Here is a 144,179-nt window from a genome sequence, read left to right on the forward strand (position 1 = left end):
TTCTCCCTCTCTACTCATGGCTTATTTGAGCAAAGGCTTTGTTGAACTAGCAATAATAATAGCGGCATTTATTAAGATGGTGCTTTGTGTTATACATACTCTATCTACCCTCTGGAGTGAGTGTTTTATCTATATTTTTACAGAGGAGAAAACCAAGGCTTCAAGAAAAGAGGATATTTTTCCAAGTCATAAATCTCATAAATAGCTGTCCAAGTTGGAACTTGAACCCAGAGCCATCTGATTTCAGCCTGTGCACTTAACTCCCTGCCAAAGGGCGCTGAATTCTTTACATCTGGAGTATGTCTTTTCAAAGGATCTCAAGCTTTTTAGTCCTATGAACTAAGAACTGAGAAGTAAAAGAAAAAGGATGTGAAGTCCCTGAAAGCTTTAGAATAGCCAAGTAATGACCTATTAACGGAACAAACCACAACCACATTGAGAACAAATGGCTAAGATTTACTGAGCATCTGTATGTGTCACTCATTCTTTCAGCGAATACATATTGAGACCTACTTTATGCCAAGCATTGTTCTAAGTCCCATGGATGCAATGGTGAAGAAAACTAACGAATCAGACAAAAATCCCTGCCTGTGGGGACTTCTTAGACTCCCCAGTTTGTGTCTGCATCAGACACTTGGCCATGGGAACTCAGAAGTGGTAAAACATGGTCCTTACCCTGGAGTTTATGATTAAGCAGCCAAGACAGACGCACAGATAACCTAACTGTAATGCACTGAGATAAGTGCTAGACTCCAGAGGGGTATGAAGTTCTGGGAATGCTGGCTACTGGGTGGGCATGGGGTCTTCCAAGGTTCTTCTTGCTAGCTTTAGATGGCTAGAGCCCTCAAGAGATCTCAGATCCACTGACCTGCCTGGAGGTCCTCTGGGACCTTCATGGCCAACTCTTGAGAAACAGGAACCCCTCAGGTGGCACATTCTCAGGCAGGCCTTTGTCCTGTAGTGACTATCCTACCAGGTCTCCCTCACTTGTGTATCAGGCAATTGATAAGTATAGGATTTTACATCTGTTCCTAACTCACTGCATTTCTTTACATTTCAGTTTGCTCATTCTAGCTCTTCCTTCCACCTGAGCCCTTTTTAAACATTGTTTCAATAACCTTAAATATAATCTGTTCTTCCCAGCTTTGGGTCATCTAGAAATTTGATATCTTCACCTTCTATTAAAACACTTGGAGAACAGGGTCAAGGACAGGCCTAGAGCAAGGTATTAAAGCCTTCTTTCCAGGCCAGCAGAAATCCACTAAATAATACCCTTTGGTGTAGTCGTTTGACCAGCCAAGTACCCACGTAACTATCACTGAGGTTACATCTCTCTGCAGTGTCCATAAGGACATCATTGGAGATGGTACCAAATGCCTTGGCAAAGTTCCTCCTTCCATCCCCACAGACACACACAAGCGCGCAGACACACACACGCGCGCGCGCGCACACACACACACACACACACACTTCTATCTTGGTAGACGGTTGAGGAGATTGCAGTTGCTTTAAAATTCAAAATGTAAGATGAGAATACCGAATTATCTGGCTCTAGCCATGACAGTAAACTCAGGCCTGTTGTTTACACTTGGGTTTTGCTGAAATGGTGCCAGACTGTCAAACACATATGAAAAGTTACCAAACAATTGTCCCACTTTGTTTTATTAATTTTTGAGTAGACAAGCAGTATCGGAGCCACACATAAATGGAGTTCGTTGTTAGCATTAAATAAAACAACAAAGTAAATCTAATATATTTTAATGAAATGCACAGCCATGATTGTGCTGTATGGTAGGTAATTAAATAGAATTATAAGACATTAACAGCAATTGAAATAACTTTCTTACACAGTAGAAAATCCTGGGGGTGAGAACTGGGTAAAGAAAGATCCTTAAAAAAAAGGAAAAGATACGGGTAGGGGGAGGAAATTAGGGCCATCTAATAAGATCAGGGTTAGGGGTGGGTTTTGCCCTTATTTAAGCCAAGCAATTCCAAAGACTGTGGAGTTTCCAATCCCTGCCCCTGACTAAATTTACAAGCTGGGAATTTGGGCAGGGAGAATAGAGTCTAAGAATATTTGCTCAGCTCTTCTAAGAGAAAAGAAACTGAAGAGTTCTAAAAATCAAAAATCAACTAGAGCTGATTCTAGGAGTATTGTTAACGTGCTAAAAGGTGAAAGGCAGTGCTTCCCTCTGTTACAGCAACAAGAGGAAAGCGGGCCTTCCTGTTCAAGAACTTGGTGAGTCAGTTCAAATTATCTAGGAACCCATTAAAAGTTCAGGCACCTAGATCACTCCGAAGCCTACTGATCAAGACCTCAAGGAAGGGGGTTTAGGCATGTGTATTTTTAAAAGTTCCCTAAGCGGTCCTGACAATTACCCAAGTTGATTATCTAGAACCTTTATGCAGATAAATTCTGCACCTAAGGGTAATTAGAAATCACAGCCAAAGAGAGAAGAAAGATTGGGGAAAGCAAGCTGAAGTAGTAGAAAACCCCAAGGGCTACAATGCCAATGTGTGTAAGAAAATTTAACCAGGTTGCTTTCCTAACGCCTGCCACCACTCAGGGGAAAGGTACTCTGAAGGAGACGGTCGAGGGGGAGCTCGTTTTGATGCAGCATCGAGCAGGCCATGTGGGATATTAAAACATGAGGCTTGAGAAAACCTAAGTGAGGGAACTGAGCACTTGATTTGCGGAGAGAAGATGTTCTAGGAGGCGAGAGGAAGTGATGAAACAGAAAGAGGCCTTTTCAAAATTTAGTCAGACTGATCTTGCCTCTAGTCTGCAGAAGCCAAAGCAATTTTCAGTTAACTCCTTCCTCCTCTTTTCCCTTTCACTGCCACAGGCTAAGGGTGGAAACTGTGTCCAGGGAGGGGCGCTCTCTCTAGCCTAGAGCACAGCCCATATGAGCCACTTAACCTCAACGACGCTGGCAGCTCTACAAGAAATTCCGTACTTCTGTGACCTATTTCGTCTAACACACTCACAAATGCAAACAAATATTTAAATTATGCTGGTCACAGATCTAAGAGATTTTAGAATGTGAAGTGTGACTGTCAACCAAGCTTTGTGCATCGGTCGGTGCTTGCCTGGGAGCTGCCCCTCAGAGAGAGGGACCGCACTGTACACTGAAGGCTTACTGGGGCACACGGGCTGTCACCCCATTCGCGTTCCTTCTGAATCTTATCTGTGAGCCTCTCATGCAATAGGCACTGGTCTCCCCGGTAACCAGCCCCTCCCCAAAGCAGAGGCAGCTCCTATTCTGCCTCTTTCTGTTGTGTCCCAAACACAGTCCTCTACACGAGGCTCTTCCAGTAACTTCCATCTACTGTATCACTTTTCCGTTGGTCCCTGACCTCAGAACTTGAAATCTCTGAAGAGCAGAAGTGGGGTGCTAGGAAAGCCAGTGGCTAAATAAAGGTTATCCACATTTCCCACAGGCAGTGCTGGGTCTTGCTATTTTTTATCAGCTGAACCCCTCGAGAACATTAGAAGCCCATGGAATCCCCGGCGAACAGCTCTCACACAGTTTAACATCTCCAGTATTGACAGCCCTCCACCTACTGTTCCCCCCCAAAGGCTAAACGTACTCCATACAGGTTTTATTTTAAATCAAATCAGCACAGGGTGCAGACTATTTATAAAATAGAGATGCAATCTGCCTTGGCAGGAACTGTGACTTACTATTGTACTAAACAACTCCGGGTGCTCTGTTGATGCTACGTGGTAAATTTAAATAAGTTGCCTCTAATGTGAATGTGGCTGGAAAAAAAACTGATAGAAAATTGCGCCAGTTTTCATCCCAAGACCGACCACTCAGGTTCTGTGTTATTCCTGCCTCCAGAAGGGGTATGATTTCAGCAATGGTAAAAGCATTTTCTTATCCGATTAGCAAAGCACTTCTTCCCTGAGATTTTCACGAGTTGATGTTACGAAGAGAGTACTGTTGTGAGGTCTTGCTGTGTGACCTTGGGCAAATCACCTCCCTAGGCCTCAGTTCCTCCACTAGAAAAATAAGAGCATGAGATCTCTAAATGTCCATCCAGCCCTACAGCTTTCTGGCCTTCTAATTCTAAAACCTCCAAAAATGACAATTAAAAACAGAAAGCCAATTGAACAGCCTGCTCAGCCAGGATGGCAAGTGGCTGTGAAGGGCAGTTACATGGGTGGGCACCACCTGTGCGGAGTGCATTCCTGTGCCCAATTACTCACCGCCCCCCACCCCCGGAGGAGGGTTATACATCTCCAGCCTCCACCATGTGACGCCTCTTGGAGAGAATATTTCCCGGTTCCACTGACAAAAGGTTTGGCCATATGACTTGTTTTGACCAGTGGAACGTAACAGATACGACGTATGCGACATCTCAAGAGGAGTTCGAAGAGCCTCTGAGGGCTTCCGAGACCTCCTGCTCTCCTCCCTGTGCCACGAGGACAGGGGCCACTGAAGGTTTTAGGGGTCTCAAGAAGACACCGCGCAGGGAGCAGAATCAGAGCCAAAGCAGAGCTGCAGATGGCATGAGAACAGGAAGCACGCCTTTGCTAGTGCGGCCACTGAAAAGTGCGGGTCACTTCACTCCCTCAGTCTCACCTAGAGAAAGCTGACTGGTCCACCACCCCACGGGGCACATAGGATAAACACCCAAAGAAGGACAAGCATGATCTGGCTAACGTGTGCTCTTTGGATGAGCGCTCCTGGGGGCGGCCGCCTTATAACACGGCACCATGGACACCGGAAATACGCAACTCTCCAAATTCGCAGCACCGGCTGCCTCAGACAGGAATTTGGGGCTGGCAAGACGCCACCGTTACGGTGAGGCCCTCGGTTCACTATGCATCTAACTGGGGCTCAATGGGGTAAAGAGGGACCCGGGACGTATCAGCCAGAGGCGCCGGGCCACTCCCTGATAACTGAATTCCTGCATGTCTGCAGAAAACCTTGATCCTATCCCTGAAGCCAAGTCACGCCACCTTTGAAACCTCACAGCGGTTCTCAGTTCAGAGAGGTCATCTCCAGGGGCCAGTCTGGGCTTCTATTGTTTTGCGGTTGTTCATCTGAATGAAAACGCAGTATTTAAAGATTTCGCATAGAACAAATGTCTTCTCTCACTCAGTATGAGGAACGCCCGATTCAACGATCTGCAAGGTCCCTTTCAGCTCTGAAACAGACCAGGCTTAAACCATTACCTAATCTGGACGTCACCGTCCTCACCATTTGACAGGCGGATATCGTATCTATTAGTGGCACACATCAACTTTATGCAGCAAATTAGGGCAGAAAAACAGATGAATTTTCCAAGTGAACTGACATCATAGTCTAGGTGAGATGAACATGGTTATAAGGCAAACCTGCGCCTACTTATCAGTCTTTGTTCAGAGAGTAATGTGTATGTTACTTTAAGAGAAAAAAAGAGAAAGAGAACTAATTAGATTTACATGTGAACACAGTCAAAATAAAGAACTCAAATCTATTTTTTTTTCGTTCTTATACAGCCTGAGGGCAATAGCCAAAAGAAATTACTATTAAGTGTGAGTAATGCAAAACAGATTGTGTGAATTTCAATTTGAAATGTGCGAAGTTAATATACAACTGCAAATTAAGAAGTGCCTTTTGATTTATAAAGTAGGCTTGATCCACACGTGGAAAAAATTCTATCCCATAGACAACTCCAAGATGGGCTCCCAGGCCGCATGCGGACCTGGAGGAATGGAGGGGAATTTCGTAGCACTGAGAAGACCCTGTGACCGCGGAGCAGTGCCGTCACGCATGGCAGTCACGACCAAAGCACCCGAGGCGTGCTGCTGCGGGTGTACACGCAGGGACTATGCTGCTGCGGGTGTACACGCAGGGACTATGCTGCTGCGGGTGTACACGCAGGGACTATGCTGCTGCGGGTGTACACGCAGGGACTATGCTGCTGCGGGTGTACACGCAGGGACTATGCTGCTGCGGGTGTACACGCAGGGACTATGCTGCTGCGGGTGTACACGCAGGGACTATGCTGCTGCGGGTGTACACGCAGGGACTATGCTGCTGCGGGTGTACACGCAGGGACTATGGCCGGGCTACAGCCCCTCCTGAGAAGACCGGCAAGGCAGTCTCGCGACAACTCCACAACCAGTGCTCAAGATAAGGGACCTTTAAGCTACATAAAAATGAACGGAAATGAAGTTTTGTGTTTACTAAGGCCAGGTCCACAGACTAACGTCCAGCTTTGCCATCATCACACAGTGAATGTTTCCTCGTGTCAGTGTTCTTCGCAAGGGCTTTGCTTACGGGGTCACAGTGAAGAAAGAGGCTTCTTGTAGGATTCTCACTGCCCACTGGGGACGGAGCCCCTCCTGTGTGCGGAGTCCTGCGGGGGAGACGGCGATGACCCCCGCTCCCTGCCCTCCCAGAGCTCACCGTCTAGTGTGTAATAGAACCTGCTCTGGTAAAAGGCAACTAATAACTGTAACACAAGTCATCAGGAAGGCGGTGACCGTCGCCGCTACTGGGCTAGGATTCCCACTCTCGCCATGTGGTGAACTCCTCTTCATGATTCAGGACATCACCTCCTCTGCGGTTCTCCTCCTCCACACTGCTGCTCAGTCACATGCTCACTGTGGCTCATGCATCTAGGATTCGGTGATGGTTTGTTTCAGGGCTTTCTCGACCGGGACGAGTTCCTTAAGGCAATGGCTGGGCCTCAAATCTACCGGGCATTCAATAAGTTAAACTGACTTGATATAGGTCTAAATAATAGACCTACATAAATCAATTAATATCTGTATGAGATTCAAATTAGAAAACCTGGAGAAATAAGTCCTGGCTAGACCTTTCCAGGCGCCCTTTGTGCACAATCCCCCATGGATTACACAGAAAACTTCCTTACCCAGAAAACCTTGGAAAACTCCCCTTTATGGAAGCTGAAACCCTCTGACATCATGTAATGCTTTTTCTTTCTGTGAAGAGCAAATGGGACTAACAAACTGCAACTCTGGTCTGTGATTCTTAAGCGAAGTGCACGAAGCTCTACCTGTGAGACCTTCTCTAGGACATGTGCATGTATCTGCAGTAAGGAAAGACAGTAAGACAGTGTGTAGTTTGTAAATTCCATATTTAAAGTGCCTCTTTTTGAGAAATTATGCTTGCTTTTTTTGTTCCTATTGTAAAGAGGGAGAAATTTGAGCCTTAGTCTGCTAAATGAGGCAAGAGAGTTCGAGCTGAGCGCTACTACAACCCGTGTTTTGGTTCACAAAAGGTACTAAAAGCAGTGAGAGCAGGATCCTCTCTTCATCCTGCCTCTCTTACCTTTGCTGGAAAAATAGCCTAAGAGCTCTCACAAGCATTTGGCAAAACACTTCTGTGTACATGGGTCTACCATGACCGCTAGGGAAGCCACGCCAATGCGGGGGTGACTGCAGAATCTCACCTTTGCTGAGAGGCTGAAAGCAGTGTGGGTACCGCCTAGATACAGCTCAGGCAGTGTGTGTCAGGGAATGAAAGGGTACTGGGACACTTTGGTCTATTTCTGGTGTCCTAAGATTTCTGTTACATCACAATAAAAGTGTCGGAGCAAACTCTAGCTCAGGGAAGAGAGGGGTCCCTAATTACGGCAGATCCAAAGCAGCCATTCCCCCCTTGAGTCCAAATGGCGCACTGCCAAGCAAACAGACCCCATGCGCTCTGAGCACAGGGTCAGGAGTCTTCCTCACCACTGCATCTACGTATCTGAGAGGGACTGACAAAGAGCCAGGCTAGGCATCCAGAGCTGCTTCATTTGCAGGAACAAACAAAACCCATATTAAATAAAAAGAGCTAACCAGTGATGTGCTGTCAACTGGCTCCGCAAGGGGGCGTGTGGAGGAGGAATCCTCACTTGCGCTGTTCGCCGATTTCCACGGTGTAAATACTCTCACCATAGCCAATTTCAGGCTATCAACAGGTTGAAAGACTTGCAACATTTTAAAATATTCAACAATTGGCTCCGAGGGACATTCATGGTGGCTCAGTGGTTAAGAATCCACCTGCCAATGCAGGGAACACGGGTTCGAGCCCTGGTTCGGGAAGATCCCACAGGCTGTGGAGCAACTAAGCCCGCGCACCGCAACTACTGAGCCTGCGCTCTAGAGCCCACCAGCCACAACTACTGAGCCCGCACGCCTAGAGCCCGTGCTCTGCAGCAAGAGAAGCCACGGCAATGAGAAGCCCGCGCCCCGCAGCAAAGAGTAGCCGCCGCTCTCCGCAACTAGAGAAAACCCGTGTGCAGCAACGAAGACCCAACGCAGCCAAAGGAAAAAAAAACAAAACAAAACAACTTAAAAAAAAAATTGGCTCTGAGAAAGCCTGTGGGGAGCCAGCTCGAGCAGACGGGTGCGGCTCACATTTATTGAGGGTTTATTATGGGGCCAGAAACTGACAAGCACTTTATATTTCAAGTATCTCATTTCATCTTCCCAGCAGTCCTGTAGGGAAGGTCCATCATCATCATCTCCATCTGAAGGTGAGAAAACAGAGGCACAGAGAGGATGAGCAACTTGCCCTGTGTCACCCAGCTGGGAAGCGGCAGAGCTGGGGCTGGAATCCCGGTTCTGGCTCCCGAGCTGAAGTTCTCCCAACCCCACAGTGCTCGCCTGGGACAGATCCTTGTTCCCAAAACAACAGATCTCTAGCCAAAGGGCCGGGATGGTGCGATGACCAGAGTATGCACGGCCCAAATAAGACCAGACATTTGCAGTTCATGCCAACCTCCCTCACCCAGTCACAGAACACACGGAGATTGCTTCCCTCTGAAAACTCAGCCTCCTCCTTTCTCGATTCTTCCTTCCGGTCTGACTCTCACCCCTTTGCACTTCCCTGTCAGGAACGAGAGCCTCTGTCCTGCTCTCCGTCCCCCGACAAGCCCACTCACATTTAGCTGAGCAGCTCTATCCCTCCATGAACAAGGACAGGTGGGCAAGCGCCGTCCTCCTCGGGAGCGACAGCTACCTGCACGTCCCCCCAACCAGGACAGGAGCCAACGTTCCCAGTACAGGAAGCAGCGAGCGCAGCGCCCGGGGCATGCTTTCCACACGCGGTGGAGGAACCGTGGTGGACGCGGCCCAGGGATCACTGATAAATGAAGAGGAAGAAATGGACAGTGATAGATTCATATCATATCCAGAAGTCAGGAATTATTCCAAGTCTGACGAGAAATGAAAACTCAGGACGGGAATTAAACTTGTCCTAAGTCATTTAAGGACCATCACCTCCAGACTGAGAAGAATCAGGAAAACAATCAGTGGGACTGACTGAGAACTGGAATTTATGGGCATATGAGGGTCAGGGTGGCCGGCGGAGGGAAGACTCCCAGGCCCTGATCACGAGGATTTGTTTCCATTGTTCTGTCACTTTGTTGCCGAAAACAGTGAGTTTCTTATTAGAAACTCTAATATGTGCAATTTAAACTTGAAACAATTTTCCCTATTTAAATATCTTCCACATTGCAATTATTCAAAAAATATTGATCATTCACAATGCAAATTATGAAACACATATATGCCTGTGTAATACATTATGAAGCTAATTCACAAAGACAGATTTTAGAGATCTTGAGCAAATTCATCTTAAGAGGAACCCATTTTGTGTTCCAGCTATTACCACGTTTAGGTTAGATTCTCCTCAGCAGTGGAACTGTAGTCATTCACATTATAATGTGCACACAAGTGTTCTTTAGAATAAAATAAAATGTAAACTCATGGTGATAAAAAAATAATAATAAAAATCTTCCAAATGAAGAGGTTCAGTGGGTTTTGAAACTATTCATACAAAATGTAACCTTCCAATTAATTTGCAAGAACTGACTGACACCAGGGAAGATGCAAATTTAACAGCCAAAGTTAAATGAAAAGTTCTGCATAATTAGTGGCTGTGATTAAAAAATGAAGCTCATGATTTATAACTGCAGCCAATGATTTATTTCTTCCACCTGGATCTACACACTTTTGTCAGGTAACTTTTTCATCTACAAAAGTCATTAAAACTAAGCACTAAAATTAACTAAATCGCTGTACCTAGTTAGTCTAGCCCAAGGTTTTTTTTAAAAAAGTGAACCATATTTAATCTCATGGTTCTCGATACAAATATTATTCATGATTTTTGGAGGGCATTTTATGCCAATAAAATTATTTTTCATGTTTTCATATTTACAGTACTTAAATTTTCTAATTTTGTGCATATTTTTATAAATTACAAATATTCTGTAGATTATCAATATAGTAAATATATTGTAATATGGTGTAAACTATCGTGTAAAACTCACAAACATCTTCCTGATGGAGAGGCATCGTCACAGGAGTTTGTAGAGCGCTGTCCCAGGCCACACGAAATGACCAGCACAACCCTGCCCTACAAGGCACATGCAATGAGGTCAAGAGCCACGACTGACTTTCAGGCCGAGGGCTTTTAGGAGGCAGAAGTAAGGGCAACCACTGACTGGATTTCTATAAATACTGCTCCTTAAAAACCACCTTAATAAATTTGTAAGCATATTTCTTTTGTAAAGTAAAATAATTATCATATAAAAGCAAAAGATAAAAGTCTCCCTTCCTGCAAGAGGTTTTTCATTTTAGTTTGAATAAAGAAAAATTCAGGTGCTAAATTTCAAAAGGAATTCATCTATTATAAAAGATTTTTCTAAAATATTAAAAGTTCATTTATAGTACAAACTAATAAAATATATAAGAAACTGGTATACTTTGAAAAGCACAGAAAAGATGTTTTCATTGTTCAATAATCCCACACTAAAAAAAAATCAGGGGGAAAATGAGAGCTGTCATTAAGAATAGGAACTAAAGAGGTTGTTTCTTATGATAAGCAAATATGTATTTCATACCATTCCCTAATGAGAACCTAGGAAAATGGTGCTTTTCTTTTACCATGAATATTTCTGGATGCAGTTTCTAGCTGCCTTGAGCAAAGTCCATTCTTATGTTGCTATGTTTCTGCAAATCTCTTCCAGAGCCGCTGTGCTGGATGACATTTTGTCCAATTAGTTGTCAGCATATTTCCTTTTACCTTCACTGCAATAACCTTACTTTTTCTAAGAAGATTTCACACCATCAACCCGTTCATTTAAAACTATACAAAAAACTGTTCTCAAAGACCCACTGCTAGGCAACAGAAACCTGTGAACTAAATCTCAGGTGAAAAACAGTTCTCTTCGAAGAGAGATGAGAACAATTACGGTCATTTCACAGTAAATTATTAATTTAATCCAGAATACAATATCATCTTGTTAAATTTCTAAATAGAGGTCAAAACAAAAAAGACAACCTACAAGGACTTAAGCATTTTTATGAGTGTGTACATGTATATCTGAATACGTACAAACATGTATACACGATCAGCACACGACAGATCCCTGATGAACAGCTAATTCGGTTTGCTGTGTTTGATCAACGCATGTCTGTCCCCTGTGCTACAACTCCGGGAGACGGCACAGAATGTCGGTGCGCTGGGTTTTCAAGAGAGCACTGTTATTACCAGGTCTTCACAGAGACGTGCTTTGAAGAGACACAAACGAAGCCAGTTCTTACAGTAAAGGCAGAATAACTTGTACTAAATTCAGAACTAGCTTAGATTTTGAAACATGGGCTCTGCATTGTAAACCAAACTAAAACATTTCACACACATTTATCTTTGAGGAAAAAAAGTTTGATTCGGGAAAAGGCTTTTAAAAGCTTACAGATTTCATGAGAAGGGTTTCCTAAGGCCTTAGAAACCAAGTTGTTCTTAAAAAATAACTTCTATGACTTAAGTACAAATGAATCATAAACTTATGGATTGAATTCACCTTGAAATACACAAGGGTTTAAAACTTAAAGGAAATATGCTTGGTAAAGTATGTTTGAGAAATGTTATAAAATATATTTCAGAAAGTTTGAAAAATAGCTGGAGGTATTTTACAAATCCCAAATGAATCTTGATTCACCCATCTCTAATTACAACACTAATTACTAACACTATAGTTTAGGATTTATGTTATGGAATACAGTAGTCATACCATGATTAGTTATTTGTTGAAAGAAGTTATTTAAGATGTGCTGATTGAAAGCATTTTGAATGTTCAGAGCTAAACTCGGCTCTGGGGTAGTTCTTCAAATACGGACACTGAAGCCAGGGCAAGTACACGGGGCTGCTCTCCTGGTAACTGATGGCGACCATACGTACAGCTGAGGACTTTGGAGCTGCCGCCCTCTGTGCAGAACACGGTCAGGAATCTTATTAGTAAAAATAAACGACTGAGCTCTATATCACTTAAGTTGGTGATTTAAATATGATTCATGGAAACTCTTAGAATGATCAGTTCATTTCATAAAACCGGCCCTGAAGAAGAAACAGCTGTATATTGACACTCCGATATAACGTAGGGCAACAATATTCCCAAAGTCATGTCAATCCCACAACAGAAGCCATTATTTTTTCCTATTATTATAAACATAAATACTGTAACAGAATATATCACTGTAGTCTGCCCAGAAGTCTCCTGGTAAAAAAAGCGTTACAGGAAAGGAACGGTAAAACGGTGATTAATAACCTCAGAAAAATGGGTGAATGTTAACATATTTATTTCAAGAATTGAGTACTTTTGCATTTAACGTTGTTGAAAGTAACCTTGGAATATGGCAAAGGACTAGGCTCTGGAACTAGACTGACTTAGGTTCCATTCCTTCTTCTACTTCTTAGGAGCCAAATGACTAGAGCAAATCACTCTATAAGCCTCAGTTTCTTCTTCTGCAACAAGAGCATAATAGTAAATACATCTTAGAACTAATGTGTGGATTTAATAAAGCAATAAAAGTACAGTATCTTGCATAGAGTAAACATTATAAATGTTAGCGCCAGTCCTATGATGTTAATTTATCTGATACTTCTTAACTATCATCAACTTAGGTGAACAGTCTGTATTGGCACCATGCTGCAGAGGCTTTAAGGTCCTTAATAAATGTTCCCCTGTCTGGCTTGCTTTCTTTATACCTTACCTGCATATTTGTTAAGATCAGAAATAGATGCAAGTCCCATTTCCCAGTTCAGAATGTGATCTTGAACACAGATCTTAAAATCTCCCTGGGCACAGTTCCTTTACCTGTGACACGAGGGGACTGGACCAAGTCATTTGCTCCCAGGTTCGGGTCTGCTGGGCCAGGAGCAGCTGAACGCGGTGATACCCAGGCAGACAGGGAGGAAAGCACGGTGCACCAGTCTCCTGAATCTGAGCCTGGGTTGATGCAATCAGCCAGGTGAGACTTGAGCCCACCCTGCCTTTCCACCCATCCATTTGCAAGGCAGCTGCTGCCGCTGGCCAGGCAACGCTTCCATCTTGCCTCGCCGTTTCCACCTGAACTCCTGGCCCAGAGCAGGCCCCCTAGCACTCCAGTGTGTTCTGCCGTCAGCCACCTCAAGGCGGCACTGGCCATACACCTGGAGAAAGTAGGAAGGACGGAAGGGAAGGCCCGAGCCACACATGTGTCCTACTTTTGTCCTTAATTAATTTTGTACCTCATTCTTTTTCTTCATATCCTTTAAGAGATCAAAACCTCAATGGTGACAGCAAGAAAAAAAGTGGAGGCATGGAATTAAATTGTTGCTAGGTGCCTTCCAGCTATAAATATTATACAACTACATGACAAAATAATGATGCATAAATATCTACTTCACACTTGGTCTACCTGGAACACTCTGGGAACTAAAGATAAAGCTAGAAAGGGCACAGATGGCCTAGATAAATGACACAAACACGAACGCTCAAGGAACAGACCTCCCTATCACTCCTCATCCCCAAATGGCTGTACTCCTAATTTACCTGCAATTCTAACACGCCTAACAACTGTTTCTTTTCATTAGGTTCACTGAAGACCACAGGTTGGAAACTGGAAGAGAAATAAAGGTTGACAGCCTGATAACAGAAGAGTAAAAATGCTATAGAAGCAAACACCAAAACTCAAAGACCACTGAGTGACAGGCAGAAAAGCCCTGCTGTCCCTCCACTAGCTGCTGAGGGTAGCACATCACAAGGAGAACTCTGAATCACAAAGAAAAGGTTACGTTCAAATTCTCTACTTTACAAAGTCAGAGAACAAGGGTGGTATCTTTTAGAAAGGTTTCAATAAAAACCAATTAAAAATAGATAAGCATATGAAAAGATGTTCAACATCATGTCATTAGAGAACTGAAAATTAAAACAGCAATGAGAACCCACGACACACCTATCAGCACGGCACCGTCGGAACCCTGACAACACCAAGTGCCGGTGAGGATGTGGAACGACGGGGCTCTCACTCATCACCGGTGGGAATGCAAACGGTGCGGCCACTCTGAAAGGCAGTCTGGCAGCTTCTCACAAAGCTAAACATACTCTTACCATACATTCCACCAACAGTACTCTTAAGTGTTTACTCAAATGAGTTGAAAACTTATGTCCAAACAAAACCCTGCGCAGGAATGTTTACAGCAGTTTTATTCATAAATGCTAAAACCTGGAAGCAACCAGAATGCCCTTCAGTAGGTGATGGATAAACAAACTGGCACATCCATGTAATGGAGTATTATTCCATGATGAAAAGAAATGAACTATCAAGCCACAAAAAGACAAGGAGGAACCGTAAATGCATATGGCTAAGTGCAAGAAGCCTGTCTAAAGAGGGTACATACTGCATGATCGCAGCTATATGACGTTCTGGAAAAGGCAAACTGTGGAGACAGTAGAGAGATCAGTGGGTGCCAGGGGTTAAGAGGAGGGGCAAAGATGAACAGGCACAGCAGGGAAGATTTTAGGCCAGTGAAACGATTCTGTACGACACTGCGATGGTGGATATGTGACACTATGCTTTTGTCAAAACCCAGTGAACTGTAATATAAACTATGAACTTTAGTAATAATCAATACTGACCCAACTAAAACAAGCAGATCACACTAAAGCGAGATACTGATAAAAGGGGAAATAGCGGGCGGGGGAGAAGTATATGAGAACTTTCCTCATATACAGGTTAATTTTTCTGTAAACATAAAATTGCTCAAAAAATAAAGCCTGTGAACTAAAAAAAAAATAGTTTTGGAGAATTCATAACATAAAGACACAGTCATGTGGCGCAGATGTAGAGAACGGACTTGAGGACACAGGGAGGGGAAAGGGTAAGCTGGGACGAAGTGAGAGAGTGGCATGGACATATATACACTACCAAATGTAAAATAGATAGCTAATGGGAAGCAGCCGCATAGCACAGGGAGATCAGCTCGGTGCTTTGTGACCACCTAGAGGGGTGGGAGGGAGACGCAAGAGGGAGGAGATATGGGGATATATGTATATATATAGCTGATTCACTTTGTTATATAGCAGAAACTAACACAACATTGTAAAGCAATTATACTCCAATAAAGATGTTAAAAAAAAATGGAAACAGGAAAGAAAAAAAAAAAACACAGTCACGTGGAAAATTCACCTTATGGAACATCCACTTTGCAATGGTGCTACACAAATACGTGTATTTGTTAAACCAGTTAGAATTAATTGAAAAGCCATTCTTATCTTACCCGCATCATCAATTATGAAATTATTAGCATAATGCACGGCAAACACAGAATGTCAGGTTCACAATATGTGATTTTATAAGAACGAAAACTCCGGAAAAAGTCATCCCTTACTAGTGAGGGATTTGTTACTCCCACTGGCGGCAATAAGTGGACCAGCGACTGTAGATCAAATATGAACCACAAAGAAAACACCGACAAGCCACACTCTAGAAATTTATTACCAAACTACAACCTATGCACAGACACAGCTAAGCTCATGAAGCTAGTGATGTAGCCGCACAAAAGGTAAGGAAAAGCACATTTAATAAATACAATTTGGAAACGTCTTTTTCTTTAAACTAGGTTCAAAATACTGGGAGACAGACACTGAAACAAAAATCTTAACGAAACACTTACAGCACATAGTGATCTCGCTGGACACCGAGTCCGCACAGTGTTAACCGAAGGCGACGCCTGCTGCCCTGCTGCCGTGTGAACACACATGTCACGTGTCCACCTCTGTGTGTCTCCATGAAGTACTTAGGTCCTTGTACAGGAACAGTGAGGTCCCGAGTCTTTTAATGCTGTCACATGAGTCTGTATTTATGGAGCTATGAGAAAACGGGAGGACGTGTGTTGTGTTTGAAACCACTCCTTGACACGAGGCACACGGAGGGATGAAGCCGTCCCAACAACGAGGGCAAGCCTCTCCCAGACATGCTGTAGAGGCTTCACTTGGAATATATGGCTTTCCCAGAGGAGGAACAACAAATATTTCCAAGGGAAATTTCAGTGTTAAAAAAAGTGAGTGAGAGAGGAGAGAGAAGGAAGTGCTTAGACGAACACATAGGTACGATAGATGACGAACTGAATTTCAATATGGTTTCAATTCATTCGCACCTAAAACTAAGCCTGTTTGACTGAGGTAGACTCTGGAAATAACACGTGCAAAGATTCAGGTTTTCCAAAGGGCAATATTTAGTCATTTCAGAGGTTGTAAAACAAAAGTGCATTTTATAATTTTGAACATAAAATCAAATGGGAGTCCTAGGAGGAAAACCTCCACGTTAATTCCCTACCAAATTTCCATATGTACAGAAACCTACACACTGCTGGTGACAAAGCAGAATCTAGGTTATTTCTATACATATAAAATAAAATCAATCAACAAAGGAGAAAGGTAAAATAAAAAGAATAAATTTGATGACGTTACCTTAATATTTTTCCTGTTTTTATTAACAAGTCATGTGGAAATTGAGAAATATTCCTAAAGTTAAAGAGTTGTCCGGAGCCAAAAAACCTAATAAAAATTCAAAGAATTATTGTTAATTTGTGAATGTTTAAAAACATATGTGTTATCTTAGGGACTTTATTTTTTAAATATTCATATAGTTTTCACAAGAGAAAACAATATTAAAAGCAAATGTCCTAAAAAATAAATAAGTACAAAAAGCCTAATTTAAAAGTATAAATAAGTAAACATAGTAATTATTACAGTTTTTAGCTTTTTCTGAAAAAAAAAATAATTAGCGGAGATAAGGATAAAACATTTGGGGTTTAAATATTTGTATTCCCCTAACACGCCTTCCAACTGTAATTCCTACCCTTTTCTATCGTGACAGATTCTTAGATTCACATAAATATTATGTACATCACAAATTAAGTGGTATGTAAAAACTACTACACAATCAAAACCATTATGGAACAGAAGATACAAAACAAATGTTAAAAGAAGGATTACTATTGTTTCTTCATATGGTTAAAGTGGCCCTTTCTTGGAAAAGGGCAGCAACTATCCTTAACATTTTATGCCTATCACACAGGAAATACCCTGAGGTGACTTATCATTCACAAGAGAAAAGGAGTGGGAATCTACTATTATGCCAAAAGATTCAATAATCAAGACAACACAGAAGGAGCCAAAGCCCACATGACAAGCAATACCTGCCTCATCCTTCACTTTACCTCAAGGTTGTTAGGGTCAGGAAAGTGAAACAGAACTGCATCAGCTGGTCTGTGATTCTCATCATGGATACGGCAGTGTATACAGAAACTTCCAAGGAGGGAATTCAAACAAACTCAAGCTGTTCAAAACCTACAGTATCAATACTTTCTGTTCAAAAGAGTCAGGCTACATGTAGCAAAGTGAAAGAGTGACACTTATATTGAAAATCTGGGCTGTATACACACATTTTTCCTGATGTAGATGTATGTTGTTTTACGGTAGATTCACCAGACACTTGCTTGCTCACTTTTTGAGTAATTAGTGATTTCAGCCTATTTTTGGACAGTCAAATATCACATCATAAAAACTGCAGTCTCTGGAGCCCAAACGAAACCCCCAGTTAGGCAGCTAGACCACAACATGTTACCTCTTCCAAGCTGTCTTGGCATTTTGGGAGGTAGAGGTCCAAGCCCAGAGTGTGTTTGGTCATTCTGGAATGCCCACACTGCTGCTGACTGAAGATAAAGTCTGTGATGCCATCGTCTATTTTCTACGTGGATTACTAGAAGGTTTCAGCCTACATTAGAGAGCCATTTGTCTGGCACATTCCATTGATATTAATTTCTTTTTAAAAATAAAGGAATTGTGCAAGCAAAATGTTTGAAATAAACATGTAACATGTTTACATGTTTGCCATAATTGCATGTGTATGTGTTTACAATAAACATGTAGCTTGGGAAATGACAAAAATTGTTCATGAAAATAGCCAAGATCTATAATAGTTCTGTTGTTCAAGCAAATGGATACCACTTCTAATTTTAAAGCAAATTTAAAGAGAGAAAAACTTTTAAATGTTATCTTTCCAAAGCAACACGCAGGTTACTGTGCCTTCCATTTATAAACTGAAATCGCTTCATTAGTTGGAGCCAGAAGCTACACGGTGTAATTACAGGAAGTGCCCAGTCGGTACTGCACTGCCTGGTCCAACTCTGTGGCCACAGAGCGCCCACCCAAGGGACAGGTACACGGTAAGCAACCAACATGATCCTACTAAAATGAAGGACTATCTGATCAGATATCTGCGAGACAGAAGTGTAGAAAACTTAGTCCCGACATCACTGTGTTGAAGAACCCCAAGCACTCAGGTTTTCAGATGAATTAAAGGAACCAAATCTTTCTAATTTGATAATACAACAGAAAAAATAAAATAAAACATAAAAATTCTCTCATTCTGGGTAAGGCAACACAGTCTTACAATAAAGACAATGTACATACCACGTGCAGGAAAGGTTGGACAGAACGCCCTAGGGATCTCCTCAGGATTCTTTAAGGGGTTAATACATACAAAGCATTCACCATCCACTGACAGAGCAAAATGAGAAACAAGGGAAATAAAAAAGCACACCGGACTGACTTAACACAGTAAAGATAAGCTCCTAGGAGGCTTGAGTCTCCAAGTACTGCTCAACTGATAGTTTTTAAAAAATCAAAATTACCGTGTCATTATGCATGAAGAATTCAGAAAAAAATTGAAATGTAAGCCAAGACAAATAACATGAAATCTAGAAAAATGGTCTGACTAATCAACTAAACTATGCAAACAAGTTTTGGCAATCAAAACACTAAGGTTTTAATGACTGCCCCTAGGACTTCAGGAAAAAAATAACTTACTGGATGGCAATAGTCTGCAAGATTATCTTAGTGGGATTATTTATTTCTTTATTTTAAAAGTTCATGAATAAAAGGAAAGTTCTCTCATTTCAACTTTTAAGATGAACTAAATCAATTAAAATAAAATCATGATATCTCATGATTTTAACTCTTATAAATCTATGCCTCAGAGGAAAGGGGGGTAATTTAAAGCATTAGATGAATACTGTGGTATATAGTTCTAAGTAGGGGGAAGAAATCTCTTAAGGAAGCTGTTAAGAGTTTATCTTTAACTGTCAAAAAAAGCTATATGTTATTTTTGGTTTTAAACTGTCCAAAATTGAAAATTCAGGATATCATCAAATACAAATTTTTTAAAGCTTGACTATTAAAGCAGAGGTTGCCCAATCAAAATAGGATAAATGCAATTTTTAAAAACTAACACTAGGCTACTCTACTTGTGACTAGATACATGGCCTCTCCTTTTCTGGCCTCCTTCTACAGTCTAATTCCTGCTGAAAAGAATGGGCATGTCATATTTCTAACCTAATCTTAGCGTGCGTACAAGCACTCAACCTAGACAAGGAATGATTCCTAAATGTTCGTTGTTCATTATGCACGATGTTATTTTGTTAATAAACAAGGCTCGAAAACCATAAAGATTTTGCTTTGTTTGTTTTGCATTAGCCACAAGAGAGTGGACTTGTTTAGAATACCAAAGCATTTATTTAGAATATGAAAGGCAAATTCAGCAAAAAACAATGTTTGAGCTGAGAAAAATCAAGGGTTTATCTGTTGAACATATTGAAAGAAAAGTGAAAACAAACTCAGAAGTCTAGAATGAAAAAGAGCATCTTACGCAAACATGATGTTCTTTCCACCCTTCCAATATGAAATATTGCCAGCAAAAAAAATACTGAAGACCGGAGAAGCCACTTGGCAAAAGGATTCAAAAACCACAAAGCATGAGGCTATTCCCCCATAAAGCTCAATAAGTGATTAAATAGCTAGTAGAGGGAATGGTGAGGGAAAGGAAGGGAAAACTCAAACTATATAACAGACTCTAACAGTAGTAGGTGAATTCTAAAGGTTTAACTAGCAGATTCATTATTTAATCCAAAACCATAATTCTTAACAACAAATAATAGATCTGACACAAACCCAGTTTTGATGTTAAAAGCCAACAGATATAGGTCCCTCATGTTCAGAGCAAAGAATAGAAAAAACTAAAAAACAATGAACACTAGTGAGAAACAGAGCTCCTTCTACATTTTCTGTAAACAAGTTTCTACAATAGCACACTGGTCGCTTTCTTCAGCCCCCGATACTCTGGTTAGGGTGTGCAACTGTAATGCATGGATACGTGGATATCAGGCTCTCTATGTAAGCTTTTCTTACTTCTCAAGTATATGTATGTTCTTTGTGTTTTAAATTTTTTCTTTAAGAGAAAATCTCTCCAATGTAAAGTTCCAAACCTGTTTTTTTAAAAAATTGCTGGAATTTCTTCACATTTTATAAACAAAAATACCAGAAATGAAAGAGCTGACAGAAATTCAAGCAGATCCAAATTCAACCATCCACTTTTCATATTTCTCCAAGTCTGCAGCAGAGACAGACTTAGCAATTTTCTTAAGAGCCAATTCAAAGTCTCCTTTGGTAACAGGCATCTGAAGTTCCTCTTTAGAAAGTGCACGGATCTCTTCTGGACTTAGGCCATTGATTCGTCGTCTCATTGCCATTAAAGAGGCATCCCTAAAAATATACCAAAATCAGTGAATACTTATTGTTGCAAATTTTTTAAACATACTCAATTATGATAATGTTAAGGGAAAACATTCAAAAGATCATTTTATATGTTTTTACCATGCTGCTCACAATTTTCCACTTCAGAGACATCCTGAGGGCTCAGGAAAAGGTTAAAACAGGATGCAAAGGACTTAAACATAAAAAGTACTGTAATGAATCCTAAAAGTCTAGGTTGGGCTCAGATGGTACTGAATTTTCTTTTCCCCACTTGCTCCTCAAAGACAGCCCAGAAGTCTAGGAAACTGAAGGAGAATTATGAAATACTGAATTGCATACTTGGAAATAAACATACGGCTAACATTAAGATAACTCAAATATTATACCAGTTTGTCTACAACCTAATTAGAGGAGGTAAAGCCAGGAATCTCTCTCTCTCTGGAGCATGAATATATCTAAATATAGTGGATGTGGAATTCCCTACATGGAATATTTGTGGGCAAGTGAAGAGAGAAAATCTGGCTTCTCTGGGTCCTATTTTCAGCTCATTCTGATCACTTGTAAATAATTACGCAGGTTAGGAAGAAGTGTACAACTAGTGCTCACGAAAAAGCTATTAGGCAGCCAAGCCAACCAAAACTTCAGATTTTTATACATTTTACTATGGTAATAGTAGAAGCTATTGTGAGCTTATTGAGTGCCACTAAACTTACACGAGTATAGGACAAATACTCGTAGAAAAAATGAGTAACACAGATGTTATGGTTTTAAAGAAAGGTTACTGATGTCAATTTAAGTATTGTTAGGGAAGGTAAGTACTAAAAACAAATCCTCTTCACTGAGTGATGTGAATTGTCTAAAAGTTATGATGTCACTAAATTGAAACGGAAATTTACATACATATATCTATATCTATCTATCTATCTATCTATCTATATATATAATTGATCACCTTTGTTCATCTGCGTATAGTAAAATAATGCCAACCAAAACAAAATGATATTATTTTATGTTGATGCAGCTAGTCTCCAATTTAGGGCTAAATTAACCTTAGGTTGTCAAAGTCATTTATTACCAAGTTGGGCAAAACAATTTCTTAAAAATCAAAGGCTATAAAAGGTGAACTACAGTTGACCCTTGAACAACACGGGGGTTAGGGGTGCAGACCCTTGGCACAGTTGAAAATCCAGGAATAACTTATCGGCAGCCCTCTGAACGAGCAATTCCTCCTTACCCACAATTCCAGATTCAACCAACCGCAGATCCTGTAGTACTACAGTATATATTTAGTGAAAAAAATCCACACAGTTCAAACCTTCATCGTTCAAGGGTCAACTGCACACTGACTTTAAGACAAGTCCTCCTGATAAATCCATAACTAATGTCTAACGTCACGGATCATTAAAAAAAAAAAAAATACCTGCAAACATTAGTTATATCAGCACCAGAATAGCCCTCAATCTTCTCTGCTATATCTTCCAGTTGAATATCAGGATCCAATTCAACCTCACGAAGATTGATTTTCAGAAGCTCAGTTCTTCCTTTTGCTGTTAGAAGATTTTTTTTGTTGTTATTATTAGACGTTTTACTTTACAAATCATTTTGATAAGAAATCACCTATTTAACATTCAGGAAAAGAAAGAGTCTAATGCAAAGAAAAGTCAACAACTGTGAGTCCACTAATATTACTAATTCACTGCATGACTAGTGGAATCATTTAACTTCCTGTGTGCCTTGGCTGTAATAACTAATAATTGAAACAAAACTCAGAGTTTTCCTAATAGATTGTGAAGATACTTGCTATGAGAACAAAGGGTCTGAGATCCTTTATGAAAAATAAAAACATTAGTATTCAAGCACCAGAAATGCTTTTGTAAAAAAAATATTTAGCCTAGCTTTATGAAACTAGATTGCATGGTGTGTAACTCCTGTGAGTTACTTTGCTCACCTTTTAGTGTGACATAGGAAAAGATTTCCAGAACTCTAATCAGTATTTTTTAAAAATCCAGTTTTCTTTTCCTAGCAATCAGCAATTGGCACAAAACGCTTATTAACATATTTTTTACTTGGAGAGCTGGCCCACAGACATTTGCTGTTCCAATATGATTGAAATGTGTATCGAGTAAGCTGAAACAAACAGAATTTTTTAATAACCAATCTTGCTTGCTGTTTCACCATCAGTTTTTGTGACAAATCTGCTTAATATAGCACACTAAGATAATGCAAAATTAGCTCGGATCCGGCTCTCTACGATTTCCTGATATACAAAATGAAATTTAATTTTCCCAATTTTTATTCTGAAAAATTTTAAATCTTCAGGTAAAAAAAAAAAATAGTGAACACTCATTAACCTTTTCTCTAGATTCACCAATTGTCAACATTTTGCCATTATCACTCCCTTGCCCTCTCCTCTCCTCCCCACTCTCATTTATGAACTGAGAGCTAGCTATAGGCCACACAACACTTTACCTTGAATTCTTCAGCATGTATCTCCTAAGAACAAAGGTATCCATACAATCATCACACTTAACAGGAAATTTAACACTGGTACATTAGTATCATCTAATACACAATCCAGATTAAAATGTACGCATTTGTCCCAGGCCTTTATTACTTTCTTAAAAACCATTACACATTACATTAAAGTTATTGTCTCTCTTTAGTCTTCTTCAAACAGTTCCCCAGTGTTACTTTGTTTTGTCTTTCATGACATTGACAATTCCCCCCCAAATGATCTTACAGAGTTAAGGCATTCCATCGAAGACCCCAACGGGTCTGTTTGTGGAACCTGACAGGCAGATATGAAAATGTTAATGGAAAGAACCAAGAATAACCAAGACACTCTGGACAATAACAAGGCAGGAGGAACTGCTCTACTACAAAGCAATAGGATTCAAATCTGTCTAACACTCTTGCAGAGAGAGACAAGCAGATCCGTGACACAGAATGGAGAGCCAAGGAGCAGAGCAGAGCCTATACTATGGACACCTGATTTGTGACGCAGGTGGTTCGGGGCAGTGGGAGAAAGGAGGGTCTTATCAATAAACGATGCCAGAACTGACTACTCACAGAGAAAAAATGGGACTGGGTCATCCTCACCATACATAAAAATCAGTGCCAGATATATTACTGATCTAAACATAAGGTGCAAAATTACAAGCATTTTAGAAGATAAAACAGGAATCTATCTTAATGACCTCAGAGTAAATATTCTTAAGATACATTAAAAAATCGACTACAAGGAAAAAGACGGATAAACTGACCACATTAAAATTAGGAATGCCTATTCATCAAAAGACACTGTAAAACAGTGAAAACACACAATCTACAGAGTTTGAGAAAATATTTACACCAGGTTTAACAAAAAACTTATATCTAGAATATTTAAGGACTTCCTACAAATCATTAAGAAAAAGTCAGACCACCTAATAGAAAAATGGACAAAAAACTTGAACAAATATATCACAAAATCAAAATGGCCAAACAATAAAGCAAAAGATGTTCAAATTCTTTAATAATATAGGAAATACAAATTAAACCGCAATAAGCACTGCACACGAAAAGACTGGTACGCATTTAAAAGTCTGACAATACCAAGTGATGGAGAAATGTGAAACAATGGGAACTCTCATACATTGCTGGGAGGAGTGTAAACTGAAGCAACCACTCTGGAAGACAGACTGGATTTATCCACTGACAAATGTTTCACTGATGAAACATGGTATGAAACAATGTATCCACTGATGTTTCAGCTATGCAACATGACCTAGCAATTCACTCCTAGCATGGAATGCTCCATCCTGGCCTAAAGAAACTTAGGCACTTGCACCATTATACATGTAGAAGAATGCTCATAGCAGTATAATAGCCTAAAACTGGAAATAATCATAACGTCCATCAAAAAATATGATGGATAATTGTGGCAGAATCACATAATGGATGTTATGGGCTGAACTGTGTCCCCTGCTAAATTCTTATGCTGAAGCTCTAACCTCTGATACCTCAGAATGTGACTGTATTTGGAGACAGGACCTTTAAAGAGGTAATTAAGGTAAAATGAGTCAGATGGGTGGGCCCTAATCCAATATGACTGGTATCTTTACAAGAAGACTAGGACACAGAGACACACAACATGAGGAAAGACCACATGAGGACATTAAAAGAAAATGGCCACCTACAAGCTAAGGAAAGAGGCCCTAGAAGGAAACCAATCCTGCCAACACCTTCATCTTGGACCTGTAGCCTACAGAACTGTGAGAAAATAAGCTTCCCTTGTTGAAGTCACCCAGTCTGTGGGTGTACTGTGTTATGGCAGCCCCAGCAAACTAATACAATGGAACAGCACACCGCCACAAACACGAGCTGCCTCTACAGGTCACAACATGGATGGATCTTAAAAACACACTGAGCAAAATATGCAAGATACAAATGAGCACAATTAACGTGATTCATTTATGTGAAGTTTAAAAGGAGGTAAAACTGCGTGTGGGGGGATACATGACTAGGTGATAAAGTTATAAGGAAAAACAATAAATTGTTTCCATAAAAGGAGTGACAGCGATCGCCAGCAGAGCAGGAAGGGCGCCGTGCTGGGAAGGAGCACACCCGGGGCGTCGGGGGTCTGGTGCTGGGAAGGAACACACCCGGGGCGTCGGGGGTCTGGTGCTGGGAAGGAGCACACCCGGGGCGTCGGGGGTCTGGTGCTGGGAAGGAACACACCCGGGGCATCGGGGGTCTGGTGCTGGGAAGGAGCACACCCGGGGCGTCGGGGGTCTGGTGCTGGGAAGGAGCACACCCGGGGCGTCGGGGGTCTGGTGCTGGGAAGGAACACACCCGGGGCGTCGGGGGTCTGGTGCTGGGAAGGAGCACACCCGGGGCGTCGGGGGTCTGGTGCTGGGAAGGAGCACACCCGGGGCGTCGGGGGTCTGGTGCTGGGAAGGAGCACACCCGGGGCGTCGGGGGTCTGGTGCTGGGAAGGAGCACACCCGGGGCGTCGGGGGTCTGGTGCTGGGAAGGAACACACCCGGGGCGTCGGGGGTCTGGTGCTGGGAAGGAACACACCCGGGGCGTCGGGGGTCTGGTGCTGGGAAGGAGCACACCCGGGGCGTCGGGGGTCTGGTGCTGGGAAGGAGCACACCCGGGGCGTCGGGGGTCTGGTGCTGGGAAGGAGCACACCCGGGGCGTCGGGGGTCTGGTGCTGGGAAGGAACATACCCGGGGCGTCGGGGGTCTGGTGCTGCCCCGCTTCCTGTCCTAGCAGATGGCTCGACGGTTGTTGGCTTTGCCAATTATTGGATAAATTGGACATTTTAACAGATTTTTCTGTATCTGAGTTATATTTCACTCACACACTCACACACACACACACACACTTGAAGTAAGACGGAGCAAAGCAACACAAAGAGCAGCCAGAGTGAAGAGAGAAGCAGCAAGCAGGCAGGACCTGCGTGTGACTAGGAAACTGTGACCTCCAGAATCCCTTCACCTCGGGCGCTCCCATCCTTGACCATCTTCAGCCACAGGTCCCCCCTGCAGTGAGCAGGGGTACCCACAGGCAGTGCGGGCCCAGGAAGTCCTCCGCCCAGGTGGTCGGCCAGAGGGCTGTGGGGAGAAAGACGGGGAAGGGAGGGAGCTCGCAGGGCCGCTGCTGCGCGAGGTGCTCGTGCCCCAGATGCCGCAGGGGAAGCTCCACGTTCAGCCCAAGAGCTCCACACACAGCAGGTGGACGGTAGTGAACGAACATCGCTTTGCTCTTTCAGTTCCCATGTTAGAACACCACTGTATCTGCAAATCAGAATGCTTTACTGTGGCCTGCCCTAAGAACTTAAAGCATCGAGTTTAATATAATGCATTCGCCCCCAGAAACAAAGTTCCTGACAGTCAACTTAAATGAACTTTGGAGCATAAACCTGCTCATAAGTGAGGGCCTGGTGGGACTGAAGCTTAGTAAGAAGCATTCTCCTCTTCCCTAGTAACTATGGTTTGGGAAAGATAACTTTTAACACTGGTTGTATCTATGATTTGTTAGAAGATTCTAAGCAGGATTTATCATCTCTATAAAACTGAATTAATGATATGTAATAAGCTTGTGAAAGGATTTAACGAGGGGTTAATGTGTTAACAACAGTATAAAGAACTGCCAATGCTACGTAACCAAGTTAATACACATTTGAAATTTAAATAAACACTGTTAGATGGATCACACAACTTCTTCTTGAGTACCGGAGGCAGTCCAGCACGGCAGATAAGGAGCGTGTGCTCTGGGGCCAGATGGCCGGGGCGCACATCCCTGCTCTGCTGCACCGGGCAGGATACCTAACTGCTCGGGGCCTCAGTTCCTCATAAGTAAAGATAAGAACAGAATCTGCCTCACAAGCCTGATGTGAGGGTTAAATGAGCTAATACACGTAAAGCCCGGTCCACAGGCAGCGCTCAGTAAATGGCGGTTGCCCCATCACACACACCACCTTCAGTCAATCAACAAACAGGATTAGAGGGAGACAGAGAATAGCCAGATCCCTTCTATTAAGGACCACCTGGGGGATAGATAACAGAGGAAACACCCAGGGGAGTGAAGTCCACACAGGGAGAGAGACCTGGGCAAAGAAGACTTCATAGAATTGGTATGCTTTCACGTCGACTTTGAAAAATCAATAAAATTTAAATACAAAGGAAGAGAGAGAACAATCTGGGAAATGAGAGCACCATAAATTATGACATGGAAGTAGGAAGAAGCACGAATGAAAAAAAAGGTAAGTAGAAAAGTACAACACAGTATTAAGAAATGCAAATAGACACAAATAGGATAGATAAGGTATGAACTTACAGTTTAAAAAAAATGTACTCTGACCCTGATGTGATAGGAAATAAGAATCACTCAGAGTCTAAGAGACTCTGTGATGCCTTGGTGGTTTAGGGAGGTTAGTCTAAAAGCAAAACATAACTAAATGAAGGGGGCTGGAGAAAGGAGTTCATTAGGCTGAGCAGTGGTTGCTGCCATAATTCAGATGCATAAAGTAAGAAGAGACTTGGTGTAAGGCCAAGCTCCACCTGTGCCTGTTATCTGACTTCTCCCATCTGTTGACTACGGCAGATTGTATTTACCAAGATGGTGCAAGAGCCCCTCCTCCCACACACGCTTCTACAATGTGGCCTTCCACTCCTCCACCCAGAGGTAGTCTGATTCCCCTCCTCCTGAAAATGGGTGGGCTTGTAAATGCTTCAACCCAGAGTACAGCAGAGGTGACACTGCGTGACCCCCAAGGCTAGGTCATAAGAAGCAGTGCACCTTCCACCTTTTCCAGTGGAACAATCACACCTGGGGCGCTGAGCTACCACGTATGAAATGTGACAAGCTGAGGCCACCATGCCTGAGGAAGCCCAGGCCACATGGAATAACCCCAAGTAACACAGCGGTGCTCCAGAAAGACAGCCCCCCCTGAGGCCCCAGGCCTCAGCCGCCAGGCATGTGAGTGAAGACACTCCAGATGATGCCAGGCTCCAGATGTGGAGTCACCCTCAGCCGCTGATCTTCCAGTTGTGACCCAGACATCGTGGAACAGACACAAACCATCCCTGTGGTGCCCTATCCGAATTCCTGATCCCAGAATCTGTGAGCAAAATAAGACTGTTTGGAATGGTATGTTAAACAGCAAGAGTAACTGATACACTGACTTTTCTTGCCATCAAGTTCTAATTGCCTCGCAATCTTAAAGAAATCTGCATATTTCTTCATGTAAATTACATAACTTACAATATGCCTTTTTGGGTGGCTTTCCTTGTTTTATCTATTTTCATTCTTATACTTCTTGCCTTTTCCAACTAAAAATTGCTTTTCATGGTTGCTTTTGTTCATAAAATGTCCTTCAATTTTTTTACTTTAATATAATCTACTTTTCTTTCCATTAATTTTACCCTAGATTTCCAAATCATTCTTTCAGTTCTCTCATCTTTCCAAATTTTCTTTATAGTTCTGTCTCTTCCAGACCCTTTTATCCCACCAGATGCTCCGGCCACAACAGCTGTCCATTCACTTTCAAGCAACCATGCCTTTGTTTCTGTGCTTCTCTATGGAAATTCAGCGAAAACGCAACTTCCTCCATGAAGTCTCCCCTAAGCACCTCAGTCAGAATTTACTATTCCACGTTTCCACCCCAAAAGTACTATGGGCAACTCCAGTATCACATGCTCCCTTGTTTCCCTGCAGTTAGGGTAGGTGTATGCCCCCTTCCAACCACACGGTGAGTTCTCTAAGGACAAGGATTGTACGCTTTATATTCCCACAGTACCTAATAAATGTCTTTCAGATAGCAAAGAGCTAAATAAACACCTGTTAAATTAATTAACACAGATAAAAGAAGTTAGAAAGGGTGGGGTTCTAATTATGATTATTTGTTTGGGAGCCCTTTAGCAGAAAGCAATTTCTCAAGTTCTATGGTCATGAGGTACACACATTCAGACTAGTAATGAGCAAAGAGAAGCACCTAAAAGTCATTACCTATAATGACTATTACCTTTACCATTACCTATAACATAACCTTTTCATAAAGGAAAACAAGTTTAGAAAAAATCCCAATAGTCAGCCAGGTCTATGTCCTTCTCCAATATTTCAAAGAAAGCTGAATTCCTACCTTTGTATCATAAAGTATATCTTTCTCCCCAACCCAAGCTTTCCTCAGCGGTTTATAAAATTCCTATCATCAATTATTTTTCTAACTATATTTTTTCTGTCTGTTATAGTGGATTAAAGTTCAAAGTACAAAAGCTCAAATGATGTCAATTCAAGCAGTAAAGCTTTTATTTTCCTCATCAGTATTAATTTTTTATTTATAATCATTGTGCACAATAGCAAAATTAAAAGATTTCATATAAATATACTAGGTGTCATACACATATTTTGTTTAGAAAGCAAGGAAGAAGAGAAAAAAGGGGGAAAGAGAAAGGGAAGAAATTTATTAAATCAGAAGTGATAATAAACCACTCAAATTTCAAATCTTCATGTGACTAATATAAGAGCAAGACAGACACTAAGGAGCTGCTTCTGGGAGGAGTAATATTTCAGGACAGTTTGAATCACTTCCATTATTGCTTTAAATAAGTTTATTATTTTGTAAGCTCAATTAGTAAGTTAAGCATTATTTTAAGAAAATTTTTTCTGTTTAAGTAATGATATTATTAGAATTAATAGAATATGTAGTAGCAGTCAGGAAAGACAATACGAGATGTAATCTGTGAACTAGAAATCTACCAATTATTTATATACACCCTTGAGATCTAGTTGCAAAAGTGAATAAGGAATATATTACAATAATTAAGTTTCAAAAGTCATAGGTGAGGCTATGACTTCTGGCCATCATTAAAAAAAAATGGTATCAGACTTATCCTTCTATGGTAAACAACTATTAAAATATAACAGGCAACTGTTTTCATGCATTAGCCAACAGATAGTAAAGAACTGCAAAGTGACTTTTTAAGTTCTGCCCATAATTTGAGTGCCTGCCAGAACAAATCTCAACACCGTTTAAAAGAAAACAACATAATCCAGACACTCTAAAATGTAGAGCATACAATAAAAATTACTGAATGTGTGAAGAAACAGAAAAATGTGACCCATAAACAAAAAATTTTTTAAATAGCAAATAGAAACAGATGTTCCACATGTTAGAATTAGCTGACAAAAACTATAAAGTAATATATCAATTACCTATTTCAGAACAGCATATTATACTAAAACTTAGTGGCTTAAAACAACAAGTTATTACCCGCATAGTTTCTGTGCATCAGGAGTTTGGGAGCAGTTTAGCTAGAAAATTCTAGTTTAGGATCTGTGATGGTTAATTTTATGTGTCAAAATGGTGCCCAGCCATAGTGCCCAGATATCTGTTCAAACATTATTCTAGATGTTTCTGTGAGGGTGTCTTTGGATGAGATTAATATGTAAGTTGCTGGACTCTTAGTACAGCAGACTGTGCTCCATAATGTGGGTGGGCCTCAATCTATCATCTGAAGGCCTGAACAGAACAAAAGAGGTCCCCAGAGCAAGAGGGAATTCTGTCAGCAGATGGCCTTCAGACAAAAAGGTTTAATCCTTTTTATGATCTAGCCTTGGAAGTCATATGGCATCACTTCTGCCATATTCTTTTCCTTAGAAGCAAATCACTAAGTCCAATCCATTTTCAAGAGGAGGGGAATTAAGCTCCACCTTTTGGAGAGAAACATCTCAAAGAATTAAAGGAAAATATACACAAAACCAATGATCAGATGAGGAATCCCAGTAAAGCAACAGAAACTATAAAAAAAAAAAAAACAGAAATGCTAGATTTGCAAAATGTCAATACATCTGAAATGAAAAATTCACTGGACAGGATTAAAAGCAGATTGGCGATGGCAGAAGAAAACAGTGTCAGTGAACATGAAGACAAGTGAACAGAAACTACCAACCTGAGGAATAGAAAGAAAAAAGATTGAAAAAAAATTTAACAGAGTCCCGGTGATCTGTGCAGCAATATCAGAAAGTCCAACACACATGCCGGATAAATAAAAGGAAAACCCCACAGAGGTACATCACAGTCAAACTGCTGAAAAACAATGATAAATAGAATATCTAAAAAGTCAACTGTAGAGGACAAACACTCAAGAAAATACCAGCTTGTTTTCTATAGTTAAACATATACTCACAGGTATTTATCCAAGAGAAATGAAAACATATGTCTACACAAAGAACTGAACATGAATGTTTATAGCAACTTTACTTATAACAGTCCCAAACTAGAAATCATCTAAATATCCATCAATAAGAGAATAGATAAATAATCTGTGCATGGTCATATAACAGAATACTACTCACCAATAAAAAACAACAACATCGATGAATCTCAAAATAATCATGCTGAGTGAAAAAAGCCAGTCACAAAATAATACCTACTGTATGATCCTATTTATGTGAAATTCAAAATAATCTATAGTGACAAAAATCAGATCAGTGGTTGCCTGAGGTGGGAAGTGTTTTGGGGAGAGAGGAATGGACTGCAAAGGGGCACAAGAAATCCTTTCAGGATGAAAGATATGCTCTGCATCTTGATTGTGGTATGTTTCATGGCTGTATGCAATTGTCAAACTCATCAAATTTTATGTGGATAAAGCTTATTATATATAAATTATTCCTCAATAAAGCTGAATTTAAAAAAATAACCAGAGGGAAAAAGATATATTACATACAATGATCGGAATGGCAGCTGACCTCACATGAAAAACACAATGGAGGCCAGAAGATTACAGAATGATATCTTTATAAGCACTGAGAGAAAAAAACCAAAACAAAAAACAAACAAAAAGCCCTCTTCCAACCCAGAATTATTTATCAGTCAAAAACAGCCTTCAGAAATAAGAGTGAAATAAAGACATTTCAGAAAACAAAAACTGAATTTGATGCTAGCAGACCTTAACTACTAAATGAAGTTCTTTAGACAAATGAGAGATGGACCCAGCTGGAAACTTGAACCTTAAAGAAGGAAAGCAGAGCAGTGGATGGTAAATATGTAGGTAAATAGAAAAGACTACTATTTGTGCTCCTCTTAATTTAAGTTTGAACTGACAATTTAAGCCCCATTATATGTTTGGATTTACAATGTATGCAGATGTAAAATACATGACAAAATAGCACAAAGGCTGGGGGAGGCAAATGGTTCTTACATTTTACATGAAGTGGTACAATATTAGCTCTACAGTGACTGTAATAAGTTACAGACGCATATTGTAAATCCCTAGAGTAACTGCTAAAAAATATACAGTTAAGTATAGCTAAAAGCCAATAAGGAAATTAAAATGGATACTAAAAAATAGTCGACTATTAAAAGAAATTAAGAAAGGAGGTACAGAGTAACAAACAAACAAAAGGGACAAATAGCAAAATGGCAGACTTAAACATAACCATATCAATAATTACATTGTATTTCAATGGACAAAATATTCCAATTAAAAAGCAAAGATAAACTATACAAATAGTAAGACCCAATTATATGCTGTCTACAAGAACTGCACTGCAAATACAAACACGTACAAGGTGAAAATTAAAGGAAGGAAGTAGATATATCATGCAAACAGTAGCAAAAGAAAGCTGGTGAGGCTATATTAATATCAAAGTAAACATCAAGTCAAAGGATTTAATCAGAGATGAAGAGATGTTTCATAAAGGTAGAAGGATCAAGAAGATATAATAATGATAACTGTTTATGTACCTAATGACAGAACTTCAAACTGCATGAAGCAAAAATTTACAGAATTAAAGTGAAAAATAAACAAATTCACAATCATACTTAAAGAGTTTAACCACCCACTCTCAATAACTGATAGAAAAAACCAGAGCAAAAAATCATTAAGGATCTAGAAGATTTAAACAATACTATCACAACAACTTGATCTAACTGACATTTATGGAATATTGTCTCAACAAGTACAGAATAAACATTCTATTCAACTGCAGCTGAAACATTCAGCAAGATACACTATATGCTGAATCATAAAATCTCAACAAAATTCAAAAATTGACATCTTACAGAGTAGTTCCTAATTATAGTGGAATTAAATTAGAAATCAACAACAACAAGACATCCAGAAAATCCTCAAATATTTGGATACTAAACCACATACTTCTTTTTTTTTTTTTTCATTCTTGCCTCATGGCTTGTGGGATCTTAGCTCTCCAACCAGGGATTGAACCCGGGCCCTCAGCAGTGAGAGGACGGAGTCCTAACCACTGGACCACCAGGGAATTCCCTAAACCACATACTTCTAAATAACTCAAGAGTCAAAGATAAAAAGAAAAAGAAAAATTTTTTAATATTTCTAATTGAATAGTAAAGAAAATATAACAAAATTTGTGGGATGAAGCCAAAGCAGTGCTTTAAGAGAAATACAACCTTAAATGTTTATATTAAAAAAAAAGAAAAAAGGTTTAAAATCAACAGTCTAAGTTTCTAACTTAATAAAAAAAGAGAAAATTAAACTCAGGAGTATAAGGGAGAAATAAGAAGAGATAAAATCAATGAAATACAAAACAGAACATTAACAAAGCAAGAAGTTGGTTCTTTGAAAAGATTAATAACACTGATAAATGTCTAGCAAGAATGATCAAGAACAACAGGGATGAAACACAAATTACCTCTTCTGGGAATGAAAATTGAGCCATTATTATAGATCATACAGACGAAACAGAAAATAAGGTGTGTGGATTTGTACTGTGTCAACTTCAGTGAAGCTAGAATTTCACTTCTCAGAATTCTCTTCATTACATAGTTCTGGGTTAGTGCGGACCACATCAGTCATTATGGACGAGATGTGAAAGGCAGAACTGAAATCAACTCAGAAAGTTAGTTCAGGGCATGAAGAGCATTTGTAGCTGAGGCCCATTTCACACTTACTAGAATGACTAAAATTAAAATACTGGCGATACCAAATGTTGGCAAAAATGTGGAAGTATTGGAATTCTCATTCATTGATGGTGAGAGTGTAAAATGGTACATCCACTTAGGAAAATGGTTTGAGCATTATGAAGTTAAACACATACCTACCCTATGATCCACCTATTCTCTTCTTATCTATATTACCCAAAAGAATTGAAAACATTCATCTATAAAAAGATCTATACAAAAATATTTATAGCTTCATTCATAATAGCCAAAAACTAGAAATAACTCAAATGTCCATCAGAAAGAGAATAAACAAATTGTCATGTAATCACACCACAAATAAACTACTGATACATGTAACCACATGGATGAATTTCAGAAACATTATGTTGTGTGGAAGTAGCCAGACGCACAAGAGTACATATGTCATGGTTCCATTTATATGAAGTTTAATAATAGGTAAAACTAATCTATGGTGTTAAAAATCAGGAAGGTGAATGACTGTTCGGGGTTTGAATCAACTGGTAGGGGCACAGAGAAACCTTCTGAGGCGAAAGAAATGTCCACATCTTGAGTAGGGTATTGATTAAACAAGAGTATTCATTTGTCAAAACTCATCAAACTATACACTTAAGATTTGTACATTTCACACTGTATGTACATTTTATCTCAATATAAAAAGAAAAAACTCACTTATGAAAATGTCAACATTCATCAACAGAATATTTTTTTCAAAGCAGCATACTTCAAAAAAGATCCCAAGAGAACTTTATTTTTAATCACTTAAGTTTTTTTCATTATAAAATGTTTTTAAATTTTCACATTCTTATCAACGTACATTGTTTTTTGTAGTACAGGGACACGTAAGTATCACGTAAGTTTTAATGAAGACTCAAGTTTAAAAGTAAAACTTAGGGACTTCCCTTGGTGGCGCAGTGGTTAAGAATCCGCCTGCCAATGCAAGGGACATGGGGTTCGATCCCTGGTCGGGGAAGATCCCACATGCTGTAGAACAGCTAAGCCCATGCACCACACTACTGAGCCTGCGCTCTAGAGCCCATGACCCACAACTACTGAGCCCGCATGCCACAACTACTGAGCCCACACGCCACAACTACTAAAGCCTGTGCGCTCTAGGGCCCACGTCCCACAACTACTGAGCCCGTGTGCTGCAACTACTGAAGCCCAAGCACCTAGAGCCTGTGCTCCGCAACGAGAGAAGCCACCATAATGAGAAGCCCGCACACCACAACGAAGAGCAGCTCCCACTTGCCACAACTAGAGAAAGCCTGCGCGCAGCAACAAAGACCCAACGCAGCCAAAAAAATAAATTAATTAAAAATAAATAAATAAATAAAAGTAAAACTTAGATGTCTTATCAACTTATTAACACAACCACTCCTCTGAATGTAAGAAACTTCAGCAGAGTACTGCGGTCTCTGTTTTGATAAATAACAAATGGGTTTTGTGATGCTATAAACTTCTTTAAGCAGAATGCCAAGGGAATAAAGACTTAGAGAAAGAGAAAAATGTAACAGAGAGTAAAAGAAAGATCAAAATATAGTAAAAGGAAGGCATCATACCTGTTGGGAGAGGTATATATATCCTTTTTTCTAATCTCCTTCGCAATGCTTCATCAATGTCCCATGGGAAATTAGTAGCAGCCAATACCATAACCATTTTGGAAGGATCGTCATTCTCTAAAGCTCCTCCAACTCCTATATACAGTAAGGGGGAAAGACGAGTGCTTTTCTTACAGTCCTTTATTCTTTCATTCAACTAACATTTCTAAGCATCAGCCACAGGCTTGGTGGTAGGCTCAATGACGAACATGATGCAGTTCTGACCTCTGGATGGTGTCAGAACCAGACAAATGAACAGATAGCTATAGAACAAACACAACACAGTCACTCCTTTCTCTCATATTATACTTTAACAGAAATTAAGATGGTTAACTCATTGAGGGAAGGAACTCCTGGTACTACATTATTTTATGTATCTTATAGTGCCTGGCAATGTATGCAACACACGTTTTAAGTATTCAATTAGTATCTATGGTTGGTGGATAACCACAGCTATTTTAAAACAATGCACTGTGGATATACATACATATATATATATATATATATATATATAAATAAATATATACTTTTTTTTAACACACTTTATGTTTTCTCATAATTTGCCTAAATAGCCTCCTATTCACCATACAACTACCAGAGTGATACATCTCTAAAAAGTAGCTCTGGGCCCATCACTCTCTTCCTCCAATGGCTCCCCAAAGCCTTTTCTTCTTTGTCTGAATGACTTCTACCAATATTTCAAAGCCCAAGTCGGCTATTCCCTTCTATGACTCCCTTAGTCCGGGTGGTACCTCTTGTACTGTGTTTTCACTACACCCAGAGTTTAGTGCTACCACAGAATTCATAATGTATCGTAACTGTCTGTGAAGTGCCTGCTTCTCAACTAGATCAGTGGTTCTCAAACATTTTGGTCCCAGAATCCTTTTTATACCCTTAAAGACTACTGAGCTCCAAAGAGCTTTTGTGTGCATGTAGTATATCAACATTTATTATTAAAAATTAAAAATGAGACTTGTGAGAGAATGAAAGTGAAAAAGGTAAATAACATCTTGATATTACTATGAAAATAGTTTGGCCTTTGCACACCTTTTAAAAGAGTCTTAAAGACCCCTGGGACCCTGAGCCACAACTCTAAAGGCTTTGCTCTAAATAGTAAGCTCCTTGAAGGCCACATCAGTCCTTTTCTTTGTAACCTCAGAACCTGAGATGGTGCAAGTAAGCAACAGATGCTTTCTGAGTGCATGAGCAAATGCACAAGTGCGTGGACGAACAAATGATTACAAATACATTCAGGCTGCCTTCTAGTCCAGTCGTTGAGAATTTCCAAAGTATGAATCTACACACAATTCAAAAAGGAACCAGAACAGTTTAGAGACAGTAATTAAATATCAATTACCATCCATCTGAATGAGCAGCTCAGACTTGACCCTGCGACTTGCCTCATGCTCATCAGAGGTCCCTCTTCGACTGCAGATAGAATCTATCTCATCAATGAAGATGGTGGTGGGGGCATAAAACCTAGCCTTTGTGAAAACAGTTTAAAGACATCATTTAGTGACCTCCTGAAATAATCTGAAGTTTTTAAAAGACATTTCCTCCGACCAAAACAATGGTGAAAAAGCGCAGAAATTTCTCACTGCTTTAATGCCATCACTTGCTTATAGACAGAGGTTAAATTAATCAATCATATCAGACACAGGAAAATTTCTAAACATAAAAGATAAGTTATATGGTTGGTGAAGTCAGGTGACAGATACACGAGGATCCACGGTACTGTTCTTTCTACTTTTGTGTTTGAAAATTTCCATAATACAAAAAGTTTCTAAAGATAAATCACCAATCTATCCTCAAATATGCACTCTTAAGTAACTACTGCAAACTACTTTGAAAAAGGAACAAACTTTAATGATAGATCAATTTCTAATTGATTTGCAAAATGTATGTTAAAACATACTTCTGCTCACCAGCTCATGAGAGATCCAGAAATGTCAGTCAAACCACACACATTTCCAAAGTCTCTTCTGCCCTCACTGGACGGGATGCCAAAGGGCTCTTACCGCAGAGAGGAAGGTGCGCTGAAGACACGTCAGGCACTCCACAAAACACGCCGCCCGTGTCTTATTAGCGTGTCAACAACTGTGAAACTACAAGTACACTTGCCCTTTCTTAAAAAGATCCCTGGGTGAACGGATCTAGATTAGAGGGATACCATGTGCTTACACAAACAGTGCTTTGAAATCCGAATATAACATCACTCACCATTTCAAACAACAGACGAACTAACTTCTCAGATTCCCCTCTGTACTTCGACGTCAGCGTGGAAGAGGAGACGTTGAAGAATGTTGTGCCACACTCAGTGGCGACAGCTTTAGCCAGCATGGTCTTTCCAGTGCCTGGGGGCCCGGCCATCAGCACACCCTGAAATTCCAAAGGACACACAAAATGATTTACCAGATTAAAGTGCTTTCTTATAAAATATCAGCAACTATTAATGTACACGAAACTCTTCCCATCAAAAGATAAGCTCAACTGTCACCGTAAAATCATGGTGCATTTGGCACGAATATCGTTTCACAGAAAAAACAAAAATGAAGAATGATTTCTCAAAATGTCTCAAATCAGAGGTACTCAGAGATGGGCTAACAGAGGGCCTAGACAACAAGGAATCTCCTGGCACATTTAGAAAGGACCCACCGAGTTTACTGAACCTGGCAGAAGACAAATATGTGTGGTCTTGAGCACCGCTTAAGAGTGACTGCTCTGTTTCAGCAATGAAAAGAAGATGACATTTTCTACCACATGGAGCAGAATTATATATCCCTCGCCCTCCTAAGGTACAAAAGCTATCTTCAACAACACACTTACAATGTACACTTTTAATCAGAAATAAAGATCCATTCATCAGTTAATAAATAAGGTAGCTAAAATCTAGTGGTGATTCAAACATAATCAAATTAGCTAGCCTTTTATCAGTTTAACTGTGCTAGGCAGTTAAGAGTTTACATAAAATAGTGTTAGTAATGAAAAAGTCACTAAATATAACATAGACTAAAATATAAATTTTAGTTACTTCTCACCTTTGAAACGAACAGAAAAATGTTCCATAAAAATGAATCAATGAGGAGTAAAAATTATCCAAGAATACCAATCCTCTAGTCTTGAAGACTAACGGATTTTTAAATACATATTATTTTCTTCTAACACTTTTAATGAGAGTTCAGATATATAGTTAACACTACATTTCCTTTGCATAATAGTTCATGATCTTAAGAGGAATTTGGAGCCATTTGTTAATTTAATTCAATAAGCTTTTGGGGATTTAAACTTTGAAAACTATGTGCATATCAGAGTTTCATAAACTCTAAATTCAGAAACTGTCCAAATGCTCTTCTAGCTATAGAATTTTGATACCCAGGACAACCAGGGATCACTAGGATTTGAAACACTAGTTTTACAAGAAAAATTTGTGCTTTGCAAGAAGCCTTTATACATGAGATTGATATTTTGAAAACTGTAAAGACAACTAATGGTATTGGCACAGCTATAGAAAAGTTCCTATTTCTCTTTCCACCATCCCCTCTCAATGCCCCCTCAGTTCCCGTAATGTCATTAACGTGGTCACGTCCATCTCAGTTCCCATAATGTCATTAACGTGGTCACGTCCAGCAGGAGATAAATTCCAGGGTTAGCATCTGTGTGCAGACACAGCTCATAGATACAGTACAGCATTTATAAATTTCCCCTCCTCATGACATTACCCTGTCAATTATCTCCTCTATTTCCTGTATCTCCTCCTGTGTTGGCTCTATTTATTTTAAAAATAAAATCCTTCACTTGACCCTACAAATCCTCTGGCTACTATCTACCTCTTCCTTCCCCTTCCCAGCCAACCTTCTTAAAGAAACGGTTTACGTTTACTATTTGTTCTTCACAAGCTACAGTCTGACTTCTGCCACTACTCCTTCACTAAAAATACCTAATTTACTAATCCAATGGTCACTTTCCTTTCCTCTTCTGTTTTGAGTTTTACGTATTTTTTTTTGGCTGCGCCACTGCGCAGTACGCGGGATCCTAGTTCCCTGACCAGGGATCGAACCCGCACCCACCGATTGGAAGCACGGAGTCTTAACCACTGGATCTCCAGGGAAGTCCCAACCAATGGTCACTTTTCAACTCACAGCTTCTTTCCATCTCTCGGACCTTTGATGGTGCCGATACCTGGTGTTCATTCCCTCCTCCCTGAAACCCTTTCTCCCTAGGTTGGTTCTATGACACGGTTCTTTCCTGACGCTTCTCCTACTCATGACCATCTTCAGTGGCTTTCAGGTCTCCTCTTCCCCCTGCCCTTTACATTCCCAAAGCAATTCTAAATCTTCTGCTCTTTTGAAAACCCTTTATAAAACCCCTTGAACAATTTCATCCATACCCAAATTATCAACCACCACTTATATCTCAAAATTTTAATTTAAACTTAAACGCTAGCCCAAGCTCCAGACCTCTATTTCCAATTACCCACTGAGTTTTCACCGAAATATATTTTGTTTCTATTTAAACCTGCTCCTCTCCTCAATTTCCAGTATCAGTTCACTGTATCCTGTTTAATGAAGAATTTGGCTGCCCTTTTCCCTAGTTCCTGAGAGGCAGACTCTAAACCTTTGGAATTTCCCAAGTGATAGGAGTGCCTTTGTTGTTCATGTTGGGCCCTGAAATTTTAGGCTAATGAGGTGGCTCATGGTGGGTCCCTATATAGATTATGCGAATGAGATGACTCAGGATGGGGGCTGGCCTTGCCCGAAAAACCAACCATGTGATTAGCAGGCTGGGGCTTTGAGCCATGTGATATCAATCAGACCTCTGGGGAGAGAAGGGAGACTGGAGATTGAGACATATGGGCAACAACTCAATCGATTATGACTATGCAGCGAAACCTCAGTAAAAACTCTGGACACTGAAGCCTGAGTGAGCCTCCCTGTTGGCAGTACTGTACGCACTGTCACACATCCACGCGCTAGCTAGGCGCGTAAAGCATCCTGCTTGCAAGGGAAAGGACAACAGAAGCTACACTTTCAGCATCCTCCCAGATCTCACCCTACGCATTTCTTCCTTTGGCTAGTCCTGATTTGCCTCCTTTTGCTGTAACAAAAACCACAATCGGAAGTACAATGCTTTCCTAAGTTCTGTGAGTCATTCTAGAGAATTAGCAAACCTGAGGGTGCAGTGAGAACCCCCAAATTTACAGCCAGCTGTCACAGTGAGGGTGACCTGGGGACCCCCAAATTTGTGGTTGGCATCTGAAGTGAGGGCAGTCTTGTGGAAAACTAACCTCAACCTGTGAAGTTTGGTCCAATTTTGGGTAGTTGGTATCTGAGCAACTGCATACTCCTTCAATTCAAGCCTGGAATCTAAGAGTCATACAACTTGTTCCTCTCCCTACCCCTATAAACCATCACGTCATAATGTTATCACTTATACCTTTTAAATATCTCTCACAAATCCACTCATTCTTCATTGGCCAAATAACGAATGCCTTTGTCCAGGTCCTCATCGTTTGGCTAGACTATTGCAACAGCCTCCTGACCAGACTCCTCTCTGTATCCATCTACGCCCATCTCCAATCCAGCCTGCACACTGCTGCCAAGGTGATCATCATACATTTGCAAATTACCCTCTTGCTAAAAGTTTACAGGGCTCGTCATGATACATAGGTTATACCTACCATTCTAGCTGTTTTAAAACTCCTTTAAATACCTATTTTATCAAGGCCTTATTATTTATTTTAAACATTGTTTTTAAAGTTATAATAAAGGGGAAATTTATGGTAATATGGTCCCCAAATTAGGTAAATCTATAACAAACAGTCTATAAAAGTTTTTAAGTTGTGAGAGGCAATCAAAATGCCATGGGTGTTCCAAGCCATTTATGTAAACGCACAATTTCTCCTCCTCTCTACTTTCAGGCACATCGAACAAGGAAGAGGTACTGTGAAGGTAAACGACCTTCCCAGCTAATTCAGAAGGGCAAAGTAAGATCATGCTTTTATTTCACTCTACCAGTCAGAGTAAAGAAAGACTCTGCCTATGGCTAAGACCAAAAAAAGTTCCAGGCAGCAGCTGTTGGAAGGGTTTTTAATATGTTAAAATGAAAACACTGAACTTAGGAGGAACTAGTCCTGGGCAAGCTAGAAAGATATAAACATTCTGATTACATCTGAGAATTACACCAAGCCTAGATGAAGTGATCAAACTAATTAATTACTGAGAAATATGCCGGTTTTTAAAAAGATAATTTATTTGATCAAACACTTATTCTATGACTATGCACTATTACTATTTAATTTGCTTGCTAACTTTTTATTTACAAAAACAGACATCTAGCAAATTCTTAAAACTCATCTCTAGCTCAGCGCCCCTGAGGGAAGTGACTTTAAAGACTACAGTTCCAACACTCCAGGCCCCTCTCCCGCCAGGCAGAGGCAGCATATCTCAACTACAAATCCAAATCCAGGTATCTGAGGTATGCCCAACCTCCCCCAACCTTTACAAACTGTGTTAATAAATACACAAAGAAACTACAGTGCTGGCTTTCTTTACCATGCAAGCAGCAGTTTTATACCTATATTATTTCAATAAGTTCTCACCTTCCATGGCCTTCTAATCCCTTTGAAAAAGTCAGGCATCCACATGGGAAGAACAACAGCTTCCCTTAGCAACCTCTTAGCTTCTTCCAGATCTGCTATGTCATCCCTTTGTAAGAAGAGCAAAGTTTCATGCTTATTCAGGGACACCTTTGATTTATGATCAATACTAATTGTTTTAATTTTTTTTAATTATGAAATTTTTCTTACATTAAGAACATTATTCTAATTTTTACTGTATAAAATGATCAGTGAAAACATATTACAATTATAAATTAGGACATGTTATTCAATTAACAACCTTTGTCAGTTTTGTCAACATCAAATTAGTATGAAAATGTCTTGGTTATATTCTGGAAGAAGAACTGTCCTACCAATTCTGCACACTCATATTACGGATGAAGTCATAATCAGGAGATGAATGGATAACAAGACAAGACTCACACCAAGCCAACCTACAATTTGTTTTCTCCACTACTGTAATTCAAGAACTTAACAGACTAACCAGTGAATGCTAGGATTCCTAGAGACGATGTCTCTCTCAAGGGCTTCCACCAGATCCTTATCATATGCAGCACCATCAAATTTGGGAATTTCACCATCACTTGCACCGTCTTGCATATTTTTCCTTCCCTGGGGACAGGTACAAAAAAATGCTGATCAATAACAAGATAATTTTAATTAACATCATTAAGCTTGCAAAATATTGCAATGTAACCATTTTAAATGGCTTACTATTTTTTTAAATACTGTTTGCTAATTACCCAAATGCCATCCTCCCCTATTTAATTCATCAGAAATAGATGAACTGGCCAACTTTATTAGACACTTCAAATTTACATTCTTGAGGGGACAGTTGCACGTAAGACTGAAATGAGCTAGATACCTCTAAATTTGTGTATGCAAGGGATTTCTACCACCACTGAAAAATACTTGAGTGTTAACACAGAGGAAGAAAAGAAATCAACTGAAAACCTACTGCATGGCAAGAAATCTCACATATATTATCTCATTTAATACAACTACCCTACAAGGTAGGTATTATAACCCTATTTTTACAGATAAGGAACTGGGACTCAGAAAGTTAAGTAACTTAAGTTCACAATTATTAAATGTCAGAGTACAGATTTTAACTCAGATCTTCCTGACTCCCCAGATCCATGCTTTTTCACAGCATCAGACCACCTCATGCCTGGCTGAATCGGCTTAAAGCTTAAAAGCAGGTTATGGCGGAGAGGGATAAATTAAGAGGATGGGATTAGCATACACACACTACTATATATAAAATAGGTAACCAGCAAGGACCTACTGTATAGCACTATACAGTACTATACTCAATATTTTGTAATAACCTATAAGGAAAAAGAATCTGGAAAAAAAAAAAAATATATATATATATAAAATGTGTATAACTGAATCACTGTGCTGTACACCTAAAACTAACACATTATAAATCAACTATACTTCATTAAAAAAAACAAAAGACTAGGTTATGTATGGCAGAACTATCCTCCTAAGCATCCAAGAAAGAGGCTGCAGATGAGGAAAGAGGTGGGACTCTGAACTGCATCTTACAAAGCCTTTTCCCTGTCACTGTAAGTACCCACTCAGGGTTGAGGGTTTCTTCCTAGTAAGGTCCTTGGACCACATCATAAAGTCACTGTAATGACAACGATAAAAGGACCTTTTAAAATAGTATCATTAGGACCATTAAAGCAATACACTTTACCCCAAATTCTTTATTTAATAATATAGTAGCTTTAAAAAAGAATTATATGCTATGGAGTTCTGCCAAGATTTACTCGGCTCCGAAGAGCTTTAAATGAAACATGCTCAGCTGCCAGAGATAGTTCAACCACTGGAACTACTTCAGCAGACAGAGCCAAGCACCTCCCCAGAGCTTCAGCTCCACAGTTACTGTTAATGTAAAAATGAAAGGAAATATGGTCCAAAAATGAGTCAGTTTCCTAAGCTTCAATCTGAAGAGAAAGAAGAGGATGAACCTCTCCTACCACACTCCATCTGAGATAAACCATAAACTAGATCCTAAGTGCTGAGAGAAGCCTAAATGGCTCCCTTTGGGCAAACACTCTAGCTCTTTAAGCCACTAGGTAAATGACCAAACAGTACTCTGGTGACTTGACCCCAAAATGAATAATTTACTGTCTCTGGGTAGCATGGCAACAGTATTAAGCTAAGTTTTCAGAAAGATTCTTGTATTTCACATGACAGATCCCAATACTGACACTTAAAAGGAATAAATTTCTGGCATGCCTACACAACAAAAATAACATCAACAAATTTAAAACAAGCACGGCCTAGAATCACATTTTATAATAATGATAGGCCAAGGCTAGTCACATTCAAACAAATCACTGGGAACACTATGTAATCATTTTAAAACTCTTCTGGAAATAAATCAACCAAAGAATGCAACAGACACTGATATATCTGGGACTTAACAAGCTTTGACATGACTGTAACTTTATTTTATTTATTTATTTATTTTTGGCTGCGTTGGGTCTTCACTGCTGTGCATGGGCTTTCTCTAGTTGCGGCGAGCGGGGGCTACTCTTCATTGCAATGCACGGGCTTCTCATTGCAGTGGCTTCTCTTGTTGAGAAGCACGGGCTCTAGGCACGTGGGCTTCAGCAGTTGCGGCACACGGGCTCAGTAGTTGAGGCACACGGGCTTAGTCGCTCCTTGGCATGTGGGATCTTCCTGGCCCAAGGATCAAACCCGTGTCCCCTGCATTGGCAGACGGATTCTTAACCACTGCATCACCAGGGAAGTCCTGACATGGTTATTTTAGACTTACCAAAAAATTAGTATTAAAAAATATAGGCAGAGTCATTTTAATAAGAATGTCCAAGTGGTGGGGGAGGATTTGATAAACACTACCAAGGGAAAGGAAAAGCTGCACACTTATCTGGAAGTAATAGGAATCATAGGATTTTAAGAACAATAAATATGTGACCATCTATGTCCAACACATTCAGTTTCAGATCAGTGAATGAAAATACATTATCTGCCCTCACTGAGCATCCAGTCTTGTGGTGGAAACAATTAACAAGTAAACAAACCCAAAACGTACATAACTACAAATTATTAAGTGCTGTGAAAAAACTGAATGGTCACTATAGCTAAAAGGTATTGAGCAAAAAGAATAGGTTGGAGAGATGATCAGAGGCCAGCTCACTGGGGCCCTATAGGCCGTGGGGAGGAATTTAGATTTTATTCTAAGTACATGGGGAAATTTTTGAAATGTGCTAAGCAGGGAATGACAGGATCTGATTTACATTTTTAAATGACCCTGCTAGCTGCGAAATGGAAAAAGGATGGGCTGGAGGGAGAAGGAGAAGCAGAAAAACAAAGGCCTATTGCAGTAGTCAAGGTCAAGGCTCTCAATTCACAGAAGAGGATACGTGTATAAAGCTAGTCAAAAAAAAAAAAAAAAAAGGTTCTGAAGAACCTAGGGGCAGGACAGGAATAAAGACACAGACTTCGGGTAGACTTGAGGACATGGGGAGGGGGAAGGGTAAGCTGGGACGAAGTGAGAGAATGGCATGGACTTATATACACTACCAAATGTAAAATAGATAGCTAGAGGGAAGCAGCCGCATAGCACAGGGAGATCAGCTCGGTGCTTTGTGACCACCTAGAGGGGTGGGATAGGGAGGGTGGGAGGGAGGGAGATGCAAGAGGGAAGAGATATGGGAACATATGTATATGTATAACTGATTCACTTTGTTATAAAGCAGAAACTAACACAACATTGTAAAGCAATTATATGCTAATAAAGATGTTAAAAAAAAGAAGCTAGTCAAAGGACTTGCCCCAGCACCCAAAGTTTCTCAATGGTAGAAATGAGACCTGAATATAAAATAAGTACTACAAAGAAGATTCTAGAACTTTTTCAAACCAAAATGGTGAGGTTACTAAACAACAAATTAAGGAAACTAAAAATAAATAATTTATTTGGTTATATTGGGAAATCAACAAAATGGGTGACAATTATCCTTTTTAACAAATACTCAGATAAATTAAAATAAGGATATCAAATATAAGTTAGTAGCTCTGGTTTCAGTTAACCAACTAGATTAACTACAACACCTAAAAGAAGTTTAGTTTTCAGGCAATAAAGCTAACCTCACCCAAGATATTATTACCTGTACAGTTTATAATAATAATAATAGCTGCAACATCACTGAAATGATCTTAGAAATCTTTGCTTAAATTTTCACATTAATTAATTAGCAAAAATTTGATTATTAGCATGAAGGCTGATATACTTTTTCTCATTAAAGCAAAGTATTTTAGCTTCTTTTTACGAGTGTCTAAATTACCCATATCAAAAAGTTTGGGGCTTCCCTGGTGGCGCAGTGGTTGAGAGTCTGCCTGCCAATGCAGGGCACACGGGTTCGAGCCCTGGTCTGGGAAGATCCCACATGCCGCGGAGCAACTAGGCCCGTGAGCCACAACTACTGAGCCCGCGCGTCTGGAGCCTGTGCTCCGCAACAAGAGAGGCCGCGACAGTGAGAGGCCCGTGCACCGCGATGAAGAGTGGCCCCCGCTTGCCGCAACTAGAGAGAGCCCTCGCACAGAAACGAAGACCCAACACAGACAAAAATAAAATAAATAAATAAATAAAAATTTTTTTTAAAAAGTTTGTTTATGATCTTTCATTAGTATTCTATTTGAGGAAGATGAGGCTAAAATTAGTGACCAACTCAACATTATAGAGTCAATTAATGACACAGATTGGCCTAAAATGCAAATAATAGTTTTTATATTTCACTGTGTGCCATCTAAGAGAAACATGCTCAGTTACTAGCTCTGGGTCTTACATTTTAAGAAAAATGTTGACAAATAAATTATAACGAGAGAAGAGTGATAAAGGGTTCAAAACCCATGTCATATGGAGGAGGATCAGGGACCCTAGAGACATTTAAGCTGAAGAAGAAAATGTTAACGGAGCAACAAAACCAACTGACCTCCTTACCTGTATGTACTCTGTATTACTCCAAAGGAAAGAACCAGGACCAGTACAAAGTGACAGAAGAGGTAAATTTCAGATCGACAAAAGAAAGAATTTTCTAACAATGAGTCCATCCATCGGGGGAGTCATCTCTCTTGTAGGTAGTGAGCTACCCGACGTTAGAATCACTGGCTAATTAGTAATAAAAACCACCGGCCCCCAATCACAGGGATGTCTGAGCTAAATTATAGCTGACCTTTGGTTCTTTGGGTAAAGCCACTGCCTCTCACTTGCCCACTTATTCATCTGTTTCCTGAGTTCAACAGCCCAAGGCAAGTGCAAAATTGCTTGGAAATCTCACTGTTTCTCTTTTTTTTTTTTTTTTACGTTATCTTTATTCTGTATCATACCTGTGTTAGTTCCCCACTGTCATGTTACCTTTACAGCTAACACGCGTTTACAGCTTGCTATATGCCAGGCACTGTTCTAAGCACTTGACATAACAATCTTAAAGGTCCTATGAGTTAGGTACTCGTATTATTTTTACCTCATAGATGAGAAAACTGAGGCACCAAGAGCTTGAGTAAATTGTCCAAGGACACACAGCTAGATCCTAGGCAGTCTGGCTCCAGAACCAGTGCTTTCAACCCCTTTGTACACTATGGCATAAGGCTGCACACTTTGCGCTACTCCTACCCCAGTGTGAGAAGCAAACACAGGAAAAGTTAGACAAGATCTCTAAACTGATATTTTAGAGATAAGACTTTATTATTTACAAGGGAAAGTACGTTGATAAATGCAAAATGCTTACTAATTTCAGTGTCATGCCTTGCATTAGAGTGTTAATACAAAATACATTTAAGTTGAAATAATGAATCAATAGCATTCTGCTTACTTATCAATAAATGCATTCTTGCAGCAATATTTATGAATACTTACTCTGTACCAGGCACTAGTCTAAGTACTGGGAAATAGCAGTGATCTAAGCAGACAAAAATCCTGCCCTCAGAGGCATACACTCACATTAGGGGACACAATATACAAACAAGTAAAACACAGTAAAACATTCAGGGACAGAACAGCAAGTAACTACTTTACTATAATCTAATGTAATAAAATTAAAAAAAATAAAAATAAAAGCAAAAACCAACACTATTAATCAGCTGCCAAGAGAGAAAAAATCTGTGGAGTGATTTAATATCCAAAGGACAGAACAGGATATTTCTTAAAAACAAGTCACTGATAATACGAATGGCCAATAAACATATGAAAGAACTTTTAACCTCAGAAGTTATCAGATAAGTACACCACACATGGTAGATATGCTGGTAAAATCACAACGAGATTCACCCACAAGAGACAGACAATATCAAGTGTTGGCGAGGATGTGGAGCAACTAGAACTTTCGTGCTCTGCAGGCAGACGTGGAAATTGGTATAATCACTTTGGAAAACTATTTGGTGTTACCTACTAAAGTTTAACAGATGCATATCCTATGGCCCATCAATTCCACTCCTAGGTATATGCTCACTAGAAAGGTATATATGCTCACATATATACCAAAGGATAAGTATAAAACTATCCAAGGTAGCATTATTAATAATAGTTTCAAACTGAAAGCAATCCAAAAGTTCACTAATAGTAAAACAGATTCAACTTGGTATAATACTGTATATTAATGAAAATAAACAAACTTCAGATATATGCAACAGGATGGCAAAATCTCACCAACGTATGTTGAGCAAAAAGAGCCAGACGAAAAAAGAATACTTACTGTACGTAAAGTTTCAAAAAAGGTATAACTAATTTATGGTATTAGAAATCAGAATAATGGTTATCTTTGGAAACAAAGTGGCAGAATAGTGGTTACTTTTGAGAAAGAAGTGTCAGGGATCAGAAGGGATCCTGAGTATGGCTTCTGAGGTGCTAAATGTTCTATTCTTGACCCCTGAGTGATAGTTACATGGATTACATGGTAGTTACAGAGGTTAAATGCGGTCAGCCGAAGCAGACTCTTACTGGTTTGTAAGAGCCAATTATTAAATTTTCAGGAATTTTTCTATAAAAAACAGCCATTGATAAAAATTAAATTACACAAACAGAATAAATTATATTAAAAACAAAAGTGGTAATTACTCAAAACTCCGCACTTCTAACTATTTAACTATTACCTATGCACTTAGGGTTACTTAAGTCTACTGTGTCTACACTATAGAATGGCAGGCTACTACCCATCTTATCTTGACTCTGAGTTCAGTGACCTCATGTTGGTAGCTTGAAATCCATCATAGTGAAAGTATTTATACCAGAGAAACCAGCAAATGCTACAAAACAGGGCTTGATTTCTTGTTTTGTTAACTGTCTAGACTTAAAGTAATGGGGAAAATATTACATTTAAAAGTGTGTCATTTCTATAGTTGTTACAATGTAAATAGCACAAAAAATGAAGGAAATAATTTTCCAGTATTTGAAAACCATGATCTGATTCATCAAAGTTGCTCAAGTGATTGATCAATGAGTGAAGTTCCCACATATGTTTCTGTTGTTTCACTTTCATGTCACTCATTAATAAAAACAAAATATCAACCAATATCCTAACAGAACTACATTCCTAATCATCTGTCAACTGCAACCATAGGTTTGCAAGAGTTAAGCAAAAAGCAGCAAAGGCATTCTGTGAGGGTCCATTGGCTCTATAAAGTTTGCACTAAAGAGTACTGTATATTTTATTATTTGTAATACATCCTTTATATCAGTCAGATTTATAATAAATTTGTGTGTAAATATGTACGTGTTTATATACACATACATTTTTTTTTTCTTCAGAAAACTAGTTATTAAACATTTACCAGTACACTGCTGGTGAGACGATCATCATTCATCAAATATACCCTTATAATGTATACACTTTTCTTCAATAAAAAGATTTTTTTTTAAAGTCACTGTTCACTTGTATAACCACCGATCAACAGTTCTCAAAAGAATACTCCAACCCAGTTTACAATGTCTCTCCATATCAGACATCCCTACATTTAATCAGAGAAGGAAAATATTCAAAAAAATGGCCATTTGTTATAATTCAATGAAATGAAGTCCTTTAAGTTTAATAGCTTTAAATGAAGTCTCTGAAGCTGATTTACCATACTTTAATCTTAATTCTACCTAAAAGCACACACAGCTTTAATCATGAGATCATAATGGAAGCACTGCTCATTTCACTAAGAGTTAATTAACCATAAAGCCATAGTCTTATAAATCCTTGAGAATCAGAATTTTATTAATTAAATTTATTTTTGGTTTATAATACAAAAACATCTATTCTGCTACCTAATAGTTTACTTTTAGACTATCCTTTTTAAATTAAAAAATGCATTTGCTATTTCTATGTATATTTCTACACTGACTCTAGACTTAGAGAGTAAAATAAAAATAACCATTTTTCTCAGGTACATTCAAATAAGACTAAAAAATATGGCTGTAAAGGTTAATTTATTCATCTGATTCCCTCTCATCAATAACAATCAACTTGAGGCCAGGAGTCACATATTAAAGTTTGCCTTCCTAGTACCTAGAAGTATGACTAACACAAAGTATGCACTTAATAAAGGTACATTAAGTAAATGGCGTAACAAACTGGCCTCATGATGACTCTGTACCTCAAGGGAAAAAACTGTAAGGCTTGAATAACAGATCACTATACACAGTGACTGTTATTTATTGAAAAATAGCATTTTTAAGATTGGACCTAACTTGAAGCCTGTTAGCAGTTTAAAAAAAAAAAAGAAGAAAAAGATTTAATCACTCTCAGAAAGTGAACTGGTACTCTTAAAACAAATAGATATTTGTGATACATTAAAATAAGACAGCAAGCATTTTCAAATAAGAGGCTGCATAGCATAATGGTTAAAAGCTCAGGTTATCAGAGTTCAAATCCTAGTTCCACCACCTACTTGCAGTTGTAACTTCAGTGTCTCAATTTCTTCATACACAGTACAGGGAAAATAACACTGAGTCCACAGGAATTTGTAGGGAGGACTGGTACAGGTTAAGAATGCTCAAGGCAGAGTGAGACCTGTTGCTACTGCTTTTATTACTAGCTGCTTCCTCATACAGCTCACAAGACTAAACTAAGAATCCAAAGATACTGAGAGTCTTAAGCAAAACATGTAATTTCTCCTGTCCTCTCTTTTTTTAACATCTATAAAGTTAAGTGGCTAGAGCAGAAAAGCAGCTTTCAAACTTCTGACCATGACACAAAGTAATAAATTCATCTTAGATCATGAGCTAGTGTATACAAATATATAACTAAATTTTTACATACTTATATAACAAATTTTTTTCTCAAAATAATACTGTCCTTATAATGGGCAATGCAGTCTGAATTTTCTAGTCTATTTCATTTTTTTTTAAGCTGGTTGCAACACACAAAACTGATTTTAAAAAACCAACAACACTGAGGACCCTTCAGTACTCGATTTCAAATTAGCTTTCAATGGCAATGGATATCTGTCAGTTTCATCTAAACTGCCTCAAACCCTATCACCGCTTCCAGTGAGTTTAAGGACTCCAGTGTTCTAATGAATATCTGAGTGCTTACGATGATCATAACTGAACCAAGCACACCTTTCATATTCTAATGAAGTTTCTATGAGTTTGTTGTTTTTTTTTTAACTGTAATCCCTTTTGTTTCCAGAGTGACTCAGAAAGTCTCTTTTATCTTCAAACAACTGTTCTTTTTCTTTTATTAAAAGGCTTATTTTCCAGTGACATTCCGAGTACTTACATGTGAATGAAGAACAACTAAGATTTAGAAAATTATTTGGAACTTTTTAAGTAAAAGGCTATTTACAATATCCAGAGAAATTTATCTGACATTCAACAAATGCTGCCTGGTTGTTTCGTTCTTTGCTTAAGAATCACATTTTAAAATCAACATTTATTTAATTTTTCTGGAATTCTTTTCAAATCCAACCAGACTTTTAATCTAGTTTGGTAGGGATACTACCAATATGAAAAATACTAAAATAAAGAAGAAAAAGATCTGTGATTCACAAAGCTCCATTCCTTACTCTATGACTTTGGTCATAAGATACTTTAGCTCTATCTCAGTTTCTTCATTTGTAAAAATGGGGATAAAATGACTGCCTACTACTTGGGATTATTTCATAAATTATTGTGTAATCACTCCAAATGGTACCTAGCAGGGAAGCATCCAATAAACCATGACCAAGATTCTTCTCTTGTGTTATGTGAAGTTAAGATAAAGACTAAAAGTTCCTTACCTGGTTCTAAAAGTTTACCTAAAAGCTACTAGCAGAGTGATGGGTGGACTTCAGTCACTACTTTATTCTCTAAAATGCAAACCAAGGTTAGCAACACAAAAATGAAGAACAGAGGAAGAAACAAAGATGACATATAAGATACAGATTTTTAAGTATCCATTATGTGGCTTTTGATAATGGGGAGAACCAGTTCAATTTCATCAGCAGGAAAATTTGTTTATATATTAGTACCCCTCACTGATCCCAAAAGGATATGAAATGGAATCACTTACTGTTTTACGACATAATAGCTCGAACAAATTACAAACATAAAAAAATCTAATTCATTTTCAGTGTCCTAGTGAGGTAGAGAGAATATGTCTTTGGCTCTATCTCATGAATAGAGATATTCAGAAAACATCAGTTTTAGTCCATTATGGACTAAAAAACCACAAGGTGTAGGAAGTTGGTCTGTGTAGAGTCCTTACCACTGACTGAAATCATATATAGTAAAAATATTCAAATATAGTATGTAATTTTTAAGGATAACCACTTGCTATTAGTTATAAGCTGTATTTTCACGATAAATATCACGGCATAAATGTGATGACATATAGAACCCTTAGCTAGGAAAATAAAACTTCTTTGTGGCAATTCAATAACATCCTCATTCACTTATGACATCAGAAAGGAAACAGGAAATGCTATCACTAAAAATTTATTTTTGTCTTTTCATTAAAATTAAGGCTAAGAGAAATGTCAGGTCATCCTGGCTCCTTACTATGAAAAATTATTTTCAGCACATTTTCCTAAAGTCCATTTTAAGGACAGCACAGAATTTCTACCCAGTATTATGTTTATTCACCAATCAATTTCTCAGGTAAAGTAAATGTACATACTGAACCCTAACCAAAGGAAATTTTCTCATTAAGAAAAAAAATCTTGTTTTGCTCTAAAATTTAAAGATAAATCAAAGTTTAAAAAAATTTTAGCAATAGTAAAGCATATCTATCATCTTATTCTGTGAACACTGCAGACACATCAACTTCCTTATAAATCTTTCCCCTACAATTATGTTTTCATTTTAATTCAGAATACTAGTTAAAATATTTTTTAAGTTTTAAAACTTTATTTTGAATATCTCTATAAAAGCTCAGGACTTCCCGGGCGGTCCAGTGGTTAGGACTCTGCACTTCCACTGCAGGGGGCATGGGCTTGATCCCTGGTCGGGGAACTAAAATCTGGCCAAAAAAAAGTTCCATTTTAGAGGGCAGACAGCAGGAGCAAGAACTACAATCCTGCAGCCTGTGGAACAAAAAGCACATTCACAGAAAGATAGACAAAATGAAAAGGCAGAGGGCTATGTACCAGATGAAGGAACAAGATAAAACCCCAGAAAAACAACTAAATGAAGTGGAGATAGGCAACCTTCCAGAAAAAGAATTCAGAAAAATGATAGTGAAGATGATCCAGGACCTCGGAAAAAGAATGGAGGCAAAGATCGAGAAGATGCAAGAAATGTTTAACAAAGACCTAGAAGAATTAAAGAACAAACAAACAGAGATGAACAATACAATAACTGAAATGAAAACTACACTAGAAGGAATCAATAGCAGAATAACTGAGGCAGAAGAACGGATAAGTGACCTGGAAGACAGAATGGTGGAATTCACTGTTGCAGAACAGAATAAAGAAAAAAGAATGAAAAGAAATGAAGACAGCCTAAGAGACCTCTGGGACAACATTAAATGCAACAACGTTCGCATTATACAGGTCCCAGAAGGAGAAGAGAGAGAGAAAGGACCAGAGAAAATATTTGAAGAGATTATAGTTGAAAACTTCCCCAACATGGGTAAGGAAATAGCCACCCAAGTCCAGGAAGCACAGCGAGTCCCATACAGGATAAACCCAAGGAGAAACACGCCAAGACACATAGTAATCAAATTGGTAAAAATTAAAGACAAAAAAAAATTATTGAAAGCAGCAAGGGAAAAACGACAAATAACATACAAGGGAACTCCCATAAGGTTAACAGCTGATTTCTCAGCAGAAACTCTACAAGCCAGAAGGGAGTGGCATGATATACTTAAAGGGATGAAAGGGAAGAACCTACAACCAAGATTACTCTACCCGGCAAGGATCTCATTCAGATTCGATGGAGAAATCAAAAGCTTTACAGACAAGCAAAGGCTAAGAGAATTCAGCACCACCAAACCACCTCTACAACAAATGCTAAAGGAACTTCTCAAAGTGGGAAACACAAGAGAAGAAAAGGACCTACAAAAACAAACCCAAAACATTTAAGAAAATGGTCATAGGAACATACATATCGATAATTACCTTAAACGTGAATGGATTAAACGCTCCAACCAAAAGACACAGGCTTGCTGAATGGATACAAAAACAAGATCCATATATATGCTGTCTACAAGAGACCACTTCAGACCTAGGGACACATACAGACTGAAAGTGAGGGGATGGAAAAAGATATTCCATGCAAATAGAAATCTAAAGAAAGCTGGAGTAGCAATACTCATATCAGATAAAATAGACTTTAAAATAAAGAATGTTACAAAAGACAAGGAAGGACACTACATAATGATCAAGGGATAATTCCAAGAAGAAGATATAACAATTATAAATATGTATGCACCCAACATAGGAGCACCTCAATACATAAGGCAACTGCTAGCAGCTATAAAAGAGGAAATCGACAGTAACACAATAATAGTGGGGGACTTTAACACCTCACTTACACCAATGGACAGATCATCCAAAATGAAAATAAATAAGGAAACAGAAGCTTTAAATGACACAATAGACCAGATAGATTTAATTGATACTTATAGGACATTCCATCCAAAAACAGCAGATTACACTTTCTTCTCAAGTGCGCATGGAACATTCTCCAGGATAGATCACATCTTGGGCCACAAATCAAGCCTCAGTAAATTTAAGAAAACTGAAATCATATCAAGCATCTTTTCTGACCACAACGCTATGAGATTAGAAATGAATTACAGGGAAATAAATGTAAAAAACACATACACATGGAGGCTAAACAATATGTTCCTAAATAACCAAGAGACCACTTAAGAAATCAAAGAGGAAATCAAAAAATACCTAGAGACAAATGACAATGAAAACACGATGATCCAAAACCTATGGGATGCAGCAAAAGCAGTTCTAAGAGGGAAGTTTATAGTCATACAAGCCTACCTCAAGAAACAAGAAAAATCTCAAATAAACAATCTAACCTTACACCTAAAGGAACTAGAGAAAGAAGAACAAACAAAACCCAAAGTTAGCAGAAGGAAAGAAATCATAAAGATCAGAGCAGAAATAAATGAAATAGAAACAAAGTAAACAATAGCAAAGATCAATAAAACTAAAAGCTGGTTCTTTGAGAAGATAAACAAAATTGATAAACCATTAGACAGACTCATCAAGAAAAAGAAGGAGATGACTCAAATCAATAAAATTAGAAATGAAAAAGGAGAAGTTACAACAGACACTGCAGAAATACAAAGCATCCTAAGAGACTACTACAAGCAACCCTATGCCAATAAAATGGACAACCTGGAAGAAATGGACAAATTCTTAGAAAGGTATAACCTTCCAAGACTGAACCAGGAAGAAACAGAAAATATGAACAGACCAATCACAAGTAATGAAATTGAAACTGTGATTAAGAATCTTCCAACAAACAAAAGTCCAGGACCAGATGGCTTCACAGGTGAATTCTATCAAACATTTAGAGAAGAGCTAACACCCATCCTTTTCAAACTCTTCCAAAAAATTGCAGAGGAAGGAACACTCCCAAACTCATTCTACGAGGCCACCATCACCCTGATACCAAAACCAGACAAAGATACTACAAAAAAAGAAAATTACAGACCAATATCACTGATGAATATAGATGCAAAAATCCTCAACAAAATACTAGCAAACAGAATCCAACAACACATTAAAAGGATCATACACCACGATGAAGTGGGATTTATCCCAGGGATGCAAGGGTTCTTCAATATATGCAAATCAATCAATGTGATACACCATATTAACAAACTGAAGAATAAAAACCATATGATCACCTCAATAGATGCAGAAAAAGCTTTTGACAAAATTCAACACCCATTTATGATAAAAACTCTCCAGAAAATGGGCACAGAGGGAAACTACCTCAACATAATAAAGACCATATATGACAAACCCACAGCAAACATCATCCTCAATGGTGAAAAACTGAAAGCATTTCCTCTAAGATCAGGAATGAGACAAGGATGTCCATTCTCACCACTATTATTCAACATAGTTTTGGAAGTCCTAGCCACAGCAATCAGAGAAGAAAAAGAAATAAAAGGAATACAAATTGGAAAAGAAGTAAAATTGTCAGTGTTTGCATATTACATGATACTATACATAGAGAATCCTAAAAATGCCACCAGAAAACTACTAGAGCTAATCAATGAATTTGGTAAAGTAGCAGGATACAAAATTAATGCACAAAAATCTCTTGCATTCCTCTACACTAATGATGAAAAATCTGAAAGAGACATTATGGAAACACTCCCATTTACCATTGCAATAAAAAGAATAAAATACCTAGGAATAAACCTACCTAGGGACACAAAAGACCTGTATGCAGAAAACTATAAGACACTGATGAAAGAAATTAAAGATGATACCAACAGATGAAGAGGTATACCATGTTCTTGGATTGGAAGAATCAATATTGTGAAAATGACTATACTACCCAAAGCAATCTACAGATTCAATGCAATCCCTGTCAAATTACCAATGGCATTTTTAACGGAACTAGAACAAATCATCTCAAAATTTGTATGGAGACACAAAAGACCCCGAATAGCCAAAGCAGTCTTGAGGGAAGAAAACGGAGCTGGAGGAATCAGACTCCCTGACTTCAGACTACTATACTACAAAGCTATAGTAATCAAGACAATATGGTACTGGCACAAAAACAGAAACAGAGATCAATGCAACAAGATAAAAAGCCCAGAGATAAACCCACACATGGTCAACTATGGTCAACTAATCTATGACAAAGGAGGCAAAGATATACAATGGAGAAAAGACAGTCTCTTCAATAAGTGGTGCTGGGAAAACTGGATAGCTACATGTAAAAGAATGAAATTAGAACACTCCCTAACACCATACACAAAAATAAACTCAAAATGGATTTGAGACCTAAATGTAAGACCGGACACTATAAAACTCTTAGAGGAAAACATAGGAAGAACACTCTTTGACATAAATCACAGCAAGATCTTTTTTCATCTACCTCCTAGAGTAATGGAAATAAAAACAAAAATAAACAAATGGGACCTAATGAAACTTAAAAGCTTTTTCTCAGCAAAGTAAACCATAAACAAGATGAAAAGACAACCCTCAGAATGGGAGAAAATATTCGCAAACAAATCAACAGACAAAGGATTAATCTCCAAATTATATAAACAGCTCATGCAGCTCAATATTAAAGAAACAAACAACCCGATCCAAAAATGGGCAGAAGACCTAAATAAACATTTCTCCAAAGAAGACATACAGATGGCCAAGAAGCACATGAAAAGCTGCTCAACATCACTAATTATTAGAGAAATGCAAATCAAAACTACCATGAGGTATCACCTCACACCAGTTAGAATGGGCATCATCAGAAAATCTACAAACAACAAATGCTGGAGAGGGTGTGGAGAAAAGGGAACCCTCTTGCACTGTTGGTGGGAATGTAAATTGATACAGCCACTATGGAGAACAATATGGAGGTTCCTTAAAAAACTAAAAATAGAATTACCATATGATCCAGCAATCCCACTACTGGGCATATACCCAGAGATAACCATAATTCAAAAGGACACATGTACCCCAATGTTCATTGCAGCACTATTTACAATAGCCAGTACATGGAACAACCTAAATGTCCAATGACAGATGAATGGATAAAGAAGATGTGGTACATATATACAATGGAATATTACTCAGCCATAAAAAGGAATGAAATTAGGTCATTTGTTGAGACGTGGATGGATCTAGAGACTGTCATACAGAGTGAAGTAAGTCAGAAAGAGAAAAACAAATATCGTATATTAACGCATGTATGTGGAACCTAGAAAAATGGTACACATGAACCGGTTTGCAGGGCAGAAGTTGAGACACAGATGTAGAGAACAAACGTATGGACACCAAGGGGGGAAAACTGCAGGGGGGGTGGGAAAAAAAAAATTCAAACTACCTCCTCCTCATCCTCTTCTAAGTAAATGTGGACTACTATTTAAGATTCAAAATTATTTCCTATTTAATTTTGTCATTTTTTATCTTTAATTATTAGAATTGTGATGATATTTAATACAATTTTGAAATTCAAAAAAAGAAAAAAAGCTCCATTTTACTTAAAATTTCTGTGTGTGTGTATTAAGAAATATATACACCTCTGAGGTTACGGACATTGCAGAATGGCCTTCAAAATGCAAAGACTGCATAGGTTTTTGATTCAAAGTTTTTAAAAAAATCTCTTCCATGTCAAAACCAGGGTCCTCTGAAAAGCCCACTAGAAGTATAATAAGCAACAAATGTCACAGGCTTAAAGTGAGTGGGTTACAAAGAGGTAGTCTTGCCTTGTCATCTCTCCCTCTTGCTCTACAATCCTTGTCCCTACTTGTAGAGGGTTTTTCACTCTTTGATATAGGATGTGCTCGGCCTACAGGTCCCCGGGCTCCTCCTCCTGGCATTTCTTTCCTCAGAGGTCTTACTTCTCGATTGGGACGCCTTATCTGAGGTGGAGCTCTGACAAAAAAATAAATACATAAAATTAAAATTAATCAAAGGCAAAAGTATTTCAATACTACCTTAGTCAATAAAACTATTAAATCAATAAGCCCATAAGGTCAATTTTTCCCCCTTTTGCCAATTCATGGCCACAACTATTAGGTCAGTTTTTAAAGTGCTTTTCTGTAAAGTACACTGGTTGATACAAACATTAAATACATATAAATGACACATACAGCAATTATTTTGTCAAAAATAACATTCACCAATAGAGGGCAATACAGACTATTCCCATCTAATAATCTTAATAGTGTAACAGAAAATCAATTCCTTTATTCATTACTGTCCTAAGCCAAATAAGTAACTTTAAAAAAAAATTATTAAAAGCTGAAAGGACAATAATTCAAAATATATTTATTTGCATAGCTTACTAGTTTATCCCTTACAACCAAAATGATTTTCTCTGCTTCCATGTTGGAAAAACCATTTCATTCAACAGCAGGGCTTAATGAAATCTTCTTAATTTATGTGCAAAGTTTATGTGTAAAAATATTACTCATGCTTTGAGGGTGTCAAAAATCACAGGATCATTCAAATTATACAGGCCCCCAAATGTGAATCAAGAATTTTGATAACTATATGTGGCAAAGGATGTTAATTCTATTTATGGTGTTGATCATTTCACAATATACACAAATATTGAATCCTTATGTTGTACAGCTGAAACCAACGTAATATATGTCAATTATACAGCAATTTTAAAAAAGAATTTTGATAAATACATAAATATAACTATGCTTACAAAGTGGCATATTTTGTCTCATGTAATGTGAAACATGTCTTCTTCAAATAGTGAAATTATGGGGCTTCTCAGAACAGTATTTATTTGCCTCTCTCTGGGTGTTGGGGGAGACTCCATCACTTTGTGTCTAAGCTCTTAGTTCTTCTTCCCTGAACTGTCTCTGCCTCTGTTTTCCTACCTTCACTCTCTTTACAGCTCTGCCTGTATTTGCAGCCCTTCACATCCCATATGTGTGTTCCTTTTCCACCCATGTGCCAAAATCTATTCTTATCCCTTTTCCAGCTTCATGCTTTTAATTCATCTAATTCATCACGGAGTTTCTCTTCCTGGTATCAGAAAAGGTTTCACATGTGTATAACTCAATGAACTCAGCAAAACAGGAAAATGGATGAAAAGCCAGGAAGGTTGAAAACTCAACCTAACTAAAAAATAGTTAACATATTGCAGCATCTTCAGACTACTGGAATTAGACCGCTACATGAAAGTGCTGAGGATGAGAGAGGCTGGTGAAAAGTGTATGTCTTTCTACTAGGTTACCATACACTGACATCTGAATCCTTGGAGTCCAATCCAGTTAAACAGTTATTTACTGAACACCCACACCTGTTAGGAGGTATATATCCTCTACTGTGCTAGGCCCTAGGAGGAGACAAAGATGAACAAGCAATCTTGAGGGGAAAAAAATCCACAGGAAAGGAACCTGAAAATCGTGTATAGTGAAATAGTTATAAGGCATTCTCAAATTTAAAGGTATTATTATGTTTTTGGTTCTAGCGCATTATTAGTCTTAAGTATTCTGTCAATAAGGTAAAAATGTAATGAGACTGGTAAAGAATAAAAAACTAAAAATGTTATGTTGCTCTACTCCTAGTATTTCATTGCAACCATTGTTTTTTGAATGAATTTCTGTTTTCTTTTGATGAAGAGGTGTAAAGTAGTAGAGTAGAACTTTACTGTTTTATATATACATAAAATATATGTATGTATGTATGTATGTGTAATGTCTTTCCTGAATCGGATTCCTGGCCAAAGACAATAAAAAGCGACTGACAATCTCTTCCACACAGAACACACGTCAAGTTTGCCCTTCTGTTAGCAGCTGCGCCTGCTATTTAAATAGTCTGTCATTGTTTGTGGTCCTGCTTTCTGGAGGCACAGCCAGCCCGAAGCTTTGGCTCACAAACAGCAAGCCCGTCCTTTACAGCTGCGCGCCAGGCTGCCCGGTGGGCTCGCTGAGGAGGGGTGAATTGTAGGGACCCTTGAAACACTTCTTCTGCCTCCTCAGCTTGTGCTCTCCCACCTCAGCTTGCTATTTAGCGCTCACCGAGGAGTCCTGCACACACATCCAGTTCAGTAAAGCTGTGCTGCGAGAATTATGTCAACGCTCGTACACAGGCTGCACTCCAAGTGTTTGCTGCTGCTGACCTTGTCCTGCCCCTCAATATTCTGACGGGCTCATAAACGGTCTGAATGAAACTGATCAAGAGGCCAGATGTGGCATTTGTGGCAAGTCCCACGTCTCACAGAAAGTGTGCCTGTGCTTTGCAGGTCTTCAGTTCCGTCTCACTGCAGTTTGGTATTACATTCGAAACAGACTCTGTCAGCTTCCCAAAGGACATCCTTGACTCTGTTCTGTACTTCTTCCTCCATTAGGGCATCACTGCCCAATGGCATGCTTCAGTTTAAGGACTCAGTGACAGCTTCCAGGCTGTAAAAAGTAAGTCTCAGGGCTTCTTTACTGGCCTCTTTTGAAAAAGAGACTGTATTCGTAGGGTTGCACATCACCGTCAGCCTCCGCCCCAATGGGCAAACACAGGCTGACACCCTGCTAGCTTACAGCATTCCAAATACAGAGAATGGCTGGAAACCTGCAGATAAAAGAGTAGCATGTCTACACTGAGCTCAGTTCTCCTATTGGAGGATATTTCCCCACAGGAATGGGAAGAAAGATGTCTTACCCTATCATATGCAAATAAGCCTGACTTCCTCCAAAAGCCAATACTCCCTTTCTAAACCATATTAAATATCAATATGATATGTAAATGTTCTTACAGCACTGCTTGTAATAACAGTGAACACCTGGAAACAACCCAAAGGTCCAGTATCAGAATAGATGCATAAATTATTATACGTTCACATACTGGGATACTATATTCACGTGAACATGAATTATAGCCACATGCAATAATAATAGATCAAACTCAGGACCACAATGTTGAGTGAAAAAGTAAGTTCAAAGAACACATACAGTATGATTCTAAGCAAAACGAGATACTGTGTGGAGATTAAAATGTATGTGGTAAAAGTATAAAGGAAGGCAAAGGAATGATAAACCCCAAACCCAGGAGAGGGGCTAACTCTGAAAGCGGAGGGGAGGGAAGAGGATGCAGAGGGGCCCACAGGGGCCTTCAAGGTAACGCTAATGTTCTTCGTCTTCAACTCCATGGTGGGTACATAGATCCTACTGTAGTATAACTCCTTATTCCTTACATAAATCTTATTATTCATATTACCTACTTGGTAGTTAATAAACTTTAAATATGATGAATATAACAACACCACTAATTAAATTATTTGAGCACCTAAAAAAATGAAATTATAGGGTTGCTACAAAGCTTTTGGCATGTTCTGGAAACACACATGTGGTAGTGATGTGGGCTCAGAGTACACATCCTCAGTTGAACCTACTGTATTTCTGCCTGGCAAATCTCCATAAAAGATTGTGCAACAGAAACAGAACTGTCTGTCAGACAGCACCACTCATCCAGGATTCCAGAAGTCAAAGGGAAAGAGACGTCTTCTGAAGATGCCTTCATTCCACACCATATTTAGAAACAGGGTCAAAGATACTATCACAATTTTCTCCACTTGCTATACAGGCACCTTCTTAAGATTCCCATCTATTCAGCTCTTTCTGTTTCTTCTAGCTTTCTGTTTCATGATTATTCTAAATTCTTTGGTTATATCTGTTTGTTCATACATTGTTAGAATTCTAGTATAAGAATACGAAATTTGGAACAGGTCTTATATATGCCCAAGAACATAAACCAAATTACTGAAACTTCTGGAAAAGGAAGAAAAATAATCTTACTTTGCTATGACATTAATCCATATGAATTAAACAGGAAAACATATCTCCCCATAGCTAATGAAAAAAAACACGAGTTCCAAGTAGTTCATACTGATATTTTTACTATAAGGACTTGGAGTCAATATACGAGACTTTGAGTCCAAGAGAAATTATTTAGTAAGAAATCAGGAGGCAAGAAAACAAAGCTTAAACAGAAATTAGAGGACTTATTTTAAATTAATGATTAAGAATTTTAATGTCCACTCTCATCAAATATATGACTGCTATTTTTTCAAATCAGAAAATATATGTTTATCTAATAAGCACAGGAACTATACTGGCTGTTGACATAAAAACGTTGCAAACACTATTCCTCCCTTCACAGAAAAACAGCATGCTGATCTGGAGTTAGCATTAGTTTTAGAATCCTAAACCCTGGGTGCCTTCCTACTCCCAGGTCCACCAATCACTGACTATATGAGCGTATCACCTAACATCTACAAGCCTCATATTCTTCCTCTGTAAATGGGGATGATTAATACTTAACAGAATTTTTAAAATCTATTTTTCATTGAGGTATACCATATATTCAGTAAAATGTACATATATTAGGTATACAACTCAATAAATTTTGGTACTGTATAACCACCAGTAGAAAAAAGAGCATTTCCCAATACCCCAGAAAGTTTTTTTCATGGTCTCTGTTAGTAAATATCAGCTGGTAAAGGTAACCACTATTTTGACCTTACTATCATAGATTAGGTTTGCCTGTTCTAGTTTCATAAAATGGAATCCTATAGTACATACTCTTTCAACATTACCTGTGAAATTCATCCATGTTCCTGTATATAGCCGTTTATCTTTCTTCACTGCTGTGGAGTATTCTATTGCATAAATATACAACTTATCAATTCTGTGAATGGACACCTGAGCTGTTTTCTGTTTGAGGTTTATTATTAAAGCCTCTATGAATATGGGAATTATCCTCATGGTAAACAGAAGCATTCATTTCTTTGGGATCTGTACCCAGGAGTAGAACAGCTGCATCATAAAGTGTACATAAGATTAGTTTTAGTAAATATAGCCAACAGTTTTCCAGAGTAGTGATGCCATTCTACACCCCCATCAGCCATGTACGAGAGTGCCAGATGTCCCACCCTAGTCATTCTGGGGCGGGGGGGGGGGGGGGGGGTGTAATGGTGTCTCATTGTGGTTCTACTTTGCCTTTCTTGAATGGCTACAGATGTTAAACACCTTTTCAACAAGATGCTTATTAGCCATGTGAATATCTTCTTTTGTATAGTATCTGTTCCAGTCTTTAGTCCATTTTTTTTCAACTGGGTTGCCTGACTTTTTCTTATTGATTTATTGATCGTTGTTCTTTATATATTCTGGATACAAGTCCTTTGTCATACATATGCATTGCAAACATCTTCTACGAGTATATGGCTTGCCTTTTTTTTTACTGCCTTTCTACCAGTATATGGCTTGTCTTAATGGTGTATCTCTGGATGAAAAGAAGTTCATAATTTTAGAATTCTGACTTATTGATCTTTTATCTTTAATGCTTTATTGTCCAGTTTAATAAATCTTTGCTACCCCAAGAAGATGATAATATCCCTTCCATGTTTTCTTCTGAAAGTTTTATTTTATTACCTTTTTACATTTTAGGTGGTGATCTATTTCAAATTAGTTTTTCTATACGATGTGAGGTAAGGGGCCAAGATTTTCCTCACCACATGGACATTCAATTAACCCAGAAGCACTTACTGACAAGACCCACCTTTCCCTACTGAATTGCAGTGGTGCCTCTTCATAAATCAAGTGACTCCATAGAATTTAACCTTTAATAAGTTCTAGTTCTAAAAAGAACTTTAGAAATTTTAGTTATTTGCTATCAGAAAATTATAAACAAATATTTTAGTATGATATATTCCAGAGTCTGTTCAAAATATTAATTTTTCAACAAATATCTGAACTTTTGATGAATGCAAGATACTATGCTACATAATATAAAAGGCTTTTTGTATACTGGGTTAAGTCGTCCCTCACTATCTAACAAGCAAATCAATCACACTCAGAAACACATGGAGTACTACAAGCCATGCTGATACGAGTTGTTTTATATCCTCAAGGGTACTTTTTGTGCAAAAAAATCTCTTCAAAGGTTTACTTTGATTTTTTAAATATTCAATTTATTAAAGTTAAAACTGCAAAACTTCAGTTAGTCCTTAAAGCTTTTAGATTCACTTACAAATCTTTTTCTGTGTACAAGAGTAGCAGATTTTAGGAGTCACTTAAGAGGCTTTTGAATAATGCTTGATGCCATTTACAAACCTGGCTAATTAAATGCCACTAAAATTTTTAACATACGTTTATAAATGTAATATATTTTATTTCCTTCTTAGTTCTTCAACTGTCTTACTTAACAAAGCATAACTTACATATAAATACTTTCATAAACTTAGTAAGTTAAACTTATAAATGAGGTAAGCCTAATTTCTCCTAAATGTTCCCCAAAAGTACTTAACATAAGTTTTCATGTAAAATCACAGATCTAAATTATTCCATACTACACTTAAAATTGGAATTGCATGCTTATCACCCTCATTAGCCATATTGTCTTAAATTACAAGTACATAAAAATAATAAATAAATATGTACATATCCCTTAACAAAAAATACTACTATTACAGTTTTGAGTCTCTTAGACATTTCTATTCTTAATTCTAAATGTCACTGGAGTTGAAAGATGCTTACCCACTACGGAAGACAACTATCCAAGTTAACCAAGGTAATATTTAGCCAAAAATTTCAGCTGGTATGAGATCTGGAGCTGCAGACATACTTCTCACACCAAATATTATACAGTCCCATTTAATATCACGGGGGCTGCCCTCTTAGCATTTTGATGTTACCCACAACTAGGTATTTCAGCAAGAACAGGGGTGAGAGTCTTGTCAGAGACTCTGATGGGACGTACTAATCCTTATTTAAAGTTGCTAAGCTAGTCATTCTATCACTTCTAAGGTAGGGGAAGGGGACGATAACATTACTAATTATTTCGTGTAATGGTAGAATGCCACTACTCCCAGGCAGGTTGATTATTTAATTTTACCTTGCTCTTCTTTGGTTCTAAAGATAGGCCCTTGCCTTTTCCATTTAACTCTAGAGACCTCTGAACTTGAAAAACTTAAAATATTTAATTTATCTTATGTCTAACTCTAAAGACCTTAAAACTAGATGGACAATGGCATTCTTTCAGAGTATAGGGACTACACAACTTTTACAGATTATATTAAAATACTATCATTTGAACTTTAAATATCTCATAGTTCTTTGTCTAGTTTATAGTCAAGTTCTGAAAATATTCTACTGATTTTCAAAACACTGGAATACAAAAAAATATGATATAGTCCATGCATTCAAGAAGCTTATAGTTTAGCTAAAAATATATACATATTTTATGTATTATATTGGACATCCCTTTCTATCCACATATAAATCCTGCAACTAAAGCCTCGCTGAAGAAGAGTTCCCAACTAAACTATAAATAAAAGTCCTCAAAAGTAACAAACTGGAGGATAAGACCCTCAAGAACTTATGATAAATATATAGATACAGTTTCTCTCTAATGAATTGAATTTTCTACCTTTCAGTTTTCTTTTCTGTAACATTAAAAAAAAAAATTCTGGATAAAATGTAACAAATATCCTGTTTATACATAGGTGATCTTACCAGAAGATAAGAGAAATACCTAACAACCAAAAAATAAATAAAATACAGCTGACAGCATGGCAGTCCTTGAGGGTTTCCAGGTCTCAGCCACCTAAGGGCTTCAGATTTAAGGAGCACAAAGTGAGGCCTGAGCCAAGGCCTGAGGCCTACAAATGTCAAAGCTGAACTGAGACGGGCAAGTGAAGCCAGGACTCTCAAACGGCACACTTTAAACACGCACACGGAAGAAACAAGTCCATCTGTCCATCTGAGCCTATGCTCTACATGTGTGGAGTAAGGTACAAGGCTCCCCTAGAAACAGTAACCAGGGCCTCCACTCATGTGATTTGGGATTTAGTTTTATACTCCCTTAAGTGAAGAAATTTACCTAAAAGTGGTCCAGGCAGGTGACATCCTGAAGGCACCTGGCTGAACCCAACACAGACCCTCTGAGGAGTGACATCCCCCTAAACAAGCCACACATTAGAATGACTCAGACCTTGAAGGGACATTCTCAACTTTACCACAAACAAGAGCCATCAGAAATAACCAAAAAGATAAGGCTCCAAATAACTTCTGATAACAGAACCATCAGTTATGAACTATAAAAATGAATGTTTAAAATGGTTAAAAGCATAAAAAAGAATCTGAAACAAAAGAAACACAAGTCTTAAGTAGGGTTAAATAAAAATAAATCCATATTCAGATAATCTGTAGTGAAACTATTTAACACCAAGACAAAAAATAAAATCATAAAAACAATGAGAGAGAAAAGAGAAGTTATCTATGGACAATTAGACTGCGCACGCAAACCAGAAGGCACAGTCCTCCTGTCACTAATGTCATCTGCAAAGCATAGAGAGAGTGGGGCTGGATATGAGGAGCTGAAGTGAATATGGAACGAGCAGGGGGACAGCACTAGGGAACAAGAGGAGGAGATGAGAGAAGAAGGGGCCACAGTTAGGAAAAAAAAAAAAAAAAAAGAGGAAGGAAAATACAGTGTAACAGAAGCCAAAAGAAGAGGAGCATTCCAAAGAAGAAAGATGGAACTGTTACAAAAGTTAAATACCTTAACTCTTGAGAATTTGGCATTCCATTTTAAATTAGGAAGCGGTCTTCAAGAAGTCAGCCCCATACTGCAATGAATAGAGATCCAGGGTTTCTACTCATTAAGGAAAGAGAAGCAGTGAAAGGCAACACAGGGAGAGTACACGTCACAGCAGTTTGCCAGAGGAAAGAAGAAGGGAGAAAACAGTGGTAAAGCGCAGCAAGGCAAAGATTTCTTTCAAGAAAAACAAAACTGATGTGTTATGATTTCATTCTGACTTACCACTATCTTGTTCCCATTCCTTAGTTTATCTCTAATGAATTAAAATTTCTATCTTTCAGTTGTCTTTTCTGTAACATAAAAAAAAAACGATAGAAATACCAAGTTTTTAGGCACTCATTGTAATAAATACCTAGAATTCCAAAATAAAGATTTCAAATGAATGACTACTGAGTTCTACAAAATAAGACAAATGCTTCCTAGAAAACTTACATAAAAGAAATAAAATAGCCAAATGGAATGGATGTCCCCTCTTGGGACACTTCAGGTGAGAATTTAAACCCTGGAAAACACCTGCACCCCTGCCGTCACTCTCAGATGATCTTGCTTGCTCTTCTTCCCTCATCGAAATAATCAGGAGAGAACTTCCACAAGCGCTCACCTCCGCATCTGCCCACTTCTCTGCGTCCACAGCCTTTCTAACTAACTGCCTTCCCTCCGGCTACTCTGAATCAGCTATCCTGCCCCGCTCCACCTGTACACTGGATTCTGCCTCCTCTTGCCTGCTCAGGGACATCGCTCCAGTAGTGCCTCTTTCTCCCAGGCATCGTCAATCTTCCCCTTTCTGCTGCAGCATTCTCATCAGCATACAAAAGTCTCTGAAACAACAACAAATTTTGATTCCACTTCCCCAACTACCACTCAACTTCTATGCTCCCCTTTTCAACAAGACTCGCTGAAAGAACTGCACGCGTTCATTGTTTTCAATTCCTCTCTCCCCATTATCTGAACCCACTCCATTATTCTCCACCATTCCACCCAAACCACGCATCATGGTCACCAGTGAGCTCCATGTTGCTAAATCCAATCCAATTCTCAATCCTTATCTTACTTAACCTACATGCAGCATTTGATAAAGTTGCTTAGAATCTTTAAGCTTCAATTTCTTCTAAAAAAAAATAGGGATGATATTAATAGTACCTATTTTAGACGGTGGTTGTGAAGATTAAGAAAAAAGCCATGTAGAGAGTTTATTAGCATAGTACCTGGTTCACAGTTAAAAACTCAATAAATGTCAATGATTATTGGTTAATCAGCACTGCTACCTAATTCTTCCCATAGTCTAAATATAGAGTCCATCTCACACTCCAGAAACAGAATTCTGGAAGAGAATATGACTCCAGAATGGTTAGAAATGAGTATAATCTCAACCTGCCAATCATACTCAGCAATAACCTACTCTACCACATGAAGAATGACCTTAAAATTTCTTTCTTAAAATTCCATACTTGCTGATGATTCCTAAGTAACTGCTACTAATTCCGATCTCTCTTAAACTCTGGTTCTCATTTCCAATTCCTATTCAACAGCTTCATCTAGATATTTAATTACCTGCTCCAATTCTCTCATTCTCTTATCTCATTAATCACCAAATCCAGTCCATTCTACCTCAGTAATGGCTCTCACACCCATTTTACAAGACTGTAAGCTCAGGAAGGCAGGGACTGCGTCTGTTTCTGCATCCCACCGTATCCCCACCATAGTACTGGCACCCAGCATAGTATTTGGTATACAATAGGTGCCAGCATCCTAGGTTAAGCTTTCCAGAATGTCTGGATTATTTTTCTGATGGTTTCTTGAGGCCAAGGTCTGTGCTGTTTTTTTTAATTACCTTTATACTTTCCACAGGGCCAAAAATAAAGTTGAGTATATGATGAATGCTCGTAAAATATACGTTGGATAGAGCAATAATAGTGTTTTTCTTCCTAAGACTTGAAAACAACTTTACAAAACAATCTCATCATGATGTACATTTTACAGAGGTGAAAAATGAGGCACAGAGAAGTGAAATTAACTTGGAGGACCACTCAATTAGTGGTGGAACTGATACAAAAGCTTCCTCTCCTACTTCCCAATTCCAGGAAAATTTCCCAGAGCCTGGGCGAGATACCAGTAAGGATGAGATGGCAGTTTACTATCTATCGGTACTTGACCTTGGCTTTAACTGATCTTTTTCCAGTGCAAACTAGGATTTAATATGCGAGCAGTTACTTAATCTATTAGGGTACCCAAAGAAAACATAAAGCAACAATTTTAATACCAAGTCAACAAGAATTTCCTCTTTGCTGAAATGCTACAGAATAGCACAAATTTGATAAAAATCAATCATCCTATCTATCTGTATACAGAAACACTCTATGCCATTTCCCTTGGTTCCAGATGAAATAACGTTAGAGAGCCTATCAGAGTTCTCTTTTTCAACCTGTATGGAATAAGCCAAATGATTATTTTCAGGCTTGTGTATCCTGTTGCTACTGCCATATCTCCCAAAAGATGTAACTTTAAAAGACCCAACACATTTACTTTTTAAGTTGAATAAAGAATACTTTATTGAATATAATCTATGTCAAATACTGTTCCAATACAGAAAATCTTAGCTTCATGGCCTCAGGTCTCACCAGGAGAGATCATTTTTAAATGGCCTCATTAAAGAGAATGTGCTTAATAAACTTACATGGAAAATATTATAAAATAATTTAATTAATACATATCTTGAATTAAGGTATCTCCTTTTAACTTAGGACACTAAGAATGATCTGGAGGCTTCATCTCTTTGGAGTTTAATTCTCATATTGCCAGAACCTCCCATTATAATCCTACTTTTGTAGCTCAATTTCCTCATACTTAAGGCAATAAATCTAATTCACTTTAAAAGGTTGTTCTGATTTATCCAAGCAGCTGCTGGTAAACAGGATCATGATTAAACCCAGAGGACACATGACATATAAGGTATAACTTCAAACAATGTGGCAAACCACCACCGAAAACCACCAGTGGTAATGGACATTACCTCACTGTGCCATAACAGGGACAGAGGAGAAGTTTTGTGTTAAAGTCCATGAGGTGAAAAGGACAGACCCACAAGCAGGGCTACCAAATTAGTGGCTAACAATAAACCCAACAGATGCGTCCCGGAAACATTTTGTACAAAACAAGGTAAATTATACTTTCCGACTGGCCTACACTGCAATTTCAGTGTGTTATTCTCAAAGAGAAATTTTTTAAATTACATTATTTATTTCATTGAGCATTTTCAGCTTCTTTATTCTCCTACCACCTCTAGTAAGAATTTAATCAAGTGGTTAATAGAACTATATATATTAGGATATATAGATAAATATCAAAATAGACCCATAGATACTACCAAGTATGTGCAGCAAAGTAACATGGCAGAGTGGATATAAATAAGACTCCTGAAGTGAGGAGATCTGGGTTCAAATCCTGGCTCTGCCACTTTCTTGTTCAGATGACTTTGGGAAAATAACAAACTTTGTAAGCTTCAATTTCCTCAGCTGTAAACGACAGCTTCACAGGATTTATTCGTAACAATAGATCAGCAATAGTAATATGGGTACACAATACAAGTAGCTACTTCAGAGGATCACTGTAGGTTTAAATAAGATATTGCTTGTAAAACATAAATTGACCAATAACTAGTTATCATGCTTTTCCTAAAAGTGACTGCCCACTTCATGAGACTTGGACATTTAAAAAACCATATTCTCTCTGCCAGAGTTATTCAAAATGTTTCAGAAAACTAAGGATTTATATCGAATGTACAGGAAGGAAAAAAAATTCCTTAAGGAATTTTACAAATGAGGCTATGTCATTTTTAAAATTCTGTTAGTCTCTTCCTATTTATCCGAAAGAACGCTGTAGTCTTTCATTTCAGAGTTGATGATTCACTTTACTTATTACATGGCAGTTACTGTCCTAAACATTAAATTTTCTTAATTAATTCCATGAGGTAGACACCCCCATTTTACAGACAGTGAAGCTAATGTTTAGAGGTTAAATAACCTGCACAAGGTCATAAAGCAAAGAGGTGTCAGAAGTAGAATTCAAACTCAGATCTCGTGGGCTCCAGTCAATTGTCTTCCCATTACACCAAGAATATCTAAGGACTATATCCACTTTTCACTATCTCTAGGTGGAAATTTTAGTACTTTTGCTTTATACGACCTGTAGAAGAAACAAAATTATAAAAGGAAAAAATTATACAATTTTAACCTCCCATAACTTTTAACCCTAAACTTACAATCTTAATATTTGCTTATTCTATCAGCTCATGCACACATTCTGTGCTACAAACCTGTGTAAAGTTTACTTCATTAACATCTGCCTTACATAGGTATCACTATGATGTTATTACTTGGTGAAGGATATGTGGATTTGCTTATGTAAAGATTTTATTCTTAAAGATTAAAACTGCTAATCCCATGATACTACTCAAGGTATTAAACAGAATTCCTTCACTAGTAGAACCTTGTGGAGTTGTTGGGTGTTTTTCCACTGTTGTTGATGATATATGTGGAAATGGGAATCTTTTTTTCCCCAGGCAATATACAATCTTAGATTTGCTTTTATTAAGGATTTCTGATCCACAGAGAAAAACAAAAAATACACACAATGGTTACACACAAGGGAAACTTTTTTTAAAATTTAGTATGGAGGAAGGAGGTTTGGAGAAACATATTCTGGTCCATTCATCTTTCACTTTCATTGAGAATAACGATTAAAACACAAGTATAAAAATAAGTCAGATCTGTGCTATGGGCAGTTAAAGGAGGCCAAAGAAAAAGAAATAATTGCACTCCTCCAATGAGGAGAAGTTTTCAGGAAAGTGTTCATCAATGGGAAAATGCCAGCCACACTTTCTATTCAGTCTGAGCCACAGATATTAGATATTAGAGTTATTATCTGTGGCCACTGCTTTCTGAAATACATCATGGTGCTCTAGCAATTACGAACAGGTACTTCCTATACTGAAAGTTATTCCCAGGACCAGATGGCTTCACTGGCGAATTCTACCAAACATTTAAAAAAGAATTAATGCCAATCCTCCTTGAACTCTTCCAAAAAACTGAGGAAGAGGGAACACTTCCAAACTCATTTTATGAAGCCAGCATTACTCTGATACCAAAGCCAGATAAGGACACGATGAGAAAAGAAAACTATAGACCAATATCCTCAATGAATACAGAGGCAAAAATTCTCAACAGAATATCAGCAAACCAAATTCAACCAAATTCTATTGGTCTATAGAAAACTATAAATCAATATCCTCAATGAATACGGAGGCAAAAATTCTCAACAGAATATTAGCAAACCAAATTCAATATTAGCAAACCAAATTCAAATACGACATGACCAAGTGGGATTTATCCTTGGGATGCCAGGGTGGTTCAACATATACAAATCAATAAATATGATACACCACATCAATAGAATAAAAGATAAAAATCATACGATCATCTCGACAGATGAAGATAAGCATCTGACAAAATATGACATCCTTTCATGATAAAAACCCTCAAAAAATTGAAGGAACATACCTCAGCATGATAAAGGCCATATACAACAACAGCTAACATTATACTCAACAATGAAAAACTGAAAGCTTCTCTTCTTGAACAGCAACAAGACAAGAATGCCCACACTCTCATCACCCTTATTCAGCATAATACTGGAAGTCCTAGCTAGAGTAATTAGGCAAAACAAAGAAATAAAAGGCATCCAAATTGGAAAGGAATATGTAAAATTGTCTGTATTTGCAAATGGTATGATCTTAAATATAGAAAACCCTAAAGACTCAACCAAAAAACTATTGGAAACTAATCAATGAATTCACTAAAGTTGCAGGATATAAGATCAACATACAAAAATCAGTTGTGCCTCTATACATTAACAACAAAATATCTGAAAAAGAAACAAAATTATCCCATTCACATTGGCATCAAAAGCAATAAAGTACTTAGGAATAAATTTAACCAAGTGAAAGATCTGTACAATGAAAACTACCAGACTTTAATGAAAGAAATTGAAGAAAACGCAAACAAATGGAAAGATATCCTACATTTATGGATCAGAAGATTAATACTGTTAAAATATCCATAGTACCCAAAGCCATCTACAGATTCAACACAATCCATGTCAAAATTCCAATGGCGTTTTTCACAGAACTAGAAAGAAGAATCCTAAAATTTGTATGGAAACACAAAAGACCAAAAATAGCCAAAGCAATCATGAGAAAGAAGAACAAAGCCAGAGGCATCACACTTCCTGATTTCAAACTATACTACTGATACAAAACTATAGTAATTAAAACAGTATAAAAACAGACACATAGACCAGTGGAACAGAATAGAGAGCTCAGAAATAAACCCCTGCATTTACAGTCAACTATTATGTGACAAGGGAGCCAAGAACACTCAATGGGGGAGAGGATAATCTCTCCAACAAATCCTGTTGAGAAAACTGGATAACCACAGTGAAAAAATGAAACTGAACCCTTATCTTACACCACTCACAAAAATGAACTCGAAATGGATTTAAAAGGCTTAAACATAAGGCCCGATACTGCAAAACCCTAGAAGAAAACACAGGAAGGAAGCTCCTTGATATTGGTCTTGGCAATGATCTTTTTAGATGACACCAAAAGCACAAGCAACAAAAGCAAAAATCAACAAGTGGGACGACATCAAACTAAAAAGCTCCTGCATAGCAAAAGAAGCAATAAAAATAAATAAACAAAAAGGCAACCTACCAAATGCGAGAAAATATTTGCAAACCATAAGTCAGATAGGGGGTTAATATCCAAAATGTTAAGTAAATATATATAAAGAACTCATACAATTCAATGACAACAACAACAACCCAATTAGAAAATGGGGAGAGGAACTAAACAGACAGTTTTCCAAAGAAGACATCCAAATGACCAACATGTACACGAAACGATGCTAAACATTACTAATCATCAGGGAAATGCAAATCAAAACCACAATGAGATATTACCTCGTATCTGCTGGAATGACTATTATCAAGAAGACAAGGGATAAGGGTTGGCAAGGATGTGGAAAGAAGGGAATCCTTGTGCACTGTCGGTGGGAATGAAAATTGGTTCAGCCACTATGGAAAACAGTATTAAGGTTCCTCAAAAAATTAAAAATAGAACTACCAGACCATCCAGCAATTCCACTCCCGGATATATAACCGAAAGAAATAAAAACAGGATACTGAAGAGATAAATGCATTCCCACATTCACTGCAGCTTTATTTACAATAACCAAGATATGAAAACAATGTAAGTGACCACTAACAGATGAATGGATAAAGATGATGTGGTACACATATACTACAATGGAATATTATTCAGCCGTGACAAAGAAGGAAATCCTGCCATTTGCAACAACATGGATAAACCTTGAAGGCATTATGCTAAGTGAGTTAAGTCAGACAAAGAAGGACTAATGCATATTACTTATATGTGGAATCTGAAAAAGCCAAACTTGTAAAAACAGCAAGTTGAAGGGTAGTTACCAGGGGCTGGGAGATGGGGGTTGGGGGCAGGGAGTTGGGAAGACGGTGTTTAACGGTACAAACTTGCAACCAGTAGTTAAATAAGTCCTAGAAATCTAATGCACAGCACAGCGATTAAACACTACAATACTGCATCACGTACTTCAGAGTTGCTAAGACACTATATCTTAATTCCCACCAGAAAAAGAAATAACTATGTGACGTGATAGAAGTGTTAGCTAAGGCTACTGTGATAATCCTATCACAATATATAAATATATCAAATCAACAGACTGTACACCTTAAACTTACACAATGCTATGTCAATTATATCTAAATAAAAATAGTGTCAGCTTTTAGCTTTAAACTAGAAATGTATTTCTAAATTAATGACTTTCAGGAAAAAACAAGGTATTTATTACGCATACATAATATTTTCAAGTCTGATCCATCAAAATGCCATTATATTTACTTTGGAACTTCCTATGACTCTTGAAACAGTGCTTTTTGAGGGGTAACAGTCACCTTAATCCAAAACACCTGAGGGTGGCTACATCTGAGGAAAGCACTATATTACTGTAGACCTTAGAAAAGAATCATCATCTAGTGTTTTTATAATGGGAATCATAAAATTATCTCTAACTCAGTGGAAAAAACCCTGAAGGAATAAATTAACTACTTTTCACAGTTCTTTAAATGCTTTGAGGAAATTTTAAGAGATCAACAAGCTAAATACATGATCACAGCTACTAACCAAAGGGATATTTATTTTCTATGATGCAACACTCTGGCCACAATATACAACTTCACAAAAAAGGGGACTGAAAGCCAGAAAGACCTAAGCTCAGTTCCTGGTCTAGCCTAACGTACAGGTCAAGGTCTCCCAGACCTCAGTTTCTTGTGGAATTAATGAAGTTACTCATTCAATGTTGGCTGAATGCCTACTATGTGCCAAACACTGTGTGAGCAGTGGAAGTTTGCTATTTGTTATCTGTTTTGAGTAAATAAAACATGGTCCTTGCCCTTGCAAAACTCCTAATCTTGTCAAGAGACAAAGAAACACAACATAACTAGGATGAACACTGTTATGTGGGGGCAAACCAGAAAAGGCTGCAGAGAAGACAAACAGTTCAGCTGAGACTCGAAGAATGAGCATGAGTTGCTTAGATGGGGACTATGGTTATTCCTCGAGGAAGAACAGACTATGCAAAGACAGGAAGACAGCACAGAAGAAGAAGAGAGAGGTTTAATGCAGATGATGCACAGACAGAGCATCAAGGAGATAAACGTCAAGCCTTATTGCCACACTAGGGAATTTGCCCTTCCACCTTTAAGGAAAGGTTAGGTTCCTTCAACACTAAGATTCAGGAAACTGGCTGTATGCCCAACCAGATGAATCCAATTTGTCCACCATTTCATCTAAAGTTGTTAGTCCTTTAAAGCAAAAAAGCTCTGATGCTGACATTATGAAATCTAAAAGAACTCGCTTAACTGATAAATTTATCAGTTAAACTAAAAATTTAGGACTAGCAGTAGATTTCTATTGTTTTGATTACAGTAGTAAAATATTCCAAAAGCAAGATATATGACAAATGATATACTTCTGTTCTTTATCAAATACAAACCCTGTAAACACACGTGTGAAAATTATAAATAGGTATTCAATTTACATGCCCCCCAAAACAGTTTTTCATACTTTGTTCAAATTAAGCTTTACTCTCGTCACTCTGAATATCAATTAACTATAGAAATACCTAGAGAGAATATAAAGTCCCATTTACCTGTGTTCTGCAGGTACAGGGGGCGGCCAAACAGCAGGATCTCTAAACGGTTCATCTTGACAGGACACAGGGAAATCTGGGGGCTTGTCGATTTTAAAACTTTCCAAAGTGCTGACAATACTTTTAACTTGTTCATATTCTTCCAATAATTCCTGCCGAACCTTAAAAAAATAGCCTTTATGCTACAAAATATTTATATAAATTACAAATAACAAATTGCTATAGAATGCTAGTTTTCTTAATGTCTTTCAAAGTATGCAAAATGAGTAATTAAAACATAGTTAATAAAAACAACTATTTAAAGTTACATAGGAGGCCAGGAATTGGTTTGAAGACATACGTGTAATATATATCTTTTCTTAGTGCAAGTCGTTATATATCTTTCATGAAGAAATTCTTTCTACCAAAGAATGTGATGACCATTAAGACAATTTAAAACAAGCAACTAAGTTAGTAAGAAGTTAACCATTCCCAGAAATCTATAATGTTATGCTAAATACTTTTAATATATTTGTAAATAGCTTCCTCAAAAATTGTCAGCCAAAATGCTGATAGGAAATCAGCATCTCCTATCCCCAATATCACAAAATACGAAATGCCCGTCGTGAGCATCTGAAAGCCTGAAGTGGTGTAATATTGATACTAAGACTTACCCATTTCCAATTTAAATTCTGCCTCACCAAAGTCTGAATTCTTTTCGCCTTGTTTAAAATCTTTCAAGTCCTGGCTAAAGTTTATTTTGAGCTCAAAGGCAAGATTTTTCCCATATTTAAAAAACTTCACTGAGCACCAACTATGTGGAAATTCTCATGTTTTCAAACTTTGAGCCCAAACTAATTTTCAAAGGCAAGCAGATAATAGATTGAAAGTTACATTTATAAATTAATTTTAACAATTTTAATTTTCTTAACCAGAAAGCACACTTTACTATAAAGCAGAGCATAAGAAACTTTCCCTTAAACTTTATCTCAAATAATATATAGAAAGGAACATATAAAGGAGTCACAGAACCAAAGAAAAATCTAAATTCAACTAATATATGCAATTATATGCTACACTTAGAGAAATGAAATTTCAGGACCTAATGGAAAGAAACATAGTAGAAGCACCAGAACAGAAATGGTCACTATTTAACACAATTAAGAACAGGTCAAAAATATTTCCATGCTAGATTAATAAACAACTCTTGCCTGGGGCTAGGATGCAGGATAGAACACAACTAAAAATTTCAACTTGAGTTAAAGCGAGTGTATTGTTCTCACTCAACATAATTTGGTTAACACTTAAGTTGGAAAATAAGCCAAATTTACCCTGAAAACTTAGTAAAACATCAATTTCTGACCAGTGGAAAACTTAAAAGAAACACTTGAAAGGCATTAGCACATAAATGAAACTTCAAAGAAATGCCTGACTTTGTACTTTTAATTTTAAAAGGATTTTAAGTTTTAAGAGTAAGTGGGGAAATTCTAATTCAAGTTTTTATTAACTGTAATATTATATAACCAAGTTGTATAGTCAAGAGGCACAGCAAATATATTAGTGTTTTTTATTAGATTACTGACTCCTTTGTATTTGTAAGGAGTCTTTCAAAAGAAGAGGAAATCTTCTTAAAGGAAAAGTTTTATGAAATGCGTCAAAATTACATGTAAAATGAAAGGGGAAAAGGCAAGTAGAAATACCTTATTTCAAGAATTTGTAATCACACAAAATTAGTCAACTGATCAGGAAAAAGAATTAAAAGTAGATTCAATTTGAATTAAATATCTTCAAAATATGTCTCATAAAATATACTATCGAAAGTATATAAAATATTAACTGGGAAAGACAGAAAATTATTCAGAGTACATTTTAAATATATTTCAGTATTCAGACAAATAAGAGCTATTTACAAAATCTCAAACTAATTTTCTAACTCTTATCTTTCAAGTATAACAGACCACTGCCCTTATTCACTGAATACTTGAACATGATCTTACCTGCTGCCATCTGCCTTTGACAGCTGGGTCTCTGATTGACTGGCAATGTCTCTGAATCTGCTGTATCACCCCCTGGTAATACACCATTGATGAGTCATAATTTCCAAGAAGTGCATATTCTCTTCCTTTCTTTGCATTGTCACAAATCTCAGCCAAATTCATCTTTCGGAGACCTAAACATAAAATATGACTTTTTATTAAGTTTTCAGTACTGACTCTAAAGCATTTCTTATTATGATTTAAAAGATCTGCTTAAAACTACTTTGAAAGTCAAAATGGTTCTCTCATTCTTTGAGGTTATCTGAATGCATCTTATAATACTGAACAAAATTCCCAATTTTGGAAATACAAAGGAGATCACAAAAGAACACACAAAAAGATAATAAGGAGACAAATTACACAGCTCTGAACTATCGATTTATGTTACAGGTACATAAATTAGACACTAGTTCTCCTTGCTCATTTATAATTACTATAAGCTGCAATAATAGTAAAGATGAACTTGCTTTATTTTAGTCAACTTATTCTTGACAATGTAAAAATAAATATATGAATATCTCACATTTTCCAATGACATCAATTAAAACTGCAGAAACTATTTCTCACTAAAACTATTTGGCCCCAAGAACAAAAAGTTAAGGAACTTTTTGACTTAAGGAACACATTTTAAAAGAACAGCCTATAGTTGTCCATGCATCATTTATATACATTTAATTGTTCCATACAATTTAAATCTAAGCAAAAACCTGTGAATTAAACTACCTGAGCTCTTTTTGCTCCTCATCTTGTAATCTTCTATGACCTTGTCATTTGTAGCTTTTTGTCTGTGCAAATAACTATCGTTAATCTTTCCCCTTCTATAAGATGCTAGGAAAAAATATCATCTGAACCTCTGGTTTCCACCAAAGCCCTCCAGCCCAGTAATTCTGGCTTTTCTTCCAGGCTTCTCTAAAGTCTCCCAAGATCACCCAAGGCTTCTAAGCAAAGTTGCTTTCCACCGAAAACTACAAAGATTAGGAAGTCCAGAGATACAGGAGAATGACATCTTGGGAAAGAGTCCAAATTGACCTACTCTTACTTCCTGGAACAGTAAACCAATGAATACACTTGGTAGAGAAAAATCAAAATATTTCTCCATGCCTTCCTGAGGGAATTAAATTTTGACGTGGGTAGCTTGGCTCTTCCTCTCTACTTCTTATCTATTCTTAAGGGGCTCAAAAACTCTTCCTCAAAATTAACCGCCTCTAGTTCTAGTCATTTCAGCTGACTCCAGTACCTTTTTGAGAATAAAACTGTTTCCTTTATGTGTTTTGGCATATTATTTGCCCCTTCTCCAGGCATAGGTTCCTTGAAGGCAGCATCTATGTTACTTGAGACTCACACTGCAGCAAATAGTACACTACTTTTACACAGTAAGAAATTTCAACATTCAGTAGATCTACCCACAGAAAATAGGACAACCATGGAAAGCCTCCTCTTCAAATTAGAACAATTCTTCAAATTAGTCATTGTGAGACAAAAGCATTAATTCTGCTAATATGTACAGGCACACAAATATGCAGACTGAAAATATCTCGATGTAAAGCAGGGGTCAGCAAACTTTTTCTGGAAAGGGCCAGAGAGTAAATATTTTTAGCTTTGAGGGGCAATGGGCAAAATCGAGGATATTATGTAAGTACTTATATAATGAGACAAAAATGTCCACAATTTTTATTGACAAAATTCAAAATATTATAGTAGTAATAGTTGAGTACAACTTTTTGCAAAACAGGTCTACTAATAAGAATGGAACTCTTCTGTAGGGGGATATTTCCTGTAGTTCGGATTCAAAGTTACTGTTCCCTATCATCAAAATCAATTGCAAATGTTCATATGTTAATGCTGCTCTTTAATAAGACTTATGCATTTCATGTTTAAAAGTATCTTTTTACCCAGATAGGTACTGTCACATAATGATATCAAATCACAAGCATATGATTTCATCCAGCATAGTCACTGTTTGGAAAGCATTTAAAGATTTTATTCTTCTCTTGATATGTCTTTTAGCATGTCATTACATTGCATGTTAATCACTTCCAATTGAAGGGTAAGTGGAAGTATCTCAATTACACACTTAAATGGATTTCATAATATGGAAATTTCCTTTGCACTTGCATCAAAGTAGTTTGAGCTCAAAAAAATATACTGAAAATCTGGGTGGGAATGGAGATCTCACTTCTTTGCTTTAACTTTTGACAGCAAGGAAAGCTATATAAAATAGCTTGGTATTACTTGTGATTCAAACATTAGTTGGCATTGAAATAACTTTTAGTTTTGCATATAAGCACTGTTTGGTCCTGTAATTTTCAGTTGATTCATAAAGAAGCATTATCAAGTCTGCAGCCAAACTGATTTCCAAAGCCATTCAGTGTTCAGTAATAGTGGGTGAGAGCAGTTCCTCTCATTCAGAAAAATTTCAAATCAGCCCTTAGCTCAAACGATTACAATAGAACTTTACCACTACAAGCCACCAAACTGCTGTGTGGTAGGGGCAAGTCTATTTCTGACAAAAATTCATGGAACTGAGAATGGCTAAGTCCTCAAGAGGGACACTCAAGTCTTAAGACACTAATGGTTCCTTACTACATGAGAGATTCAAATATTCTCTGCAAAACACCTGCTGATAAAAAAAAAAAACAGTGAAGGGCTTCCCTGGTGGCACAGTGGTTAAGAATCCACCTGCTAATGCAGGGGACACGGGTTCGAGCCCTGGTCCGGGAAGATCCCACATGGCACAGAGCAACTAAGCCTGTGCGCCACAACTACTGAGCCTGCACTCTAGAGCCTGCGAGCCACAACTACTGAGCCAGCGTGCTGCAACTACTGAAGCCCGTGCACCTACAGCCCGTGCTCCGCAACAAGAGAAGCCACCGCAATGAGAAGCCCGTGAGCCGCAACGAAGAGTAGCCCCTGCTCGCCGCAACTAGAGAAAGCCCGTGCGCAGCAACGAAGACCCAACACAGCCAAAAATAAATAAAATAAAAAATAAATAAATTTTTAAAAAACAGTGAAGAGCCAACAACTTTAACCATGCTACATTTTCACAGCTTTGTAAATTTGTTCACCTAAGCCTTTTTCTGTTCTACACATATTTTCGGCCACCCCGAGTTTCAACACATCTTAACAGATTCTACTTCAGGTTGTACAGAATTCGTGTTTTCTCAACTTCTTATAAGTATTCCTGTCTGTAGCTATTCCACAAACACTATTCATTAAATGTAATTTTTCAGTAACTTCAAACTCAGCATTGACTTCTCAAACACTTAAGCTGTTTTGGTAACATCTGTCAATTCATCAAGAGCCAAGGAAAACCACTCAGAATCATTTGCCTTTTTTTTTTTTAATTGATTATTGATGTCCTCAACTCTTCTAGCAACTGTTCTCACCAGAAGGCTAATAGTCACAAGCAAGTTTATTTTCTCCAGACACATTTCTTTGGCTGCTACAATCAAACAAGATTTACTTAAATTACCATCGGTAAATGACTTCCTTGTTTGGCCAACAAACGAGACACTCAGAAACTTACTCTGGGTGCAGCCTGATTTTCGTTTTTTAATTTTGTGAAGAAATTCTGCTTAAAAAGATATTCCTTTTTAAGTTTTCTAAGTTTTCTAACCACTGCTTTCCTATGAATTGGGAATACCATGACGAATGATTAGTCTGGTAATGTCAGTGTAAATTGTATGTCTTTAGCACAGCTATAGTGTCATTGCATAATAATCACAATGCTTTGTCATTTAGTTCAATATTCTACACTCCACTGTGCTTTAAAAGCATAAATATGTCAAGTCCATTTTTCTCATCTTTTCTTGTTTTGACATGATGGGAATCCGCTGACAATAAATGAAGTAAAATGTCACAGTACAGTGATATGCAGGGCACATGAAACACTGTGATTATAGTGCACATCAAGCAGCAATGCAAAGCAATGAGAACATCACAAAGTCTCTACTCCAACTACTGAACTCTGCACAAAAGTAGCCATAAACAATATGTAAACAAATGAGTGTGGTTGTGTTCCAATAAAACTTTATTTACAGACACTGATATCTGAATTTCATTTATTTTCACGTCACAGAACACTATTCTTCTTTTGACTTCTTTAACCATTAAAAAAAAATGAAAATAACATTCTTAGTTCATGGGCCATACAAAAATAAGGAGCAGACTGAATTTGGCCCCCAGACTATAGTTTGCCAACTCCTGTTTTCAGCTTGTCTTAAGAATCTAGGAAAATAAACACATACTAACCCAAAAGAAGTAGAAGGAAGAACATAATAAGGTTAAGAGCAAAAATCAATAAAATAGAACAGAAAAAAATAAAAAAGAAATTTCTATGTAGCCAAAAGCTGGTTCTTTGGAAAGATCATTAAAAATGATTAAACCTCTAGTATTACTGACCAAGAAAGGGAGAGAGAAAACACAAATTACCAAAATCAGAAATGATGAAGAGGTTATCACTACAAACTTTAGAGCTATTAAAAGGCAAAAGAGGGCTTAATGAAATGGACAAATTCTATGAAAGTCACAACATACCAAAGCTATTTCTCAAGAAGAAACAGAGTAATTAATCTGAATAGTCCTCTGTCAATCAATGAAATTCAATTTGTAATTTAAAATCTTTCCACCAAAAAACAAAACAAACAAAAAAAACCCCAAAACACTCCATATCCAAAAGGTTTCACAAGTGAATTCTCTCAAGTACTCAGGGAAAAAATAAACCAATTCCAAACAAACTCTCTCAGAAAAAGGAAGAGGTGGAAAAACCTCCAACTCATATTTTAAGGCCAGCTTTACCCTGATACCAAAACCAGACATTATAAGAAAAGAAATTTACCTACCAGTATCCCTCAGGAACACGGATACAAAAATATTTAAATTTTAGCTAATCAAATCCAGTATATAAAAAGGATAACACATTATGACCAAGTGGGGTTTATACCAAAAATTCAAGGTGGTTTCTATTAAAAAACCAATCAATATAATTTTAAGAGACTAGAAATGAAACATATGATCATCTGAGTAGATGCAGAAAAAGTACTGGACAAAATTCAACATCATTAATGGTAAGAGCTCTCAGCAAACTGACAATAGAATTTCCTCAACCTAGTAAAGAGAATCTATGAAATACCTGCAGCTAACGTCACATTTACTGTGAAAAAATTGAATGCTCTCTCCCAAGATCAAGAAAGAACAAGGCCAGTGTATTTCCTCTCACCCCTTCTATTCAACGTTAAAACTAGAGGTTCTAACCAGTGCAACTAGCCAAGAAAAAAATAAAAGGGATAAAGATTAGAAAAGAAGAAGTAAAACTGCTTTTATTCACATACAACATAATTGTTAATGGAGAAAATCCTAGGGAATCTATAATAACTACTAGAACTAATAAGTTAGTTTTGTAAAGCTTCAGGATACAAGGTCAATATTCAAAAATCAATTGTATTTCTATATATTAACAATAAACAATTGAAAACTAAAATCAAAACAATGAAATCATTCAAAAATATTAAATATTTAAGGGATAAATTTAACAAAACATATGCAAGATCTGGACACTGAGAAAGTAAAGATGACCTAAGTTAATGGAAATACATACGTGTATGTGTATGTGCACATGCATTTATGAATTGAAACTCTCAATAATGGTAAGATGTCAATTCCGTGGAAAGTGAGCCACAGACTCAATGAAATCCCAATCAAAATCCCAGCAGCCTTTCTTGTAAAAATCTACAAGCTGATTCTAAAACTTAGATGGAAATACAAAGGACATAAAATAGTCAAAACAATTTCAAAAAATAGTAAAGCAGGACAACTTATATTGATTCCAAGATTTATTATAAAATTACAGGAATCAAGACAGTGTGGGACTGGCATAAAGATAGACACACAGACCAATGGAACAAATTACAGAGTCCAGAAAGATCCATACATATATGGCAAATTAATTTTTGACAAAGTTGACAAGGCAAGTCAATTAAAAAAAGTTTTCTCCAAAAAAGGGTGCTGAAACAACTAGATATCCATATGCGGGGGAAAAAAACTGAATCTCAACTCTTATCTCACATCATAAAAATTAACTCAAAATGAATGACTGACCTAAATGTAAGAGTTAAAGCTACAAAACTTCCAGAAGACAACCCAACAACCTAAGATTGTTGAGGTTTTTAGCACTGGTCCCCCAAACCCCAGTTCCCACAGGGCAACACATAATGGGCCAAGTGATATCAGCATATGCAGGAGCCTGCATTACAGGAGAAGAATCCTAAGTTCAGGGAACCCAAATCTATTATATTGAACACCATGCATGCCTACCCTTTGTTCCAAATGAAGATAATATCTTTCTTTCAAGGCTGTAAGGAAGCCTAACCTTTGCTCTGGAGGAAGACACTCCATCTACCCTCCAAGGCTGTTCAACCTGGTATCTCAATTCATCTTGGGGAGTCCCTTTGTCTCTTCTATTTTGAATCATGTTTTTGTCTATCACGTGCCTTTCTTTCTGGTTTTACTCCCTTACCTTTACGGAACACATTTTCCATAGATGGGGGGTAAAGTTTCTGAGCTCGTGCATGTCTGAAAACTCCTTTATTCTACCCTCATACTTCAGTAATAGTTTGGCTGGCTATTGAATCCTCACTTGCAAATAATTTTCCTTCAAAAATTTAAAGGCATTGCTCTATTACCTTCTAAGTTTCAAGATTAAGTTGAGGAAACGGAAGTCATTCAAACTGTCTTTTCCCCTTTCTGAAAATTTGTAGGATTGTTTTTGACAAAGTTTTCTAAAACTGTTGATGATATGCTTGATATGGGTCTATCTGGGATTCTTTCAATCTAGAAATTAATATCCTTCAATTTTAGGAAAATTGCTGAATTAGTTCATTGATGATTTCTTTCCATTTTTTCTCTCTTCCTAAAACACCATTTATTTAGCTATTGGACTTTCTAGGTTGATCCTCTAATTTTCTTATCTTTTCTCTCCTATTTTCCATCTCTTTGTCCTTTTGCTCTACTTTTTCGAGATTTTCTCAACTTTATATTCTAACCCCTCTCTAGAGTATTTTCCTCCTTTTGCATTTTATTATTGAAGTATATAACGTAGAGGTCCACAAGTCTGCAGTGAATTTTAACATTGGTTACACCCAGGTAACACCCACATCAAGATACGGAAAATTTCCATACCCCATAGAATCCAGGTCTCCTCACAGTTAGTACTTCTCCTCTAGGGCAATTACTATTCTGACTTCTGTTACCATTGAGTTTTGCCTGTTTCTTTAAAATAAGCTTTACTGAGGTATAATTTTTATGCAATGAAATTCACTAATTTTAAGAGTACAATTTGATTTCTTTTGAAAAATGTATACAACTGCATACATTCTTCTGTTCACTAATCACTAAAGATTTGTCTTTTCTGGAATGTGACATAAATAGAATGATACAGTATATATTCTGGTGTCTGACTTCTTTCATTTAGAATAATACTTTTGGGATTCAACCATGCTGTTCATATATCAGTAATTTAACGCTTTTATTGCTGAGCAGTATCTCATTATATGGATATATCAAATTTGTTTATTCATTCACCAGTTCTCCATATAGCACTTCACAGAAATAAACACAAAAGTACAGGATACATCCTTGACCAAGGCTTCACAGTATTTCCACTGAGGTTACATCCAAAATTTCAAGGTACAAGAAATACAATCCATCATGAGGGTGAGTCAAAGGCTACAACATATAGCTGAATCAGTGCTACTATCAAAAGCACTTGATAATCTAATAGTTACTATAAAATAAGTACATCTAAAAACATAGGGTCATTTAAAAATGAATAGGCACATGTGAAAAAGAATCAAAAAGAACTTCTAGCATTAAAAAATACAGTCACTGAAATGAAAAACTCAGTGGACTGAGAAAATAGCAGATTAGGCACAGATGAAAGGGGAATCAAGAAACCAGAACACAGAGCTATAGAAACTGCCCAGAATGCAGCATATAGGTATAGAATAAGTAAGCAAAGATAAGAAGTGCAGAGAGCAGAAAGATAGGATCCATCATATGTCTATTATGAATTTTAGAAGGAAAAAAGGAGAGAGCAATATCCAATATATAATGGCTAAAAAATTTCCAAAATATATAGAGGACAGTAACTCTCTGTTTCAAAATAAATAAAAATAAATCCACATCTAGAGACCGTGTAGTAAAACTGAAGAACCTAAAAGCAATAGAGAGAAATGATATATTATCAACAAAGGAAAAATAATATATTGACAGCTAACTTTTCAAAAAGAACGCTGGAAGACTGGAGGCAGCAGAACAGTACCTTGCATGTGCTGGGGGTGGGAGCTGCCAACCTAGAATCGCATACCAAGCTAAACTCTTCAAGCGTGAAGGCAATAGAAAAATTTCAGACAGAAAAACCTGGGTAGGGATCCAGGCACCACAAATTTTCTGTTGTGACCTCAGGCAAATCATGTAATTTCTCACTTCTACATCTATAAAAGAGGGAGAATAATATTTCTCACCATAAGGTTATTGTAAAAATTAAGTGTGATAATACATTAGCATCATTCCTAGCGTATGATGACACTGAATCAACATAAACTATTTTACTCCACACTCAACATTAAAACAGAGGTTTGGAGCAGCTAATTTTTCCTCAAAAATAACAGTAAATCAACGGATCCAGTTTTCATTATAAATTCCTAGAAGCTATACCACAACTTTAATTACTTTTAACCATAATCTTGAAGTATAAGAGGGTTTTTTAAAATCTCCTTTAGTTTAAATTAGAAGAGTTTCTAGGACTTTTAAATGGTCAGGTTACATGTAAAGGAGGCATGAAATATTTTGGCAATGTCGCACACTTGACAATACTTCTCTTACTGAGGTATAATTTTATCATGTATTCAAAAATGAATCAGCATCTTCTTGCAACATTTACTACTGAACTGATCCAGTCATGCTGCCCTACACAGAACGATCCAAGTATATCTTCAAGGAGAGTTCTATTCTCAGAATGAAAAGAAGAGCTCAGTTCAAGTTCATGCTCAGACCAAGAAGAAAAAAACATTGCTTCACTTGGTTCTAGATAATTATGACTTGTCTCCTTCATGACTCAGATCTAAACATAACAAATAAACCCCTGGTTCCAAGCTCTCCCTCCAGCTGCACCTCCAACCACACCCTTCCCCCCACCATCCTGCACAAAACACACACACACGCGAGCACACACACACGCGCACACACAGCTTTCTCCGCCAACATACCTGGATTTTTATCTTATACCAAGACTAAGACATACATTTGGGAAAACTAATAACTAGTTTACTTTCAAAACCCAAAACTGCTTAGGATGTCACTAATAATTCCTTTTTAAATTAAAACATGGTATTTATAATTCTTTTGTCTCCACAGTAATGGTTTTTAAATAGGAAAGAAAACATTGTTTTCAAACTAATTTTTAATGTGAGTGATATCTATCCAATTCAGTTATAATACATGTGAGGCTTAAGAAAAAAGTCTGCGTTAAACTATTTTCATTCTTACACTTCTGTATTTCTCTCACATTGCTCCTTTTCCTACCACAAGCTGTAAATTCCTGAAAGTAGATATTTATTCTAGAAACACTGAAGCAGCCTCAACTATAGCAATGTGAACAAAATAACACTAGTTAGAATAGTGGTAGCAAAACAACAAATTGAGTTTAATTTTCAGCATTTTGTACCACACTGAATGCAACCAATGTCCAGGCTCCACATATTTTTTTAATGTTTATCCAAATCACCAAATTCCAGTTTATTTCATGCAATGACTGCTATAAATACAAGCAATCAAACAAACATATAACCACAACTTCTCAAATTACTGCATCTTGAAGTGTGTTTTAATAGCAATAAATTAACCTACTATGTGAATACTAGTCACCAAAATAGTTAACTTTGAAAGTCATGATACCTCCCATCTCTTTATGTGGGGTTATATTCTCAAGGACTGTAGCTTGCCATGAATAATGGAGAATATGACTTAATCATATACCCAGAGATAAGACGAAAATATCTGTAGCAATGAAGCTTTTTCATTTGTTTCCTCACCTGAGCTCACTTCACAAATACTTGAGAAACAGAAAATAACTGTCTGTGCAACACGAGAGAATCTAGATAGAGAATTTGAACAGCTTAAATGTTTCTCAGAAGTAACCATTACAATAATTTCTGCCCATGTACTAAATTCCACTGGCATTGTTAAAACATTAAAAAAGATAGAAAATGTTTATCATCCGCCACTGTCTCAAAATGGCAGCTTAAATTATAAATTTTCTCTTAAGTGCATAAATACCCTTTAAGCATGAAAATAATAGTAAGAACATTTACTGAATGCTTACTCCACATCAAGCAGTGTGATAAAAATGGCTTTCTAGACATCTACTGGAGATGAAACAATGCACCTTGGAAAATTACTGCATTTTTTTTTTAACTCTTCTCAATCTACACCTTAAATTTATCTAGCAAATGCCTGTATATGCCTGATTTTTACTAGGTATTCTAAGGCATAGTTTCACTAGGTCTACCATTTGTATTACGATTATCGAGGAAAGAAAATGTTTAAAATAATGCTGAGTACATTAAAATATATACATATTTTCATTTACAAATAGATGCTCAAATATTATTGAAATCATAATATGGATCAGTCCAAAAATGAGATGAGTCAGAGAATCAAAGAATTTTGGAGCTGTTGGGATCTCAAAACTTGTACTGGAACCCCCTGTTTCTTTGAAGACAAAACTAAGGCAAAGACATTGTTACTATTAACAGTCTATATAAAATAACATTTTATAGCACTTAAGCTTCATTTAAAAGAATAATTGATGAATCTTTTTATATAGATCAAATTATCATTTTGTAATGTAACTACTACCTGATCTACCTGCTTAATATGGTCAAGTAAAGTCACAGAACATGGCCTTTTGTCAAAGAGAACTGACGATCCTGCCATGTTGTTGGTAAGGAAGGGGGAGAAGGGGAAGAGAAAGGCCTTCGGTTATGGAGCACTTCAGGTTCACCTCCATTAAACTGTCTAATTTTCCCCAAAATCTTATAGATAGTATTAACATCTTTTTTGAGTGGGGCGCAGGTTGGGAAACATGCGCACGATCACATGGAAAATAAGCTGTAGTTCCAGAAGTGGACAACAGATCTATCTGACCCCTCCCACTGCACCACACTCAGGAAATGATCCTTGGAGAAATGTTCTCTGTAAAAGAATATCACTGTACATGTTGAGAAAATAAAGTATTGATCCAAAAGCTCTGTCAGGGCCTTTCTAGTTTTAGTGTGATATTTATACAAATAGACAGCAATTATCAGTTTAAATGAATAAATCTAAAGTTACTGAGGAATGGTCCAGTCATAAGTTCTTGGCCTGAATTCTCTTCTCTTCAGGAACACATTAGCATATTGGTTTCCTCAATATTTTAAGCTTTCCCTTAGTAAACCAAACAAATTTTAAGGAAAAAAAAAATTACACCGCCTGGTGTTTTGCTGTCATCTAATCAATGAAACAATTCTTACTTGTCCTAGCTCAGGTCCCCTTCTATAGTGGCTATTTCAAATCTCCACTATTCTCCTTTCCTAACCCCAATCTCATCTCTCATCAATTGACCTTTACTTCTCTCCACCTCTTAGGGGCCATAAGCTTTGAACTCTCACCTTTTACCACCCAACCTATAAATACCTGTATCTATTCGCATCTCTTCCTTTTTCAGAGCGTCTCCCCTCCTATCAACGCTAGCATCCTGCCTAGTAACACAGCTAGCACTTAGCTGCTGCTTAGGAAAAGTACCAAATTCATTCTAGCCTAATTCTTCCACCCTGCTCGCCCCATCCTTCCCCACTTTCTCAGGGACCTCGATCAGCTCTCTCCTCGCTCCTCGTCGCCTACATCGTCACACATTTCCTCTTTATTGGCTCTTTCCTTAATAGCTTGTCATCAATCTTTTTTAAAAAAAACAACCTACAAACCTCTTTTAGTTTGCCTCAACTCTTTTTCTTCACAGTCAAGCTTCTTTAAAAAGAAGTGTGACTGGAAATTTTATGTTAAGGAAGTACTGTTGAATTTTTTAAGTAGGTAATATTACAGTTTTATTTTTTTTTTTAAAGAATCCTTAACTTTCAAAGATACATATTGAAATAACTACAGATAAAAAGATACGATACCTGAGTCTAGCTTAAAAATAATACATGGGACTTCCCTGGTGGCACAGTGGTTAAGAATCTGCCTACCAATGCAGGGGACACCCTTCGATCCCTGCTCTGGGAAGATCCCACATGCCGCGGAGCAACTAAGCCCGTGAGCCACAACTACTGAGCCTGCGCTCTAGAGCCTGCGAGCCACAACTACTGAAGCCCGCGCGCCTAGAGCCCGTGCTCTGCAACCTACAACGAACAGTAGCCCCCGCTCGCCACAACTAGAGAAAGCCCACACGCAGCAACGAACACCCAACGCAGTCAAGAATAAAAATTAATTAATTAAAAGAGAAATAAATAAAATAATCCAACTGCGGGCAGAGATGATAGATGAAACAAAATTGGTCATGTGTTCATTCTCCAAGCTAGGTGATGGTTACATGGGGCTCATTATTCTGTTTTCTTTTGTATATGTATTAATACGGAAACTTTTTTCAAGTAGCCTATGCCCAGATTCCTCTTCTTCATTTTTGCAAAGTTTGGAAATGATATGCAGTCACTAAATCCACTGGACACATTTCAATCTTTGCCTTACTCGCCCTCTCCGAGGCACCTGGACCACTCCCTCCCTGCTTCCTACTTTCCTCTCCTTCGTCATTTGTTGTGAAGCTCTCTGTGGTTCTTCTCCTTGCTCTCTGCCTCCTGACCTCTCAGCCTCAACTGTGGGCTCCCGCTTCCTTTCAAATACACCCCCCTCTCCCCAGAAACTCAACCCCCCTGTAAATGCTGCTGTTTCCCAAGAGTTCCATAGCCAAACCTCTTCTTTTTTCATAGCTACACATTCCTCCTATGTGAGCTGGTCCATTCTCTCCTATAACTACTTAACTACACGTAAACCTCTACCTCTGAGCTCTGTCCTGAACTCCGGATACAAATGCCTCCTTACCTGAATATCCTACAGGAACCTGGAACAAATACGCAAAAGTAAACTGATTTATCTTTACCTTTTGCCCCGATAAAAACCTGTTCCTCCTCATCTCAATCAGTGGTTTCACTATCCCATCAGTCACCCTAGCCAGAAAACTAAGAATCATTCGTCTTAGGATTCCAAATCTTTCTAGCCCCCAACATCCAAACTCTTATTAAGTCATATCAATTCTACCTCTTAAATACTCCTGCAATCCATCTCTTTCCATAACTCCGACTGCTTACTTTAGGCTCTTTTCATTTCCTTACTGGACATTTTTGGGTTTTTTTCCCCTAAAACTGGTTTTCCTATCACCACTCTCCTGGATCCATTCTCCACACTGGAGCCGGAGGTCTTTCTAAAATACAAACCCAATAAATGGCACCACTCCATCAGAAATTCTTCAACAGTCACCCCATGTTGAGGAAAAATTCTAAACGCTTTGTCATGGTACCAAGTACTTCGAGATCTGGTCTCTCCCACTACATTGCAAGTATTCTGGGATTTAGTCATCAGAATGACCTAGGGTTCCGCAAACACAAAGCACTCCAATTTTTCCTTTGCTTTTGTTATGCCATTTGCGTAGAATGACTTTCCTCAGCCTCTCTCCAGTAAAAGCTTAAGCAACTTTCCTAACACAAGTCAAATGTCACATCATTCTGGAGGCTTCTCCTCATCTCCCTAGACAGAGTCAGGCTCTTTCTTCCAAAGGGTGTGGAAAACGGCATCAGTGGTTGAGATCCTGACTGAGATGAGTTAGACCCACTTGGGATGAAATCCCAGGTTCACACCTTATCATCTATGACTTTGGGCAAGGTCTCTAAGGCTGCTTCCTCATCTCTAGATAACAGCAGCGACTTCACAGGATTGCTGTGAGGATTAAATAAGGGGCTGCATGCAAAATACGCCAAAGAGTACCTCCCACAGAGTAAGTATTCAATACACGTCACTGTGATATTACCACGTATTCCCACGCGAGGCTCACAGCAACTTGCACCTCTCTCCCACACTACTGTGATGACACGAATGTGTGCCCACGCAGGACACAGACTATATTCTATCATCTCTTAATTCCCACCACCTGGCATATATTGCCTGGCACATAATAGGTCCTTAACAAATCTTGAATGAATGAATAAACAAATCTTGAATGAATAAATAAGATATTTCAAATCCTTATACTGTATACCATAAGGTCTTGATTTTTTTCTAGTGGTCTTACTAAACCTACTTTTTATCTCCTCCTATGAAACTGCTACTTTAAGTATAGTTTACAGAGTCCAACTTCATTTAATGGAAATAAAAGGAATTTTATAGTGGCCTTATGTTGTTTTCTTGTTTTAAAACATACACACACAAAATAAGTCCACAATATATCAATAATTTTCCAACATACCACTGTAAAATGCCAAATTCCTAAGATGGTATTCTACCTGTCGAAAAATGTTAAAGGGTAGACAAGGCAGGTTTTCTAAATCTGTGTCAGCTTCCTTACCGCCAGGGCCTGAGCAAACTTCAGGTGCTAAGATGTATTCCAGAGCATTAAAAAAAAGAAAGAAAGAAAGAACATGGCGCTTTTCATTCTGAAAAATGGTCCTGAAAAATTCTGAAAAATGTTATAAGAAAGAAAATAATCATTACTACCCACTGCTAAAAAAAATGAAATAAAAAGACAAGTCTGTATTTCAAAAACATTAGTTATTTAAAGTTGAACTAAGCTTTCAAATAGAATCAAAATGTGTGTCGGCAGTGTTCAGGCTAGTAGGCGGGGGTGGATCTTGACCCTCAATAAATAAAATACAAAATGCAAAGCGGTAAAAATATCAGATACTACCATATAACAGCATGGTATCTTTTCTCTACTTCTACACTTAACCTTTAAACACTAATGCCCTTTGAGTAATTATTCATCAATGGGTTTAATTAATGCAAACACCTCCTACTTCAGAACAAATCTGATCAAATACCTAGAAATAAAGGAGGGAATCAGGGAAAAGGAGAAACGCCTGTTAAAATATAGTTTTTCGGGTCTCCCATCAAACGTGTGCGATACATACGGTTCTGCACCGAGAGGCAGCAACCTGGGGGGGAGAGGCGCCGAAGGCCCGAGGCCCTGCAGCCTGGGCGGCCGCTCCTCCCAGAGACTACGCGGGGCGGTGGCCGGGCCGGGGTGGGGCCAGTGCTGCAACCGGGGCGGGCCAAATGGCGGGGCGGAAAGCCCGAGTCTCACCTCCACTTCCCCTTCCCAGCGCTCAGAACCCAATTCCGCGACCACCCCACAGCCCCCCTCAACACAAAGAGAAAGATTGTCTCTCCCCGCTCGGCTCAGTTTATCGGTCTTTCCCAGCTGTCGGGGACGCCGGGCTTTGTAGTTCTCCCGTCCAGGCCGCCCCGCCAAGGCCGCGAGCCCAGGGAGCCGCTGAACTACAATCCCCATCATGCCATGCGCGCCCGCGGCTCTCCCCGTCCCGCACGGCACGCACTGCCTCCCCCGCCGCGCACGGCCCCCGCGTCTCCCGCGGCGGGAGCAGGGGTGGGGCTGTCAAGCCGGATACCCCACCGCCGGCTCTGTAGCTGGCGCCCGTCTCCTTCGGATTCATTACCTAGGTGCCGCAGGTCGACCGACCGTTTTGCTGCGGTCCAGGTGGGGTTGGGGTGGGGCATAGGCCGCCGCCGCCGCCGCGGAGTCCGTTAGTTCGCGACGTGCGTGTAGAGGCGGCGGCGGCGGCGGCGTACGGTTGCCATGGCAGCCGTGGGCCTGTAGGGCGTGGGGCTCGAAGTCAGCTCTGGGGAGGAGCCTGGGAACCCACCCAGATGCCGGGGCAGGGAGGCACTAGGGTGCGCCTAGGAGCGGAGGGAGACGGTGGCATGGAGGGGGACGGGTGACGAATTGAACTCCAGTGCTGCCGATGAGCCCTGCGCGGCAGCGTCCAATCCCCGTGGCAGGACGCGTGTCCGTTCTCTCGGCGAGTGCGGCGAGCCTGCTCTATTCGGAGAGGATGCCTGTGGCGTCAGAGGAAGGAGCGGCGCCAGGCTCCTTAAAGGTCGCTGGTCCAGCCCTTCCCTCTCCGCCTATCCCGGCATCCCCGCGGGGCCTGCCTCGAGGCATGTTTGGAGCCTAAGCCACCTCTTTTGGGTTTTTTCACCAGTAAAACCGAATTTGCAACCTCTCACATCTCCTTTCTGCCGTTTTCTGTGTAGGATAGAAACGAATCATTTAGTAAAGTGTAATGCATGCGGCCTTTAGGATTATTCGGGAGGCTTGAGAATTTGTAAATGGCATTGATTTCACTTGAACATTGATCTATAATATTTCTTAAATAATCGTATGTGGGCTGGCCATGACCCGTCTCAGAGATGCCGTGAGTCTATAACCCACTTCTTCGTTCACGTCCTGCCGCTACACTGGGTGGCTGGCTGATAACCAGGGGCAACTTAATTGGTCTGATGCTCAACGTTTTAATCTGCAAAATGGAGATAAGAGCCATTTCACAGTGCTCGTGAGAAATAAAAGCACTGATGCTGATGAAGCACTCTAAAACAAAGCCTGGCATTCAACAGTAACTTTAAAGTATTAGTCCTTTGATCCATCGTGATAAAAGCCAGAAGGGTGGGCTCCTGGAGGTGAGGGTGTGGTTTGACTGAAGAGGGAATTTTTCTGTAGTGATAGAAAAGCTCTATATCTTGCTTAGATTTGGGTTCCAAGGGTATATGCGTTTGTCAAAACTCATGAAATGCTACACTTGAGATTTGTACATTTCACTGTAGGTAAATTTACCTCAAAAAAAGAACATTAAAATAGCAGCTATTATTATTAGAGCTGTAGACTCTAATTGAGACCACAGACATATTCTAGGTCCAATTTCCAGAATATGCAGGTGAGGAAAATGAGGCCTACAGATTTAAGTAAATGGAGGAGGAAGGAGGCATTACTGACCCTGTCATTTTCTAGTAATAAAAGCCTCTCGAGAATTTATGATTGAAAATAGCAAGCTGCTGTGTGTCATCAATTTTCAGTCGGGGTCACCTTGTCCATAGAGATTTTGTGGAAGGCCAGTGTTCTCTCCAAGACTGCATATTCCTTGGGGGCTTACAATTTCAGGGTCACTTCTGGCTCTGAGCTCTTGTTTTCTCTAAACAGACTGACTCACATCTCACCTCCTGCAACAGCTTTTTTCTCCTGCTGACACACAATGTGGAAAGCAGACTCTTTTCTTTGGTTGTTCGTATAGCAGACTCTTCTGAAGGTTTGGAGCAACCAAAGGGTTCTGAATGAAAGATGCAAATAACCTAAAATTATAGTTCCCTGCTCTTAAAAGTCCTTCAGTATCCCAGCGGCCTTGGTATCCACCGACCCCCATCCTCTTTAAGTATGAACCGCAGCTTCCCACTCTCCATCATCTCTGTGGTCCCATCCCTCCCCTCCTCTTTTCTCTCCTTATATAGCACTTTTACTTATCTCTGTCTCCGAATCTATACTTAGGGTCACCTTCCATTCCTAAATTGTTTATCAAAGTATTTTCCTACACACAAAAAAGTGCCTTGCCAAGAGAAACTGTAATGCCAGCTATTAAAATAATTGTCTTCACCCCAGAATATTTCTGCATATTCTATTTGATTCAGCCCACAGTATAGTTACTCAATAAGTAAGCAGCTTTTGCACATGACGTGCTTAGGCTACCTACAGAGTGGATTCAATTATGCAAACTATTTAGTATAAGTGAGGAAGCAGTTGATAGTAGCTAGAATCTGATGTCCAAGAGAAAGAAAAGAAACCAAAGTCTTCGTGATCACAGCTTATATTGTGCAGAAGAAATGATAGCATTCAAAAAAGAAAATCCAGAACAAAACCTGAGTATGAAGCAATCACAGAAGCAACACCCGGACCTGTCACCTCTAGCAATGGTCACAACTGTGCGTATATTTTAAGGCTATAAATAGACTCTCCTTTACTCCTGGGGAAGATGATACTGATCAGCTCCCAGCTGAACACATGTTTAGTCAGGGTGACAGGTTCACCTGATCCATTGATCCTTCACCTGGTGTCCTGTGTTCACAGTCACTTACATTTGCAAAGCAGCTGGCCGGGGTCGCAGTGCAGCCTACAACCATGAAGAGGTCTCCAAACGCAAGGTCCCAACGCATAACCCTCCTTGTTTTCTGAAATTGGGATCCTAGAGCCTCCATGCAGCGGGACAAGCCCCTTGAGGAGAGCGGATGACAGCAGCGAAAGGAAACAGCTGCTTTGCAGGAAGCTGAAGGAAGGCAGTCACGCACAGGAAGACCACGAGCCACTGAAGCACAGCCTTAAAAAACCTGGCGTGGCTCTGGACGGCTGGGAAACTACGGGGACTGCCCGTAAACTTTAGTTGGGTGTTTCCACTGGATACTTTCTACCAGTTCAAGTGATAGTTAAACACACTGTGCAAATTCAAAAGATGGGGCTGAAAGTAATAACAGATTTATCTCCTGAGATAGACAATATGGTCAAGAGCCCCCACCCTCATTAAAGAGACTCTGTGGGAATTGCCTGGCGGTCCAGTGGGGAGGACTCATCGCTTTCACTGCTGTGGCCCGGGGTTCTATCCCTGGTCAGGGAACGAAGATCCCACAAGCCACAAGACAGCCAAAAAAAAAAAGAGACTTGGCGCTTCTGGTTCAAAGCCAGAAGTTTTCCCTCAGTTCTCAGTCCCCTGGCCTTGGTAGCCTTTGACTTTACCGACCCCCCTCCTTTGTGCTCCGTGACCTTGGTTCTCTTCAAAGCATCATCACTGCATTCCTCACCAGCTCTCCTACCTGCTCCTTAAACGTGGGAATGGCTCCCAGCGTTCAGTCCACAGACCCTGTCCATGTGCAAGGCTTCATCCCGGCCCCGGGCGACGCTCAGATCTCCCTCACTGGTTCTGGCCCCCAGGTTCCAGCGCCGCACCAAGCACGCAGGGGCTTGTTCTATTGCTCCTAATGTTCTCTTCACCTGGCATGCTCCCCCCTCCACTAAATTCTACCTGTTCCATCAAAACTAACTCAGGCCTTTACATGAAACCTTTCCAGATCATTCCTGCTCACAATCCTACTATCCTGCCCTGTACTCACAATATTTCCCACCTATATCACCCACCTGACAACTAACCATACTGCCTCGTGACAGATCATGTATTGATTTCTCATTGGCTTTTGTCTTTTCTCCTCACTAGACTTCAAGCTCCTCTGATGTGCATTTCCGGGTACTCCCCAAAGCATCTTTATAATACCTTTTCTGGAAAAAGGACACAATAAATATTTTTGATTGGTGGTTCCTTAGCTTTTCTCCTTAGTGCAACCTCTCTCTGGCGGTCCTCCCCCTTCTGGTACTATACAGGACACCTGCAGCCTCTTAATACAGCCTGAATCCTGTGGGAAGGTGGGGCCACCCACATGGATTCAGGGGAGACGTACCTTGGGAGACAGTTCCCTTAAGACTTTTGGTATGGAAGGAGTTCGGGAGATAAGTGGCACTGAGTCCAATGTGCAAAGTCACCGTTACCCTTGAAGGTGTCCTAGAGCAGAATTGAGCAGGCCCCATCAGCTTTTTAATATGTAAAATGTGCTAGGCTAAGGTAGAGTCGGGTAAGACGAAATAGAATAGAAAGTGATTGAAAATTAAATGCAGACTGTATCTCATATTCCAGCAAAGCGTTGTGAGGCAGTTACTGAGCTGCAGTCTTTCAGCTTCAAACCTACCCTCTACTGCTTTGAGTTGCTGGTGCTGGAACTGCACAAACCACACTTCTCCTTTGCCATCTGGCTACCGGGGGCCCTGGAGGCAGAGCATGTGCCGGAGGAAAGGGAAGGGACTTGCTCCGTGCCAGCATCGTCCCCCCACCCCCGACGGCCCTCTAGCCTGGTAGCAGTGTTTCCTGTCTCCAGCTTCTTACTGCTCTTCCAGAACCAGCCTTACCCCCCCTCTTCTCCCTCTACCCCCATCAGCCAGGCAGCACCCCCTTCAGAAGTCAGGGCCCCAGCTCCATGGCACCTCTCTTCGAAGCTGCTGGGTTCTGGGTGGTGGTCCAGTGGTCCCTGGTGGCCCAGTGGTTAGGACTCCGAGCTCTCACTGCCAAGGGCCTGGGTTCAATCCCTGGTCAGGGAACTAAAATTCCACGAGCTGCGCGGCACGGCCAAAAAAAAAAAAGCTGCTGGGTTCTGATAACCACAGCCCCCTCTCTGCTCTGATCTCCAGCTCCCAAGGCAGTAGCTGCTTCTTGCAGCTAATTTGTTCAGTCCTCCAACATCTGTTTAACCAACTCCCTACGTTAAATTCTCTCTGTTGAAACACACTCTGGTTTCTTCTTTCCTGACTGGTGGACCCTGACCAATACGGATCAGGAAGTAAAATATATTTCCTACTGTGAATGTCGGTGGAAAAGAGCCAAGAACACTACCTTAGAGGAGTCGGGGTTCTTAAATAAACAAGCAGACGTCCTGCATGTCGAGGGACCAGTCCTGACAGGTGGAGGTGCTCTGCATTTCAGGTCTGCGAAGAGCAAAGACCCAGCTCCTCCACAGCAGCTGTCTCTGTTGGACCCCAGGCCTAGTCTGGCCCCTGAGCCTCACTGCCAATGAGCCTGCAGTGTTCTCCCAGAGCTTGGCCTGAACCCCAAGCTTCGTCTGGAATCTGACCTCTCTCAGAATGTGGAAACTCAGCTTTTTCACTTGCTTCCCTTGTATTCCTCATTGGCAAGTGGGAGGAAGCAAATAGCTAATGATGCAAAAAGCCAGGAAGTGGTACCAGAGGCCTCATAAAGTGAACTGGAATTTGGTGAATGGAAGGGAAGGATTAAAAAGATTTTCAGGGCAGCAATTTTGTCTCTCTGATGCTGTCTTTTCTTAAAGGTGATGGAGGAGATAATAAGAGAAGGAAATGAAGAAACTTGTACCTGTGTTTCTGTCTTATCCAGCCAAAATGAGGCTTTGCTCTGTTTTATTCACGAACTGTAGTTCTGCTTCAGTGCTCCCATTAGAAGTGAGACTTTCTTTAAAGACCAGAACTATTTTAGACCAGCCTCACTTAATCACATATTCCTAATGAAAAGAACTGCTCCCCATTTTAGGGCTTCAGAATATTTCCTATGTGCGCCAAAATAAACACAAAACCTCTTGGCAGTAGCCTATGGGGATTCTCCTTGCTTGTGATTCTGTATTTCTTTATGCTAATTTAGAAATATGAACAGAAAACTCAGGATTCAAGGTTGTTAAGTGGATTTGTAGCACTCTGGAGTGTTGTGGGTACATAACTCAATGAATGAACCCATAGTCCCCTGTGACAGCTGGAGTCATGGTATTTCTTTGAGCACTGCAGTAAGTCATCGTGAATACTCTGCAAGGTGCTAATATATTCGCAATGCTTCTTTCCCCTAACTATTGTAGGACCTTATATTTAGCAGAAGGATACATAACCAAATATGCATTACTCGAAAATGTTGGCAAGAGTTACTTCGTTTGTGACAAGCAGAATATCTTCTAGCGAATTGAAAAGCACGTCACCTTCTGATTCAGCCACTGAAGCATGTTACGATGTAGGTGGCGTGTCACAGAGGAAAAGCAGCTTGTGATCAGGTTTTCTATTCTTAGAAGGCAGTCTTGTGGCAAGCAACCCCAGCCATGAAACATTGCAGGTCTGAATGAAAAACGGAACAGTTCAGCTGGGATCCCCTTCCTCCTTCCCGTTGCAAGAAAATACAAGCCACGCTAGAGGGACCCTCCCGTTCCTGGAATACCTCTTTTTCCCCCCTGGTTTCCTGTGTCCTGTTCTACTGTGACTGTAGAATGGAGAATGATGGGGTTGGGAGGTGCAAATTCCATTTCCTTTTCTGGCTCTTGTTTTTCTGCTACATTTTAGGTCTTCTTTGTGATTTATGTGCATAAATGCTACAACATCATAAATATTGGCTGCATGAATCATTCCTAAATGGTTAACTACTCAAGCAAACCGTTCATCATCCCATCTCTCCTTGGTATTCTCTGCTTGTATTCACCAGGCTGCCGCCTTCCTTTCTCAAATCTCACCTCAAATTTCATGTTTCCAGAAAACCCTCACTAAGAGCTGTGATAAAGAATTCTAACAGCCCTTACTCAACCTCATCTCTGTCCCTTTTCCCCCCAACTCACGGGTTACCTGTTCTCGCTCTCTGAAAGTGAAGTTACAATGACATGAAGTAGGACAGCAATTACACAAGTTTTGTAAAGTGTCTTCTTGATCTGTGCCAGGATTTACAGCCTCATGGCCAATAAGCATTTCAGTTTTGTTTTGTTTTGTTTAACATGTAAAACATACATAAAAAGTATAGAGTTGCATAACAACAACACCTGGTACCCACCACATCCTGATTTGGATTTTGATTATTTTTCAGATGCATGTTTTTTACTATTACTCTATCTCTGTGTTGTAAGCATTCTATAATATTGTTTTATGTGTTTTCAAGCTTTTTATAAATGTTATACTATGCTTTCTTGAGATTGCCTTTTTCTGTTCAAAGTTGTGTTTCTGAGGTTGATCCATGTTTATAAACGTAAAGTTAGTTCATTCATTTTATTTATTTTATTTGTGTGTTATTTTTGGCTGCGTTGGGTCTTTGTTGCTGCATGCGGGGTTTCTCTAGTTGCGGCGAGCGGGGGCTACTCTTCGTTGCGGTGCACGGGTGTCTCATTGCGGTGGCTTCTCTTGTTGCGGAGCACGGGCTCTAGGCGCACGGGCTTCAGTAGTTGTGGCTCGCAGGCTCTAGAGCGCAGGCTCAGTAGTTGTGGTGCACGGGCTTAGCTGCTCCGCGGCATGTGGGATCTTCCCGGACCAGGGCTCGAACCCATGTCCCCTGCACTGGCAGGCAGATTCTTAACCACTGTGCCACCAGGGAAGCCCAGTTCATTCATTTTAATTGCTGTAACAATATAATACAGTTCGTCCATTTTCTATTGATGGATATTTAGGTCGTTTTCAACCTTGGTGTCTTCAGGCATTCAGGCTGCTATAACAAAAAACCGTAGACTGGACGGCATATAAACAACAGAAATTTATTTTTCACAGTTCTGGAAGCTAGGAACCAGCAGATTCGGTGTGAGATTTCTAGTCATGGACAGCTGTCTTCTTGCTGTGTCCTCACATGGCAGAAGGGGAGGGGGAGCCCTCTGGAGTCTCTTTTAAAAGGGCAATAATCCCATTCACGAGGGCTCCATCCTCATGACCTAATCACCTCCCAAACACCCCACCGCTAAATACATACCATTGCATTGGGGGTTAGGACTTCAACATATGAACTGGGGAGATGGGACAGAAACATTCAGTCTATAGCAGTCCACCCTTGGCCCTCCAAAATTTATGTTGTACTCACATGTCAACTCAAAAGTGTAAAGTCCAAAATCTCCTCCAAATACCATCTAAATCGGATATGGGTGAGACTCAAGGTAAGATTTATCCTGAGGCAAATTCCCCAGCTGTGAGCCTGTGAAAGCAAACGTGCCTTGTGCTTCCAAAATACAAAGTGGTAGGATGGGCACAGGACCGATATTCCCAGTCCAAAGAGGAGAAATGGGAAAGAAGAAAGCAGAGACAGGTCCCACCCCTGTGGCTCCATGGCTTGTTGGTCCCATCCTTTGAGACCTAGCTGGAGGCAGCCGTGCCCCCAGGGCTCCTACACTCTGGGGGCAGTATGGATGCTGCCCAAGTTTGCTGCCCGAGCCGCACCTGGGGCAGCCGAGGACCATCCTGCCCGAGCGCAGGTTGCAGACATGTGATGTAAAGCAGTGCTGACGGCTACCCCTGAGCTCCTGAGAGCGCCAGCGGCCCCTCCTGCTCTCGCCCGCCCTGAACACAGGCCTGTGATGGAAGTGGCAGCCCCGACAATCTCTGAATCACCTTGGGGGGAAAGGAGGGCTATTCTTCCGTTGTCATGGAGAAGACCTCCTGGCTTCTATGGAGATGGCAGATCCATACCCCCCTCCTTGTCGAATGCTCGCTAGGCCACATCCTTAGTGTTCTCTCCCAAAGAGCCCTTCTCATTCTTTTCAATATGGACACTCTGAGAATTTTACAAATCTTTAAGTTCTGTTTCCTTTTTTTAGTAACAATTTTGTCTTTAAGTCATTTCTCTCTTTTCACATTTTACCCTAAATAGTCAGGAAGAATCAGGCTACTTCTGCAACTCTTTGCTTAGAAACTGCTTCAGCTAAATATCCAACTTCATTGCTTGCAAGTTCTAACTTCCACAAAACATTAGAACATGAACACAATTCAGTTCTTTGCCACTTTATAGAAAGTACAGCCTTTCCTCTATTGTGCAATAAAATGTTCCTCATTTCCAGCTAAGACTTCATCAGAATGGCTTTTTCCATCTCTATTTCTACAACATTCTGTTCAGGATTACTTAAGAGGATTGAGGCTTTCTCCATGGCTCTCATCAGAATCGCCCCTAATGGTCTGTTCATGGCCATTCTAGCAGGCATCTCGAAACTTTTTCTAGCAGGCATCTCAAAACTCTTCAAGCCTCTACCCATCACCCAGTTCCAAAGCCACTTCCACATTTTTGAGTGTTTATTACTGCAGCACCCCACTCCTGGGACTTCACTGATACTAAAGATTGTACAATGAATATTCTTGGATCTTACCTTGTGCATATGCATAAAAGTTTTTTAGGGTTTATGTCAAGAAGTAGAATAATGGATGGTAAAGCATGTTGATCTTCAATTTTCTGAGATTTTACCCATTATTTCCTAAAGTGGTTATTCCATTTACAGTCACAAGTGCAAAAGCATTCCTGCTTCACCATATCTTGGAATTATCCAGCATTTTTATTTTGCTGGTCTAATGAGCATGGAAGTATGAAGGTGTATTTGGGTTTGAAATGGGTGTCTCTGTATGAGTGTTGCTGGTCAGGAATATGAGGCTGAAACCAAGGAAGCAGAGGAAGGCAAATATAAATTAGACAGTGTATTATCTATTGCTGCATAATGAATTACCACAATCTTATAGGCTCAGTATAGCACACATTTATTATCACAGTTTCTGTGGGTCAGAAGTCCAGGGACAATTTAGCTAGGTTCTCAGCTTCAGGGTGTCTCCCAAGACTATAATCGAGGTGTTGGCCAGAGCTCAGGTCTCATCTGAAAGCTTTACTGGGGAAGGACCCAGTTCCAAGCTCACCTGGTTGTTGGCAGGATTCAGCTCTTTGCAGAAAGTTGGACTGGGGGTCTTAGTTACTTGCTGGCTGTTGGCCAGAAGCTGCCTTCAGTTCTCTGCCCTCTGAGCCTCTTCATAGGGCAACTTATAACATGCCAACTTGCTTCATCAAAGCCAGCAAAAGTAAGACTTGCTAACAAAATGGAAGTCAGTATCTTAAGTGATCTATTCGTGGAAATATCATTCTTGGCATATTCTATTGGTTAGAGGCAAATCACAGATCCCACCCATACTGTAGGGGACGGGATTACCCAGAAATGTGATACCAAGAGGTGGGGATCATTACAGGTCATCTTAGGCTCCATCTGCCACAGGCAGGTATAATGGTTAAGGATATTGGTTAGCCTACCATTACAGGCCCAAACAACAGTGAGCTAAACAAGACTAGAGCTTTATTTCTCTCTAATTTAGAAGTCTGGATAGGCAGTATAGGGCTGGTATGGCAGCTCCATAATCATCAGGGAACCATGCTCCTTCTGTCTCATTGATCTGCCATTCATAACAGGTGGCTCCTACCTCATTATACAAGATAGCTGCTCCAGCACTTGCCATTGTGCTGCATTCCAACCACTCAAATCCATTCTACATACTGTAGCCAGAATAACTGTAGCACAGTTGTGCTAAAATGCAAACCTAATCGTGTTGCTCCTCTGGGTAAAAACCTTTCAGTGGCACTTCCAGCCTACAACAGAGCATCTCAAACATGTTTTACCTGTACTCAGTACAGGCATACATTTTTATGTACACACACGCACACCTATAACTGAAACATAAGTTTCATGCAACAAAACTCACCCTTGCTACATATCATAGTCTCTGATAGTCCCTGTTCTATTTCATTTTTATTTAATTCATAAACTACTAAGGAATGTGGGAAAACACTGGCCTACAGGATATCCAGGGTATACGGTGACCCGGTTGTGCTTGCTTTTTCTTGCTCTCTGCACTCCAGCCTCCTCCGGCTCCCCTGACCTCTGTGCCTATATAACTCCTCTACAGGTGCCTATAATCACCTCTCCTCCCAACTGTCCATCTCACCTCCCAGCCCCTCTTGCTCTTCCAGAACCGGCTTACGCATTCCCTCTGGAACCCATTTCCTGGCCCCCAGTCCCCTTCCGTGTGCCTCCCACCATCACACACTTATGCTGATTCTAGTCATCTGTTCACGCTCTGCTTCCCCACAAAACAATCAGTTCCTTAAAAATGGGAACCATGTCTTTATGGCTGTTTACCCCCAGCTCCTGTATAGTGCCTGACATCAAGTCAAAACTTAATAAATGTTTCTTACATGAATAAATAAATGAATGAATGTCACAGAGAAAAAAGTTCCTGCCAACATTTATTGAAAATCTATTGAATGCAGAGTATTGTGCTGGAGAGAATTATGGAAAAAAATAGTGGAAGTTGACAGTGATAAATTTTTTAAAATAGGTATTAAATGACCTGTATTTATAAATAAGAAGTGTCTTTATATACAACGAAGTGCCATCAGATTTCTCACTGACAGCGCACTGAATGATGAAAGTGGGATTGAAGGAACGCATTTTTTTATCCCTTCTCCTAACTGATTCCCTATTTTTATCTCTTATGAGAGAAACCTCAGACATTCCTCAGACATCGCTCTCCTAACCCAGGTCTACTCTCCAACAGCAAAGCCCAGTGTTGAGCCAAGAACAGAGCTGTTCAAGTGATAATGATCAAGTACCCACATGACTAATTCAGGGCCCTCCATATAGGCCCAGGAACCACAGTGAGATATCACCTCACGCCTGTCACAATGGCTGTTATCAAAACGTGTTGGCGAGGACGCTGAGAAAAGGGAGCCCTTGTGCGCTGCTGGTGGGGATGTAAACTGGTAAAGGCACCATGGAGAACAGTATGGACGCTCCTCAAAAAACTCAGAACGGAACCATCATATGATCCAGCTCTTCCACTTCTGGGTATTTATCCAAAGAATATGAAAACACTGATTAGATGAGATATATGCACCCCCATGTTCACGGCAGCATTATTCACAATAGCCAAGATACGGAAACAACCCAAGTGTCCATCAATGGATGAACGGATAAAGGAGATGTGATATATATGTACACACATATGATGGAATATATGTATATGATTGAATGTTACTCAGCCATAAATAGGAATGAGATCTTGCCATTCACATGACAGCATGGATGAACCTCAAGGATATTGTGCCAAGTGAGATAAGTCAGACAGAGAAATTCAACTACCATGTGATTGCACTCATATGCGGAATCTAAAAAACAACACAGAACAGGCCCAGGGAGCCCCAGTGAAGTAATGTGACATGTTACAGATCTTAACTTGGTTAAGGACACATACAGCAGCTGCTTCAGATGCCATCGTGAGCCAGAAAATTCAGAAACGCAGCAGGAAGGGAAGTGTGACTCCAATGTGGATTCAGCATCTCACTCAGATGTTCCTTTGACCCTGGGAAGCCCAGTCTGCTCTGATCAATTCTGCAATCCCGGCTGGTAAATCAGTGAACAAAGCAGACCAAAAACATATGCAGACTATATTGGAAAGAATCAAGTATTGTCAGGTAACAACTTATAATTTGCTAGTTAATTTTAAGTCCCAAGTGCAGGAAAACAGCATTATAAATAACCTGACCTCTCTCAAACCACTGCTTTTTCCCTGTAGGTAATAATAACAGCAGCAGTTTACATTTGTACTGACTTCTATAGTCTATGAGAAGCTTTATCCCGTTCGATCCCAGAGCGGCCCCGTGAGGTAGGTCCACGTAGTAACCCCATTTTATAGAAGAATAAAAAGAGAGGTCACATAACCACGCACAGTCACACAGTGAGTGAATAACTAGAACTATATGGGATTCTAAGTCATAATACGACCACTTGTTACAAGGGAATAGCAATCAGAAACCTGGATTCTAACCCCAGCGCTGCTAGCTACTTAGCTGTGTGGCCCTGGACATGACATTCAGCCTTTCTGAACTTAATTTCCTCACCTGTAAAGAATGTACATAACAATACCTTCCTCGGCTGCCTCACAGGGTCCTTATGAGGACAAAGCTGGCGGTATGTTGAACGTGCTTTATAACTGGGAGGGTGTCCCACAGATGTCGGGGCTCAGCAATCTTTTCTAACAAAATAAGGAGAGTAATCGTTGTCATCATCTTTTTACCTTGACAGGGCCTTTCATTGCAGCCTTTTGATAATTTTGCGGCATATTATTACCAATACAACACCCCTGTTGCTACCATCTCTACAGGTATGCCAGCAACTGGCCAATGAGGGAGGAGGAAGCTTCTTTCTTCTAGAATGAATTTAGAGCAGTGATCAGTGTCACCTGGAGAAATTTAAATATACAGGCGTCTAGGCCTCACACTGCGGCCAATTAAATTTTAATCTGGGGGTGGGCAGGAACTGGGCATCAGGAGTTTTTAAAGTTCCTCAAGAGGACTGACATGTGCACACTGCTATATTTTAAATGGATAACCAACAAGGACCTACTGTATATCACAGGGAGTTCTGCTCAATATTATGCAACAACCTAAATGGGAAAAGAATTGAAAAAAGAATAGATACATGTATACGTATAACTGAATCACTTTGCTGTACACCTGAAACTATCACAATATTGTTAATCAACTATACTCCAATATAAAATAAAAAGTTAAAATAAATAAATAAATAAATAGAGTTCCCCAAGAGATTCTAATTTGCTGCTGAGCTTGGAACCCACTGCTGTAGAGACTACAAGTCTGTCTACTTGTTCCAGAGATGGAAGCACATAACCTGAGCATGTCTGAGGTCACTTGGGAAAGCGATCCAGAAGTTGGACCTCGGACCTCAAAGATCCTAAAGTCCCACCATCACATATGCAGCAGACCTCCTTTCTGGACTGGCACCTTTGGAGGAAAGCATGGGCATTGTGTGTGGTGGGAAAGATGCTAAACACACGGGAGAAGCCTGAACAATGCAGAGTACCCTTCCTCATCACTGTTCCTCTATTAAGGTCTGCTTCTCAGTAACTTACTGCTTCCACAGTAACTTCCCTACATCATAAGGATTGGAAAAGTGAATACATTTATTTTAAAAAAGAAATCTCAGAAAATAAGCAAATGTTCTACAAGTGGCCAATCCTATAATTTTTCCCACCGATAATAAGGAAATAATCATGTGTTATTTAATGTTAACTTCTTCCACTCAATTCCAATGCGCTTGCAAATTAACAATGTTCTGTATGTTTCATTTTAGAGTTAACCAAATAAGCATAAAATTACAAGTGTCATATATTTCATATCTATTAAAAGTATTTAGTTTCTAGTAAAAATACAGGTTTAGCTGTTTGGTTCAAATTTCTTAAAGAAATTTCCATTATTGGAAGAAAATATCCAGCAAAAAGCCAGGGTATTACTATAATTAGAACTTTACCTTTGTGTCTTCATAGGAAACAAAGTAACACTTCCTCAACTATTCACTTCTGAATTCCCTTCTCATACCAGAAATGGAGAAACAAAGTAAATAAAATGATTTGATTTTTCAGGATCCCCTTTTAGATGTGGGCACCAGATTTTTATACTTTTAAGGGTGGGGGGGGACATCCCTCCCCTTAAACTGGTCCCATTAGAAACTATCTCAGGCTGAGTTACATTGTCTCATTTGATCACTTCTCTTAGGAGACTTGAAACAATTTGGTTGGAGTAAAATCCTCTTACAAAACCTGGAGGTTTAAATAATGAAGAGATTTATCTCTCATCTGAGAAGAGTTTATGGTCCAGAGCAATGGCCTGGAGACAAATACTCTGGCCTCTGTGACCCCACAAAAGCAGTAATTAGGCAGCACTTTATCCTGATGCAGTGAGGGTGCAAAAGATGGAGCAGGGCTACTCTCTGGGGTTTAGGAATGAAACTGGCTTCCTGGAGAGGCAACAGAAGAAATCAGGCAACCTAAAAATATTTAAAGAGCTAGGACGCCCCTGGGAGAATTTCCAACTATTGAAGTAGAAAAGATTAGCATTTGCTAAGTCCGAAAAGGAGCTTTTTAATGAAAAACTCAGCAAAGTGCAGACTTTTATGACATCTTTAAAAATAATAATAATAATTAAGATCATACCTATCATATACAGAGTAATCAGAGACTTTATATTTTCTCTACAATGACCTAAGGAAAAGGATCTAAAAATAGACTCTACAGATAATGAGCTGTTCTTTCTCCAGAGTTTGTTAGAATCCAACACCTTTTTCATACAGACGGTATGTTCCATCTCACAATCTCTCAGGCATAAATCTTGACATGGTCAAGATCTTTTCCTCTGGCCTCTAATTACAATTCTGCTTCTTATTCCTCAACATTGTCTACATTTCATATGCTCCTCATATGAATGAGATGCATTGTGTGCTGTGGTTAAACTCTTGGGCACCAGGCCCAGCTGCCTGGCCCAAACTCTCTGACCTTGGCAATGACTTCCCCACTTGGTGCTTTGGTTTCCTTGGCTGTATAATGGGAATAACAGCCTCAGTGGGTTGTCAGGAGAACTAAAGCAGTTATGCCATGGAAAAACACTTGGGAAAGTGTCCGACACACAGTCAGAACCCAATAAATATTTACTGTTGTTATCACCACACTTGCACTTCCTTAGTGCTTACAAAAAATATTTAAGATATATATATATATATATTTTTTTTTTTTTTTTTTTTAAAGATGCATGGTCTAACAAAGGGTTGTTTTCAGATTCTTGGATTTGCTTGCATTGGAAGTCTCAACACACTACTGAATTACACATTTAGAGGATTTTTTTTTTTTTTTACATGTAATCCTAAAGCCCAGGAAGTATTCTATAATGTGGTCCCTGATCTCAACCTGTTTATACTGGTTATTTAAGAAAGAGAATATAGGCTCATGAAACGCTCATTAAAAATCAAAAGCAGGGCTTCCCTGGTGGCGCAGTGGTTGAGAGTCTGCCTGCCAATGCAGGAGACACGGGTTCGAGCCCTGGTCTGGGAAGATCCCACATGCCGCGGAGCAACTGGGCCCGTGAGCCACAACTACTGAGCCTGCACATCTGGAGCCTGTGCTCCGCAACAAGAGAGGCCGCGACAGTGAAAGGCCCGCGCACCGCGATGAAGAGTGGCCCCTGCTTGCCGCCAACTAGAGAAAGCCCTCGCACAGAAACGAAGACCCAACACAGCCAAAAAATAAATAAATAAATAAAAAACCTAAACCAAAGCCTGGCTTAAAAAAAAAAAAAATCAAAAACAGCTCGTGATTGTGTATAAAGTGAGTAGTTCAGACCATAACAGCTACAAAAATATGGAAGAGAAAGAATTCGGAGGGTACAAAGTCTTCACCGTGTACATAAAGTTGACAGAGAATAGCATGTGGAGCACGAAACACAGGAAAGGAAGATGAAGGGATGTTCCAACAGGAGGGACGCCATGAAGATGAGGGCAAGTGAATGGAACCGCCCGCCTGAAACTGATGGCCTGTGCTTAGAATTAGGTGAGATGGGTTGACAGAGCCACTCCAGGTGTAACAGGCTGCACGGTTGAGGGCTTCAAATGCCAGGCTGAAGCGTTTGATTTCGCCCCAAGAGTTCCTGAAATTGTGTTCGTTGGGAAGTGGCATAAACACAGTTACATGCAAGACAGGTTAATGTGGGGAGAGACCAGAAGCAAGGAGAAACGTTGGATGGCTTTTAATAATAATTTAAACATGAGGTGATGAGGTCCTGGACCAAGGTGGGGACCTCGGGAAAAGAAAGGGACAGTCATGAAAGGCATGACTGTCCCCCTCACTTCATTCTCGCAGCCAAAGTGTTCCCTAGACTGTGTTACCTGAGCACACCAGGTGCCCCAGGAAACAAGTCCAACGCCCTGGTGGACCCTCTCGTCCTGATTCTCATCTGCTCCCTCTTGCCCTTCTGTCGTATGTGTGTGTCACACAGATTCCAGACAGTAAGATAAAATCATATTCATCTTGCTCCCTCTGAAGGTCAGATAGTATTTCCCAATTGTGTAGGGTTTTTAAATTATTTTTTATTTGTATTGGTGAATAATTTTTAATTAACAAGTCATTAGTAAGTTAGTAGTTTAAAAGGTTAGAAGAGTATGTACTTTAAATGGATGTAGTTTATTGTACCTAAATTATTCCTCAATAAAGTTGATAAGGGGCTTCCCTGGTGGCGCAGTGGTTAAGAATCCGCCTGCCAATGCAGGGGACACGGGTTCGAGCCCTGGTCCGGGAGGATCCCATGCTCGGCCACCATCACCTACGAGTGCGTCTCGTCTTCACGAGGAGAACAAGGATCTTAGCATATTCTTTGCATCTCCCGCAGCTCTTAACACACAACCTCGTACAGAGACACTTAGTAAACATTCATTGAGAGAATTAACGTTTCCTATACTCACTATTTTCCTTTTATATATATAAAAGGAGAATAGTGCAATGCTCATGATGTCTCTTTTTCAGGGAGACTCTGAGTTTTTCTTAGATTCTCAGCCTGTTTTTCAAGCACAAATGGATTCACGACTGCGTCAATCATATCCTCCAACTTGTGCACCCACCAAACACACCCCACCTGTCACTGCACAAACAGAAATCTCCTCTATGGTTGCGTCTGCTGGGGGGCAACAGGCAAGTGGTCGGTGCTTTTAACTTTTTTTGGAGGGAGGGCTATGATAGTTTCAGTTCTCTGAAAAATGAATCCAAAACAATAAAACAGGCTGAATGTTTCCCTCCAGTAGAAGAAAAGAAAGCAAACCCTACTACAGGTAAATTGAAATCTTCAAATAGACCCATAACGCATCGCTGAGCCATTCTTGAGATAATGGCTTTAGTTAGACTGGGGCCACAAATCTTTACATTTCTTCATTCGCCTGGCAGGACTAATGAGATTTTATGGCGGGCAAACTGTTTATCCCTTGGGTGACATTGGCAAGAACAACTGTATCTTTATCAATCAAGAGTTTTCTGCACTGCAGCTTCCTTCCCCACAAAAGACTGCCCCAGCCGAGATCACGATGTTTACTACACCCAAGAACCTCATTTCTCCGCGTAAACGCTCCACCCGTCCCCTTGTGTTGGTTGGGTCTACTCATTCCTTCCTACAGTCACATTATTCCATAAGAGGGGCTGGCAGAAGAAATGGAAAAAAGCAAAGAGAAGAAAAGAGAGTTTCATGAGGGACCTGGGAAGAGATGCAGGGCTGACGGCTGTGCATCCGGAATGCGACATGCACCCCACGGGCCATTAGGAAGAGAGCTGCCTGCGGCACCGTCACGTTAAGCAGGCGGGGCAGGCTCTGCGCCCGTCAGCGGTGCATGGGCGTAAGAGGAGAGCGGTTGCTCCTCCAGCCTGGGACAAGGATTGGGCCGCTCCCTAGAGGGTCCATGTTGCCCACGAGAGGCTGCAATGTCTTTTCTCAGCACTTCAGTAGCACAGACTCACGTATTTGACTGACAACTGCCCTCATACACTCCTATGATGACATGTCCATTCTCCCTTTGGAAAGAGTCCCCAGTTCTCGGACCAAAGAGATCTGGAGAAATGGCTCAGCAAAAGTCAATGAACAGCTTCTAGATCGGGATAAGATGGAGTAAGCTCCCTCTCTCTACCCTGGCTCACCCACTGAGTTCCGGGACAGAATGCAGGGGCAGCTCTCTGAGGACCAAGCAGGCTGATGGAGAGAAAACATGAATTCACAGTACCATCAGCTGGCTGCGGATCCACCATTTTCCCCCTGGAATTCCCTGGAAGGGACGCAAGGCAGCCTGAAGCCCAGAAGCGGGCATCAGCGTGGACCGAGAACACTCCAGCAGAAATCTTCTAGTTCAGCCTCCAGGTGTGAGAAAGGAGTCTCCTGGCCGTGTAGACAGCAGTGTAAGTTCACAGCCTCGGGAGCCTCCTGCGTGAAATCTGAAGCCGGCCCCTGTACAGGGAGGGCAGGGAGAGACAGAGGAAAGAAGCAGCCTCCTCCAGATGGGTCGGTGGCAGGCTTCATAAGCAAGGGGACTTACATAAGATGCTCATCTTGAGCGGCCGCAGGACAAACAGATCACTGCACCTGCCCGCCAGAATCTTAGAAGGTTATAAGAAGCCTTACCTGGGTCCAGTCACGTATACCGTCCAGAGGGTCTCAGCAACACCTGACTCCCAAGGCTGTGTGCTTGGAACAGCTCCCGCTGCGGGAATGGTGGGCAGAATGTACATTCAGGGGAGGGGAGGGGGTGAGGAGCCTCTGCCTGCCCCGGTCCAGCTCGTGGGTCAACTGGAGGTCACATCCTCTCCATCACCTCCTCTAACAAGCACGGAAGGCACGCAGCATGGAGAATGCTGGGGAAGGGGACACTTCCTCTCCAATTAAAGGAGGGGTGGTCCCAAGAGTAGGGGTTTCCCTCTCTCAGTGCCCCCACCATTTGGCCCTGGACATGGGCAGAGTCACAGGAATTGCACAGAAGAGCAGGGAAAATAAAAGCCCAGCTTTCTGGATGGACAACCAAAAAGGGAAACCCCAGGAAACTGGAAAATACCAGGGAGATTATAGAGAGAAAGGAGTTTGGGAAAACAAACCGTGACGTTATCTGCTAAATCCTGGGCTCACCGCCACGCCATGTGTGCTTGGGTTTGATCACAAACAGCATAACAAAGACTCAGAACTAAACTAACAGATACGTCACCATCTAGGTCCCAGCCTGACCATGAGATGGTGGGCATTCAGGAGAAATGTGAATAGCGCTGCAAAGACTTTGAAAGTGGAACTGACATTAGAACCACAACCCACAGAAATCTGGTCAGAACTTGCAGACTGAGCCCAACTGTGTCGATCGTCTGCTTAAAAAAAAACAACAACAACATTCTCTACCCGATTTAAACAAGACCCAGTATCTCATAATACTCAAAATGTCTGTGATATGATCCAAAAATATTTGGCATATGAACCAGGAAAATCTCAACTCACATGGGAAAATGCAACCAATGGATATCAGTGCCAAGATGATACAGATGCGAAAGTTATCTGACAAAGACTTTAAAGCAACAATTATAAAAATGCTCCAAGAAGTAAAAACAAATACTCTAGAAAGCCTCAGCAAAAAAAAATAGGAGATGAACCAAATAGATATTTTAGAACTGAAAATACATTAACAAAAATGTAAAATTCACTGAATGGGTTAAAAAACAGAATGGAGATAACAGAGGGAAAAGCTGATCTACTTGAAGACTGAGCAATAGAAATTATCCAATCTTAACAAGAGAGAATGTATATATATATATATATATATATATATATATATATGTATAACTGAATCAGTTTACTGCACACTTTACCTGAAACTAACATAACACTGTAAATCAACTATATTCTAATAAAAAAATTTTTTAAAAGACAGGAAAAAATAAAAAACTGAAAAGAGAGAGAGCATGAAGATTGAAAACAAAAATGAACAGAGCTTCAGAGTCCTATGGAACAATTCCAAAAAGTCTAATATTTGTGGCATTAGAGTCCCAGAGGATAGGAAAAAGAGTATGATGTAGAAAAATAGATGAAAAATACAGACTGAAAACTTCCCAAATTTATCAAAACTTCCCAAATTTATTTGGATTCCAGAATCTCAGCAGACCCCAAACAGGATAAACCCAAGAAATCCATGCCCAGACACATCATAATTAAACTGCTGAAAACTGAAAAAAAAAATCATGACAGCACTCAGAGAAAAACAACATATTATGTTGGAACAACAGTTTAACAACTGGAATTCTCATCTGAAACAACTGGAGGAGAGAAAGTAGTTGAACAACAGTGTTTATGTGCAGAAAGGAAAAAAAAAAAACTGTCATCCTGGAATCCTATATTCTAAGAAAATATCCTTCAGGAATGAAGGTGAAATGAAAACCTTCTCAGGTGAATGAAAAATAAGAGAATTCATCAGAAGCAGACTTGCTCTGGAAGAATTGTTAAAGGGCTAAAGAAAGATCTTCAGACAAAATCACCCTGTGTGAAAGAAGCCAGACTCAAAAGGTTATGTACTATAATGATTTCATGTATATGATGCTCTCAAAGAGATAAAGCTGTGGTGATGGAGAACCGATCAGTGGTCACTAGGAGTCAGGGGTGGGATGAGGGTGTGAGTAAATGGGATAGCAGGAGAGAATTTTGGAAGGACCAGGCTGTCTGTATCCTGACTGTGATGGTGGTTATAAAGATCTCTACATGCAGAAAAACGCATGGAACTCTGCAGACACACACATACAAAGTCAATACTGCTCCATATTAATTTCTTTTAAAAAGTCAACGAACAGAGATGTTGCTCCTTAAGAACCGCCTGGTCTTTGAATAATACTTGAGGCTTCACCACCTCCCTTGGACGCCTGCTTGCAAGGGCAATCAGTAAGGCCATGGCCATGGCCAATGCCAGGCTGTTTCTGCTGCCCTTGAGTGCAGCTGATAGCTGGATTTACCCTCCCCACCTGCCTGGCTACCAGTTCAAGGGAAGAGTGTATCACATGCTTGAACTGGGCAGTGAATAAGAAGTCAGGAGTCATTTTGACAGCGTTAGAGTTCTACAAAAACTGTAAAGCTGACCTCCCCCCATCCCTGCCCCCAAACAAGAAAAAACCCACTGGACTCATCAGCATCAGGGCTTACGGATCTATATGACCCCTCATCGTTGGAGCACCGGTTTCCGGGGCTGCTTCTTAGCAGCTGCACCCACAGAAGTGCAGCAAAACCCCGAGGGCCCCGGAGCCCCTCCCCCACTGTACCACGCTGGTGTTTGGCCAACGGGTGGAGTATTTCTCTTATGACACATACCCTTTCAGTCAAAGTAATGATCCTCCTTTTGTGTTCGGTGGTTGGTATCACAATTTTTGCCTTTGACAGACCCATCTGAGGAAGAGGAAATCTGCACGTCTGCAGGGGAAGAAGTAAGAGAAAAGCAAAGTCTTGAGCACCTTGCAGATACCACATCGTTTAAAAGTTGTGTCTATGTGACTCTCTCCTCCTAAGGCAGGAATGGTGCTTTCCTCAGTCTTGTGTCTCCAGAGATGGACACAGTGACAGACAGAGGTGCTCACATCAGTGTGGGCTGCAAGCTGGTGACGGATACAAACATGATGGAATAAATGGACTGCATGGCTGATAGAGGTCAAGTCCTGCAAACATATCAGGTGCCGAGCTCCCCCGTCCAACCTTGTCTCTTGCCACTGACCAGAGGTGATGGGCAGTGGTGATCCGGTGGCCTAGGAGAGACAAGGGTCTAACAGAGGGGCTTAGTTTGGCCGGGGGGGGAGGCAGGAGAATCGGACCACAGCAGGTGACTCACCGTCTAGCCCCAGGCACTGGCATGAGCTGCCCCCTCTGGGTCGAGGAGGAAGGAAATAAGCAGCAGAAAACAGTCAGCAGATAAGATGCACTAAGTCAATGTGCAAACCCTACCGTCCTCTAAAGCATTTTCTGTTCCCTGGATGGGCCTTCAAAGTGTGGCCCGTCTTCAAATATGGTTAAGAAACACTCTGTCCTGTGTCTTCTTATAGATTTATGATACATATTTGCTGGATTAACTCCTCTGAAAAGTCCCACCATAAAGAAGTATGTTGAACTTTTTGAAAGATTTAATTGCGGTATCATTAGCATAGGCGCACACCATAAGTGTTCAGGTCAATGAGTTTTAAAAGTTGAATGAATCTACCACCACCCAAAACAAGATACAGGACGTTTCCATCACCCCAGGAAGTCTCCTCGTTCCAGTGCATCCCCTCTCCTGGTCCAGCAGTAAACAGTGTCTGACTTCTCATCATTACCATAGTCTGGCTTTGCTACTTTTTAGACTTCACAAAAATCGAATCATGTTGCATGGATTTATTTCTCTGTGTGTGGGGTGGCAGGTCTGGCTTCTTTTGCTCAGTGTGAGACTTCTTACTTTCATCAAAGTTATTGTGTATTTCAGCTCATTCTCTTTTTTGTAATTGCTGAGCTGTATTCCATTGTATATGGATAAATACATATATCTCATGATCTGCTTATCCACCCCCCTTTTGACAGAAATTGGATTGTTTCCGGGCCTTGACGATTATGAATAAGGCAGGTATGAACATTCTTGTGCAAGTTCTTTTGTGGTCATATGCTTTCATTTTTCTTGGATAAATACTTAAGAGAGAAATGACTGGGTCATAGGGTAGATATACTTAACTTCATAAAAACTGCCAAAACAGTTCTCCAAAGTGGTTGCACCTGTTTAACTTTGTAAACTTAGTATTTCCTGTATTCATTTGACAACAGAACCCTACACATCTATAAAATGAGCAGGTACGATTAGATAGCTTTTAAGATTCCTCCCAGCTTTACACTATGAGAAAATGGCCAAGGCATCAGAAGTGTAATTGTTTTGTCTTCTCTGTGTATATCTTGTAGACAAAAGCAAATGAAGTGAAACCAGAAGGACCAGAAAGAGCTAAAAACGTTGGGACTAGGAAGAGAGAAGGCAGCCTTGAGTCCAAGGAGTGGGGGAAGAGGTGCCAGCAGGCAGCCATGTGGATGGAGGCATGAAAAAGCCAGAAGGAAGCTGAGATGCCAAAGTTAAAACGATTAAAGCAGAGACAATGGTGTACCAAGACTCCCACAGTGTTTAAGAAGTTTCTCTGCTCTGGGGATATCAATAATGACAAGATATTACTAAAACTCTCCAACATCACTTTTTCTAAAAGGGAGAAATGAGTAGACAATTTGGGGTAAAAGTAAAAATAAGGTACTGGATAATTTTATTCATTCCAACTCCATTTATTAAGAATTTAAGCTTACAAAGACATTACTGTAGGGGTATAATTCTTCATGGCTCTTTCAAATTCCTGCACATCTTGAGTAGAGAAACTGACTGCCTTTTGTTCTGAACTATCTTTTGAAGGATGTTTATGTAATGACCAGCCTTGATAAAGAGAGACAGTGTCTCCCTCTGGAGCAAAATGCAGGTTTGCTTACATCCTTGTAAGATAGAGATAATGTCTATCTCTGAAGCAAAGGGCATTATATGCCTATTGCTTTTTATAAAAGATTCAGGTTCCCTAAACTCAGGATTCCTCTCCTGAAATGCAACCCACTGCAGGAGCAGGTATAATCCAGCCCTCTTTGCAATGCCCTCTGGGAATTGAGGGTTGAGAGATCAGTACCCCAAAAGTGCTGATAGTCTCTACTGCTATGGCTGTGAATAATAAACAGTCTTCCCTGACCCAGGAGTCTCCTGTCTTTACCGTATCCACGAAACTAGATGCTAACTTGTTAGCGTGCAAGTGGGGTAAAAGCTCAGTCGCTTCAAACTTCTTGACAATTATGTGTGAACTTCTTGAATGATAATAGCAAAAATCCTTCCTCCACACTTTTCCAAAGTTTAATTTGTGAGCAAGGGGAATTAATTGTAAAACCAGGAGATTTTTAAAAAACAGAGTTCAAGAAATTTAAAACTTCTCAATACACTGTTAATTTCTAAACCTGGGCCCTGGGGCAAGTATTTTCCTGCCTGTTTTAGAAAGTTATTTTGTTGGCACCATTTGGGAAAAGATATTCCCTTCATCCTAAGAACCAACACAGTAAAACTTCTCTCTCAGATTCTGTATCGCAAAGAAAAGAATCAAACTCAGCCTCAGCTGCCCAGCTCACTAGTGTCGCCCAAGGGCGAGGTTCTCTCCTGCTTCTCCAGTTTCAGAGGCTGACTGGTTCACTGCTCCCCAGGAGGCCCTGAGGAGGGCATACTTCCTTCATGGTTTTTGAAAGGGAGAGGACAAGTGTCTGTCCACACTGCAAACAGTCAGAGAAACCTTGAACAAATCTCCAGCCAGAAAGCAGAGGGTCAGTGGCAGGGCGCCCATCCATCCAACGCGCCAGGAACAATCCAGGTTCACACGTGTTCCCCGCGTGGACAGTAAATTGGTCATCCTGGTCAAAGGATCCAGGGAGACCCTTCACCCCTTAAGTCCAACCTCCAAGCCCACGCGTCGCCTCCTCTTACGTTCGTCACCTCATTGAACCACCTTTGGAAGCGACTGAGGGCACATGAGCGCTCCCCACACCTGCCAGCATCTTCACGTGAATTTCATCACCTCTAAAATCGTGACCCTTGGGCTTCCCTGGTGGTGCGGTGGTTGAGGATCTGCCTGTCAATGCAGGGGACACGGGTTTGAGCCCTGGTCTGGGAAGATCCCACATGCCGCGGAGCGACTAGGCCCGTGAGCTACAACTACTGAGCCTGCGCGTCTGGAGCCTGTGCTCCGCAACAAGAGAGGCCACGATAGTGAGAGGCCCGCGCACCGCGATGAAGAGTGGCCCCCTCTTGCCGCAACTAGAGAAAGCCCTCGCACAGCAACGAAGACCCAACACAGCCAAAAATAAATAAATAAATAAATAAATAAATAAATAAATAAATAAAAGAAATTGATGATTCAGATTTAAAAAAAAAAAAATCGTGACCTTCCCTCACCCCTTTCTATGCAGGACCAGCACGTCACCCATCGGGGGGGGGGGCGAGCCCCGTCCCCACTTTGAAATCAGTGTTCCCCTTCATCATCAGCATTCACCCTCACCTTCAACTGTTGAACCGGATAATTTCTCGAGATTCCTTCCAGATCTGATATCTATCGTTCAGTGTTCCCCATTCACTTATTCATGCTCCTCAAAATATGCACGTCCCCCAAAATTGACAGTGACCCTTCCCCTTCTAATCCAACCCCCTGAAGGGATCGATTTACAAGTCTATTTGCTCCTGAATGGTTTCCGAGGTATATTTTCTGTCTGTATGCCACAGAGGCAGCGTGCTTCCTAAGCTCCCTAAAGGCCTACTCATTTCAGATCAGATGGGCTCTTCCCCTCCCTCCTCCTCCTTGCCCTTTATTCGAGGATGTGTGTGTGTGTGTGCACGTGCACACACATGCAGTTTACTGGTCCTTAATCTTCTTATGCCTGGCACACTATTCCAATGTGGTACGCTTAGGGTTCTGCGGAGAATACGCATTCTATTCTACACACTGCCGTCTGCATAGTGTATCATTCTGCTCAGGCTGCCCTAACAAAATACTACAGACTGGGGGCAATAGAAACTTATTGTCTAAACAACAGAAACGTACTTTCTCAACAACAGAAACTTACTTTCTCACAGTTCTAGAGACGAGAAGACCAAGATCAAAGTGCGAGCAGGGTTGGGGGTCTGGTGAGACCTCTCTTCCTGGCTTGCAGACGGCTGACTTCTCCCTGTGTCCTCACGTGGCCTTTCTTCTGTGAGGGAGGGGGAGCCCTCTGGTGCCTCTTCCCCTTTTCACAAGGACACCTATCCTATCGAATTAGGGCCCCACCCTTATGACCTATTTTAACCTTACCTCCTGAAAAGTCCCATTTCCAAACATAGTCACATGGGAGTTAGGACTTCAACGTATGAATTTGGGGAGACAGAGTTTTGTCCATAACAATAGGATACAAAGCATACGTGAAACATTAGATAATTACAGAGTGGCAGAGCTAACAGTAAAGGTCACACTGAAGGCAGAACGCTAGCTGTTATCGGTAGAAACAAGGAACAGAGTGCAAAGGCATGGGTCGTTTTGTTTATATTTTAAATAAGCTCTTCTTTTAGCGAATGTGTGAATGTCTTGCTTACTCACCTTTAGTGGCCATTGAGAAATACAACTGCTAACTTTCTAAGCACAATACATTTCACAAAAAGGGCAAGCTCAGTAGATATTTTCACACAGTCCCACACATGATAGAGGGGGGATATGTGACTTTAACATTAAATGCAGGGACTTCCCTGGCGGTCCAGTGGTTAGGACTCTGCGCTTCCACTGCAGGGGGCAAGGGTTAGATCCCTGGTCGGGGAACGAAGATCCCACATGCCGAGTGGTGCAGCCAAAAAAAAACCATTAAATGCAAAGAGGCAGATAAGTCATTAATGGCTCTGATTTCACCTTTCTGACATTAATTGGAGATCTTTGCTTAAGAACCAATCGTTTTGAGACATTTAGGGAAATTGGAACATGGGTTGTGTCTTAGAAAACATTAGAGAATTATTGTTAATTTTGTTCGATATGATCATGATATTCTGGTTACGAAAGAAAATGGAGAAACAGAGAGAAGTATTTAGGGGTGAAACAGAAGGAAGAGGAAGAGGAGGGGAAGGAGGAGGAGGGAAGGAAAAGAGAAATATGAAGCAAATATAGGAAAATGTTGATAACGAAGTGGGGGGAAAGAACATGAGGTTCTTTATATGATATGTCTACTTTTGTGTAAGTTTGAAAGTCTTCATTAAGAAGTGTTTTTAAAATTTTATCAGTGAACATTTACTGAATGCCTACAACAGGGGTTAAGTGGTTGCCTGCTATCAGGCGTAGATCCAAGTTTTGTGAGGCTTGAAGCTCTTACAATTTGGAGACCCCTCTTTAAGAAAAAGCATGAACACAAAATTCTCTTGGAAGGGCCTGTGAGAGGTCTGAAAACGGGTTTCATCAGCTTCATGGTAAATCTACCTCTGTCTGCCATGTGTTTGTGCTGGCTAGCCCAGTGATTTTTCCTCTTTTAGCCTTTTTTCCCCCTCTTTTTATTATGAACAGTTCAAATGAAGCAAAAATTAAAGCAATGAAGACAATGATCTTTATGCACCTGCCATCCTGCTTCTACAACGATCAGTCCTTGGCGAGCATCAGTTCATCCACAGTCCCATCCACCCGCCTCCACACACACTGTGTTATTTTGAAGCAAATCTCTAGCATCATTTTATCCCTAAAACATTTCAGTATGCATCTCTAAAAGATAAGGGCTCTTTCAGAAACATAACCACAATATCGTTACCTGGAAAATAATAATTCCCTAAGCAAGTCAGTGTTCAAATTTCTCTAATTGTCTCAAATATTTTTTTACAGTGTGTTTGAATCAGGATCCATATAAAGTGTATTGCAACTGGTTGATAAGTCTCTCTTAGTCTATAGGTTTGCCCTCCCAATGTTTTACTTTCCTTGCAATTTCTGTTGCAGGAACTGAGTCATTTTGTCCTGTAGGGCTTCCCACGGTCTGCATCTTGCTAACTGCATTCCTGTGCTATCATTTCACGTGTTCCCCTATCTCCTTTCTTTCCTGTAAATTGGTAGTAATATCTAGAAGCTTGATCAGATCCAGGTTTGACTTTCTGACAAGAATTCTTCTTAGGTGAGTGCTTCTATAGGAAGGCACCAGATAAATTGTGTTTCTTTTAGTCAGGTTAGTAGCCACTGCTTGATCTAATGTTTGGTTTGTATTTAAACATGAGCCCCTTTGGGCAGGTGGTGGGTACCAGCCAGCGTGCTGTTCCTTTTTACCCCAGGCCCGCTTCACACTTCACAGTTTACCTGGCTTGGCTCTCAAAGGCGCTGAGCTCTCGGGAGGATTAGGGTGGCGACTGCAGCAGACAAAGATAAACAAGGAGCAGGCCTTGTACTAAAGGAGTTTATAGTGTGGTTGTCATGAGCACAGGAAAGTAACAATAAAAGAAGTGTCATAAAGTGGTACAAATAGCTCCTGCAGCGCTGCCGCTGGGGGGTACAGAGGAGTCACATACCAGGTAACGACTGTGACCCAGACACTGGCTTCTCTAACCGAAACAGAATACTGTACTGATGACAGCTCTGTAGTCCCAGATGCAAGTCAGCATCCCCCCCTCCCCGGGCTTCCTTTGCAAACTGTCCTGTCCATCCTTCTCCACTGTTTTAGGGGCCAAAGGATTCACGGCCAGGTTTCTGACTCCCTCTTCATTCCATGTCACATGCTACCTTGTGGTACGACCAACCGTGAAGAAAGGGAAGAAGAGATCAACCATCATCTGCTGCGGGGAATGTAGGAAGAAGAATATCTATTGCACGTCTACTCCCGGGCGGGCACGGAGTGTTTTCTCTGTTATGCGTATCTAATGCACACCTGAGAGGTCTGCGTCCATGGCAAATGCTACTAGCTACTTACCCAGTATCTGCATTTTCCGTCTTTCTTTCTAACAGAATCCCAATTTTATTCACAAAGTGCCCACTACCACTTGCTCACCAAGATGCCCTCGTAGCTGGGAGTGACCGTGTGGATGGATGCTGACCAGTGAGTTCTAGCTGGAAGTCAGCTGGGGATTTCTGAGACAGTCTGCGGGGCTGCCCTTTCTTCCTTTCCTTCCTTCACCTTCCTGCCCGGGATGCAGAGTTTAGTGGGAGGTAGAGCAGCTACCTCGTGACCGTGAGGAGACGAACGTGAAGACGAAAGCCTCACACTGAGGATCACGCAGCAGGAAGAAAAAAGCAACCTTCCTGGTGTCACCAACCCTCCCCCAAATGCCTGCCTCTGGAATTCCTGAGAAGTGTGGAAAAAAAAGAAAGCCTTACTTGGTTAAACCGCCATAGTCAGCCTTCCGTTACAAACAGCCCGAATGTAATCTATCTGACAGTTGTTATTATTATGATAATTTGACTTACGTATTAAGATATCAACGTTCAGATAGGTAAAGAAACTCAGCCAGTTCGCACAGCCAGAATAAGGCGTAGCTGGTATCCAGCACTTAACTCCCGTCCCCTGCCACCTGATTATCAATGAATGAACCTTTTGCAATTCCATGATACACTGGGCAAGCCAGAGGCTCTCTCAGTGTTTGAAAGCCAGGTGGTAAAGGCATTTTCCCTTCCCCTGGAGTCTCTGCCATTCTTCTCCTCAGCACTGGACCATCGTGTTCTTCTGCCAGTCAGTCAGACCCTAGGTTTCTGGCAATGAGGACCCTCTCCCTTCCTTTCCGGGCCAGCCTTCCTGAAAATAGACCAACGGCAGCTTCTGGAAATCCCTTCTCCCCTCAAATGCCTCCTCTACTGGACTTTACCACACTGCCCACGTTCTACCACTGGAGCATAATCAAGACACCCCTGGGAAAATAGAGCTCTCTTGCCCAGTAATTCCCCACGAGGCATTCCGCAAAACCCTAGTCTCAAGCGAAGTTACTAGTATTACTGGATTTACTTAAGACTAAGATGAACAATCGTTCACATTTTAACATCTCTGAAATCAGGATGTTTGTTATAATCGATGTACCATATAATCATCATTGACCATTTTTCTCTTTAATATCTCTGAAATCATAATGCATATTATAGGCACTGGTGTCTTAATTTTGGAATATGGCACTTGAAAATAAAAAGGTTCCATGGTCAAATAAGTTTGGAGAACTTATTAGTAATGAATAAACTAATTCAAACTAAAGTTTTGAATGCAGACCTTCTCAGAGCCTTTCATATGCTAAAGTACATCTCAAGAGATCTGCTAAGATTATGTGGGCATGAAATTCTCTCTTTTTTTTTTTTTTTTTTTTTGAGCACCTTATAGTGCTAGTGTTATATGGAACACAAATTTTAAAACACTGCATTAAGCCATTATATTCTGGATTAATTGATCAGATTTGCCAACCAACTCTCCTCCGTCAGAGAATTCCGTGAAAGTTGGTCAGAAAATATTTAATATGTAAACTGTGAAACTGGCAAGTCTGAAGCATGGCCCTTTAATGGGAGGGTCCAAGACCTCACAGAGGCACCATTCACCTGAGTCAGTCACTGGAAAACAGCAGATACCTTTTGGAGGGACTATTGGAAAGTAGGGGCTGCAATAATGCTAAGCTTTACCTATTTGACTCTTTCTATTGGCAGTCAAGCCTGCTTGCCCTCATCCAGTCCAAAGAGACAAGAGTGTGATTAGAGTCACAACTCCTTAATGCCTGGGGACTGTGTCTGATGCCCAGAACCTTAGGACAACATCCTTGGTCTCAGAGATACATAGACTCCTGGTGTGGCTCCTGCAATGCTGCTACCTCAGTGCTGTAATGCTGAAGACCCGAAACATATATAATTCTGAGTACTTTTAAAATTCCCCAGGTAATTCCAGTACGCAAACACAATCGAGGGCCATACTTTCACGGAAGGAACTGACTTGATTAAACAGAGTTTAACTGTAACAGCTGGTGAAAGATGTATTTAGCTGTTGCAGTAATCTAAGCCCTCGGCGATCACGGCAAAAAGGATGGTGGAAATAGAAACGGGAGATGGAGGCAAGAAATATTTCAGAGAAAGAATCCGCAGGGAGGGGCTTAAAAATAACTCTGATTCTGAGAAGACTGAAAGAATATTTTACCACTGAAAAGCACAGGACAGTGATGGGAGGGGTGGGGAGGTCTTGGGTTTTGGAGAGAAGATCATTGCTTGAGTTTACACGTGGAGCTGTAGTTTTTAGAATGAGATCCAAGTGGAGATGTCCAGGAGGCAGTTGGAGATGGGGACTAGGTCGCAGAGGGCAGATTATAAACTTTGAAGTCATTTGTGCCCGGGCGATGTTTGAAGTCTTAGGAGTTTAAAGATAGTCTTTCCCACAATGTGATCCTGTTCAGGTGAGCACACGTGCAGAACTGCTGGGAGTCAGTGTGAAAGACTCGAAGTTCAAGTTCAATGCTGCCAACCAGCTGTGTAGCCTTGCACAAGATCCTCTACCTTCCGAGCCTCAGTTTCCTTAACTGGAAAACAGGAACAACCATACCAACCTCTCTGGGCTGTTGCAAATATTAAACAAGGAAATCTTTGTACAGTGCCTGGCATAATGCCTGATGTGAAGTATGACCTCGAGCCTTGCTAGGTCTCTCTGATTCCCCTGGGCCCACCCCATGCAACGCCCACGCAGGTCACGATACAAGTCCACTTCTCTTCAGTGTCAAGATTCAGTTCAGCAGCAACAAGCAATCAGTTTGCACTCACCTCAATGGTATGTGAAGATCAAAGCTCGGCAGGCCAATTTAATGTTCTTCCATGATACATAGGCCATGTAGATAAGGAATGAGCAGGAGATGTAATCTCTCTGTGCTGAAGTATGACCTTAGATTCCATTGCCAAAGACTTTTCATCAATGAGGTAGAAAGAAATAAGACTCTTTTCTTTCTTAAGAGCTGAATAATATCACCCAAGAAGTGGCTTATCGATGACTCAGCCTCAACCTGGAAGCATCCTGCGTGATCTCACTCGTGTCAGAGCTGGAGCTCATGCTGAACATCTCTATCTTTACCCCAGTGATGTAACTGAGAACTTCCTAATTAAGATCACAGATGACACCAAGTTGTGAGGCATTAGTAAAAAGGCAGGAACAGAAGTCAAAATAGCATTAACCGAACAAAGAGTTCATAAAGAGGGTGAGGTTCAACATGAACAAGTGTAACATTTTTTTAAAACAACCTATGTAGACAAAAAGAAGGATATCTATTGACTAAGTCACCGGCTCATCACCTGTTTCACCCGGAGCTGTAGCAAGGTAAGCAAGGATGCCCAAGGGTGGCCGGGGCGCCTGGGTCCTCCCGATGCGTTTAACACATAACAGAGAAGAAAGGAGAAGACAGAAGGAAAGGGAAGGCGAGGCGGGATGAGAAAGAGACAGGGAGTGGATGATTCTAGTTAGCTGGAATTCTAATTCGCTTACCGAGTGAATACATAATTTGTGGAGCACATGGTGAGTGCAGGCCCTGCGTCCGGTGCTGGGCATGGGGCAGCGAACAAGACATTCAGCATTCTGCCCTCGTGCCTTCTTCCTCCCCCACCTGACTTCTAAATGTTGTTGGGCCTGTTATGAGTCCTGACGCCTCTTCTTTCTCTCCGCACTCACCCCCTTGGCAATGCCGTCCGCTACCCAGGCTCTCCGCACCATCCACCTGCTGATGACTCGCCAATCCAGACCTCCGTCCCACACACAGGTGACCAGTAGTCTAAGTGTCCTCTCAACGGATCACAAACTTGGTCCACGGGAAGCGGAGCCTCGAGGGTTCCTTCTGCCCAAACCTTTCCTTCCCCACTCTTCCCCTACCCCACACACGGCAGCAAACGGCCGAAACAGAGGACTTGTCCTTGACTCCTGCATCCCATGTCCTGTTGGTTTTAATTCTTCAGAATGAGGATTAGACCTCACAGCTGAAAAGCAGCGAGTCCTGATAATCTCAGCCTAAAGATGACGGCAAACAGCTGGGCAGACACTGCCCCACTTCCTGCTCTGTGCTCCCCCACCCAGCCCTGAGGTCGACCTGGCAGCCTGCGGAAGGAGCGACAGCGTTTGGGGTGCGTTGTCTCTGGAGCCGCAGCTGCAGTGTCCGTGAGGACAGGTTACCATGGGGGAAGCAAGGAGATGGATCCCCAGGTTATATGGGAGGCTCCGAGACACAGGGCAGTAAACTTGCTCCGTGAAGGGCCAGATGAAATACTGTAGGATTTGCTGTGCATACAGAGTGGTCTCTGCCACAGCTGCTCAACACGGCCACGTTAGTGAAAGCAGCCACAGACGTAATGAATGAGACACACATGAAGGAGCAAGGCTGTGTTCTAATAAAGGTACTTATGGACACAAATTTCCATTTCCTGTGATTTTCACACATCACAAAATAGTGTTCTTCTTTTGATTTTTTTCCAACCACTTCAAAGTTTAAAACAAACAAACAGAAAAAAGTCTTATCTCACAGGCTATGTGAAAACAGGCAGCGGGCCAGATGTGGGCCCTGGTCTGTAGTTTGCCAACCCTTAATCCAAGAGAGTCTTGCAGACGCTGGTGCGCCTGGTCCCCAGTAGACACCTGATGAGCCACAGGGCTTCCCGCCCAACCCACAGAGGAGCAGAGCACAGCGGGGGGTTTGTCCTCTGGAGGCTGAGGACACACGCGGCATAAGGCAAGGGCCTGCTTCCTCACCGCGGCTCTGAACGCAGGACCCTTGGGGAAGCTGCTCTGGCCCCAGGAGGAATAGGACTGATTTGTACTTGTAACTCTCTCTCAAGGAAAAAACCCCGTTTCTTAAACTCCAGCTGTCTCTGCAGTAAATGTAAACTGTAGCAACATGGCTGCAGGTGATTTATGGGAGCTTCTGCACAGATTTTTGCAATTTAAAATTTTCCACTATTGTTGGTGTAACAAAAAAAAAAAGAGGTTATTCAGATGAAAATAGGTTGAGCACTGATACCAGTTAACAAGGGAGGCCGCAGAATGTCTATCCCGGGATCTTTAAAACTCTGATCAACAACCATCTGTTTAGGAGGTTTAAGGAGAGCCCAGCCCGCCTTAAGGGGCTGGGGGGCTAACCGCTCCGAGTTTCCTCCATCTCCATGATTCCACGTTACAAAAGGAGACAGATGCCCACAGGGAAGAGTGGTTAGAAAGAGTAGCTCTTCTTTCCTTCTCCCCGACAACAGAAACAGTGAAGATTAACTCCCCAAATCCCTGTGTAACACTGAATACCCAGCAAAAGAAGTTTCCTTTGAAATTGCATCTGTCTGCATAAGAGGTCCACAAAGCCTGTATTTTAATGCCGAAATAACTCCAGTTATTTGAGCTGCTGTTACTGCTGAAAGATTTTTGAAGAGGAAGAAGAAAAAGGGTTCTCAAGATGACAAGGAATTTGTCGGAAAGGACTCGGTACAAACAAGGTGCTGATTTTTTTCCCTACAAAAGGGGTGGGTACAGTTGAGAAATTGTCCCCGTCCCTGAAGAGAGGCAGATGGACCTTTTCGGGTCACAGATTTCTCTGCATCAGGTGGCCAATGAGTCTCTCTGCTGAGTGTCTGTAAGTCAGGCCATTCTCTCTCCACCTTCTGAGTTTTCCCTGGTGCTAGAGATTCTGCAAATCCAGATGTGATTGGCAAACGGTCTTGACATCACAGAGAGCAAAATGCAGTGCTGCTTGCTCTTCTGGGGCTGATTTCAAACCACTGCGTTAACAAGAGCCAGCACTGAGTCCCCACCCCCCCCCCACCCCAAATTAGACTGTATAATCCATTTTTTAAAAATAACGCAGGGATAGATACTACGTAAGATTTTCCGAAATTTTTTTCTGGCCATCACCTTTTCATGATCAATTTTGCTGCCACGGTACACAGCAGAAGGTTGGCAGTTTTGTGGTACTTTTTATACTATGTCATCATCAGTCAAAGTGTCCAGATAAACCACTTAACAGGGAGGCTGTAGAGACACTGCTAAGTTAGCTCCATAACCATCCAGCTGAGATAAGAGTCTGCACTCACTCACTCCCTTCTGTCCTGGACAGAATCGTGTGGTTTACATTTGCCAGAAATAGATGTGCAAATATTTTCTCTTGGCTGGAGCTCCTTCTCTCTATTGTAGTATCAATAATTATGAAAAGATGAATACAGAAGAAGAGCAGCATCGCTTTTGATAATCATCACCCTTCATCAAGCACCTACCGCAGACCTGCCTCCAGAATACAGCCTCCCCTCCCCTCCCCCAACATCTGCACAAGTAGGCATTTATTCATCCATTTTTACAGCTACGTAAACTAACCTGCAGGAAGTTAACTTGTCTGGGCTCACATTTCTGGTATGAAGTGGAGCCTGGCTTCCAGCCGAGCTCTGTTGGCCGGCAGCACCTCGCTCTTTCCAATATTCAGCAAAGCCTCCCTAAGTAACCCAGCACTTTCCATGACTGTCCCTCTGTCCCTTTGATTGACCCAGCACTTTCCATGACTGTCCCTCCAGCACATTCACTTACCTCTTTCCATGAACCTCTTCCCACCTCTTTCAAAACTGTTACTTTTCCTTGTAATCGCACACCGATGACTTTAAAGAAAAATTCCAAACGTGGGGTACCGCTCTCTCTCACAACTGTTTTCAGTTTCTATGCTTTCTTCCAGTCTTCGCCTACATGGACTTAACTAGTATATCGTTTTAAATACTAAAAATGTATAACCTTCTTTTGCATTTAACATTATATCATGAATACATTCCCATGTTTCTACATAGTTGTTATAATTGCTAATTTAACAACTGTATAATATTCCATCAAGTTGATAGACCCCAATTTCTTAAGCCATTTCTCAAACCATTTCTCCTCTGTTGTTTATAATGTTTCCCTACTATAAGTGATGTTACAATAAACGTTTTTCAAGTATATACCCTTTTTCCTTTCAGTGAGATTTTTCTTTAGGCTAAATTCCCAAAAGTATAATTACCGGACCAAAGGGTTTGAATATTTTATGTTTGGCTGTCTTTCTTACATCCTGAATGCATACGTATGAGTTCCAACATTCCCCTCCTCATCTTCTAAGCATAATCGGGGAGAGACAGTCAATCCATTGCTTCATTTCCCTCACACTTGACAAGGCATTGGCTGGAGCGGAGCCTACTTACACTCATAGATGCTGACAATTTCTGAATGTAAGTTAGACTTCTCCTGAAATCCTTGTGTTACCCATTCAGATACCAGGCCAGAAAGATAAAAATAGTTGCTCAGTGCTGGCAAGGGTATGAAGAATTAGACACATGAATAAACTATAAAGTGGTAGACCTCTCTGGAAGGCAATTTGGCAATATGTAGGAAAAGCTCTAAAAATGTATATGTGTTTAAGCCAACCATTCTACTTTAATAATTTAATCCCACAGGGGAAAAGTCAAGGAGAGGTACAAATATTTAGCTACAAACATATTCCTTATAGCATTTCGTATAAGAGCAAAAGTAGAAACACATTTATGTCCAACAAAAAGAATTGGCTTAAAAAATTATGGTATCTGTATAATGGAGTGCTATGCAGTCATTTTAGATTATAATTGTAGGGACTTCCCTGGCGGTCCAGTGGTAAAGAATCCGCCTTCCAATGCAGGGGACGCAGCTTCCATCCCTGGTCAGGAAACTAAGATCGCACACGCCGTGGGGCAACTAAGCCCGCACGCCACAACTACTGAGCCCGGGTGCCTCAACTAGAAAGCCCACGTGCCACAAACTACAGAGCACACGTGGTCTGGAGCTCATGCGCCACAACTAGAGAGAGAAAAACCCGCGTGCCACAACTAGAGAGACGCCCGCGTGCCGCAACAAAAGATCCTCCACACCTCAATGAAGATCCCACCTGCCGCAACTAAGAGCCGATGCAGCCATAAAAATAAATAAGTGAAAATAAATAAATTCCCTTTCTTTAAAAAAAATATATAATTGTAGATGACCTAATAGGTTAATGACATAAACACAGGTTCACAAAATATTTAATGAAAAAACGAGTCACAAACTAGCACTTATTATATTCTCTATTTGTGTAAAATGTATAGAGATAGAAATAGTTATAGAAATGCTTCAATGATTAACAGCATTTATTGGATATACCTGCATACTGGAATTATGGGTGCTTAATGGTCTTGCTTTTAAAAAAATTTTTATACCACATATATTACTGCTTTTGTAATAAGAAATAAAGTTTATTTTTTCTTATTTATACCCACTTCTAAAGCCTACATGTGCACAAAAGTTCTTCTCATACCCCTCCCAGCTGGGACACAGACAAGAAGAACTGTGTGTGTCATCCTGTAGATCCCGTGTGTACTTCCTCATCCACGTGTCCAAACATCGGGGATAACAAAGGTGTGACAATGACAGCAAAGGGAATGAGGGTGCCTCGACCCCTACAATCAGGGGCCTGGACATCTCTCCCTGCAGAAGTAAGGAGGGACTCCTTGAGGAAATAAGGGCAGCAGGAATAAATACTGTCTCCCCTCCCTGTATGAATTTTCTATTGTTGCATAATGAATCACCCCCAGGCTCAGGAACTTAAAACAACAGACGTGTGTGATCTCTCACAGTTTCTGAGAGTCAGGAATCTGGGAGTGAGCTCACAGAGTGGCTCTGACTCAGGCCCCTCATGAGACTGTAGTCAAGCCAGGACTGCGGTCATCGTGAGGCTCGACTGGGGCTGGAGGAGCCACGCCGCAGGGCACCACACAGTTGTCATGAGACAGGCTGGGACCTGGGACCTGGGGCCCTTTGCTGCAGTGCTGCAATACTTGCCCCCGGACAAGGGTCTCCTTGAGCAACAAAACACAAAGAAACTATAAGAGACTAAAACTAACTGCGTGCAAGGCAGTTAGGGCAAGTTATGGACAACAAGATACAAAGAGACCAAAAATCCAACTGCCACTTCTGAGGAGCCAGGAGCAAAAGGAGGGTACTGCGCACGCCCCCTGCACACACCACCACCAAAAGGGTGGGCAGACCACCTAAGCCAGCCCTCTGGCCCGATCCCTGGACCCGCCCCTACCCTCACCCCATGTAAGGAACCAGCTCGCCGTCCCCTTGGGGAGCGAGCAAGCAAGGAAACCTGTTGTTTGTTCTCCCTCCCCGCTGCTGCAGCAGGGGCCCCGATAAAGCCTTGCCTGAATTTCTTGTCTGGCCTCTGATCAATTTCTATTGACTGGGGAAGGCCAAGAACCCTGGTCGGTAACAGTTGGGGACCTCAGTTCCTCACTGGCTCTTAGCGAGCAGTCTCATTTCCTTGCCTCATGCGCCTCTCCATACACGGTGTGTCCTCGTGACATGACGGCGGGCTTCCTGAACGAGGGATTCAAGAGAGAGTGAGAGAGAAAGCACTTGACATGGAAGCTGCAGTGTGTTTTAAAACCTAATCTTGGGGGCTTCCCTTCCCTGGTGGCGCAGTGGTTGAGAGTCTGCCTGCTAATACAGGGCACACGGGTTCGAGCCCTGGTCTGGGAAGATCCCACATGCCGCGGAGCAACTGGGCCCGTGAGCCACAGCTACTGAGCCTGCGCGTCCGGAGCCTGTGCTCCGCAACAGGAGAGGCCGCGATAGTGCGAGGCCCGCGCACCGCGATGAAGAGTGGCCCCCACTTGCCGCAACTAGAGAAAGCCCTCGCACAGAAACAAAGACCCAACACAGCCAAAAATAAATTAATAAAAAAAACAAAACAAAACAAAACCTAATCTTGGAAGTAAACTCCAGTCACTTCTGTATCCTATTGGTCACACAGACCAACTCTGATATAGTGTGGGAGGGACCAGGCAGGAGCGTGAACGTCAGGAAGGGTCTTCTTGGAGGCTGCCTACCACACTCCCCAACCCAAGTGCTACATCACTGAAACCCCCTCCGCCAGAGAACCGGGGGCTCAGAAACTAAAAGCCACCTAGAAGAAGTAAAGTTGGGGGACCATGGCTAAAAATGAATCTACAGGGAATTTCCTGGTGGTCCAGTGGTTAAGACTCGGCACTTTCACTGCAGTGGTCCCGGGTTCGATCCCTGGCTGGGGAACTAAGATCCCACAAGCTGCGTGGCATGGCCAAAACATAAAATAAAATAAAACAAGATGAGATAAGATAAAATAAAATAAAAATCTACAAAATTCTAATAGGTAAGTTTTACTTTCATTGAAATAAAACACTAGACAATATAGTATGCAAAGAGCTTATCAAGGGCATATTAAATTAAAAGTAATGGGTGCTGTACAATTAATTTCCATTTCACTACGCTTTGCTTACTAGAATCTTTTTCAGATTCCCTTGCCAGCAATTTTAAGGAGATTCTTACAAATTTATATTGGTTCGTTGGATGCAGATACTACGTACACCAAGAAGGCTTTTTCTGTGTCTGGTCCTTTGTGCAATGTGAGTGCCTCTCTCACTGATTTGCTCTGAGCCTTGCTTTGGCTATAATCCTAACGGCACAACTTTGGCCAAATGTAGTTTACTATTCAGTTACATGAAGGTGAGAATGATTACATTCCCTCAAGGCTTAACATCAGGGTTATAAAGCCTCAACATCACCCTTACCTACTTCATGCCAAAGCCAGAGCACAGAGGCCTCCCACTTCCCTTAGCTCCTGGGCTGGCACCCCTGTAGGGCAGGCTGTGCCCTTTGTCTGCACTGCTCCCCACACCTGGCCCAAGGCTGCACTACATCAGTCTCTACTGCCAGGGCTTCCTCTTCACCTCCTTTTCCCTTCCTGGCTTCCAACCCGTTTTTTAAATTATTGTCAACAAGAATGACTGACAATCTGCTTATACTCTGCCCTGAATTTTGGAAGGTAACCAGAGGTATCAAGTGAAGTGAAGAATAGAATTTTAGGAAGAAGAGTTAGTGTGACCTTTATAGTCATCTAGTGACTTGACTGTAAGGTTGCTTTATACCCTCAGGGCTTACAGCAGCGTATTTACTAGACTTGTTAATAAATGTATGAATGAATGAAGAGTTGGAGAAGGATAAATTTCAGCCTTCTGAATCTATCTGGCAGAATGAAAAGTTGACTACTCTGTTACATTCCCCCAACATTCACCCTATCAAAAAAGAGGCTGGCCTGTGAAATTCTGGCCAATGGGCCATCGTATCTTTGTATTGTTAGTACCATGGCTTTTCTCTTGCCTCTTGAGGTCAGAAGACAAAGTCGTGCATATGGACTCTTAAGCTGACCACATTATCACAATATAGCGTATTTGCATTAGGAGTCTTGAGCCAAGTAACAAGAGACAGAGAAGAATCTTATGGATGAGACGCAGAATGTGTCTAGAAGTAGAAGGAGGGCTGTACTGTGCGGAAAGTTTACCTGCTTGCAGACTTGACAGAGATTGGGCTAAGTCCAAAGGGGTAAATATGGTAATGTCTAGCAAGGGGATAGCAGGGGCTTAAACACTTGTGTTGGTCAGGCTCTCGCAGGGGCCAAGTGACAAACTGAACTCACACTAGCTTAAGATAAGGGAGGCAGGGACTCAGAGGCAAGGATTTTAATTCCGTAGGAATTCTTTCTCCCCGTTTTGTCTCTGCTTTTTTGTGTGTGGATTTCATTCTCTCCTCCTACAGAGACCTTTCTTCACACAGCAGTGGATATGGGAGCCCACCTCACTGGGTTCCCAGTCAAATGATCCTTTGACCAGATAAGGAAGGGTTCTTCTTCTGGGTCCAGCTCAGTATACCCTGAGTTGAGACTCTGTTGGGTGACAGGTCCATCTCTACACCAATCACTGTAGCCAAGAAGCTGGCTGTGTTTCCTTAAACTCTGTAAGCTTCACTTTCCTCGTGTGTAAAGTAGGGATAATATTAACACCAACCACAAATTGTTATTGTGAAGATTAAATTAATTTAAATGAGATAACACATGTAAAGCACTAAATTCCATATGTGGCACACAGTAAATGCTCAAACAGTCTACTGTCTATTTGGGCAGTTGTTAATGCTCTGTGCTCTGCGCAGTATGGAGACCAAACCACAGTATCTGCTCTTCTACTTGTTACCCAAATGGCACAGTCTTCTGCTCTGGCCAACCCGCCCCTATTCCTAGAGCCAGACCGGAGTTACGTTGAATAATATACATAAAATACTATAAAATCATGCATGTAGGAAGGTGTGAGAGGGTCAACAAAGGTCAAAACCAGAATCATACAATTTAGACTTAAAAGAGCTTTTTGATATTTCAGAGAACAACACTTGCACCCTTACTTATAGAGGCAGAAAACATAAATTAGTGCCTAAGATCCTGTTATCATGAAATGATAGCATACTGGATTTGCAGGCTGACGAGCCAGTCTCAGCTATTGTTGATTTGCTTTTCGGCCTCTGTTTCTTCCTTCTGTAAAATGGGGATAATGATATTCCCCTTCAACTCCCACACTGGGGTGTGGTGAGACTTAATGAGGCACTTTGGGTAAAATGCTTTGAGCTTAGCTAATGAAACCCTCTGTGCAGTCACTCGATGCTATGACACGGTCAGGTGTGTCTGGAGTGAGAAGTTGGTTGGCACTACTTCAGAGATCTGCTAAGAAACACACATACACTAAACGGTCTTTTTAAAAACGGAGATTAAATCAAAACAGAAAGTTTGGCCCAGTTACTGCCTTGTCCTAGCAGGACCTCCTGCCCGATCTCGTTGACAGCCCTTTCCCCTGAGTGCCACCTGTACTGATTACCTACCCTCTCCTCATTGTCACTCCTCTATTTACTCTCAAGTCAAGCATCATCCATTCCACTGAGGTGTCATCCTTCCCTCACCACAGCTGGAGATTTATAGTTAGATAATGTGAATTTTGGATGAATTACCATTGTGTTAACATCATATGAATTATATGTCAATTATATCTCAATAAAACTGGGGGGAAAGCCTCAATATAGGAGGAAAGATAATTGTATGCTATAGAGCAGCAAATTGAAAAACAGTTTATTTAATTAAAGTATAGTTGATTTACAATATTGCATTAGTTTCAGGTGTACAGCACTGTGATTCAGTATTTTTGCAGATTATATTCCATTACAGGTTATTACAAGATAATAGGTGTAACTCCCTGTGCTATACAGTATATCCATGTTGCTTACATAGTTTACATATAGTAGTTTGTTAATCTCATTCCCCTAATTTGACCATCCTCCCTTCTCTCTCCCCTTTGGTAACCACTAGTTTGTTTTCTGTATCTGTGAGTCTGTTTCTGTTTTGCATATACATTCACTTGTATTATTTTTTAGATTCCACATATAAGTGATATCATATAGTATTTGTCTCTCTCTGACTTATTTCACTGAGCATAATATTCTCCAGGTCCATCCATGTTGCTGCAGTTGGTATTATTTCATTCTTTTTTGTGGTTGAGTAATATTCCATTCTGTATACGTACCACATCTTCTTAATCCAATCATCTGTTGATCGGCCTTTGGTTGCTTCCATGTCTTGGCTATTGTAAATAGTGCTCCTATGAACACTGGGGTGCATGTATCTTTTTGAATTAGTGTTTTTATTTGAAAAACAGTTTTTCCATAATGTACTGAAATGACAGTTAAACTGTTAAAAAGGCATTAACCCAGTGGTATGCTGGGGCCAGCTGATACTGACTTGTGAGAACTGATTGTTAAATTTTTAGGAATTTTTTGAACCAGTTGTTAAATACAGTTATTTTTGAAGCTAAATTATATAAGCTTACAATTTTAAAAATTACATTGAAAACAAAGCTAATAATTTCTCAAAACTTATCCCTTCATAGTAATTTTGCGATTATATATTCTCTTGAGGTTATTTATAGCTAGTGTTTATGTCTATTGTATCTGTATGGTGGAAATATTATATAATGATGTGCTTCTCTGTATTTCTTCCCATCTGCCTGTTCAGTGATACCCTCTTGGTTGCCTGAAATAGCCACAGTAGGAGCATTTACACCGCAGAAACTGGACTGCTACAAATCAGGGCTCCCCCTCCCCCCAGGAGCCACTTGTCAAACATTTACCAACACACTTTGTCTAGCCCCATAAGGACAAAGAGAGAACAGGAATGGAGACCACAGGAGACAAAAAAATGTCAACAATATTCTGGAAACTAGACAAGCAGATGAATGAGAGTTAATTAATTTAGCAGAGAAGATACAGCCAAAACCCAAGCCCATAGGGAGGCAAGCCTGGAAGAAGCAAGCCAGCTTCCACAGAACCTTAGAAAGAAACAGAAATTGGTTCCCTTTGTGCAGAATATAGGTGCAGGTGCGCTGAAAACAAATGTGTTGAAAATTTGTGCAAGGAACGAGGAGACTCCCTATTTCTTCCCACAGCCCTGCACAGCCAGGCCATGCCCCTGCCCAGCCCTGGGAGAAAAGGTTGAATCGGAGATCATCTGGGCAGCGGGCACAACTGGGAGCTGGCATGTGACCTGCTGCTGAAACAGGATTAAGTGACAGTCTGCATTTTGGATTATAACACCCTGCAGTCTCTTCCCCCCTCTTGGCTCCCAGAATGCTGGCAGTGAGGCTTATACCCCAAGGCAGATCAGATGATTCATCTCTAGGGAAGCTGGCAAGTCCAAGAGAAAACACTTCCAGAGACTGGCCTAGCAGGGTCCCCCCGTGAAACATCCAGGTTGCTGCAGGACCACCAACCCAGAGCCCACTGGCTCATAAACTTCGCCCAGGCACGCATCCCCTTACTGTGAGCACTAAATCACCAGACATTGGCGGGAAGCCTCTAACATGAAGAAAAATTAATTGCAAAGTCAAATTCTATATCCAGACAAGCTATCAAGTGCAACAGTCGAATAAAGACACTTACAAGGTCCCCAGACATTGACCTGCCATGAACCCTTTCTCAGGAATCTACTGAAGGATGGGCTTCAACAAAACAAAGAATTACCTAAGGAAGAAGAGAGAAGCCCCAGGAGACAGAGGATCCAACGTAGGAGAGAAGGAAAGAGGATTCCCAGGGTGATGCTAAAGGGAAGCTCTGAGCTGGTAACTGCCGCGGGCCAAGGGGGGAGCAGACCCGAGCTTGGAGCAGGAAGACAGCTCCAGCAAGACATCCCCACAGGGAGGGAAACACAACTGAGAGATTACTAATGTGTTCACCACGCTGAGGAGCGTCTGGGGATGAATTACTCATAAACACCCAAAAAACTACACAGTTAAATAGATAAGGCAGTTATTAACTCGGGGTGGGGGGCGCAGGGAGATGCACAAGAACCGAAATGTAATTATAGTGCACGACGTAGACAGTCAAAATAATGCAAATACTGAGAGTGATTTAATCAAAAATTGTGCCGTCCCATAATTTATAGTATTCTAACATGCACATACTTCTCACATTTTAACATCTTGGAAGTCAGACTGCACCTCCTAGTCAATGTGATAAGAAAGTATTGTTTCTAAGTTTAACTGGGAGCACGTTCCTACTTTTGTAGCGACTCATAAATAATGGTACATCTTATAACGGATGGCATCTAAGATGGGAAGAGAACTCTATGGGAAAGTGAGGGAGAAGTATGAACACCTGTGTCTAGGAGAGGGAGGAAAGCTGAACACTCATCTTCCACAGCAGTAAGTCAGTAGAACATTTCTAAAATTATGAAAGTAAAGATGCAGCTTTATAAACATATTGTTTAGAACGATTGCTGCCAGTACCAGGAGTACCAGTAAGAGCACAGCCAGCCGTTGGCTCTGGGGAACAGTTAACTGGAGGTAAGAATGGGTGAGGCAGGAGGCACTGGGCTGTGATGTTTCTATAAGCCTCATAAACATGTGAATTTTAAAACTATATACATTAGAAGGAGAAGTAATATGTATAGAAATAAGAATAATAAAACGCAGCGCTCCATTTCAAGCCTCGCCAGATCGTAAGTTTTCGGATCGTGAAAATGAAGACACATCTTTATGGTCTCCTCTTTCAGGACAAGGCGCCTAACCATCCCCGGGCCCCATCCCAGGCTGGTCTCAGGAAGGGAGGCTCCTGGGTGACATGTACATTGTCTCACATGCCACCTCTCGCCTCCCATCTCAGGAAACTCTGGCTGCCTGATTTTTCACTCTCAGATGAGATAGCCGGTCTTCCGAGAAAGTGGAAACTGCAGGGCGTACGACACATTTTCCAAATGCTCCCGTTCCCCAGAGCCCTTGAGACTGAGAAAGGAAGCTGGCGGCTTGGCAGGTGTGGAGGCCCCTTCCCGCAGACATCTGTCAGTGGCTCTGGAAGCCTGGGCCCTCCTCTTTACAGAGACAAAACCCTGGATTCCTGCTGAGATGAGGCACCAGCATGTGCCAGCTGCACGGCAGCCTGGAAGGAGAGGGCGAGGAAACAAGAGAAAGATGCCTCCTGGTAAAGCAAAAGCTGCCGGCTCCTCGAATGTCAGCCACGCGCACACGAGTCCCACAGGCCAGGGGGCGCCCAGCTGCTCCCCGGGACATCCGGGCAAGGCCCGACTCTGCCAGGGAACGGGGTGAGGCCACCGATGCTGGGAGTGATTTGCAATAAGCACCCAGGGAGCTCGAGGCGGCGGACAGGCACTCGGGGCCGGCGGCTCTGACGCGGGGCCCCCCACACCGACATTCCGCTGCTGTGAGACGCTGCGGCCGCACCACGCGTTCGTGTGCACACACTTCACACCGGCTGGTAAACAGCCGCCGCCGCTCCCCCAACACCTCCCGCCCCCCCCACAGCCAGCGGGGAACACACGGCCCAGCAGAGGGCCTCCAGGAGCTGGCGCGGAGGCCCCCCCCCCTCCTCCCCACCGCGGACGGCGGCTCTGCTTGGTCGGGCTGGCGTGTTAAATATTTTAAATCTCTCCCTCTGTAACTAGTAGATCAGTGAGACGCCAGAAAGCTGACTTCCTGCACAAACCCCTCCACCTTCCTCTCCCCGCCTCCTTTCTCCCTAGCCCAGCGTTTGCCAGTTTAGGACACCGGGGAGTATCTTTTGCAGTAAAAATGTCTTTTTCTACGTGCAAGAAGAGACGCCCTCTTCTCATTCCGTGGAAGATCCTGATACTCCAGACTGCAAGGAAATTTTCCTATGTGCCTCTTCCTTCTGCTTCCCTAACTTGTTTATCCTGATTAAATTAGGTTAAAATGGCCAGGGACAGCGTCCTAAAAGGGGAAGATAAAGTCAGTAGAGGCCAATGTGCAGCCTCAGGGGCGCGTGCCGACTGGGAGGAAAACAGCCGGGGCCCGGGGCGAAGTTGGGGGGGGCGGTGCACAGCCCAGCCGGGCTTGCTGGAGGCCTCTGGGTACCACACGTTTTCATCCTGGCTGCCAGGGGCCCTCTTTCCCTTCACCTTCCCCCCTCTCTCAGCCGCATTTTCCATTTCCAGCCCCTGAAAGAGAGGGATCCCCTTGAGCCCTGTGCAGGGCCCAGGTCGCAGATCTGAGGACTTCCCTAAGGATACTCTGGGCTCCTCTTGTGCAGCCATGGGAAGGGGGCTGCTCTTTCCGCAGAGCGGAGGTTTAACGGCTGTCTTACCCTTGGGTGGAGGCAGGCTCAGGTCTTGCCAGCAGAGCCAAAGACAAGGCCCCCAGCTCTCCTGGCTCAGAGAGGGCTGAGTACCCAAGGGCACCCCACAAATGGCCTTTGGCCCTCACGGACGTGCACTGTGATATGGGGAACAGTTCAAACTGTTTCTTCTACCTCTATAGAAAACTTCCTCAATTCGTCAAAAGTATAAGACTTGGGACAATTTAGCAAATGATCATTTTGGTTTTGTTTTTGTTTTGCTTATTTGTTTTTTGGTTTGTTTTTAATGTAAAATCAAAGGCAGGCTGCAGAGTGGAAAGGGCCCACCCAGTAAGGACTTAGAAGACCAATGTAAATGCTGATCTCTCTGACCGAGGCCTTCTCTTCCTGAAATGCCTGCCCCAAAGGGTCGTGGTGAGTAGTAAATTTAATCCAGTTTGTAAAATGCCTTAAAAAGTGTAAAGTAAAAAATCTACAAACAATAAATGCTGGAGAGGGTGTGGAGAAAAGGGAACCCTCTTGCACTGTTGGTGGGAATGTAAATTGATAGAGCCACTATGGAGAACAGTATGGAGGTTCCTTAAAAAACTAAAAATAGAACTACTATACAACCCAGCAATCCCACTACTGGGCATATACCCTGAGAAAACCATAATTCGAAAAGAGTCATGTACCAAAATGTTCATTGCAGCTCTATTTACAATAGCCAGGACACGGAAGCAACCTAAGTGTCCATCAACAGATGAATGGATAAAGAAGATGTGGCACATATATACAATGGAATATTACTCAGCCATAAAAAGGAACGAAACTGAGTTATTTGTAGTGAGGTGGATGGACCTAGAGACTGTCAGACAGAGTGAAGTAAGTCAGAAAGAGAAAAACAAATACAGTATGCTAACACATATATATGGAATCTAAAAAAAAAAAAAAAAGGTCAGAAGAACCTAGGGGCAAGATGGGAATAAAGATGCAGACCTACTAGAGAATGGACTTGAGGATACGGGGAGGGGGAAGGGTAAGCTGGGACAAAGTGAGAGAGTAGCATGGACATATATACACTGCCAAACGTAAAATAGATACCTAGTGGGAAACAGCCGCATAGCACAGGGAGATCAGCTCGGTGCTTTGTGACCACCTAGAGGGGTGTGAAAGGGAGGGTGGGAGGGAGGGAGATGCAAGAGGGAAGAGATATGGGGACATATGTATATGTATAACTGATTCACTTTGTTATAAAGCAGAAACTAACACACCATTGTAAAGCAATTATACTCCAATGAAGATGTTAAAAAAAAAAAAAGTGTAAAGTAGAATTGCCAATTTAAGGATACTGGTTTTCTCTTCTATTCCAGCAAATCGTAATCACTCTGCTTGCACTAGCTGCTCCAGACAGGGTCTATCCTCTGCCACCGTGCATGGGCTTCAGCCTGTCAAGGATGCCCATGGTCCTGCTACAGCACTGCAGGTTCTGGGCCAGCCGGGCCAGGTAACCAGGTGGCAAAAGTGGAAGAGATGATGTAAAGATGCGGCTTGTTTAACCTGGCGAAGAGCAGCTGGTCCAAGGGGCCATGGTTAGAAGTCTTCAAATGCATGCGTTGTAGGAAAAAGATGAAAGTGTTCTGTACAGCTCTGAGAGGTGGAATCAAGTGGGCCCAGTGCTAGGATTTAAGAGGTCAGATTTTTTTTTTTCTAACCATCTTAACCATTTTAAAGTGTACAATTTGGTATTGTTAAGTATATTCACATCATTGTACAACATCTTGCAAAACGGAAACTCTATGCCCATTAAACGCTAATTCCCACTCACCCAAGCCCTTGGCAACCACCTTTCTACTTTCTGTCTCTATGATTTTCACTATTTTAGATACTTCATGTGAGTGGAATCATACAGTATCTGTCCTGTTGTGACTGATTTATTTCACTTCGTACAGTGTGCTTAAAGTTCATCCATATTCTGGCATGTGACAGGATTTCCCTCTTTTTCTAAGGCTATATAATATTTCATCGTACGCATAGACCACATTTTATCTATTCGTCTGTCGACTGGCATTTGCGTTGCTTCCACCTGTTAGTTACTGTGAATAACGGTGCAGTAAACATGGATGTGCAACTATCTCTTTGAAATCCTGCTTTGAATTCTTTGGGGTATATGCCCAGGAGTGGAATTTCTGGATTACATGGTAATTCTATTTTTAATTTTTTTAAGGAAATTCCATACTGTTTTCCATATGGCTGCACCATTTTACATTCCCACCAATGGTGCACAAGGGTTCCAGTTTCTCCACATCCTCGCCAACACTTATTATTTTCTGGTCTTTTGATAGTGCCCATCCTAATGCGTGTGAGGTGATACCTCATTGTGGTTTCGATTTGCATTTATCTGATGATTAGTGATGTGGAGCATCCTTTCATATGTTTGTTGGTCATTTTTATATCATCTTTGGAGAATGGTCTATTCAAGTCCTTTGCCCATTTTAAAATTGGGTTGTTGGGGCTTCCCTGGTGGCGCAGTGGTTGAGAATCTGCCTGCCAATGCAGGGGACACGGGTTCGAGCCCTGGTCTGGGAAGATCCCACATACCGCGGAGCAACTAGGCTCGTGAGCCACAACTACTGAGCCTGCGCGTCTGGAGCCTGTGCTCCGCAACGGGAGAGGCCGCGATAGTGAGAGGCCTGCGCATCGCGATGAAGAGTGACCCCCTCTTGCTGCAACTAGAGAAAGCCCTTGCACAGAAACGAAGACCCAACACAACCAAAAATAAATTAATTAATTAATTAATTAAGAAAAAAAATTGGGTTGTTTTTGTTGATTTCTAGAA

General features: G+C 40.4%; 1 protein-coding gene and 1 long non-coding RNA gene across 11 annotated transcripts; both read right to left on the reverse strand.

Moving 5' to 3' along the window:
• Nucleotides 1–8,302: 8,302 nt before the first annotated feature.
• Nucleotides 8,303–9,038, reverse strand: LOC132352631 (uncharacterized). The gene is made up of 2 exons (XR_009498817.1): nt 8,893–9,038; nt 8,303–8,478 (listed from the first exon to the last, which is right to left on the reverse strand). It is a non-coding gene; the product is annotated as an uncharacterized LOC132352631 (long non-coding RNA).
• Nucleotides 9,039–15,767: 6,729 nt separating this feature from the next.
• On the reverse strand, nt 15,768–116,736 carry KATNAL1 (katanin catalytic subunit A1 like 1). Of its 10 annotated transcripts, XM_059902837.1 has the most exons (14): nt 116,678–116,736; nt 113,972–114,050; nt 113,577–113,797; nt 79,488–79,660; nt 77,512–77,672; nt 59,365–59,533; nt 42,996–43,123; nt 42,494–42,599; nt 38,116–38,274; nt 37,253–37,379; nt 35,857–35,991; nt 22,289–22,415; nt 16,744–20,877; nt 15,768–16,141 (listed from the first exon to the last, which is right to left on the reverse strand). In XM_059902837.1, exons 3-13 carry the CDS (start codon nt 113,599–113,601, stop codon nt 20,679–20,681), a joined length of 1,509 nt encoding a protein of 502 aa, XP_059758820.1. In that variant the 5' UTR covers nt 113,602–113,797; nt 113,972–114,050; nt 116,678–116,736; the 3' UTR covers nt 15,768–16,141; nt 16,744–20,678. The 10 variants fall into 10 exon arrangements, with proteins under 10 accessions (XP_059758820.1, XP_059758825.1, XP_059758821.1 ...); XM_059902842.1 differs by lacking the exon at nt 113,577–113,797; XM_059902838.1 differs by lacking the exons at nt 113,972–114,050; nt 116,678–116,736 and having other exon boundaries at nt 113,577–113,838.
• Between the last annotated feature and the right edge of the window lie 27,443 nt (nt 116,737–144,179).

Source organism: Balaenoptera ricei, chromosome 18 (assembly GCF_028023285.1).
Source record: "Balaenoptera ricei isolate mBalRic1 chromosome 18, mBalRic1.hap2, whole genome shotgun sequence".
NCBI classification, from domain to species: Eukaryota; Metazoa; Chordata; class Mammalia; order Artiodactyla; family Balaenopteridae; genus Balaenoptera; species Balaenoptera ricei.

What these genes read in the sequence shown, in the direction of transcription:
- KATNAL1 (XM_059902836.1), bottom strand. Translation starts at nt 95,339, where the DNA reads ATGCCCCACCCCAACCCCACCTGGACCGCAGCAAAACGGTCGGTCGAC. An exon ending in GGTCGACCTGCGGCACCTAG is followed by an intron (nt 79,661 to 95,278) that starts GTAATGAATCCG and finishes TTTTATGTTTAG; the next exon opens with GTCTCCGAAAGATGAATTTG. An exon ending in CAAGAGGGAGAGATGACAAG is followed by an intron (nt 43,124 to 59,364) that starts GCAAGACTACCT and finishes ACCTGTCCCCAG; the next exon opens with GGAAGGAAAAATATGCAAGA.